Source organism: Oryzias latipes, chromosome 6 (assembly GCF_053564925.1).
Source record: "Oryzias latipes strain Hd-rR chromosome 6, Olatipes_Hd-rR_3.1".
NCBI classification, from domain to species: domain Eukaryota; kingdom Metazoa; phylum Chordata; class Actinopteri; order Beloniformes; family Adrianichthyidae; genus Oryzias; species Oryzias latipes.
Window position 1 is genome coordinate 30,207,913 of NC_136242.1, and position 123,585 is coordinate 30,331,497.

A 123,585-nucleotide genomic window follows, 5' to 3' on the forward strand; every position below is an offset into this window, starting at 1 on the left:
TGTGATTGTAAAGCGCTTTGGGCCTTCTTAGAAGGTAGTAAAGCACAATGTAAGTATTCGCCATTTACCATTAAAAGATAACGCAGCTGTCAGTCAAATTCCTTGAAAGAAAGAGAACGTTTAAGGACCTAAAGAGGAAAAAACTCTCAGCTCTACTCAGCATTTCCTTCTTAAATGTCCCATAGACTTTTAACCAGGAGTTAATTAGTCTTTTCATCATCCATGATTGAGATAATTGTTTAACGGGAACTGTTAACGGATTTATCTATAAAACAGCCTCTCTTTGGCTCCTCATCTCCAGTTTTCGCTCAGAAGAAGAGGTTCGTTTAGGATTCTCATCTCGGTTTTTAATTAAAAACTCAAGACTGGCCCTCACGCACCTCTTTCTAGTGCCTCCCTCCACCTCTTCTGCAGATCTCTCATGTCCTGACTGCAGTCACAATGACGGCTATTACAAGCAAAAGGAGGGAAGGATGGCAGTCTAATTGAAGCCCGTCCTTCTGTGGCTCTTTGCATGGTCGGGCTGTTTGTTGTGAGCGGGACAGAGACACAGAGGGACTTCAAAGTGAGGCGCTGCTGCTGCCCTTCAGGGAACAATCAGCAGCTCAGAATGGCTTAGGCCAACTTCCAGAGCTTTCTACAAAAAACCTCAATCAAAGCTTCATCAAACCAGACTCGAGTGAGAGCGAGACAAACATGTGGACTGATCTCTGCAGGTTTGATCGAAACTCCAGTGAAATCCTCCCACTTCATGCAGCTTTGTTGGCTGTAATGAAGAATCTGTCGCACAGTCAGAGGGAGTTTTGATTGTCCTTCTGTACTTCTGTCACACAGATTCAAATGTGAGCTCCAACAAAAAAAGTCTTCAAGCATTCAGCCAATAGTTAATCCTCAAAATGAAATAAAAACTAAAGAACAGCATGGGATTAAAAAATGTTGACTTACTTCAAGAAGCCGAAGGTAAATCAGTGTCTGTTGATCCCACTTGCTAAATTTTATGTAGGTAGATAAACACTGAGATGTTGCTAACAGTAGAAAACTTTTTTTTACACCTCCTAACATTCCGTCAGCATGATTCTGTTCCAAATTAGCCATGCAAAAGTTATTTCCTCTTGATTTTTATTTTCCAGTAAAATAAACGAAAAACATGCATTTAAAAACTAGGGGTGAAAAATTTATAGATTTAATCAAATAATCGATTTAAAGTTCTACAATCCAACCAGATTGACCTGTTTGAAGCAAGTTGTTAATCAATCTAAACCATTAAAAAATCACTTTAAAAAGAATATAAATCAATAATCCATATAGGGGAAAAAACATCTGGATTGAGGTACAGTATGTTTATTTTACTATAAGGTAAAAGGTTCCATCACACATTTGTTTTCCGTTCTTCTTTGATAAACATTTGAGGAGCTCATTTTTTAATATTGCATATTAGTAAACATTACTTCCCGTTAAGTTTGCAAAATATTGCTCAAATAATTATTTTTTACCCAGAAGGACACAGAGAAACTACTTAGACAAAAAAAAAAGTTACGTAAAACACAATAGAAGTGGGATTATATCAAATCACTTCTTCCCAATCACTTTCAAGAAATTAATCAAACTCTATTTGACAATTATTGCAATCAATGAACTCAATGTATCATGTAATGCAAGAGCTTATAATTAAGAACAATTATAATGCCAGGAATCAATTGATGAATTCATTTCTCATATAGATCTGATATATCTACATATTTTTACTTTGATTGTCTTTTTTTCCTTTGTTTTTTAAAATTACTTAAAATAAACCAATTCATCTATTAAATATACATCTGAACTGGACCACTGTGACTTTTTTTTTTAAGATAAGAAACTTGCTTTCAGGCTAGAATGTTCCTGAAAAGCCTCCAGATGACCATACAAGTGCTCTGAATATTATATCTGTGAGTATCTCTTTCCTAGAATAGAAGCTTCAGAGTTTTGTGCAAAAAGATTGCTTTAAGAAGAGCATCAGTTTGAAGCAGTGATTTCTTCATTGGAGCTCGCGGTCATTCTTGCAAATGTGAGCCAAACCCACTGGTAAATCATTGATTATTCGTTCATTTTTCTGCTCTTTAAGTTGTTCGGGGTAATCCTCAAAAAAACTCCAGGAACTTTAATTGTCAGGTAGACGTGACGTTTCAGCGGAGGACGGCCCTGATAAACAGCTGAAAACACGGACAAACCAACTTCTTAAATGTGATTAAACGTTTAACAAAACTAGCTCTTTCTGCTCGGCGTTCAACTCTCTTGGGAAATGGAGATGAGGATATCAAAATGCAATTGGTCATGTAGGATTATCCTCCATCCCTCACTGTTGTTCTCATGAGAAAAGCAGCAATTACAACAACACAAAAAGGCGTGAATGGAGAGATAGATTGAGTGACCACAGAGGGAGTGATGGAGGTGGCTGGTGAGCAAACGACTTGAATGATAATTTGAGGAGAAAGCAGCTCTATTGGACATGGCCAAGTGCTACAGGGTGGAGGGCTTTTCATGATCTTCACTCGATTACAGGGATTAGAGATGTAGCGAGGGCAGCACACACACACAAGCACACGGTAGTGTGGGCCTTTAGGTTTTTACCAACTTGTCAACCATCATATCTACTTTATCAGGTACTAATTTGTCCTCAGGTAATGCAGGTCCCCGCAGGTAGTGTGGAGTCCAGGTAAGGGGGATGAAAAGAGAGGAAAACACACACAGTCACTGACACACTGCAAAAATTACATAAGATGACAAAATGCATTGTAGAAATGTAGAAAATCGGTCATTTCTCGGATTTACAGATGAGTATTAGTGAAGTTCCTACAATCATGTCTAGGGCTTTCACATATATCATATTATTGGGAGTGTAAGACACGTTTTTGCATATTTTGGCCAGGTGTGCAACTTATACTCAGGTGCGACTTATATGCGATTTTTTAAAGATTCACTACGATCCTCTTTTGATCCATTTTAGAATAGAATAGCATAGAATTGTTTGTCACTGTTACAGGTAAAATTAAATTAAATGGGTTTCCTGGTTCTGTGCATTATCCACTAACTAAAAACAGGAAAGTAAAAAGAATTTGCTGCTAAATAAAAGTGCATTTGACAATTTTTTTAAAATAACAGGAGGCCCAAATTAATATGTGTTGAAATTGTTAAGACTAAAAAAAAATGGGAAAACATATTAATAAATATGAAGACAAATTCAAACCAGTGCATTAAGAGCAAAAAGGGGGCCTTTGGATTGTGATTGTGCCGTTTTTGTCCAACCTAAAAAAAACTATAGTTTCATTAGAAATTTACCTCTAAATTGTGGGCAGGAATGTTGGCGGGGAGTTAGGCTGAGCTTATTTCTTATCAGCCCTTCATTTACACTCTTTCCTGCTAGCTTACAGCCCCTTACGCCCCCAACCCAACACTGCTGGTGCAACAAAAATAGCTAGTAACATCAGAGCTTTCCAGTTGCACAATTTTAAGCCAGATTCCAGCTCAGATGAGGAAAACAAAGACGTGCATGGATCTATTCGTCTGCAAGTGGATGCATCAGAAGGCAGGGAGCTTGTGGTCTGCCGGCTATACTTTGTATGTAACAACTACAATCTGTTTCAAACAGCATTTTTTCCTCTGCTCCTGATTCACAACGATTTGAATAAAGAAATACTCAGAAATGTCCTTTTGATCTAAATTTTCTTTATATAGGTCCTCCTTCATGAGAAAAATGGCACAAGAAGATGTTAAAAACACAATTTTCATGGGATTCAAGACATTCAATAAACATACATGGAAAATTGACAAAATTCTATGGTCTAATTAGCTTTTCATCCCACTTTGTTTAGAGGAAAGCGTTCAGTTTTCTTTGGTGCGTGTGTGGTTCCTCCTCCGCTGCTCTCTGCTGTTGGGCTGTAGAACCAACAGGTGGGATCTCAGAATACATGTTAGGGATGCTGCTGTTTGACGAGCGCTGGAGCGGAGAGCCACCTGGACCTGCGGTGGAAGCAGGGATTTGCACATTAGTGTTGCTTCTTTCTCAGGACAGACCTCCATGAAATCAGCCTTTAACTTGTGTGTGTGTGCTGGTAATGCCCATGGTAAATCGAAACCATTACTGTCTGCTGGTAAAAAGGCAGAACTAAAGACCGTCCTGTGTCCCACTGCTCTGCCTTTTTTTTTTAAACACAGCAGCTGTGTGTGCACATTTGTGCGTTGCTGTGAGAGTTCACCTTTGAAAAAAAATCAACACTTCTATTTAAATGTACAACAAGCACAAGTCAAACCGAAATCTTTTAACCACCACTTAAACTACAGTATTTATCAGTCGAAACCAGGAGTCTGAATCTTAAAGAAAAAATGTGTTTGGTAAACTTTTTTTGTTTATTAAGTTTGTGGTGGTTTATTACTAAAATACTACTAAATACTACTAAATACTAAATACTACAACTGAAAGGCCCAAAATGCCTTTATCATGCTTTTCTTAAGAGTGAACTATTTCCATATATATGATAATGTATTACCTTTGGCACATTAAAGAACGTTTTTTATTAAATATGAGTTATTTTCGCAGTTCGTTTTCTTGCACAGAAGCAAGACGACTCGATCTCTGATCCTCCGGCTCTTGCTCTTTCTGGGTGTCGCCCATTTCATGATGTCAACCCAAGGCCGGCCTCGGCAGCATGTCTGTGTCTCACGCACAAAAAAAAAACATGTAAACTTTTGCAAAGATAGATGTGAATATTGTGCATGTAAAATGTTTTTCAATTACCGTTACAAAGCCCATCAAGACGACAAACAAAGACAAATAAAATTGAATTGAATTGAAAATGAAAGGGTTGAGTTGATCACCGTAAGCTCCACGTAGAAAGTATGTGTGTGTTAGCTTGGGGCCGGTGCTAGCAGCGCAGACTCTTCCTGGAAGGGGCGCTTCCTCACTTTGTGACATCACAACGTGAGGACCTGCTTGTTTTCGTGGATTAGGAGGGGCGGTGCTCAGAGAGCAGATCTTTAGAGGAATACTCGGAAATGTTTGAATGGATCAAAATACCACTTGGGGTAGTTTATAGTGAGGAATTAACATGATAAAACACTTAAAAGCTAAAAAAAGTTAATTTTTGCATGGTATAGGCCCCTTTAAAGCACATATTCTGACCTGCTGCACAACAGTCAAGTTGCTGTTTGGCAAAGTTCTTAAAGTATAGAATTGCATCTCCATGTATGGATATATTTTAAACTACAAACCTTGAAAAGGCTTTTTTTCTGAGGCCTGGTAACAACTGTCCAACAGATCAGTGTGTGGGACCACTGCCTGAAATTTCTGTCATGTGTTCAGAGTTTCCTTGTTAGCTTCTGGACAGATCCTTCTCTGGGTTTTTCTTGGCTTCTCTGTTCTTCACCACTCTGAATCTGATTTCTAGGTTACATCTGTGTGCATGAATTCTCTTGTTCTCTTATTATCCGAAAGCTTTAGAAGAGTTGCTTAATGTTCCATACACATTGCTCGCATATTGAGTTAGAAATAAGAAATCTTGATTTATTTTTCAGCCTTTTCTTCATTGAAAGAAAACATATCCTCCTGATTACCAGCAATGCAAATTTTTCCTCTGTAGTGACTGGATGGTTCAGTTGACTAATTGCAGTATTGACACATGGGATACCAGGCTTTGTTTCTCATCCAGTGTGGGTCCTTGGGCAAGACCCTTTATGCCACTGGCTACCTATGTAACCACAAGGCGGCCCAAGTCTGGGTCTCCCTGTGCCGGTCCCCCAGTTGTGTCAGGAAGGGCATCCGGTATAAAAATCTCTGCCAAACCATCAGTGAAAGCTGATTGGCTGTAGCGACCCCTGAAGGGATGTGCGGAAAGGTGAACATTTATTTAGGAACTGGAAACAATAGACTCAGAACGTGAGCAGCTTTTGTGTTTTGGTCGTTTTGTTTCTTCAGGTTTCAGAAGAGACCTGCTCATAAATCTGGACTCTCAGATGAACCTGACTGGCCTGAGACCGCCCCCCTCTGCTCACTCATGCCCCCCGCCCGCTGTCCCTGCTCTGGGACCCAGTCATGTATGACAGATGTGGTTGATTGTGAGCAGATCAGAGCAGATCATTGAGGTGAAATGCCTCCGTGAAACCTCTCATTCAGAGGAGCCCTTTATTCAGAGTCTGCTGACTTTAGGCCTTCTGAAATTATGGAGCAGAGCTGAAATAGGAAGCTGCATGAATGGCGCTCACGCTGTGCACCATGACCATAATCTGCTGTCTCCGTGCACGCTCGCTGTTGAACAGAAGAGGGCTGTTTGACAGTTTTTAAGGCAGGAAATGAAAATGTTTTCTGTTAAAGCCCTTCTGAATTCATCCCTTTGAATTTGCACTGAATGATGATGAGGCTCGGCTCGGATCAGCGGTTGTTCTGTGTCAGGCTGCTGGTGGCGTGGGATTTTTTTCAGAAGGAACATTTAAATTATCCATTTGAACATTATTGATGTGAAACATGTTGAAGAGTGTTGTCTTTTGTCTCCTGGGAGACACTCCCTCAGCAGGACCCACTTCATTCCAGCAATTTATCAATCAATCTGAGCAGGTTTGGCAGACACATGTTCGATTGCCAGTTCTATCTGGGAATTCTGAATGACTGCAATGCGCGGCGCTTAAAAACAGACAAAAACACATTTGAAATTTCAGCTTTCGGTCTTGAGAAAACAAATCACCTTACCCCAACTTTCAGACACGGGGGAGGAGGCCTGATGATGTGGGCTCATATATAAACTCTTGTACAAATAGGGCACTGTGACTCGTCTTACACTGAGTCATCAAGAATACATTAATCCAAAAACCTCAGCTGATCAACAACAGCAACGATGTCATAGAAAAGAACCACGAAAATCCAGCTGAAGTCCAGATCTGAGATGCTTTAGTGGACTTTTGAGGAGCTCAGAACAAACTAAAATAAACTAAAGTAATGCTTGAAAAAGAGGGGAGCAAAATTCCTCCACAACCACAAGAGAACCTGATGGAGGAAACATGGTTTTTCACACATTATCAGTGAATTCTGAACAACTGCAATAAAACGTTCATCAGGTTTATTATCTCTGCAGACACTTCCTAACGTTTTTGTAATGTAAGGCATTTACCGTAGTTCCTCCACTTCATCTGCCATTTTTAAAAATTCAAATCACACTTGCTTCTTTGTCCGATGCCCTGAACTGAAGCAACGTGCTGACGATGTCCTGGATGGAGTTCTGTTTCCATTTCCCAAAGCGGAACCCCTGTCAGTCACATTATATGAGCAGCAGATCCCTAGCTGGGCTGGATCTGACTGGATTAGCTGTTTCCTGCCTAGACACAATGGACTGCACCAGGAATCCAGATCAAACCACACACACGCATATACATGTGCAGACTCTGCATATCATAACATGTGCATGTGCTCACGATGGGAGCAAAGAACCGGCCTAAAGGCCCGAAAGCCAACAGAGAACAAGGAGAGGGGAGCAGCAGGAAGCTGACCAGTCATTTTATCCGCCTCACGCTCGCCGTGGTCGCACAGACGGCGGGATCAAGAGGCAGAGATGAAGTTAAAACCAAAGGTTGAAGCCCGGATTAGTCCTGAGCGCGAGGGGCAGGGGGGAGGCGGGGGCCGGTTCAGGTTTAAAGAAAGCCAGAAGCAGTGAGGGGATGATTTTCAGAGCAAAGATTAGATTGTCTGCTTCAAGTCTGTGCAGCGAACACCAAAATAACACTTCATCTGATGTGATTTCCAGCTGAGTTTCGGAAAGCACTGCTAATAATGACACAAAAAACAGGCTGTAAATTACAGGACATTTCACAAAACATGTGAAGCCAAACGGGAAACGTGATACGTGAAAAGTTTGTTAGAACATCCCTGAAGGAGGAACAAAATGACTCATTCAAAGCACAAAAAATGTCGACATATGACCCAAAAAGAGACAATTTATTCTTTAATGGTGAAATATTAGTTTGTGTTTCTTAATGACAGACACTGATGCAAAATTTTAAACAGAACTCTTCCTCAAACAGAATCGTTGTAAAAGGGACCAGTCTAATGCTTAAGGATTTTAAATAGTAAAAGAGCTGCACAATATGCATGAAATGCAATTTAAAAGTTTTATTCATTTAGGTTTTGAGCAAAATGAAATCACATGACCAGTTCAATGTTTGGACACACTTATTAGTTAAAAAAACAAACAACATTTTGCAAAACCACTGGAATCACAATGAATAGTTGTAGTGAAAAAACACATTCAGGTTCTGCAGAAATAAAAAAAAACAAAATAAATAAAAACAATTGTTTCAAATGAATAAAAAAGGCAAATGTTTCTAATTATGATTATTAAATAAAAAAAGAAGTAAAGTTCACAGTAAGAAGTCGGAAAAGGAGAGAACAGCATTAAAATAATGTTCCCTGCAGTCGCCACACCTCAGTGTTGTCTAAACTCAGGGCTTAAAATCTTCTGTGAAAACAGACCTTAAATGTATCTTCTGTGTTCATCACCCAGGTTCTCTTGTTAAAGCTTAAACAGCAACCTAAAACACCACACAGGAGGTTTCTTCCAAACGTTTTTTCATTAATACTAATTTATTAGTAGCCCCTTTTAGCTGCTGTTTGCTTTACTTAAACATGTTTGTCTGAAGCAACGCAATTCAGGAGTGGGGCGCCTCCTGAATGAAAGTGTTGGGAACTTTAGGACTGGTGTCAAGCCAGCCCTCTCTCGTCGAACGGCTGTCAAGTGAGCCCTCTCTTAAAAACAGTGTGCCGCGTTCTTCCGTACATTACGGTAACAGCAAGAAGTCATATTTTTTAAAAGTAAAAACATAGTATAAGAACTGTCATTACATTTATATGTATATACAAACATGTCCCCGTATAAATATATATCTATATCTATGTATACATTTAAAAGTCTGAGTAAATTTCAAAATAAAACACAATTCAAATCATGAATTGAGGAGTACTTATAATGTTGACATGGGTCTAAAAATTCTGCTAGTTTTCAGAGAGTCATTTCACTTCTCACTGATAGTGCCCCACCTGGTGGTGTCACATAATAAGTTTCAGAGGGATCTGATGTGGAATTTCAAAATAAAACCCAATTGAAATCTGCTATAAATGTGTTTTTCCAAAGGTTCACATACGTCTAAAAAGAAAACTGCTAGTTTTCAGAGAGTCATTTCACTTCTCATTGATAGTATCCTACCTGGTGATGTCACATAATAAGTTTCAGGCAGATCTGATGTGGAATTTCAAAATAAAACCCAATTGAAATCTGCTATAAATGTGTTTTTGCCATAGGTTCACATACGTCTAAAAAGAAAACTGCTAGTTTTCAGAGAGTCATTTTACTTCTCACTGATAGTATCTTACCTGGTGATGTCACATAATAAGTTTCAGGCAGATCTGATGTGGAATTTCAAAATAAAACCCTATTGAAATTTGCTATAAATGTGTTTTTGCCATGTGTTCACATACGTCTAAAAAGAAAACTGCTTGTTTTCAGAGAGTCATTTCACTTCTCACTGATAGTATCCCACCTGGTGATGTGACAAGAGAAGTTTCAGAGGGATCTGATGTGGAATTTCAAAATAAAACCCAATTGAAATCTGCTATAAATGTGTTTTGCCATAGGTTCACATACGTCTAAAAAGAAAACTGCTAGTTTTCAGAGAGTCATTTCACTTCTCACTGATAGTATCCTACCTGGTGATGACACATAGTAAGTTTCAGGCAGATCTGATGTGGAATTTCAAAATAAAACCCAATTGAAATCTGTTATAAATGTGTTTTTCCATAGGTTCACATACGTCTAAAAAGAAAACTGCTAGTTTTGAGAGAGTCATTTCACTTCTCACTGATAGTATCTTACCTGGTGATGTCACATAAAAAGTTTCAGGCAGATCTGATGTGGAATTTCAAAATAAAACCCAAGTGAAATCTGCTATAAATGTGTTTTTGCCATAGGTTCACATATGTCTAAAAGTAAAACTGCTAGTTTTCAGAGAGTCATTTCACTTCTCACTGATAGTATCCTACCTGGTGATGTGACAAGAGAAGTTTCAGAGGGATCTGATGTGGAATTTCAAAATAAAACCCAATTGAAATCGGCTATAAGTGTGTTTTTGCCATAAGTTCACGTATGTCTAAAAAGAAAACTGCTTGTTTTCAGAGAGTCATTTCACTTCTCATTGATAGTATCCAACCTGGTGATGTCACATAATAGGTTTCAGACAGATCTGATGTGGAATTTCAAAATAAAACCCAAGTGAAATCTGCTATAAATGTGTTTTTGCCATGTGTTCACATACGTCTAAAAAGAAAACTGCTAGTTTTCAGAGAGTCATTTCACTTCTCACTGATAGTATCTTACCTGGTGATGTCACATAATAAGTTTCAGACAGATCTGATGTGGAATTTCAAAATGAAACCCAAGTGAAATCTGCTATAAATGTGTTTTTCCATAGGTTCACATACGCCAAAAAAGAAAACTGCTAGTTTTCAGAGAGTCATTTCACTTCTCACTGATAGTATCCTACCTGGTGATGTCACAAGAAAAGTTTCAGAGGGATCTGATGTGGAATTTCAAAATAAAACCCAATTGAAATCTGCTATAAATGTGTTTTTGCCTTGTGTTCACATACGTCTAAAAAGAAAACTGCTAGTTTTCAGAGAGTCATTTCACTTCTCACTGATAGTATCCTACCTGGTGATGTCACATAGTAAGTTTCAGGCAGATCTGATGTGGAATTTCAAAATAAAACCCAATTGAAATCTGCTATAAATGTGTTTTTCCATAGGTTCACATACGTCTAAAAAGAAAACTGCTAGTTTTCAGAGAGTCATTTCACTTCTCACTGATAGTATCCTACCTAGTATCCTACCTTCTCTTGTCACATCACCAGGTGGGATACTATCAGTGAGAAGTGAAATGACTCTCTGAAAACAAGCAGTTTTCTTTTTAGACGTATGTGAACACATGGCAAAAACACATTTATAGCAAATTTCAATAGGGTTTTATTTTGAAATTCCACATCAGATCTGCCTGAAACTTATTATGTGACATCACCAGGTAAGATACTATCAGTGAGAAGTAAAATGACTCTCTGAAAACTAGCAGTTTTCTTTTTACACGTATGTGAACCTATGGCAAAAACACATTTATAGCAGATTTCACTTGGGTTTTATTTTGAAATTCCACATCAGATCTGCCTGAAACTTATTATGTGACATCACCAGGTAGGATACTATCAATGAGAAGTGAAATGACTCTCTGAAAACTAGCAGTTTTCTTTTTAGACGTATGTGAACCTTTGGAAAAACACATTTATAGCAGATTTCAATTGGGTTTTATTTTGAAATTCCACATCAGATCCCTCTGAAACTTATTATGTGACACCACCAGGTGGGGCACTATCAGTGAGAAGTGAAATGACTCTCTGAAAACTAGCAGAATTTTTAGACCCATGTCAACATTATAAGTACTCCTCAATTCATGATTTGAATTGTGTTTTTTTTTTGAAATTTACTCAGACTTTTAAATATATACATAGATATAGATATATATTTATACGGGGGCATGTTTGTATATACATATAAATGTAATGACAGTTCTTATACTATGTTTTTACTTTTAAAAAATATGACTTCTTGCTGTTACCGTAATGTACGGAAGAACGCGGCACACTGTTTTTAAGAGAGGGCTCACTTGACAGCCGTTCGACGAGAGAGGGCTGGCTTGACACCAGTACTTTAGGGGTGTTGGAGGATTTCGGACCTGATGGAGGCGCCCGCCTGTCCGTTGTGTCAGCCTCGGCCTTCCAACAGAGAGGATTTCTCAACTTACGTTTCTCAGAGGCTTTTTATTCTTCTCTGCTGGTGGGGTTTGAACCCCAACAGCACCTCCCTTGCCCATGTTCGCTCCCACCCAGTCAACATCTCTGAAGGTTATTTGTTGTGTATTTTAAACTTGTTGCTGTAGTTGCTCGTGTTGCTTGTTTTCAGAGTTGCTGTGTGCAGCGGAAAGTGTGGGGTCAGACTTCTTGCTGTGGAACAGTTTGTGTTTGTGGAGAATTTGCAGAAATGCTGTTACAGACGGGAAAAGTGGATGAGCAGCGGTGAGCTGGAGCCTGTCTGCAGAGCCGTGGGAGAACGCCTGCCCCTCAGCGTATGCATATATAAGCCTACTATACTCTTTCAATTACAACACTGTTCCTGTTCCCTCTCACACTCACAGCATCGCTGAAAAGGCAGAGTCCTTTTTTCCCTGTTATGCAAATATCATCTGCCTTAAAACGGTTTGAGTGAGAATTAAACGTGAATTAAATGAGGCTTGGCTCTTTTCTCTCCTTTCTGTGTGAATAAGGCAAAGTCCCGTCACCATGGGAGATCCCCACGCTGCTGCCATGCCTGTTATGGGATTGACAAGACGAGAAGTGACATAAATACCGTGGCCAGCATTCAATCCAATTATGTGGCGTGGCCCGCCTCAATACCTGCTGGCCGCGCAGCTCTGCGCTGGCGTCCCTGCATTCAGCCGCCTCAGAAATAAGACTGGCTGTATTCTTCTTCACGCCGCGCTCTAACCTCGGTCTGTTCACCTCAGCTAGCTCTCAGTCTGCACCCTCAACCCTACGCTCAACCCGTCAGTCCGGCTTAATACAGCCTTTGGACAAGGTGCTTCCCCAGGCTCCTTCAAGCCCCCCAGAGCTAAAACAAAATCCTCCAAACTCTCAAAGGGCCAGCAGCAGAAATGAATGGCTATTTGTATAATTCTATGCATGAGGCAGCAAGACAGGAAGTATGAGAAAAACTTTTCTATGTGAACTTAAAATGACGTTTAAAAGTAAACGGAATCACAGCAAGAAGAAACAGCATCAAACAGCCTCTCTTTTGAAACTTGCAGAGATCTGCAGAGAAACTGATCTGATGTTTGTTCATCAACTAGTTTCTTCTTCTGGGTCAGTGGAAGAGGCGTGGCTGAAGTGAAGAGAAGGATTAGGGGGCTAAATGGGTTTGCAAATGTCAAAAGTTGAGGTTTTACCCAAAGATTCTCAAAAATTACACAAGGAAACAGTGAGACTCATAAAACCGAAAACAGAAGTAAAACTTTTGCACAACCTTCCTCTAAAGTTACGTACACATTGCCCTCGGCAACCAGGCCGCTTGGACTCTTCTTTGAAAGCGGCCGCTTCCAATGAAGAGTCCAAGTAAACGCACATTTCGGGTTTCCACATTCAAAACTCTCAAGTTCACGCTTCGCAAGTTTTTAAGTCTGTTTTCGGGCTCAACGTAAAGAAAAACAAGCGGCCATTGAGCGCACAGTTGAACTTTGACCAATCAAGGACTCCAATTTGGTAGTGATGGCGTCATTGAAAGAAGTTTTAAATGTTTCAAAATTGATCATGGAGAGAGCCAGTTTAGCTCGTGCTGGTTTGCGGCGCCTTCCGTCCGTGAAACCCGGGTTCGACTCCGGGCTGCTCCCTGTTCCCTTCTCTACCTCTGCCGGTCCCAAGCCCGGTTTGAGAAGGTTGCGTCAGGAAGGGCATCCGGCGTAAAACATTGCCAAATTTACCATGCGACTCGTTCGCTGTGGCGACCCCTGATGGGAGAAGCCGAAAGTGGAAGAAGAAGAAAATTGATCATGGAGAAGAAATTAATTGTGGCGGTTTACGCCCGGACGGAATTAAACAACACCAAGTCTTTCATATTTCAGAATACCGCTGTGATACAAAAAGCCTGGAGCAAGATTTACCAGATTTTTCCCGCTTTGACATTTCTCACCTCCAACTGTAGGTATATGTGCTGGTATCGGGTAGCGACAGACCTGTGTGAACACCATATACTAAAAGTGTGTATACGTAGCACAACACTTCAGAGGAAGGTCATGAAAGAGGAATTAAAAAAATTCTGTCAAAGGTCATGATGAGATTGGATCAAATGTGAATCTGCTAAAAGAAGTTTCTTCTGAATGACTCATTTTACTGTCTGCTTCTTCAGGAGGGAAAGCTCTGTTGGAAGCTGTTCTGCTCCCAGCCTACTGATTGGTCTTCTGCTCCAGCTTCTTGTCATCACTCTTCCTCTGCCTCACCTGTTAATACCTGCATATATCCTGCTGTTTCTGTTTGTGTGGCCTGTTTTAGTGGTTGTTGTGGCTGTCAGTGGGGATTCCTGGAGGTTGTTACTGTGTTGAATTTCTGTGGCCTGGTCTGTTAGAGATATTTTGTTTTTTGTTGTTATTGGAGTTGATTTTTGAGAACCATTGGATTTATGGACTGCTCACATCACAGTGGAGTGAAGAGGATCTTGCTGTGTGTAACTATTTGGTGGAGGATATTATTGTACAGTGGAGTTCTGCCTCCCATTCACTCGAGGACGAACCGGAAGGCCCCATATTTATTTCATGCTGCAAGCATAGGCTCTGTCACATGCTCCTGATATTTCTGTTGTTTTTTTCCATTTTGTGTTTGGAGCAACAGAAGTTTTTCTTTGACGGATGGCCTCGTTATTTTGTTTTCTTATAGACCCATTCCAATGAAAATCAAGTTTTTAACATGTTCTTGTCATTTTTCATGGCCGACAGAAAATTAAGCTCAAAATTGCAGTATCTCCTTTTTCAAATTGTTGTGAATCAGGAAGAGATGGAAAAATGATGTTGGAAAAAGCTCAGAGATGCAGGTGCCACAGTCAGTGGGAGGATAGCTCAGAAATTGCTTGCCATTTTTGTTGCACCAGTGATGCTATGTTGGGGTTGTGAGGGGCTGAAAGCTAGTTGAAGAGCACGTAAACATATGGATGATGGCAAGTAGGACAGGCTTACTCAACACAAACGTTACCGGCCACAACTCAGAGGTGAATTTCTAATGAACTACTGCCACTCTGCAGAAACTGTCAACGCAGGTTTTTTATTTTGTTTTGGCTGAAAACGGCATAATCATAATCAAAAGAACACTGGAAAGGCTTTGAAATCAAAAGTTAATCAAAGTGGGACTTTGATGATTGTGTAACTCTTCCTCTTGTGTTCAGACTGTTATGGGTCATCCTCACTAAATCCCTGCAGGACCACTCATGTTTCCACCAACCTATCAATCAAAAAATCCATTGTTGTTAAAATGTGGAAATTGGAGCTCTAATAAAAATCAAAAGAGCGGATTTTTAAAAAAATTCATCCATCCACTACCAAACAATCGTCAAAGAAAAATACAGCAATAAATATTAAGTTTTCCCTGAAACTGGATAGTTTAGATGTTAATTTATGTTGTTTTGTTTGATTTTTGTCATTTAGGTTTTGTCAAACATTTTTTTAAAGGAAGCACACTAACATAAGTTTCATGATTACGAACCATATCTAGTTTTGCTTCATGTGAAATAACTTTGGTTAAAATGATGGACAAACGTCATCTTCCAATCAGCGTCTCCCATAGTTCTGGTTTTTAGTTTTTTAGCATTTAACATCATTTAACATCTGGAAATTACTTTTGTTTTCTGAAACATTTCTTTTTTTTTTTTACAATTCAGTTTTAGTTTCTAGAATTTTCTTTCAAGTACTACAATGTAATGCTTTTATTATTTGTTTTTCTTTTTCAATTATCGTTGAAGTCTTTGATACGTCTTTGCATTGAGTGATTTGTTGGTGTGATCTGCACTTCTAGTCCACCGTAGTCCAGATCCTCTGAGGACTGCCAAACAACAGGTTGGTGGAACTGCTGGGTCACTTTCTGCCCCTCCACTTCTCTTTCTCCCAGTTTCCAAAATGAAAACTTATCTTGACAGGCACATCGCTCGGCCTCCTGTTTCCCCCGGCACTGCTTAGCTTGTGTTTGGACCCGTTTTAACCACAGGCATTTACAAGCTCCCCTCTAAACAACCTGCCAGGTGCTTTAAGTCTCGCGCTGAAGGCCCACAGAACATTATGAGGCTCCAACACGATTAGGGCAGAATGGGCTGTGAAAGGAGGAATTGAAGCTCTCATAAAGGGGAAGATTGTTAGCACAGCGATGTGCTGCTCTGAGCTCCCATGACCAATCCTCAGCTAATGAGCATTCAATGAGCGTGCTCTGTGTCACAAGTGTCCCCAGGCTGCGATGGGACACCGAGGCGAGCCATTTCTCATATTTGTCAGCGACACGGGCTAATCGCTTCGGTCAAGTTTTACTTTTATTGTAGGAATTCAGAAGGCTAAGGATGTTCTCACACTCTCACGGTGATGAAAATTCATGGTCTCTTTGCTGCCAGCAGAGTTTCATCCTGAGAAGTTCATTTCAAAGGCCCAATTCTGCACTTCTCCCAAAGCCGAGGCACAAAAGAAACCCCAAAGCAACTAAAGTTGGGGGAAGCTCTGAAACACTTTTGAATTCTGTTTTTGAGCAACAGTTGTGGTGTGCAGCACAAGCACAGAATTCCTTAATATAAACCACAACGAACAAGATCTGTCTGAACTCTGAAGATGAAATGTCATGAAACAAAACAGGGACAGTGAAATAGATGCAAACTGAAATAAATAAATAGATAAATATATATATATGCATGTATGTATGTATATAGTAAACTAGTATATAGTAAAAACTATATATATAGTAAATGGCGTACACTTAAACAGAGCTTTTCTACCTTCCTTGAAGGCCCAAACGCTTACTTGAGAAACCACCCTTCCGTGGGGGGTTACTCCTCCAAGCTCGGGTCCTCTACCAGAGGCCTGGGAGCTTGAGGGGTGCTTTGGTGCTTTCCCTGCCAGCATCTTACACCCTGCAGTTATGTGCTGGATTGTTTCAGGCGCCTCTTTGCACAGCCTACAACTTGGGTCTTGTCTGGTGTGATAGATCTGAGCCTCTATCGCTCTAGTGCTCAGGGTTTGTTCCTGCCAGGATGAGCGCTTCAGTGCTGTCCTGTGGGCCAACCCTTTCTAGCCATTGGTAGGACTTCTTGATATCGTCCACTTAAGTTATGGTGGTACATCCCATGCAGGGGTTTGTCCTCCCATGAGGATCTGTCCTCCAGCACTGCATCCTCTGCTCTCCATTGCCTGAGACATTCACTGAGCACACTGTCAGTTGGGGCCTTGAGCTTGATGTACTCATGGATCTTGGATGTTTCATCCTGGATAGTGGTTTCCACGCGCACTAGTCCTCTGCGTCCTTCCTTGCGTATGGCATACAGTCTCAGGATGCTGGATTTGTGATGGAACCCTCCATGTACAGAGAGGAGTTTTCGTGTCTTAAGGACCGTGGGTTGTATTTCTTCCTTTGGCCATCTTATTATTCCTGCAGGGTATCTGGTAACAGGCAGCGCGCAAATTATTATTGTCCGAGTTTTGTTCCTGCCCTTGAGCTATATTCAGTGGGGCAAAGAAGTATTTAGTCAGCCACCAATTTTGCAAGTTCTCCCACTTATAAAACATAAGACAGGCCTGTAATTTTCATCCTACCTCAACTATGAAGACAAAATGATAAATAGAATCCAGAAAATCACATTGTCTGATTTTTAAAAATGTATTTGTAAATTATGGTGGAAAATAAGTATTTTTTCACCTACAAACAAGCAAGATTTCTGTTTCTCACAGACCCGTAACTTCTTCTGTAAAAAAAGTCTTCTCCCCTCCACTCTTTACCTTATTAATGGCACCAGTTTGCATTCATTATCTATATAAAAGACACCCGTCAACGACCTCATACTGTCACACCCTAAACTCCACTATGGCTAAGACCAAATAGCTGTCAGAGGACACCAGAAACCAAATAATTGACCTGCACCAGGCTGGGAAGACTGAATCTGCAAAAGGTAAGCAGCTTGGTGTGAAGAAATCAACTGTGGGAGCAATTATTAGGAAATGGAAGACAGACAAGACCACTGATAATCCCCCTACATCTGGGGCTCACCTGTGGGGTCAAAATGATCACAAGAACGGTGAGCAGAAATCCCAGAACCACACGGGGGCCTAGTGAATGACTTGCAGAGCTGGGGCCGTATATATTCATTAGAATGTGTGGAAAAAGTTTTTATTTTTTGTATTTTCATTGAAATGTGTGTAGAAAGCTTTTTTGTGTGTGTATTTGTTCATTAAAATGTGTAGAAAAATCTTTTATTTTGTTTATTTTATTCATTAGATTGTGTGAAAAAAGCTTTAACTTTGTATTTTATTAATTGTGGGAAAAAAGCTTTAACTTTGTATTTTATTAATTACAGTTTTGTGTTTTGGGACTTTTTTACATATGTGACTTTTAAAAATCTGGACTTCCATTAGATTTCTGTTGTAGACATTTGTTATTTCTTAATGTAATGAAAATCTGTTGAAGTTTAACAAATAAAAGTTCTAAATTTTTTTCCCCCTAAAGTTCTGCTTGGTTTTTAGTTTCCTCTCTGTCTGAGGCTCCCTGCTTCGAGTCCCTCCCCTGGAGGCTGAGCAGACAGATGAGAGGCATCTCTCTTAACAGGTTAATTGTTTACACTCAGGTTTTAGAAGGTCTTGTTAGGCTTAAACTAGTTGTCTCTTCAGCAGAGACACGTCCTTGGTTGTTTTCTGCTCTTTGAATCAGTGATCGGTGGGATAATGTGAGAGGGTTCACCATGCGAGACTTCAAGAGGCTAATGGCTTTAAAATGAGTCTTAACTGGCGTTTAATTCACCACCAGCTGTTGTGCTGGTTAAGGACCGAGCAGGAGGCTGGAGAGTCTGCCAGAGCCGGAGCAGAAATTAGTTCTGCTGATGCTCTTGTTCCCTCCCAGAGAACCATCTGCTCCGTTTCAGCACAAAGGAGGGATTTTCTGAAGGAATAAAATGCTCTGGATGCAGCACTTTCCCTCTCATAAAAGGTTTTGGTTAAGGTGAGGAGTTTCCCGGCAGATCTGTTGCAGATTTAATGAAACTGCTTCCTTTTGTTAAGCGGCGGATCATTTCATCATCATGCTCAAAATGAGGCCTTCGGGATTACGCTGCAGTCTGATACATTCATATGCTCTCAGTGATTTCCATGTTTAGGCAAACTTTCTGCTTCACCCAGAAAACCAAGACAACGCAATTATCTCCAAATCATCAAGTTAACTGCATTGAATTATGTGCATTTTATATCTAAGGTGAATTAAAAGAATAGACGACAAATCGAGCACCAGGCAATTAGTTAAAATACCCAATTAACTTCTCTCACTCATTTCGATAGGAGCAATTTTTACGGGCATTTTAAAACTTGCATGAATTAAAAGCTAGCAAAATGCACAGCAAAATTCTAGGTTATATCCTGCAAAAATCAAACATTCACTGACATTTGCACGCATACGTCTTGTGCTGTCTTAGGTTTTAAGATACTGAACAGCAGGTCAGGGGTCAGACAGGCAAACGCCTTGGGCTGATGTGTACAGCGACCAAATGTCAAATCACTTTATTATTGTGTGTTTATTTTTGCATGTGTGTTTGACTTTAAATTTGTATAAAGTTTTATTTCTTTTTTTTTTTTTAACTTGTCCTGTCCAACAGCTAGGCAGGCAGATGAGAGCTGAGGGCCTCTTGTGTTGGACATATTTTACTTTAACAAGAGGGGTTATTAATCTTCAGACAAACCAAAGGTATGACTGAACAAACCCCTTTTGTAATTGAGGCCAAACTTTTATTCATTTCAACCATGATTGAAAATCTTTGGTGTTGGACCGGACGGAAAAGGAAAGAAGGGAAGAAGAGGGAGGGATGTCAGAGGGGGGGGTGGGGGTGATAGTGAGAGGGGGGGGGGTAAGACCATGAAGCAGCATAGAGCAGACAGGTTTACTGGTTGTTTATCATTACGGTACAGTTCAAATGTAGTACAAAAAGGGCGGGGCCTGTTCACACACACTCAAATATTATCAACACACCTGCTAGCTGCAAAAAAATGTTCACATGTCAACATGTACACAAAACAGATAGTGTTCACGAACGTATACCTATGCCTTTAAACCAACTAGTGTGAAATCTTTCATTCATTCAATCATGCAAACTATAAGTGCAAAGTGAGCTAACACCTGTGCTCAGGTGAGTGTTTATGTTCTTCTAAAATGGATGGTGGAATGTGAAAAGAAGGAGGAGGAGCGCCCAGCCACCCCCACACCCAGACCCCCGCCACAGCAGCAGCGGCAGCCGGAATCCCCCCAACGGCACACGGGAACAGGCAGGGAGCGACCGCCCCCCGGGCGACCAAGACCGCCACCCAGGCCAGGGCAAGCAGGACCGCCGCGAGGCCCCCAGAGCCAGAGAGCAGGGAGGCGCGGAGGGAGAGAGAGCGCCGCCCCAGCCCAGCCAGGAAAGCAGCCCCCCCGCCGCGCCGGAAGAGCCCAACACAGGGCCCCACCGGAGAAGGACGCCCACAGCCCCAGACGAGCACCCCGCCACCACCCAGGAGTTCCGGGCATCCCCCCGCCCCAACCCCACCAAGGGGCCCTAAATGTCTAAGGTGCGGTTAAAATTGGCGGGTAGGGTGCCAGGAGGACATGTGCTGCTTGCTTGCAGTGATGTCCAAGCACCCCCCCTACCAAGGACCCTTCATGTCTAAGGTGCAAATAAAACCGAAAGAGGGGGGGCCAACTCCATACGGCAACCATAGGAGGGGGCCACTGCCAAGTAGCCCCCCCCCCCCCCCCCCGAGGGTGAGGGGACGTCACTGTGAGTAATCAGGAGACGTCCCCTTAGTTCCCTACCCGCCAATTTTAACCGCACCCCCCTTAGTACACACACCCCTCCCCCCTCAATATAGACATCCCAACATAAACACACACACATGCACACACACACCCTCTCAAACACACATACACGCACACACATTTTGCAAGGAAGGTGGGACCTAGGACCATCTGTCCCCTGCCCCATCCCTGGTGGGGGGAACGGGCCCCTTTGCAACGGCGGCTGTGTCCCCGGGGTGCCGGCTTCCTGGGCCCGGCGGTGCTCTTTCCGCGCGGTGGGGGGGTTCACATTACATCTGAGCCGGGGGTGTTCGTGTCCCTGGGGGGTGGGTTCTGGTCCTTGCTCCTGAGTGCTGGGCCCCGCCAAATTTCCAACTGTGGCCGAGCCTGGTCGGGCCATATTTACAACACCCCTTGTGGGCCCTCTTTTTTCCCCGGGGTTCCCCCCTTCTGGGCGGGGGCGGCGGGCCCCTGCCTCGCTCCTCCCTGGACCAACCGTGGGCCGGGCGGATGGCTGCCTGGAGTGCGGAGTGGGTCTCTCTTGGGGGGTCCTGGCTCGTACCTGGGGTTGGGGCGGGGGGATGCCCGGAACTTCTGGGTGGTGGTGGGGTGCTCGTCTGGGGCTGTGGGCGTCCTTCTCCGGTGGGGCCCTGCGTTGGGTTCTCCCGGCGCGGCGGGGGGGCTGCTTTCCTGGTTGGGCTGGGGCGGCGCCCTCTTTCCCTCCGTGCACCCCTGCTCTCTGGCTCTGGGGGCCTTGCGGCGGCCCTGCTGGCCCTGGCCTGGGTGGCGGGCTTGGTCGCCCGGGCGGCGGTTGTTCCCTGCCGGTTCCCGTGTGGCGTTGGGGGGATTCCGGCTGCCGCTGCTGGTGCGGTGGGGGTCTTGGGGTGGGGATGGCTGGGCACTCTCCCTCCTTCTTTTCACGTTCCACCATCCATTTTAGAAGAACATAAACACTCACCTGAGCACAGGTGTTAGCTCAACAGACTGAATGACTGAAATATTTCACACTAGTTGGTTTTAAGGCATAAGTATGCGTGTGAACACTATCTGTTTTGTGTACATGTCGACAGGTGGACATTTTTGCAACTAACAGGTCTGTTTATAACATTTGAGTGTGTGTGTGGACAGGCTCCGCCCTTTTTTTTGTTTTTTTTTACATTTGAACCTTACCATAATGATAAACAACCAGTAAACTTGTTGCTTTATGCTGCTTCATGGTCTTATCCCCCTTCCCCTCCTATTATCACCCCCTACCCCCCCTCTCTCTAACGTCCCTCTCTCTTCTTCCCTTCTTTCCTTTTCCGTCCGGTCCAACACCAAAGATTTTCAGACATGTTTGAAATTAATAAAGTTTGGCCTCAATTACAAAAGGGGTTTATTCAGACATACCTTTGGTTTGTCTGAAGATTAATAACCCCTCTTGTTAAGGTAAAATATGTCCAACCCAAGAGGCCCTCAGCTCTCATCTGTCTGCCTAGCTGTTGGACAGGACAAGTTGAAAAAAAAAAAAAAAAAAAGTAGCCCCCCCCAAGGCGCATTGCAGGCTAGACCCCCCACCCCCTCACCCTAATATGAGGTTATATGAGGAATGGGGTAAGTTGGGGACAGCTGGTAGACTGTCCCCCGGTGGTCGAACAGCTGTCCCCCAACCCCCCCCCAGCAAAGAGGCCAGGGCCACCCAGCCCAGGGGCCCCACCCCCGGAGGCGCCGACACCCCAGGCCCGGCACCACCCACCCCACACAGAGAGAGAGGAGCCAGATAGCGCCACCCCCCCCGGAGCAAGCCCAGGCCCCCACCCCCAGACGCCGGCCCTAGAGGAGCTCTGGTCAGGCCTTGACGGGACCGAGGAGGCCAACCGGCCGAGGCAACCACTGATTGCCTCAGCGGAGACCCCGACCCGTTAGCCCCCCCGACCCGTACCAATAATGCCCCCCCCCTCCCCCCCAGAACGCCCCCCCACAGGACAGGGCCGACAAGCCCCCCACCCCACCCCACCCCAGACCCCGCAGCCGAAGCGGATGACACCCAGAGCGACCGGGGGCCCCGAGAGGGTTGTCCCGTCCCAGAGCCAGGGAAGGGCCGATCCCAGCCCCAGGTGCAGATGGGCAGCCCATCCGGCGCCGCTGGGCCCCCCCCCCCGAGCAGGGCCCCCCGCCAAACCCCCCCAGCGCAGGCAAAGGGACCACCCCCCCAAGCCAAGCCAGACCACCACCCCACCCCCCCACAAGCCCAGAGGACCACGCAGCGCCCCAGCCCGCCCCACCCAGGCACCGGACCCGACCCCCCGACCAACGGAGCCCCCACCGCCCCCGCCAGGCACCGGAGGCCCCGACCCCCACCCCAAACCACGGCAGAAGGGCAAGGAGCAGCGACGACCAAGCCCCCCACCCCTTAAGTCATGGAGTCAACCACAGGAGACCAGAGAGACCGAATTCTTTCAAATTTACTTGAGCTTTGGGCTGACATTTTTTCCAAGCTGATATGATCAAACAGCAGATTTCTATGTTGACTTATGTTTATATTTTTCTTGTTTTTCCAATTTATTAAAATAGTTTTTTTGGCAATACAAAGAGTTGTGAAAATGATAGATGCTGATCCTTCTTTTATATCGATGGCACTCATGTCACCAAGCACACAAAGTGACGGTGAAGCTGTGATTGAAACCTTAAGCCAGACTGATAAATCGGCACATACCTGCTGCCAGAGAGCCTGGACAGGAGTGCAGAACCACAGTGCGTGCATGTAGCTGTCGGTTAGATTATTATCACAGTGCTCGCAAATATCTGAGTTACTGAGACCCATCTTGAACATCCTCTGTCCAGTGTAGTAAATTCTGGGAAGAGTTTTGAGATGGATTAGCTGCAAATTTGGACTTTTTGTCAGTTTAAAGGTGTTTAGACAGAGTTCTGACCAGAAGCTTTCATCTGTGCTGATGCTCAAATCTGCATCCCATTTTTTTGTTGGAAGGGCAATATTGTTATCTAAATTACATAAAAGTTTGTATATTTTGGAGAGAGTTCTATTCATTGAAAAATTAATCAGAGTAGTAACTACATCTGGTAGCTTTAAATCGTCGTCTTTAAATTTATACTTTTTAGTAATACTTGATTTAAGTTGCTGATATTCCAAGAAGTTATTTATTCCATGTTTGTCTTGAAGTTCCTGGGGAGTTATGAATCTTCTATCAATAATTACGTGCTCTAGTTGTTTTATGCCCCCTGCTTGCCAAGCTGGGAAGTGAATCATTTTTTTGTTAATAAGGATGTCCGGGTTGTTCCAGATGGGTGTCATTTTGCACGGTTGAATTGATGATTTTGATATTTTGAGAAATTCCCACCAGGCTGTTAAAGTGGCATTTATATTAATGCTTTTGAAACAATCCTGTTTTTTAACTGTTTGGCTAATAAATGGTAGCTGTGACAGGTTGATCTTTCCACATAACGCCTGTTCCAAGTCTAACCATGAGTTGGTTTCTGGATTATTTTTTAACCATTTTAAGATGTATTGCAATCTATTTGCAAGAAAGTATTTGTGGAAGTTAGGTAATTCTAATCCTCCACAGCTTTTTGCAGATTTTAAAGTTTTTAGACTAATTCTTGCAGGTTTGTTGTTCCATAGAAAGCTTGATATGGATGAGTCTAATGTTTTGAACCATTTTAATGGCGGTTGTGTGGGAATCATTGAGAAGAGATAATTAACCTTGGGTAAGATTTTCATTTTAACCGTGGCTACCTTGCCCATAAAGGACAGAGGCAGGTTGGTCCAGCGTGTTAGATCGTCCTGCATGCTTTTCAGTAATGGGTTGTGGTTTAGCTGCACCAGTTCTGATAGTTTGGGGGAAAAGTGGATACCCAGATATTTTATATTTCCTGTTTTAACTGGAATTGTGAGTCTTTGTTCCATATTCCTGTTGAGTGGTAATAAAACAGACTTATTCCAATTAATGGAATAGTCTGATATGGAGGAGAATTCATTTATGATCATTGCTGTTTCATTTACAGAATGTAAATTCCTTAAAAACAGTAATATGTCATCCGCATAAAGACTAATTTTATGATGACTGTGTTTGGTTTTTATTCCTATAATGCTCTCATTCTGTCTTATTGCTGCAGCTAAAGGCTCAATGAATATAGCAAAAAGAGAAGGAGAGAGTGGGCAGCCCTGTCTGGTTCCTCTTCCAAGAAAAAACCCTGTTTGAAGTCTGTTTATTAGTTCTAACTGATGCATTGGGGTTGTGATATAATATTTTGATCCAATTGATGAATGCTTCTCCAAAACCAAACTTATGGAGGGCGGCAATAAGGAACTTCCAATTTACTCTGTCAAAGGCTTTTTCAGCATCCAGCGATAGTACCGTCATTTCCTGGTTTTCAATGGTGGCAAAGTCTATTATATTAACTAGTCTACGGACATTATCATCCGAGTGTCTGCCTTTGATGAATCCAGTTTGGTCGAAGTGAATTATGTGAGGAGTGATTTTTTCTATTCTCTGTGCTAGTGCTTTGCAGATAATTTTTACATCTGCATTGATTAAAGAAATAGGGCGATAGCTTGAAGGACTAGTGGGATCTTTGTCTGGTTTTAGAAGAAGAATTATGTTGGCTGAGTTCATGTTAGGTGGCATTGATTGGCTCTCATTAATAGATGTGACCGTTTTATAAAATGTTGGTGCCAGTTGTTCCCAGAATTCTTTATAAAACTCAGCAGGAAAGCCGTCAGGCCCTGGTGCTTTACCATTGGGCATAAGTAACAGAGCTTCATGAAGTTCAGACAGCGAGAGCGGAGAATCTAAGTTTGTGATTTGATCCTCATTTAGCCTGGGTAGGTTTACATTATTAAGAAATGAGTCAATACTTTGCTCTGACGGATTGATCTGCGGTGTGTACAAGTTTTTATAAAAGTTTTCAAATGCGTTATTAATCTTGTATAAAGTTTTAAATACCTTTCAAAGGATTCTTATTGGCTTTTAGGGTTCGTAGTGATTATTAATTATAACAAATGAATTTCATGTGTTCTTTAACAAGGCTTTTTTTGTCATTCCTTTTTTAGTATGTGTGTTTTTCCCCTTGTGATGCGTAAATGGAGTAATGGACTGCCATGCAACTACCCTCTGCTCAATAAAATTTCACGAAATCAATCAGTTAATCAATCAATCAATCAATCAATCAATCAATCAATCAATCAATCAATCAATCAATCAATCAGTCAGTCAATCAATCAGTCAGTGTTTTTCTCAGTCCTGAACATGGACAGATGTACATTAATTTCTGACATCTCCTATGGGATTATAATCCCAAAGCCTGCAGCGGAAAGGGCACATTAACTGGAGTTGACTCTACCTGCATTTGGTTCATGGATCAAAGTTTTAATCCATGCATTTTCTTAATCTGCCACATCCGTTTTGGGGGTCACAGGGTTGCTGGAGCCTGTCCCGCTACTGTTGGGTCAAGGCGGGATGCACACTACAATCTGACTTGACCCAACAGTAGCGGGACAGGCTCCAGCCGTACCACACAATCAGTCTCACTCACACTGGAGCAATCGGTTAACATATGAAGCATGTTTGGGGCTGTGGAAGGAAACTGGAGTCCCACACACACAGGGAGAAGATATAGAGTCCACACAGAATTTTCCATCTACTTTGATGTTTTAGTCCAGTTTGAGGATGTTGGATGTCAAGAGTTCACACCTCAGTTTGAATGGCAGCCTAAAGGATAAACTGTGAGGTCTGCTGCCTTTCTAGTTCTGTTTTCTTGGTTAATGTGCTAAAGTTGTGTTTGCTGTTAAGGTTAGGTTTCCTAAAGAACAGACCCAGCAGGTTGGTGATTTATCCTGTTTATGTCTGTTGGAATCAGTCCTCAGTGGGTTGAAGTCAATACGTTTCTGTTCGTCAGATCCTCTAGTCTCTACTCTTTTGCCACATCAAGCTAAAAATTTTATTCAATCAGGCCTTTCATTTGAAGCAATAGATACATGGCCCACCTTCTTCTCAGCCAATCACAATCATTTTTTTGTCTGTAAAGTCATAAATGGTTGTTTCTCTCCACATTCTAGAGACAGTTTGCTGTCCCTCCTTCACCCCGTTCTCCACCGGAGCCACACTTTGGAATGGTCTGGCCTTCAACCACCATCAGTGTCCAGGGTTTGAGGTTTATACATCAATAATCTGAGTTTAACCCAACCATGAAAGGCGTTTTTTTGGGACCAAAATTATAGACACGTTCACATTTTTATGTAACACAAATCAATTTTTACTATCTCTCTTCTTCAAATACTATTTTGTGTAATGGTCAGGAAGACTAATTTCTGTAGAACTAACTAATGCAAACCTGTCTGTCAAAGAAGGTGACAAACATCTAACTGCAGGGCTGATGTGGTTGCCATGGAAACAGATGCACTTCATTGACAGTTGTTGGCACTTTTGCCCCTCTGGATTGTTTGAGGGTAATATAAGGGAAAACTGATGTTGCCAAAACTATCCTGAAAAGATGAGTTGCAAATCTAGAGGGAAACTTTGTGGGATGAAACTCATATGTGAGCTCATCTGTGGTGGAAGTCCTCCAAATTTTACGTTTTTTTTTTGGGGGGGGGAATTTTGAAATAAATCCAACTTTTCCTCTGAGTTGTGTTTTTGCAGATTGAGAGAAGGCAACACTTAAGCAAATCTCACTTTTTTACATCAATTCTGTCTCAGAAACTTCACCAAACTTGAGCAGCATTCAGTGTTTCAAAACTTTTCCAAATTAAACCAAACTGTCGGGATTAAATCTCATTCCTGGCAGGGTTTCCTCCATCAGCATCACTTCGTCTCTGAGGAACCTGAACTTTGTTGCTGCTGCTCCTCCTCCTCCCTGCTGCCCTTAAACTTGTGTTCAGAGTTTCATGGAGAGATGAGGGTCAAACTTCTGAGCGTGTGCGTGTTTCTGCGCGCGCGTGTGCGGTTATATAGCCCGTGACCAGGACTCAAAGACAGTTTGCGCTCCTGGTTGTCCCGTTTTTCTTGGATCAGCCTGAAAACTGCGGGTCTCCTCCAGCCTGCAGCACCATGATGTTTCCCTGCAGCGCCCTGCCGCCGCCTCTCTACCCGGCCTTCCTGCGTCCCCCCGCGGCTCTCTCCGCGCCCCTGAACCGCGCGCTGCCCTCCGGCTTTCTGGTGGAGGACCTCCTGCGCCTGAGCCACCCTGTGGGCTACATCCACCGGACCCTATGCCCCACAAGTCTGCGAGACTCGTTCGGCCCAGAATCGGGCTCCTCTTCCCGGCTATCAGGGCCGAGCTCGGAACGGCCGCACAGCTCCGGGCAGCAGAACCGAGGCGGTGCCGTGTCTTCGCACCCCACCTGCCCGGACTCCGGGTTCCTCAAGTTCGGCGTAAACGCGATCCTGGCACCGTGCGCGCGGAACGGTGAGTCCTGACCTGAGTCCTGCAGGGAGGCACGTGCGGCTGGAAATGTCATGAAGTTCAAGATATCACCTTAAGACCGACTGCATGTTTTAAATTCAGGATTCTAAACTTTACATTTTAACAATAATCAAATAAAAAGGTGCAATATTATTGTAAAAACAATTAATAAACTTTTAAAAATAATTAAACTCTCTTTCTGCTGCTAAACCAGATGAATTTGTGTCTTCACTTTCTGCAGACAACAGGAGCTCAGTCCTGCCGTCACAAATGAGTCTAATTTATGACTTATTTATGTAACATTTATAAATCAGATATTTTTAAGAGTTGACTTCAAAGACATTAAGATGAAATGCAGGAATTTGTATTTATGAACTATATTTTGAATATAAAGTGCAAAGGAGCTTCTGCATTAGTATATAATCGCAAACAAAAAAATATTTTACCAAATTTTGGAGCCTATAATCTGTTTATCCTTAATAAAATGCAGTTTTAAAACGTTTTGTATCTGATTTTATTTATTTATTTATTTTAAATTGAGCTTACAAAATGTGTTTATATAACCTTAATATTTCTAAAGCTAATTTTTCATGAGAAAAATAATTACTGAAGACAAAATTTTTGTATTTTGCTCCCTTAATGTTTAGGGTCAAATATTTTAAAGAGCACATTGTTAGTTTGTTTTATTTGATGATAAAAATTACAAGATAGTCCCACTAATTAAAGAAAGTTTGCAAAAATAAACCTTAATCTCCCTTAAAATGATAATAAACATGTACTAATTTTCTGTTGAAGCAGTGTGGTTGGTCATTTCAGCAGCTGCTGTTTTAAATGATTTTTCCAAAGTTAAAGATGTTTTTAATAGTCTTTATTTGTTAACCCTGTTTGCATTAAACATCTTAAACATCTTAAAAATCAGATATAAAGTTTTTCTAAATTGTGTTGTTAAAAATTGTTTTTGAGAAAAGAAATAATCAAGTGATTGCAGGAAGCTGTAAAACACAGCCTTTGTATTGAGTTTATATGAATGTGTGTGCACGTGCGTGCACGTGTGTCCTGCAGGTGAGGGTTTGCACTCCAAGCCTCTGCCGCTGCCTCTCTTCGATGGAAGTCTGCATCCTCTCCTCCGGGCCTCATCCTTCCTGTCAGGTTGGTGGACTCGCTGGATGCTTGTTTGTTGCAAACCCGACGTTCACAAATGCAGCAAAAAGGAGGACTGCATATAAATTTCACTTATGCAGCTTATATAGCTTTTCTGAATCTAAAATAATTATTTAATCTGAAACTCATCATGGTTTTGGAATTTTTAGATGTGTGAACGTTTTATTTGAGATCCAAAGGTTTTTGCAAAAACGCAAGTAGACAAAACTGTTTGAGGGAACTTAAACAAAAACGGCTGTTTGAAAAGAAAAAACAATGGTGGTCTCAGTTCAATTTGCCTAAAATAATAAATGTTAGGTCCTGTTATGCCCACATTAAACATTAATAAAAGAGCACATGAATAAAAAAACAACTGATCACCACATCATTAATCTGTCAGAAGGTAATGACTCCAATTTAAATAAATTGTAGTTTTGATCTCACCTGATCATATGGAGACCTTAACATTTCCTCTCCCCCTGAAAGGGGGTTTACCTTTATGGTAAGTCAGATGTTTGCAGGAGTTACTTCAGCTTAGGTCAAAGAGTCCGTCTACTTTCACACAAACAGATTCAGCGTTTGTTCAACTCAAAATGGAAAAACTGACATTGAAAACCCATTTCAGACAAAATTAGCATCTAAAATTTTAAATTCAACAGACTTTCTTTATTGTCACCATCATCTCTAAAAGCAGATAAGAAGTTTCACTCTGAATAGACAGTCTAGTGGAGCACCTCCCTGCTTTAAGTTAGTGAAGATTTCATATTTAATTGTTCTTCCCCATCCATTTAAATGATTGAACTCACCTGACTGGTGGATCAATTTAGCTGCGGACATAATCCGGGGGTTTTCCTGCTGTCTGGTTGTAGCTGCTTAGCTCGCTTCTCTGTGGTCAAACTTTCACGATTCAGCTTGGATCAGATCCACCGATGTGATGTTTTTGTTTCTGGGTGCACTGACTGCTGACATTAGCATCGCTTGTCCTAATCTACAAATTAGTCCAGTTCTTTCCGCTCTAAATAGGAATGCCTCGGTCCAAATATGAGGGCTTTTTTGAGCTCAGGAACTCGGCTCTTCTTCATGCACCATTGATTTGCAACCAAAACTCCCTGCCCCTCCACAAAGGAGTTGGCGAGAAAACCCTGCGGTTAAACGTTTTCATCTAAACCTCCGACTACGATTTATTGTGGATTTATTGTACTGTACAAAATTGTCAGGTTTTCCTCATTTCGTACATTTGACTTCATTTGCCTACTCCTTTTATCTGACAATTTTCTGAAGAAATTGATAGAGTTATGGAGGTTTCCAACTGGCAAGGGCGACAAAAAGACAAAAAACAAGTACTGAGTCTTTGTAGAACCAAAAGTTTTAATGTTCAGGTAGAAAGTTTGGGTTTAAATATAGTCCAAAAACATCTTAAGAAAAGTATTTCATGGAGCCCAAAGAACTGATGATCAACTGTTCCACCTTAAGAAAAGTCTAGAATTTTAAATAATTCATAAGTTGTCATTTAAAAGGTGATTTAAGCAAAATAATTGATAAAATATTTCAATCTGGCTTCACATTTATATGTTTTAAGACAAAAAAAGGATGTATATTTAAGGAAAGTTAAGGTATAGTAAATGTGGATTCAAACTCTAAAAAAGGATAAATTGATGAATGACTTGTGGGTATTTTTGCTTCGTTTTCTCTCTCTGCATGTTCCTGATAAACATGTGTGACACTGGCAGGTTGGAGGTTCTCTGAAGTGAGAGCTCTCAGCCAATTTGACCTGCCTCTAATGGGCCTGTAATAAACTGGCCTGTCGACGGCCTTTTCCACTCAATTCATTACAACACAATCAGCTTTCTCTGCGCATTTGCAGCCTGTACGGCCCCCCCTTCACGCCTCATTAGAGCCAGTGTGAGCCGTGCTTTGGAGGGCCCGTCTCATTAGCATAGGCTCTGTTTCCACTGCCGGACAAATTGGGCTCTTCAGCGTCAGATTTGAGGCAGAACGAGGATATTATGAGGAGCATCGGGGAGCCTGTGTGCTCATTACAGAGACAAGGAGGAACTCGCAACGCTGACAAATGTGGGGGATAAGCACATGACAGAGTTCACAAGACCTCACGCTACACGGGCATCCAAGCTCCTCTGATACGGTCATGTGAGCTGCAAAATCCAGGCTTTCCGTTGGCAGGTTTCATTTCTATGTGCAGAACATCTTCTCGTTCTGGTATGCTATTTGCAGATGTAGATTTAGCAGGAATAACTGATTTCAATCATTTTTTTTATTCTTAGCTGAAGGTTTTATTGCTTCAGGTTGAACAAATTTTCACTGCCTTCTGTGCTTCCTCCCTCCAGCCTCCTCCTCTGTGGTTCCCGTCCCAGGAACCTTCTCCTGGCCCCTGGCCCCCAGAGGGAAGCCCAGGAGGGGCATGCTGCGGCGTGCTGTCTTCTCAGACCTCCAGCGGAAAGCCCTGGAGAGGACCTTTCAGAAGCAGAAGTACATCAGCAAACCAGACAGAAAGAAGCTGGCCAGTAAACTGGGCCTAAAGGACTCACAGGTACAACGCAAGGCGGAGGTGGAGGCGGGGGCAAGGGATTGCTACGATTGCCCCCTAGGCTGGAGGTCCAAACATGCTTCATCATTCATTCAAATCCAACATTCAACTTTTAGACTTTCTGAGCGGTCTTAGGCAGGTGTAGGTTGACTGCCCTCTAGTGGATCATTTATGCAGCACACCACTGGTTTTCCGCAAGAGTTCTAGTTTTAAGTCAAATTTAACAAAGAAAGTTCTTTATCATACGAATAATTACATTTTATACAAATGCATTTTTAAAGTTTTGCTTTCAAAATTAGTTTTTAAAGCATGTTGAATCTCTGCAGAACATTTAAAGGGGAAGGTTTGTTTTTTGTAGAAACGTTAAACCAGTGGTCTGCAACCACCATTTGGGCCAATTTCTCTCCGACAACAACACAGTAGGAGCCACAAAGTCTAACTTCACCCTTTAGAAAAAAATTAAACACTGATTTCTGTTTATGTTTTTGTAATGATTATGACAAATATAAATGAGCTATTGTTTTTGGGCATAAAAAAAATATAAATATAAAGAAAAATAGCCTTTTTTCACAATATATATAGTTTATAGCTTTTGACAGAGGTTCACATGACTTCCTTTCAAAATAAAAGACACCCTGCATTACATAGGATCATCTTAGTTCAGAAAATGAAATAGTACGTTGTGTGATGTCAGCAATGATCAAAAAAACATTTATTTTATTGTTGTTGTTGCGTCTCAGCCATGAATTTATTAATCTATTAAAAATTAAATCAGAGTTAATTAAGTGAACCTACCATATTTTTTTAACCATGAAATGCACTTCTTCAATCTGCTCAAAAATAGAAAATCTGCAGCATAATCCCATGCACTTTTAATGATGAAGGAAGAACGGTCTGTAAAAGGAAGTGTGACACAGAAGAGGACAAACATCAGCTGTTTACTCACAAAAACACATAAGTCTGCTGAAAATGATCCAAAACACTAGTCTTTTCACTATCATCTTAATTGTTCTGTTTGTGTTTTTTGTGAAGAGTACCCCAATACATTGACATATTTGACAGAACTTGTAGGTCAGTAAGTGGCACTACTAAAGTTATTTTATCAATATAAAGATATATAATATCTTTATTTTCTTCTGCTGTGGAACAGCCACAGTCCTGGATTCTTTCATTTTGCACAAACTGGTCAGATTCAGACAGGAACTTGTGAGGAAAACAATGTCAAAAATACAAAAAAATAAAAGCTATAAAACTGCTAGCAACTAACTAACAACAACTGGGCTGTGTTTTTCTGGTCTGGTTCAGGTGAAGATATGGTTCCAGAACCGCAGGATGAAATGGAGGAACTCCAAGGAGAGGGAGCTTCTGTCGACGGGCGGCTGCCGCCAGCAGACCCTCCCCACCAAGGCCAACCCCCACCCAGACCTGACGGACGTGGGCAGTGGGCAGGAGCCCCACCTTCCCCATCATCACCTTCATCTCCACAAGTCCTCATCTCCGTCAGCAGACTCCAGCAAACAGTCAGAGCTCTCAGAGTCGGACGGTGAGGAGATCACAGTTTCATAAGAGCCTCCTGTGGTGGACTGACTGACTGACTGACTGACTGCTGTGTACATACCTGTATTTACTGGCTGTTTGTGTACAGTATCTTTTTCTGCACAGCCTGTGAGGCATGCAGACTCTTCTGCTTTTAGTTTATGTGTAGATGCAAATGTCAAAAACCTTGTAAAAATCTTTTTAAAGACATTTTGTACTTTTCATATTTTCTTAAATAAACCTTTAAAATTTTATATTGATGCTGTTTTTAAATAAAACTTGAAATAGTCGTTCTGCGTTTCACAAGGTTTTCATCCTAGAAAACTACGTCTCTATTATTATTTAGGCTTTTCACAAGAATCAGAAACACAAGATCTGTGATGTTTCACAGGACACAGATGTCTGTGAAACACTTTGATTTTGTGAAGGTTAACACACAGAAGGTTTTTTAGTGTTTGTTACAGTTTGACTTTTTGTAACCAGAAGGTTGGAGTTTTTGCAGACACTCTGACATTTAGTACCATTAGTAAACAACTTAAACTGCTTTACATTCAAAATTAATTAAATGTTGATGTTTTTTTTTGTTTTCATATTTTCTAAAAACTTCTGGATTTTCCTGACTTTTTTGCAGCTTCTCAAAACACTAAGCAATTACTGACAATTTCATGTTGTGTTGTTAAACAGACACTTTCTTTGCTTAAATGACAATCATTCAAATAAACGATTTAACAACACAGTAAGAGTTACAGCTTTACAGGGTTAGTCAGTGCAACTGTCTGGCTGAAGAGGTCTGGATGACGTCTCTGATACTCTGTGTGTCTGCCTGCAGAGCCTGGTTATGGGGGTCAATCTTCAGGGCAGCCTCGTAGTCCTGTAACCCTACAATTATACCACAAATGCATCAGTTGATTGTCAGTCTTGCAGCTTTTATGGCTGTTAAACTAACACTTGTCTCGTTACTGAAACCACAGACCTTCTTCATATAGCTGCAGCAGGCAGAAGGCAGTTCCTCGACGAACTGTTGGTCGGAGTCTGGCGGTGGCGTTTGCAGCCACTGCAGGAGTCAGCAGCTCGAGCGCCTACAGACGAAAATCAGGGCAACGTGCTCTTTAGCGTGCAGAAACTAAAGATTGTAATTTTTTAAAATAACATCTGAGAATAAAACATAGTGCACCAGAAGGTTTTGCTGTTCCTGCACTGAAGTAAATAAAAAGACTTGTCACTTCAGTGAAGCTTAGCACTGCAACAACACGCTGATGTCACAGAGTAGCCTTCATTTACTCACACGTCCATAAAGCTAAGATCTTGGTGAAAACAAAAGATCTGAGCCAAAACAAAGCTTTTAAAAGCCCGGATGAGTTCAAGATGAGCCACAAGATATGAAATCAAACCTAATTTGCGAGCAACTTTTCATGCATGACATTTGTTTTATTCTCTGAGAGATTAAAACAAATTTCCAAAATTAAATAAACAGACACGTGGCAACATTCAAAGCTATGCAAAGCATCAATACACCCCCACAACCCCCCCAGTACTTAAATTCAGACTTTTAATTTCTGAGACGAGGATGTGATTCCTTAGTGATCTTTCAAAACCAGGAGCCATGCTATCCATCATCACAGAGGGCGTCACCACAGGAACTGCTCAGATCCCAGCAGGCCCAGGTTAGCAATGTGGGGGCCCCAACCACACAGACAAGGGCGATCTCCATGGCAACAAGAGACCAAGTAGCCTCAGTCTGGTGTGGAGGATCCTCATAAAGAAAGCACCAAAATAAAAGCTTCAAAAGTGAAAACAGAAATCTAAATAAACATAAGAACACTGGGAGTAGACACAGAAAAGGTTCATAAAACCTCCAAGCCTGATTTAACTTCCTAAAAACATGGAGAGACTGGACAGTCTTTCAGTTACATAACATTAATTACATAGCTGAATCAGCTACAGACAAGAACACAAGAATAAACAGTCAATAATTAAAAAAACATCTGTTTATTAAGAAGAAGTTTCCATACCTCAGAAGCATCCTGGATGGCTTTGTGCAGATTCTTTAGCATCAGGTGACACGCTGCCCTGTTTGAAAACAGAGCCGGGATCTTCTTGTTGATCCTGATGGCCAGGCTGTAGGCGTTCAGCGCCCCCATGTAGTCCCCCACCCTAAAACACTTGCTGAACAAAAAAAAGGCAGTTTAGAGATCAAGCAGTACAGGATAGGTGAATGCTGAGAACTGATGGGACTCACTCTCCTTTGTCCTTCAGCCAATCGGGGTTCCTCTCCTCCTTCGTCAGGTCCGTCAGCTCTAGAGCGTCTGCACTCGCCGCTCCTCTGGCCTCGGCCTGCGCCCTGAGCCACTGCAGTGGAAAACAGCTGTTTATGGGATCCTGTCAGTCCAGACTGAGGGTTGAGCAGGAAGCTTTCAAGGAGCAACAACCAGAGAGATAAAAACACAAAGTACTCACCTGTGTGGAAACACACTGTGGTTGTTTCACGTTTGTTTGAATGTTTTGGACGTGCAGGGTGTGTTTAAGTGCTGCTGGAAATCTGTGTGTTTCTCGTTGAACGTTGAACTTTTAAACTTAAATTTAATCTTTATAAGCATTTTCAATTATGTTGTGACCTCAGTTTTCAGCAGAGGTCCAGCTAGTTTAAAAGCTCTCAGAATTCCCTGCTCCGGTGGCGGCTGAATTCCTGGGTGGATGTGTTTCACCGCCTGCCCCTGCTGTCTGCCTCCACCTAGAAGCTTGCTGGAGCCTGGGTTTTTTCTGATCTTGTGGATTTCCATTCCTGTTTTACCCTCATCACATTTGGGCCTGTGGTTTCCTCTCTGTTAGCTGATGTTTGATAGATTTCTTTTTGCTCATGGTAGTTGTTGTGTTTTGGGTTTGTGTTTTTGTTAATAACTTTACTGCAGACAGACATCCTTGTTTTGTCCAAATAGTAGCGTCACCTTCAGATACTTTAGGTTTATTAGTTTTTTGGAATCCCTCTGACAGTAACCCAAATAAAAGGCGGTGCTGCCTTTGTTACCCCTCCCGGTTTTGTTACCTATTTCCCCAATTTCTCAAGATCGGTGATCTGAAAAATTGATTTGTTTCCATCCATCTTCGGAACCTGCTGAATTCCTTTCGGGGTCACTGGGCTGCTATTGGGCGAAGGCAGAGCACACCCTGAACAGGTTGCAGGGCCACACACTCACACGCACACCTAGGGGCAATTTAAGGACACCAATAACCTATGAGGCATTTATTTGGACTGTGGGAGGAAGCCCGAGAGCCCGGAGAAAACCCACACACGCACAGGCAGTACATGGAAACTCAGACTTGATTCCATGTTCAGTTCGTGTTTTCGTTTCTTCAATCTGCAGACTTCACAGGAGCATAGAATTGTCCGTTTTTTCTCCTTTTTTTGACCTTCTTCTCCTTCTGTCTTTGTGTATTGGGCAGTTTTCCGGTGTTCGAGGGAAACGGAAGAACTCACCTCCTCTTCCTCAGCCATTTGTGACTCTCTAAGTGCCGTTGGGAAAGCTCGAGGGGTGAAAGCGAACCGAATGTTGCCTCTGGGTCTCTCAGGTGGCAGCTTGGCTGCTTTCTTCTTCTTGAGGTTGTTGCAAGCTAAACACAAACATGTTCAGAGTGAAGGGAAGGGGAGGAGTAGATTTGATCTTCAGGAAGTTTTACTCACCCTCTCTGAATTTCGTGAAAACCTTAAATCGACTTTTTTGATCCTCTGCTCTCTCCTGGATCTGATTGTCGATGTCATGTTGGTCCTTTTCTTGTGCCTCCTGCCTCTGCTGCAACGCCTCAAGCTCAGCGCTGGCTTTCTCTCGCTCTGCGTCCTTCATCTTCTGGATTCTGTCTTTTTCCTCTTTTTCGAGCTGATTCAACATCAAACACAAAACTCCAGCGCCCTCTCCAAGCTGATTCATTCAAATGAATAAAGCTTGTACCTGTATCATTGTCTGCAGAGCGTACTTCTTGTCTGCATGCTGTTTTTCTGCCTTCTCTCTGCTCTCTGCACAAACCTTCTGCTGGAATTGCTGCTGGGCTCTCTCCCTGATTTCCCTCATTGTTTCTTTGTCATCTGAAGCACAAGTCAAAGTTTTTCCAATCAGCTTTTAAAAAAAATCTATTTTTAAAGCAAAAGATAAATTTGATCTTTTTTTTTTTTTTACCATGAAAAGGTTTAATCTACTCTTTGAATTATCCCTTATGTCTTAACATCACATAGCCTATTTTACACATTTCATTGCTTTTCTGGAAATATTTTTACATATTGCATTTAGTGTGTGCATGAGTGTATAGATTATTTGCTTGAATTTTTAAAATAAAACACAACCTTAAGGAAATGGTCATGTTGAAAAAAGGTGTTTACAAATACAAAATAAGTCCTAAGTACTCCCCATTACATCCACAGAAGTGTGCAGTATCCATGGCAACTCATACACCTGCAGTTTCATGCGAGTTCAGACTTGGATGGAGGTTCTTACTTGTATGGACCATCAGATGCTCCCACAGTCTACAGGCTCTCTTCTGCAGAGTGAAAACAATGACTCCATTTCCAATCTTTGCTGTGCTCCTGCTGTCATCAACCATTTCAAACAAGAAGGCCTCGAACAGAAATGGAGGGAAATGGACCTGAGCAAAAAACAAACAAACCCAAAAAAACAGAGGAGACAACTTTCAGGAAAGAGCTAAAAAACATGCAGAAAAGACGTCAGTGCAGGTTCTCTTTCATTTAGGAAATGCTGTCTTGAAAAAAAGACAAATGAACGGCAAAATGAAAATTTTAAGTCCAGTTGTAGTCCATGCCTTAACTTCAAGACAGCATCACCTGAATGAAGGAAAGACTGGAAAAAAGAGAGGACAAAACACGTGATGCAAATTCCATAAATATAAATACATAAAGAATAGCTTCAAAAAAGATTTTTTTATACACCTTAATTACACATTTTTTAAGGAATGATAATTTTTTATGAAGAATTGCTTTAAAATAATAATAAAAAGACAATGAAAAACAATGTTTATGGACACAAATACTTAGCACTCTAGAACCTTTTACTTTTAGCAAAAGTAACATTAATAATGATTACAATTTTGGGGTCTTGTTTCAGGTGTAATCATAAGTTTCATGAAAATTAAAAGTTCCAAAAGAAAAAAAAATAATCTGTGTTTTTTATTTTACGATAAGATTTTGTTCAATCAGTGTAAAAAAATATAGACAGAAAAAACGTTTTTTTGTTTTATGATATATAGATATTTCCCATGAAGTAACGCTGAATAAGGCTCTGACAACAACAACAACAACAATAGTGTATTTTATATGTTCAGGCAAACACGCTTGCATGCAGGTTTTATTCATGCTCGGACAATCTTAAAATTATTTTATTGAAAACTTGTTGCACACCTTTATATACTGTCCACCTGTGGACAAATTATAGGGCATCCAGCATGAGTTAGCTGCAAGTAGCCTATAATGACATTTTATCTATGGTTTTATTTATCGTCAATGCTTTAAATAATTAAATCATTTTAAGTCTCACCAATGTAAAGCAAAGCACTTTTATACCAATCCCCTATTTGGAGGTTTTGATACGGTCGTCTTTTTTTTAATTTTTAAGTTTTTTTTTTAAGTCAGCATTTTTTGTCTTTTTATTAAGTTAATGAAACTTGGTTATTTAACTGTTCTTATACTTTTATATCATTGTTTTTATATTCCTATATCATTGATTTTTATACTTGTTTTGAGTGTTTTATTTTTATCCTTAAGTCTTTTATATGTTTTGCGTATTTTGTGGCAAATGGACCTTGAGTCTGTAATAAAGCTTGTAATAATATTATTAATAATAATACTAATAATAATAATAATAATAATAATAATAATAATAATAATAATAATTAATACAGTTATTGCCGGTAGTAGTGTATCGTCACCTTCAGATACTCGTCCGTTGACACGATGTCCACGTTCGAGGCTCTCGCGCCTTTAATCGGCACGCGGATATTGACCGTCGACTCTGTTTGGGTCCAGGTGTAGTTCTTTACGTTCAGCGTCATTTTGGACCTGTAAGAGGATGATGGGAAAAGAAAAAGGTAGACGGTATGAAAGAAGTTTCAGCGCCACAAACAACAAAATCAGTTCTGCACGCAACTGTTTACTCCAGTATTGCTTCCGGTTGCTATGGTGACCACAGACGGAGTGCTGCCTTCAAATCTGTCGGAAATCGTAGCGTTTCGAAATTTCCGTTATGGTTTGGGGATTGTCTTCAACATTCGCGGTATCGTGGAATATAATTTGAATAAAGATACCAAGAAGGACAATTTTCATACGTCAAATACATAAATATGTTTTTTTTTTAAAAAACGTAAGATTTATATTAGATAACTAACATACATCTATTGCAGATGCCTAGAACATCTCAAACAACTATTTTGCTACTTCATTAGATCTTTACCAATAGTGTTCTGCAAGATATTTTTTTGGTGCCATTTTTTTGGCAAAAGAAAGAGAAACAAGTATGTCTTTTTTGCTTTTTAAGATCATCAAAGATAGTTTTACTGGAAATTGTGTGGGTAAATGAGACAAGAAAAATATCACAACATATGGTCAATAATGCTTTTAAAGATGTAAAGTTTCTGCAGTTTTTCATTCTTCTGTTTTTCTCATTTGGGTTTTTACTTCTAATTTTTAAACGGTTTGTAACTTCACACAAGAAAAACTTTAATTTGTAGTTTATAAAATAACGATTTTGTTTTTAATTCATAATATTAAGTAAGATTTTATAAAGGAGCTCATAAAATCAGAGAGGCTCTGCCTGCTGCACCCAGCACCAATTCATCTCTCCAGTCTCAGACGTCACAGACGACTATCAGTTCTGCAGTGATAAAAACAAGGACAGATGTTTCCTCACAACATGTTTTATGATCTACTGTAAAATCCAGCCCAGTAAACTGATTTTTTTGGAGATCATAAAGACATGCAGGCAAATCCTGTTTCTTCATGTTTCCAGACTGCGACAGGATTTTATAACTCTCTGAGAACAAAGGAGGAGTCCGAACCTTTGATCTGAGACCTAGTGGCACGTGGACCACCCCCTCAGTTTTCATTTCAGAAAACTGCTGCACGTTTTTTGAGGATTGGCTGTTGCTCCCGTAAGGAAACAAACATCTGATCAATCCAAATCTGCATGTAACCTTTAGGAACCTTCAGGAATGCTGCAGTTCCTGAGGTAACTACTGGAAACAAAAGGGAGCACATTCACATTTACTTCAAAATTAAACGGTATACAAAAAAACTGTTTTGAGATTTCACTAGAGGTCATCGTAAAGGGAACAGGTTTTTTGGACAGGTGGGTGGACCCATGAGGTGACCTGACTTATCTCATGGCCAACACCCAATTTCAGGCTTCATATGACCCATGACATCACACATTATTGATTATTATTTATATGGCTAAAACTAGTTCTTTGATGGCACCAAAAGCTTTATGGGCCACATCAAAACATCTCAGCGTCTCATTATTATTTACCTTTCTTAAGTATAAAACTGCAAGGGTCAAAGATTATGCCACAGGGATAAATCCTTTTTAAATGTGGAAAAAAAGCATCATGTTATGTGTAAAAGTAAAAATCCATTTAGCTCAATTCCACAAACTCATCTTCCAGCTTTGAGGCGGTCATGATGAGGCGGCTAAAACATAGGTTAAGTTTGTGTATTTTGATAGTTTAGTAAAAACTCCATAAGGTTCAGAACAGTTACTCAATTTTGTGATGATGTTATGGACCAAGGGTTTTAAACCCCCAATGATTTCTTACTTTTATGTTTTATTTTAGATTTTCAGATGTGGGACTCAGATTTTGACTCAAGATGACGCTGTTGTTAAAGGTCAGAGATCAAATTTATGACAGTCCTGTTGTAGGTCTCAATATTAGCATACATGTGACAGATTCAGTAAACATGTATGAAAGTTACATTTTAAAGAACCAGCTGTTATCAGCTCTTCTTTTTTCAGATAAGAGGTCCAAATTTCATTATCACAAGATAAGAAATCTTAAAGTCCTGATGTCTTGAGAATGATCTGGTTTTCTTGGTAAAACAGAAAACCTTTATCCTTATTTGGAGATCAATAGAACAGCTTGAGAGTTTGTCAGAGAGCCAAAAAACACTAATTGATTAACTTATCATCAATCATTTTTGTCGTGGTTTAACTCAGGGGGAAATTGAGCCAAATTTGTTTGTCAGAAGCAATTTTTAAATCAGCCATTTAAGAAGAAACTTAACAACATTCCGTTATCTCCAAAGAAAATCTGTTTTTTTTGTTATCTGGATGTAACACATTATTTAGATGTGATGTCGAAAAAATGAGCTGTAATTTCATTTCATTATCTTGAGGAACACTTATTTTGAGATAAACAAGCTTTTTTTTTTGGTTATCTCAAAAGAAAAATGAAAAAATGGAATAGATAAACAGATTAGCATTCATTGTTTTGTGGAGAATTTGACTCTCTAGGACCCCCCCCCCCCTTTTATTTGCAAGGATGTCACTGGTGCTACAAAATCAAAATCTAATGTGATTTGAAAGTCTTCTTTAAGCAACATACTTCTGGGTTAAGTAGGCTAATCGGAGTTGCAGTTGTATTGGGCGACAATAACAAAACTAGACATTTTTTAGAGTAACATATCAAACTTCGACTCAAGATGGGGCTAATTAAGAAGGTTAGAGGTCAAATGTACTTCTGATTTCTGGTTGGTCTTGACACAGTATGTATTTTATAATTTTGTGACTGACCAATTAAAATGTAGCGATTGTGTGACCGAAAAGCTTGAGTTTTGTTTTGAGGAGGTGCAGTCGTGTGTAGACTGACAACAAATTAGGAATTGGGCTTTAACCCTTGTGCTATCTTAGATGACCCCACCCTTACATTGACGTGTTCCCCCTACCATGACAAAGGTGGATAAAGGTGGAAACATTTCATGTAATCCATGGACACCAGTCAGGTTCACAAATCATTGAAGAAAAAAGGTTCAGCACACTATCTAGTAGTGGGTCTAGATGACCCAACTCCCAATGTTAAAGTGCCTAGGATAGCACAAGGGTTAAAGATGAATTTCCCAGAAGGAGGCTGAGCTTTGACTGGTGATGCTACTGTTCCTGAAAGTCTAAGCTTTTTGCAGAGAATGTGCACACATTTTTGTGATTGTTTTGTGCAGCCCCTAACACATCAGGAGACTTTGATCAATACAATTACATTACATAGAAAAGTTTATTTATTTCAAATGCTTGCAATTTTCATCAAACTTTGATTTGAATATAACTTTTTGGGAGTTATTTTATGCTTAGCGGATCAAATTTAGGATAAATGGAAAAATATATTCTCATTGTTATAATAACAGAATGGTCTTCACTCCAACTGTACTGACACTTTCACATAGGTATAACCTTATAAACTACATTTTTTTTTATCATGAACCACATTTTATATTTATTATATTAGCCTTTAGGAATTAGATAATCTCATTACAAGAGCATTTATTTTAGTTTTTATGGTGTCAAAAATTGATTTAATATAATCCATTGCAGTTTCTAAAAATATTTGAATAACTTAAAATAAAAGACAATTAATCTTTGAACGTCATGAAATTCATTCTGGTCAAAGTCCCTGCTTTAATATAATAGGTGGGGAGGGAGGGCATTTATGTGTGTGGAGGGGGGGGTTACAACCTGGCTGTTAATGTGTCACCAGTTGATGCTGCCGAGCTACATAAACTGGTCACCCTGCATGCAGTCTGTCAGTGCAGGAGGGGGACACCATGGGGAAGGGTATCTACATTAATAAAGGGGCTGCTATTGGGGGGGTCTTCGTTGCTGCGGCAGCCCTCTCCACCATCATTGCTTTGTCTGTGGTCTACTCTCAGGAACGCTCCAAAACCAACGGAAGCAACGATGCAGGCACCACTGGCCCCACCAACGCCCCCCCCACACAAGCGCCATCCAACGAGCCCTGGGACAAGTACCGGCTGCCCACCAACTTGGTGCCGGACAACTACCATGTGATGCTGTGGCCTCGGCTGAAACCAGATCCAGAGTCTGGACTTTACATCTTCACTGGTAAGAAGCTGGGGGAGAAACCGGCTCAGAACCTGGATCCTCTTTCTGCCACGTCTGAAAGGAGTTTCAGGTTTAAGAGCGAACATGTCAAACCGGACAGAAGCTGAGATGCTCCTGTTCAGACGGCAGGTAGAACAGGTGAACTCTTTGTGCAGAGAATACTTACATCTGCAAGAAACTCTTCATTCCTGCCAATAAGCTGTCTGATGATTATGCTTTCATTTCTGCAAATAAACAGGATTTTATTCCCCTTAATGCTGACAAATACCATTGATCATTTTTACGAACTTTAAATTCTCCATTTTTTACAATTCAATTTTATTGAGAAGCAAATCAACTCTTTCCTTCAACAAAACTTTGGAAAACAAAGCTGAGGATGTGCTGAGTTCAACACAAAAACCAACTTGTGAAGTTCTGATTAAAGAAAACAAAGATGTACATTGGCAAAATTTTGCACCTTAAAGTTCTTTAGTAAAAGATTTATGAACGCAAACTAAAAATAATCTTTTCAAAAAATAATAAAGTCTGAACCAAAACAAGCATTATTTTCTCAAAAATGAACATTTTAGACAAACCAAATAAATTGTAAATCTAAGGACTAAAGTCTACTCTTGACTACAGAAGGAAAATATATTCACAGACTGTGTGCCCTTTTTCTTTTTGCTTCAAACACACCGACTCCCTTGAAGAAGTCAATCTAAATGTTCATCCCGCATGAAAGCTGTCGATTCTTGAAGACCAATATGTACAGTGGCTGTTTGGTCATCCAAATCCAGAATAAATAAAAGTAAACTTCTGCTCCATTCAGGTTTCCCTGTATGATATTTTGTAAAAGTGAAATGCAAAGTAGGGTATTTTGATAAGATTTGATGTAATAAAAATAACAAATAAATATATATAAAAAAAAAAAAACCGAAACCATCAGTTTTGTTGTTTGAAAATAAATTAAATTTTTGTCACCATGACACAGCATTATGCTGTCAATATTTCATAATAACCAATATTTATCTTGGGAATTTTTACAGCTGTAACTACAACAATAAAACAGTAAACTCAAAATATCAATAAAGACATTTTTGCTTCAAAATGATGATGGTGCAAAATGACAAAGATCAATCTAACATGATAACAATCAGGTGATCCCCTCATAAATGTGAGGTGAAAATTCTGCAGGTTAATGATCCACAAGTAGTTATGGTTCCTTCATGGTTCAGAGTCTTTGTGCTGTAACTGGTGGTGACTTGCTATTAAACATAAACCCAAATCTTCACATAAATGTCTGCCTACGTTGGCCTGTGGAGAAGCTAAGCCGCAACTTTGCATTTTTTTATAAAACCTCTGGGTCAGTAAAACCTGAACAGATGTTCTGTGACATAAAACAGGAAGATTTTTCTTTTTTTTTGTATTAAAGGCTGGCATCACACATTGAGGCTTTTAGTGCTGCAGCTTTCACACAAGGCTGTCGAACCAGAATCAAGGCGAGTTGAGCTTCAGCGCTGTGAATGTTGGGTCAATCAGGCTCCATTATGCTTTTCATTCTCTGTTAAGTTTCTTTTTAACCAGCAACTTTAATGCATACACAGCAAAAACAGGCCCCTTAGAAAAAATAAAAAAATCCATAAAATTTGAAAAACTTTCTTTATATAACAACAAAAAAACAACTACCAATTGGGTAAGAAAAATGGACAATGGAAACCAAGAAAAATTTTCCCGAAATACAAGAGTTTTTTTTTATCCTCCTTTTAACTTTTGAGTTTTTGCTGTAGATATGTCTTGAAGGGGACGAGGTTCTGTCTTTATTCAGGACACAAGTTGTTTCATGCAGGGCCGCACCAGCACGCGTCACCTCCATCACTCCTCCTTTCACTACCTGTGGTGCTCCCTTTTAAACTCTAAGCCACGCCTGTTGGGCATTGCTCTCAATTATTGTCCAGCTGGCACCACAGGTAGTAATGTTTAAAACATAAAATACACAAATGCACAAACAATAAAACACGGTGTGGCCCCCCCTCATCGTCTGACAGTGCCACACCGTCACATTGAGTCACAGCAGTTGGACCTAAAATCTTGTTCTTTGAGTCATTTTGGCAGATGATTCTTCAAGGAAGATGATTTTTAATCCAGCTTCTATGACGCAACTTCTAGACAACCACACCTGGATGAATGAGAACCTTAGCAGACATCTCCCCCAAATGTTTCAGTGTCTCATCTGGAGGACTTTGGAACTTTTGGTTAGAATAGAGTCGTATTTGCAGAGCTTCTGTACTCTGATCATCACATCTTTGTTCTGCTTCAGGTGAATCCACTGTGGAGTTTGATTGCGTGGAGGAAACTGATCTGATTCTCATCCACTCCAACAAGCTAAACTACACAAAACTGGAAAATGGTCACTTGGCCAGTCTCACCTCACCCGCTGGGACAGCACCCTCCATCACTGAGTCCAGGATCCAGACAGTCACTCAGTATTTGGTCCTCCGGCTGAACAGTAAACTGCTGAAAGGCCAGCGGTACCAACTTTACACCAAATTCACAGGAGAGCTGGCTGATGACCTGGGAGGTTTCTACAGGAGCGAGTACTTTGAAGGCACAGAAAAGAAGTACGTGAACTTTTGACTACTTACAAAATTAAGATGAAAGAAGCAGCATGTGCAAAATTACCTGAATGTATCAACAAGAACCCTAACCGTAATATCTGAATGGTAACAACCCATTAGTCCAGTATCGGAATAACCCATAATCCAACATTGTTCATAATCTGTGCTGAGAATCAAATCTTGTAAATTTTTTTAGCAATAATAAAAATAAGGTATGCTCAAAGCCTCTGTGGGCAGAAAGGGGTTTTTGCATAGGGCTGATAACAGTTCATGATAATTTTTTTTTAAATGCTCATGTTAAATGAAATAAACCAGGGCAAACAAGACAGTTCTTTTCTCTAGGGGGTCAACAAGGACCACAGGTAACTTTTGATACTTTCATGTCTGAGATTTTTCAAATGAGTTATTATTATCCTCTATTATTTGGAAGTTGGGTCGTAGCATCTGGACTGAAATTCCTATTTCTTAAAATGTTTCATCTCTCCTCCAAGTGGCTTCATTCCTCTTCAACGATATCACCTGGATAAATAAGAATCTTCATTGACATTTTTTTTAATTAAAAAAAGAAATCAATAAAAGGAAAAAAAAGATGAATGGGTAAAAATTGTTGCTGCTTGCAACAATTTGGAACATTGTGTGTATCATCTGTTGCTTCCATGAAAAAAGAGACAGAGAAAAGCATAAAAATCAACCTGGAAATGATTCAAAGATGACTTGAGCTAAAAGTGTGTTCTTTGGCTTTCTATTAACAACATAGTCAGCTATTATTATTGATTAACTGAGCGAGGTGCCAAATTGCCATTTGGAACATTTACAACTCTGTTAATGTTCATCTTTCTGCATATCCTGTCAGGGGTTGCCTTGGCAAAACAATTTTCACTGACTCTCACATTTGGTGAGTTTCAATGCTGGATGCCCTTCCTGACACGACCCTATATTTCATCCACGGTTGGGACCAGCACAGGTAGACTCAGACTGCGGCCCCCATAGTTGGGCTGTAGCATAAATTGTCATGTCTGCAGGGCCCACACTGGAGGGAGCTTATTGTGCCCCCCTGGGGAACAAACCCTGGTTTCCCAGGCGCCCGTCCTGCATGCAACCAACTAAGCATTCCAGCTGCTTCCCACTCTATTGATGAAATTGTAAAATAATTTTGTCATCTAACTTTGAAGGTTTTAGTTATTTTGAAGATGCCATAGATGTGTAAGTTCCTTCCAGACAATGTGCCTAAAAACCATAAGGAACAGATCTAAACCTGCATTTTTCTGACCAAAATTTGGTTTTAATTAACAATTTTACTCAAGGGCAAGTCACTGATTTCCTTTGTGATAAACGTACCTCACAACAGTCTTCAGAATTCTCCTGATGTCAATCCCACTCCTTGTAAAATTTGTCATATTTTGTCCTAAAACCAATTTGTTCTTGGGTATAATAAATGATAAAGATAAATTTGCCAATATTGAACCTTAAGCAAATGTGTTCTCATTCTGTTGTTTTTTCTCTTTGAGATTTTCTGCAACACAACTGTTCCAGAATTAACAAAAAAAGATAAATGTCCCATAAAAAGGGGTTTCTGGAAACTATTTAACCTTTAAGGTTTTATTCCTGAGTTCTCTTTTGAAAACATAAATGCTCTAACATGACTGTTTTGTTCTGTCAGAGTTATTGCAACCACACAGATGCAGCCAACCGATGCCAGAAAGTCCTTCCCCTGCTTTGATGAGCCGGCCATGAAGGCTTATTTCGACATCACGCTGAGGCACGACTTTGGCACTGTGGCTCTGTCCAACGGTGAAGCAACCGGTCAGTTTGACAGCTGGGGTCACAAATAATATATGAAATACAAAATTAAAGAACAAGATAAGATGGCACACTTTATTTAAAAAATGCAATCAACTGGATGCAAAGACAGAATAAACAGACAAATAAACATCATCTGCATAGAACCTGAATGTAGATGAAATAATATCCAAAGTCCTGTTTAGTCCAGTTTATTTTCTTGTTTTGCAGGTACAACCAATGTTACCTCCGATGGGGTTACTGTGCAGCAGACGGTTTTTGCGAGAACTGAGAAGATGTCCACCTATCTGTTGGCGTTCATTGTCTGTGACTATGACTTCATTCACAGCAACGCTAATGGAGTTTTGGTAAATAAAGTGTCTGTTGATCCCATGTGTTTGCTCCTGTCTACATGTCTTCTTTGCTGGTTAGAAATAAAAGTAATTTAAAGCAGTATTTTTACATTAGAATGGAGGAAATTGGCTGTTTACATTGTTAAACATAAACTCCAGATTGTTTCTTTATTTGTCCAACAACCAAATGTGGCCTGATCATCTCATCAAGTGGAAAACTGGACTCAAAGACAGAATAGACGGACAAATTAACATAATCTGCACAGAAGCTAAATATCGATGAAATTCTTTCTTTTTTGACTGATGACAAGGCAAAACAAAACTGTTCAACAGAAAAACTTTTACTTTTCTTTAAAGACTTGAGGAACATTGGGAAGTCTTAGAGGGGAAGAAACTTCTGCTACGTTTGAACATGCTCTAGGAAAATCAATATTGTGTGTTTTCTTTATTTTTAGATCCGCATATTTGCTCGCAAGCCCGCCATTGCTGCCGGCCAAGGGGACTACGCCCTGAACATAACCGGTCCCATCTTAACATTCTTTGAAGGTTACTACAACTCCAGCTACCCCTTGCCTAAGTCTGGTGAGTCAAGCACAAAGACATTTTTGTCTCTACATTCCTGTGCAACACTGACCCTAGAACCACAACTTTAGCCTCAGAAACAACTTTGTGCCAATGGGAGTCTTATTTTCTGGAACCCGATATTGAGGGAGGCACTCATCAGCAGAAGTACACCAAAGTTTCAGGACTGACTAAATACAAAAACCCCAAAACACATCCAGTTGTTTTATTAGTATATTTGTTTGATTTTTTAATGATTTAACTTCACTGACATTTGTCTTTGTATTTTTCGATTGAGCGATGACTCCACTCATTGGTCTTTTCTTATCAGAATGTGAACTCCTCCTGTTCCAATGCCTTTTTGTTTGTGGGTTTTTATGATATTCTTCCGTTTTTAAGATCAGCGTTCTTCACTTCCGGCTCACATTTACGGTCATCACCCGTGTTTTACTGTCAACTCGTTTAAATGATTTACTTTTATTGGTTTGAGATTTGCTTTTGCTCTGATCTTTATGGGGAATGAAAACCCTCCTTCCCCTGTTCAATGCCTTCTACTCATGTGAAAGTGTTTCTTGATGCTTCTCCTTCAGATTCTTCGGTCCCAAACTGATAAACTCTGTCCATGTGATGTTCTTTACTTTGGGATTAAACGCATTTAATTAAAGATTTCTTGAAATTCGACAAAAAAGAACTGGAGGTTTTCTCTGTTTCTAAAAAACAAAATTTTACTGTTTCATTGACTTTTTCTTCTTTTTAAATGTTTCCAATTCTTTTTTTATTACTTGTTTCCAAAGTGGTGCTTTAACATTTATATGGTAAATGTATCGCACTTTTCTACCTTCTTTGAAGGTCCCAAAGTGCTTTACAGTCACTGTCCCATTCACACACTGTTGGCGGCTCCGCTGACCAACACTGGCGCCAACCTTCCACCAGAGGCAAGGTGGGGTTCAGTGTCAAGGGTGGGAATCAAACCTGCAATCTTCTAATCAGAGGTCAACCGCCTTACAGCCACCCGTGATTTGAAGACAGATAAACCAAGGAGGATTCAAAACAGAGATTGAAATGTGTGACTCCTGATTTGACAATGCTGTTTAGAAATGCTGTACTTTGATTTTGGAGGTTTGTTAAGGTGTTCTGACCTGCAGATATCTAAACTTAATGAACATTTCTGTTCCACTGCAGATCAGATAGCTATTCCAGATTTTAATGCTGGTGCCATGGAGAACTGGGGTCTGATCACATACCGAGAGACAGCGCTTCTGTACGACGAAGCATTCTCCTCTAACTCCAACAAGGAAAGGATAGCAACCATCATTGCTCATGAGCTGGCTCACATGGTAAGCTGGGGCAGATGGTAGTCTCTTAATTCCAATTCCCCCCTCCAAAAAACTCCAAACAACTGTCAAAAAATCTAATACTTTTAGAACTTTCAGTGAACAAACTTGACTTACTCCTAAAACCAAATCAAAAGTTGGTCTTTGATATTTTTGGGGTTTAAATTTAGAGTTTTATATCATGGCCTTGTTGCATTTTCCTCATGGAGGAGAAACAGAAAGCTGATTAAGCTCAAAATTGTATTTATGTGTATTTCTTTATTTAAATTGTTGAGAATCAGGAACAGATGACAAAATGCAGTTAGAAAAAGAGCTTATTTGTAATTCAGAAATTTCGCTGAGCAGACCACAAGTTTAGCTTGAACAGAGAGCTCTCAGCAACAGGGAGGGGAAGGGGAGATGGGGTTGCTCCATGGCACTGGTCCCGACCACAACTCAGAGGCAAACTTCAAATGAACTACCACCGTTCTGCAGCATAAGTTTTATTAAATCTGGACAAAAATGGCATAATCATCATATATATATAGATATAGATATATATATGACAATGATATATATATATATATATATATATTTTTTTATATATATTTTAAAAACCTCAACAGATGATAAGAGTGTGTCTTAAGTAGTAGTGTTAAGTAGTAAATATAAAAACATCAGTCAATTTGAGGTCTATATGTTTGAGTTTTGCAAAAAGTTTACTGCGAATTCTCACTATTTAAAGACAGCTACGAACAGTGTTTCTTTCAAAACCTATGTGACTGACTCAAAGAGCTTGGAGTGCAGAGGAGTCCTTACGCAATCTCAGAAGTGTTGTTATGGACCTGGAAAGCTGTAAATGAGGTTCAGGTCAATTAAGCAAAGTTACACATCTCAAGTCCACTTCTTTAGTCCTTGTTGGGTGGTATCCATTTCTTTTCTCTATTTCAGCCATTTGAATGTTTGTCTTTAGTGGTGTCCTCTGCTCTTCCTTTAGTGGTTTGGTAACCTGGTCACGCTGCGCTGGTGGAACGATTTGTGGCTGAATGAAGGGTTTGCGTCATATGTTGAGTACTTGGGGGCAAACCGTGCCGAGCCCGGCTGGAATGTGGTAAGGCTCTGCCCATGCATGGCCTCTGTCCCCTCAGGGGTCAATGGAGCCCTAAACTCAACATCTACTTTCCCCTGACAGGCAGACCTGATAGTACTGAACGACGTCCACAGAGTTTTTGCCGTTGATGCTCTGGCGTCTTCTCACCCTCTGTCCTCTAAAGAGGAGGACATCCAGAAACCAGAGCAGATCAGTGAGCTGTTTGATTCCATCACATACAGCAAGGTGAGAAATCTGCTACAAAGTAAGAACCAGTGATTAACAACCCTAAGACCAAATTCTGCAGTTTGGCTCAAGAATAACTACTTTGTTTTGTTAATTATCTGAAAGTACTTGCTGATAAAAATGCCATTATAAAAATATATTGCATTTACAGCACTTATATTTGTGTTTTAAGATAAGGGATCTGCTCTCGGTGTTAATTATCAACTGAAACATGTTTTTTCAGGGAGCCTCTGTCCTCCGGATGCTGTCAGACTTCCTGACTGAAGATGTTTTCACCAAAGGGCTTCAGGTAAAAACCCCGACCTGCTGAAAAACACTGCTGTGGCTTAAAAACTGCTTTTATTGATAAGTAAAACTTCTTCTGTACTAAATCTTCTTTGTTTTAGACAGTTTACATTTTTCTCCTGACAATGACAAAGCTGAAAGAAAAAAGTAAAATCACCTCATATTCATGTTATATAGCATGTTTTTAACTGTTTTACAGCTTTTCTTAAACAGAGTTTTTAAAAATGAAATGAAAAGGTTTATTTATGAGTCTCTAATGACACAAAACAATTGAAGGGAGAGCCACCTTCTGCATCCTGACTTCTTTTACGACTTCTTAAAACTCTCAGAAAAGATCATTCACACATTACGACGGTGCGAAGGTTCACTTTCAATAATTATTGACATTTAAAATGTCTACTCTGCTGTCCAGACCCGTGACTGAGACTTTTAAATTCAATAAATCAAAGTCTTACTTGAGCTTGGAACAATTTTCTTCTGGGCTTTTAAAAAAGTATTTTGAATTTTAAAAATTGTTAGCTAATTAAAAACAAACTAACAAACCAATAAATACATAGATTTAATTAAATAAATATATAAACTGCAGCCACGTTTGGCCCCATGGGTTAAATTCTGATGCTGGTTATACTTGAACACATTAGTATTTTGCGATTTTTTGCTATAAAAGGCTTTTCTAGGCTCAGTTGGGTCCTGGTTCCTGCACGTGGTTTTTGATTGTACTGTTTCCTGTGTGTTCGGCAGACCTACCTGAAGGAGTTTGCTTTTGGAAGCACCGTCTACACAGACCTGTGGAAGCATCTGCAAACTGTGCGTCCTCCTTTGTTTCTCTTTTAAACGAACTCTCTTAAAGGTTTGAATCCAAAGTCAGAGTCATCAATTACTGATCCATGCCAGAAAAAGTATCCTGTTGAATTTGTTTTCTCAGAAAGCTTTAAGAATCTTCCTGCTGTTTTCTAATTTTAGCTAATTTTGTTGTTTTTAAGTCAGAAATTCACTTCCACAGTTGTCGTGAAAATGAATAAGAAAAATACATAAAACACAAGACATAGTGTACAATAATTGAAAATTGTTTTTTTCCCATTTTGTTTAGTTCATCCCTGTACTAATGAAGTTGTAATAACTTTACATTATTAATAGCCAAGTTTGATGTTTTTTCTGCTTCCTTAGGCTGCGGAAGACAATAAAGTAGACCTCCCCACCAACATTGACACCATCATGAACACCTGGGTGCTGCAGATGGGTTTTCCCGTGGTCACCATCGACACGACGACCGGCACCATTTCCCAGCAACACTTTCTGCTTGATCCAGATTCTGTGTCCCCTCCTTCATCCCCCTTCAAGTATATATGCTTTATATTATGCTCACCAATACTTGTCTCAAACTGCACAAAACATTTTTGGAGAAACTCTTCAAAACAGCAGAATGTATTCGTGAAACGAGGTTGTTTTCCTGAACTTCTCTGAGAGCATCAGCTCCTCTGAAGGTTCATTTAGCCCTTACATGTGCTGACTGACTCATATGTTTCTCTGCCGCAGCTATGAGTGGATTGTTCCCATCAGGTGGATAAAGACAGGGGTAGTTCAGCCCCCCAAGTGGCTGCAGAAAAAATCAGGTACAATCCATAGTGGAAGAAAAAAGCTTTTCTCTTGTGCATCTAAAGTCACATTCATCTGTCTTCGGTGGAGTCCAACCTTTAAAATGTATGAGCAAATAAGAAAATGCACATTTTAATTCATTTTAATTTTAAAGTGAGGAAGTAAAATGTAAACAGAAAAAGTATTTGTGTCTCCTTCTATAACCTTTTTAAAAAAAAAAATAAAGTTAAACCACTGGCAGTTCTACATTGAATAACTCCTCGGATAAGACTCTTACCATAGCGGCGCAGATTTTCCTCTCTCCAAGCACTAAGACCACGCCCCCTTTTAACTGCCACCCCACCCCAAGCAGCCACCCATGCTGCTCATGCCTAAAACTGCTATTGCTGGTGACTAACTGCACAATTCTCCTGCAGACACCATAGCTGAGATGCAGACAACAGGTGCCGACTGGGTGCTGGCCAACCTGAATGTAGTGGGATACTACAGGGTCAACTATGACTCAAACAACTGGAACAAGCTGCTGGGTGTTCTCAGCACCAGCCATACGGTAAGAAGCTGAAGACCGCTTTCTGTCTTTCAGATCTGACCTTATGTGACATTTTTACTTTAATTTAAGACCATCCCAGTGATCAACAGAGCCCAGCTGGTGGATGACTCCTTCAATTTGGCCAGGTACAGCTTTTTTAGTTGACCACATTCACTGTGATGATTTTTCTCTTTGGGTCCACTGGCTTTTAAGAAGATACCAAGTTCTATAAACGTCAGGAAATATGTTAAAAAAAGGAAGAAAATTTTGAACTGATAACAGCAAAGATTTGTTCTTCTCAGAGCAAAGATCATCCCAACAGTTCAGGCTCTTGAAACCACCAAATACCTGAACCTGGAGAGGGACTACATGCCATGGCAATCGGCCATCAACAACCTGAACTTTTTCTACCTGATGTTTGATCGCACTGAGGTCTACGGCCCCATGCAGGTGAGATTTTCACTGCAGCACCTGCAGTTACTAAGCTTGGCCATGAATCAAATCCCATTCATTTTCACGTACACATATACATAATACAATCCACTGTTTCCAATAAAAGTACAGAAGGAAAGGTTTGAGAGAAGAAACAAAAAATAAATAAATACACCTGCGTGAATTCACATCTGTCTCTGTGTTTCTTAGACTTACCTGAACCAAAAGGTTACTCCATTGTTTGAACACTTCAAGACGGTAACAGAAAACTGGATCAAGGTTCCAGATGATCACTTGGACCAGTGAGTATACACAATACATTGAAAAGCCTTATTGGTTTCCTTTCTGACAACTAAATTGCATCATTTTGGAAAAATAGTTGAACCCAAAGAAGAAGATCCACACCTGCAAAAACCGTCGGACAGTAAAATCAACCATTTCCCTGCAGTGTTTATTACTTATTAGTAGTTATTGAGCAGCATGAATTTCAGTGCTATTCTGTCACTGATGGCAGACGTGATGCTGCTCCCTCTTCTCTTTCAATGTATGATTCTTAGGATCATTAAAATATGGACAAATTAACAAAACAGAAGTGCAAATTCTGCTCTAGAAAAGCTTCACATGCCACCAGGTTTCTCTGGTCAATGCAGTTAACTTGACCTCAGTTTTAATTACAATGAAAACATCTAAAATAGACATTTACCTTTAAATGACAGCTGTAATCCCATACTCATGTGTGTATGTTTTCATTTCAGCATTTCACTGCAGTAATTCTCCAAACTACCTTGAGTTTGAGTTAAAAACTTGTTTGCAGGTTCTCTGAACCTGATAGTTCCTTGGTTTCCAATATTAATGGTTCCCTGTATTGTCTAGATACAACCAAGTGAACGCCATCAGCATGGCATGCAAGACAGGCTTGACTGAGTGCACAGACCTGGTCAAGACTTGGTTCTCCAACTGGATGACCACCGACGTCAACAGGTGAAATTTTACACAATCACTAACAGGGCTGGGTGTTACTCTGCCATTTGTACTTGCAGGTGCATTTGCATTAAAACGGTTTTAATGAAAACATACAGTAAATGGCGAATACTTATATAGTGCCTTTCTTCCTACAAGGACAAAGCGCTTTACAGTCACAGACCCATTCACCCAATATTACGATCATGGGTCGACCGCCTTACCGCTGCACCACGGCCGCCCCAGTGCAAACCAAAGCAACTGATCAGGCATATGTATCCAAAAAAGTTAGAAATGCTTTGATCCATCCATCTGTTTCCATGTGGTTATCCAGCTGACCATCCATCCCTTCATCCATCTGCCTGCTCACTTGTCTATCACTAAATTCTTTTGCTAATTCATCCTTTGCTCCATCCATCCTTCCATCCATCCATCCATCCATCCTTCCATCCATCCATCCACCCATCCATCCATCCATCCATCCATCCATCCATCCATCCATCCATCCATCCATCCATCCATCCATCCTTCCATCCATCCACCCACCCATCCATCCATCCATCCATCCATCCATCCATCCATCCATCCATCCATCCATCCATCCATATATCCATCCATCCATCCATCCATCAGTTCGTCTATCTATTCCTATCTCCAACTATTCATCCCTCCATCCATCCATCTGTTTACCCCTCCATCCCTCCCTAAATCTTCCATCTGTCCATCCATCCAATCATTCTTCTATCCATTCATCCAATCATCTTTCGTTCCCTTTTTTGTCCTGTGCAGGGTTGCTGGAGCCTATCACAACCACTTAGCCAGTCCATTCCAGCATATGTGTTAGTATCAGATCTGTTATTGCTTGTGTGTCAATTCTGCATCCACCAATTTTTACAGATCATAGATCACTCCATCAGAGGAAGGCCCTCTCAGTTACGATTGCTTCATACACATCCACAACTAAGACATGACAAAATCTTTGGATGAATGGAGCTCTTCTAATTAAACATCCTCAGGTTAAATTACCAGAACACTTCTCACCTAAAGTCCACTAAAACACTCCACCCACCCTAAGAACCTGAGTTATTTTTTCACCCTCCACCACCAAAGACAAAAACTAGATCATTCAGCACCTTGTTGGCTACAGCCAGACCCCAATGCATCAGACCAAGAACAACTAAGAGGTGCCCCTTATATCCACACCCAAGTCTTCAGTTGAGATGCCCTCTTGAACAAACCCAGGATTGGCATTTAAATGTTAAATTTACATTTTAAAATTTTCATCATGTCATCTCTCTCCAGCATCCACCCCAACCTGCGCTCCACTGTATACTGTAATGCCATCGCAGCAGGCGGCGCTAATGAGTGGGACTTTGCCTGGAATAAATTTAAAGAAGCAACTATTGCCATTGAAGCGGATAAACTTCGAGCTGCACTGGCCTGCACCAAAGAACCCTGGCTCCTGAACAGGTCAGCTCGCCACAAAGAATCATCACACCATCCTCACCTCTAGACACTTCTCACTCTCCATCTACCTTTGCAGGTACCTGGAGTACACTCTGGACCCTGAAAAGATTCGCAAGCAGGATGCTACCTCCACCATCGTCTACATCGCCAGAAATGTGATTGGTCAGTCTCTGGCATGGGACTTTATAAGGGCTCACTGGTCATACATCTTTAATGAGTGAGTACAACACAAAGCAGAGTATATTTAATATAAATCAGGTCTCAAGCCCTAACTTGCTTTAATATAAAATAAGATAGATATGATGAGATATGCCTTTGTTGTCACTGTCCGCATGCAGAATAAGATTAATAGCAGTCACTGTATCAGTGAAGAAAAAGATATCTACAAAATATAAACATATCGATTTTGCGCAAAAAATAATCATTTGTAAAAATGTGTATTGCACTTAAAAATAATTGAGAGAATCAAAGCCATTTGACAATGAGGAGATAAGAAAAAGTTAGAAGAGAAGAAAAATCTGAATAAACAGATTTACATGTGCATACACACACACACACACAAAACTTTAAACAAATGATTATAAATGATTTTATATACACACATACACACACACACACCCACACACACACACACACAAACACACACGCCTCTCAGAGGGCAACGACAAACAGATCAGTTGTGGGATGTGAACAGCCTTTGATGATGTCAATATCTATCCTTATTTCCTTTCACAGGTATGGTGGAGGCTCGTTTTCCTTCTCAAACCTTATTAGTGGAGTCACTGAACGCTTTTCCACTGAATTTGAACTTCAGCAGGTAAGACACACTTAGACATTTTTCTGATATTCGTTTTCTTTTGTTTTTGTTATGCTCACTTTAGGTCATAAATGTTGAAAACAAATCAAATTTTGTATATATTTTAGTCAAATTTGTTCCTTTAGGATAAGATGTAAATGACCAAAAATGACCCTGTTGACCATGATTATTGACTCATACCCATACTGCAGATTTGATCTTACGGTGCATTATTTGAAGGTTGGATTGGGGGAAACCAAATGGCTCCAGAGTGTGACTGTACTTTAGGGGTTGGGTCAAATGTAGATAACCAATTTTGCTCACTCAGGTGTTGTTGAGCCAGATACCCGTTCTTATCAGAGGGTATAAAACCTGAAAATGAACTCTAAATATTATGACGTTACTGTCTAACATCGTCGGAGAACAGGAAGTCCCATGAGTGCAGACGTTCTGCCAAACGTCCGGTTATACCGGAACAAACATGTTTTGGTATGATGTTAAGGAAGGAATGGACTGCAGGCCTATAAATGGAACAGGATACAGACAGTGACGCTCCTCTACGCCTGTGTTCTTCTGTTCCTCCTCTGATTTTATGTTTTTGTCTGCTTGGCTGTTTTCTTCCATTCTTCTGCTCTATCTCACTTTACGTTGTTGTCTGACTTCTTGCATAAGATTCTTTACTGTTTTGTACTTTCATAAATAATTGGATTTCAGTGGACCAAACTTCAGCCTATTCTCTTCCTCAAAAGTGTGTGATGTTTAGTGTGACGAACTTTGACCGTAACTTCATCTGTTTCCATTTTGCCATGACAAACACAAAAGTTGCTTTTTAGGTCTAATTTGTCCTTTTTTTTGCACAAAACTTGACTCATTTAAGTTTGACTCCATAAGGAGCTGTTTGTGCGACCTTTAAAATCGTTGACCTGACAGCCTGTTTTTTTACATTCTTTCAGCTGAGGCAGTTCAAGGAGGACAATGCGGGAGTTGGGTTTGGCTCAGGAACGCTAGCAGTGGACCAGGCTATGGAAAGAACCCAAGCAAACATAAAATGGGTCGCAGAAAACAAGAATAATGTTCTTGACTGGTTAACAAGTCCATCTGCATTTTAAATTAAACCCTTTTTCCTTGTTTTTCCTAGATTTATATGGATTTGCTATAATCCTAGAACAAATTTTTTAACGTTGTCACATTAAACACAAATTGTCTTTGTACATTTTGTTTTGTAATTTATTTAAAAAAAAGAAACAATATCATTTATGAATTAACATTTTTAAAACTCATTTAACATCAAATAAGAATTTATATAAAAAATGTAAATCTTTTATTGATTTTTATCCTTAAAAATTCATTATTTTTTTTAATGAATTATGAAAGCAGTCATTAAGTATTTATTGATTAGCACTGTTCTGGTTATGACCGCTGTTTTTATAATATTATTATGAAAGATTTGCATGATGCATATAGAGAAACACGCGTCATTTATTCAAACAATTTGGTTTTGAAAAAAACACTAGACCTGTGGCAGCCTGAACCCGAATCTTTTTAATATTATTGTTTGTTTTGTCTTGTAATCATAAAGGAGAAGATATTTAAAGTGATGTCTTTCAGCTATTGTATATCATGTTTCATACATTTTTGTACAATAAATACACTGGTCTTTTGAAACAATGCTTGAAACATAGTAAAAGTTTAACTCTAAGATAAAGTACAATAAAGGTTTTGTTGTAATGTGTTTGTCTGAAAGCTTGTATTTGACATGTTTTCCTCAATATTGAGACGGTTATTGTCTGTTATAGTTTTTGCTTATAATCTATAATTTTATAGTCTAAAAAAATATAGTCTTAATCAAATATTACTTGGTTTCACACTCTCCTCCTTACAGTGCACCTAACATTGTGGCAGAGCCAGGTAAGTTGATATTTCAGACAAATTGTTCAATTTGGTAAAGATTGCAGCCATACACTCAAATGTTGCAAAAATGTTTAATGTCTATTTGCCCCAGTCTCAAAGATTTTTCAAAGATTCTAAGGTACATCCACGCCACATTTGATGCTTGTACTATAAAACACATGATTATTTGAAGAACTGGCTTCACTATTGGCCTACTTTAAAAATGGGAAATTCTGAACTGAATTCTGAATTAACTGAAAACTGCTCTACCTCTAATCATAACTGCCCCAAGAAAATATTGTAAAAAGCTAATCTGATATGCCTGAGTCTACTAATATTCCTGGGTCTACTTTTACCTGAGTCTACTAGTATACCTGAGCTAAAATGTCACATTTTTTATGCATCACACATTTCTTTTCACCATGTTATATAAATAAGATGGGATTTTAAGGTAAAAATGTTTTTGTATTTTAATGTTATCCAGTAAAATGTTTGAAGATATTGTAGAATATCTCTGGTCTGGTCTGTTTTCCTCAGAAAATATTCAGGGCTCATTATGATTCATAAACCATCTCAGGCATCTAAAATTTGAATTTAAACTTCCCATCCCAATCATCTTGTGATCCATTTTCAAAGCATTCCCAGAGGTCTTTTACTAAGGATTATGTTGTTTTTAGCCCAATTTTTAAAAAAAAGTCTTGTTCAGTAGGGCATAGTTATTGCAGAGCGGCAGTAGTCCATTATTTTTTACCTGTGAGTTGTGGGTAGAACTGTTGGCATGGTGTAAGCCTGTGCTCATTTCTCATCATCCCTTTGTTTAGACTCTCAGCCCCTCACAACCCCAATCTAACATTACCGGTGCAATAAAAATGGCGATCAGTATTTTCTATGTAACAAAACGGATCTTTTTCAGACAGCATTTTTTCATCTGCTCCTGGTTCACAGCAATTTAAATAAAGAAATACTCAGAAATGCAATTTAAGATTAATTTTCTTTATATATGTCCTCCATTATAAGAAAAACGACATGAGAACATGTGTGAGGATTCTGTGCTTTGGTTTGTTTTTTCTGTTGTGTTTTGGGTTCTTGTCATGTTGTGTTTTGTTAGTCTCACCAGATTCAGGTTGTTCATCCACAGCTGTCTTTATTTAGTTAATTACCTTGAATAATAATAATAATAATAATAAAATAATAAAATAATAATAATAATAATAATAATAATAATAATAATAATAATAATAATAATAATAATAATAATAATAATAATGGATTGGATTTATCTGCACTTTTCCAGATGCCCAAAGATTTTACAATGTGTCCATTATTCATAGTTCCTTGAGGTAAAAATCATTTTAGATCCAACTAAGTCCAGCTCAACAGTAATCATCTAAACAAAGTGAGAATGTCAGAGTAGCCTACTGTGTAGAAAGATGAGACTGATAGGTTCTGGATTTGTGACGACCCTCAGTAGCTTTTTCTTCTATCATCGTCAGAAAACAGAAGTGAAAATTTGACCATGGAACGATCTACGTCACGCGTGTCTGGATTCTCAGTAAACATGCAGTGATTTATGGTGGATGTGTCAACACCTACTAAAACACTTATCGACTGCGCTCGTTCCCACGAGCAATGCTCTCCTAATATGTAATCCATTCATTCCTCGTAGTGACAGCACCTGTTAAAGGAGCTTAAATGCTATCAGCCCCTACTTCTCTTTGAAATTCTGCAGGAGAGCGGGCAAACCAGACGCGCTCAGTTTCTCTCAGTCTTCTTTCGGTGGCACAGCAGTGAGAGAGCCTGAGGTCCAGGCCAGAGGAAGGATTTGATCCGCAGCCAGAGACATTCCTCTCATTGCTTCACAACAGATCGCAACGATGGGGAAAAGCTGTAAAGTCAGCAAGCTGAGCCTTATGTGTATTTTTTTAGTCTTGGTCTCCGTGGCAGCCATTGTGTTGTGGATTGTTGTTATCGTAGGGGACAGCAAAGAAGTCACAGCTGCTTGGGACAGGTAAGGAATAAGTAATACTTTGAAAGGCAAAGAGACAGCAAGAAAACATGTCATAAACTTCGGTGCAAACTTCAATTTCCTGATAGAGAAGGAAATGTTTTCTTTAAGCTTGTGCAATAGCAGCTTCCAAAGATTTAGAAGTGTCTCAAGCCTCTGGTGTTTCGTGAGATGCTCAGTTGTTCAGATTTCACACATTCGATCAGTTTTGGTGCACTCACCTAGAAGTAAAATTTAGGGGTCACTTTGCTTCCACTGCTGCCCCTAACTCCCTCAGCCACCTCTCCTGCGGTCTGTCTGGAAATCCAAATCCCGTTGATGCCAAATACACTCACCGATACTGACCAGCTCATTGGCCTAGTGGAAGAGTGTCCACCCCGAGACTGGAAGGTTGTGAGTTCATATCAAAGACTCTAAAAATGGAACCCAATGCCTCTTGCCTGCTTGACACTCAGCATTAAGGGGGTTGGATCAGGGTTTCAAACCACCAAATGGTTCCTAATGGTTGTCCTTAGCTCACCGCTCCCCCAGAGGATGGGTCAAATGTGGAGGGCAAATTTCATGACAGCTAATGAGGCTTTATTAGATAGACCTTGTTGGTACTAGGTTGGAGCACCTGTTGCGTTCAGAACTCCTTTAATCCTTGGTGGCATAGATTCAACAAACTGGACACATTCCTCAGAGAGTTTTGGTCCATATTGACATGATGGCATCACGCAGTTGCTGCAGATTTGTCGGCTGCACATCCATGATGCCAATCTCCCGTTCCATCCCCTCCCAAAGGTGATTTATTGGGTTGAGATCTGGTGACTGTGGAGGCCATTTGAGTCCAGTGAACGCATTGTCACATTACACCGATTTTAAAATCGCTGCATTGGCTCCCTGTGAGCTTCAGGATTGATTTTAAAGTTCTTTTATTGGTTTATAAATGTTTTTAAGGTCTCGGGCCTTCATATTTATATGAAATGATTTTAAAGTATGAGCCCTCGCTGACCCTGAGGTCCTCTGACACAGGCCTTTTGGTTATCCCAAAAGTTAGAACTAAAACATACGGTGAGGCTTCATTCAGTTATTACGGCCCTGAGCATCCCAGAGAGCCTCTGGGCCGCAGAGACTATTCATGTTTTTAAAGGAAGGCTTAAGAACTGCCTTTTAAATTTAGCTTTTAGTTGAATTTTAGGAATTTATTTGATATTTTAATAAATTATATGTGTATGTATATACATTTATTTATTTAATTATTTGTATTTATTTATTTATTTATTCAATTTTTTAGTCACACTTTCCATTTTACATGTCTATTAAGGTTTATTTAATTATTTGTTTCTTGCTCATGTTTTAAATACATTTTAATTTTATTACTTTCACATTTTATTTGTAACTCCAGTGTTTGTAACTCCAGCTTTATGACACGGCGCATTATCCTGCTGGAAGTAGCCATCAGAAGATGGTACACTGTGGTCATAAAGAGATGGACATGGTCAGCAACAACATTCGGGTAGACTGTGGCATTGGCACCATACTCAATTTGTACTGAGGGGTCCACAGTGTGCCAAGAATATATCCCCCTCACTATTACATCACCACTACCAGCCTGAACCGTTAATACAAGGCAGGAAGGATCCATGCTTTCACGTTGCTGATGCCAAATTCTGACCCTACCATCTGAATGTGGCAGCAGAAATGGATACTCATCAGACCAGACAACATTTGGCAATCTTCTATTGTCAAGCGTTGGTCAGTCTGTGTGAACTGTAGCCTCAGTTTCCTGTTCTTAGCTGATATGGGTGGACCCCGGAGTGGCTTTCTGCTGCTGTAGCCCATCTGGTTTAAGGTTGGATGTCTTGTGTGTTCATAGATGATCTTCTGCATATCTCGGTTGTAACCAATGGTTATTTGAGTTCCTGTTGCCTTTCTATCAGTTGGAACCAATCTGGCCATTCTCCTCTGACCTCTGGCATCAATGAGGCATTTCCACTCACAGAACTGCCCCTCACTGGATATTTTCTGTTTTTCAAACCATTCTCTGCAAACCCCAGAGATGGTCGTGGGTGAAAATTCCAGCAGATTAGCAGTTTCTAAAAAAATTATACCAGCCCGTCTGGCACCAACAACCATGCAACTTGTTTACAATTGCGGACAGAAATGAATGAACAAAAAAGCTACTTTTGAACAGAAATGAAAAAAAGTTTCTTTGGGAAATAAAAATGAACTGACAAGCAAAGCTGTTCATCTCCTTTTCAGTTTAAATAAAAAGAAAACTTTCCCTCACACCCAAAGCAATGACTGTGAGGAGTTGGTATAAACTTCACTGGTCTGTACGGTCATTTGGTTCGATGGAGGTCAAAGGTGGGAGGTCTTGCAGCAAGACACTTAATCCCACAATGCCTTACAGTATATGTTTGGTTTTGATAAAACTATCAGCAACACCTTAATTAGTGTATTGTACATCAGTACAATGCACAATACAGTGATTAGCAGTGCGATAGAACTGTGTTTTAATATTGGGCTATATTAAAAAAAAACTGAATTGAATTGATTTGAAATAATATTGATATTTATGTACAGCTGCAGTAAGACATTCAAATAATTTGAAATTGGCTCAAGAATATTAAATTTTGATTATTATTAATCTGTTGCTTTGGTCTACTTTTTTTGCTTTGGCTTATTAACTTCTGATCAGATTTTCATAATTCTTATCTCAGTGCGACTATAGAAAACTCCCATGTAAAGAGCCTTTAAGTACAGCCTAAAAACGGATTTTTGGGACCCACAGGCAAACAACATATTACACAAAAATAGCACGAATACAATAAAAAAACAATGTACAGTACAGCTCCATTTGTATTTTTTTCCCCATAGAAATATATTGATAAAATGATAGAAGCTATAATAGAAAAAGAAGGTTCTGCAGTGGAACAATCCCACTGATGTGTATGTGCTTCTGGAACTTAAGTGAAAAAAACAGCAAAACAAAACCGTGCAGCAGTCCAAATAAGTCACTACACTTGAGTTTGACAACATGTTTTTGTTTTGTTCCATGATGTTTGTGTGTTTTTAACAATCATCCAAAGATATCGTCTTCCGAAAACGTTGGTACCCGAGTTCTACAACGTCACTCTGTGGCCTCGCCTCCAGCCGGATCCAGACTCTGGCCTGTACATTTTCAAAGGTGATGAGCGGCTTTTCTTATGCTATTAATCATTGTTATTATCATGTACGATAATGTCATGTTTTGCAACTGTCATGTTTGTCTTTTTTGCTTCTTCAATCAGGATGGTCTACTGTGCAGTTTGTGTGTCTTGAAGCAACAAATGTAATCCTGATTCACTCCAACAAACTGAACTACACCAAGATGGACGACACACAGCTAGCCAGGCTCACTGCTGCAGGTATACACTTATATGTCCTTGTTACTTTAGGAGAACTGCAGTCCTAGACTTTTCTAAGTGGACCAGAACTTTGGCTGCATTTAAAATTGTACAAAAATCACCAAAATCCGATAAAAGCAGTCAATGTTCCCCCTAAAATAATCACTATACTCCAAAAAAAATTATTCTAATGTACTGTAGACAGCAGATTTAGATGTCCACATTAAAAATTTTTAATTTTTATGTGACATTGAAGCTGAAAATAATATGACTAGACATCTGCCAACAAGAAAGCTGTGGTGTTCTGTCTAGGATTAGGTCTTATGAATGTAGAAAGACAAACAAATATGCTAAAGCTGCTTTTCTCACACATGTAAACACACAGAGAGACCATAAAAAAACCTTATCTCTGGTTGTTATTGGCTTCTCGTAAAATGTTAACATATTTATTCAGGTTGTTTTTCAACCTTACTTGCTTTGTCACACACTTATCTTTTTATTCTGATTTGATTTTTTAAAAGGTGATACTTGCAAATGTTTTTACAAAGAGTCAAGGAAAAAAAAACAGTTTTAAAATAAATCTTTTTCTTCATCAGGGACTTGAGTTTTCTTCCTGGCTCATTGTTGGTTCCCAGTTTCTCCAGAGCTTTCATCCTCTGATCCAATTTAGACATTTTCTGTTTCCCACTTTTTACTCTACGTAATAAATCAATTTTTTATTGTCTTGGAAAATATGGAAAATAATTATTTTGTTTTCAGGATTGAATAACATTTAATTAAAATTTTCTTTTTCATGCTTGTTATACAAAGTATCACTTCGCAAAATGTGTAGACAACTGTTTCCATAAATCTTTGATGTGAATAAACACAGAAAAAACAAATGACTATTTCAAGGGAGCAATGTGGTGATTTTATTATATTTGTCAGTTCATGGGCTCCGTACCTTTCAGTACAAATATCTTAAATAACTTTAAAAAGTTAAAAACCTATAGTAAGTTAATTTGTTCCATGAGCAACAGACAATTTAGATTACAAAAAAGAAAAAAAATACAATTCTGAAGTAAATAGGTAAAACACATTTTCACAACCATTTCTTTTATGCAATTCTATCTCCTTGTCATTTATTATTTTATTTTAGTGAAAATTTTCCCCAATATAACTCAACAAATAATTTCAAGCAAAAATTGTGTTTCTGACTTTTAATGCAAGTTGATATAATTTATTGGTTTGGGTTTTGAATGTATTCCATTCTGTTAAACCGTTGTGTAAAAATTCAGGGAACCCATCTGTTCTGTGCTACGCTTAATTCTGACTTTGTGAAAATGTAGAGGGAAATAGATTTTAAAATGTGACTGTTTTCAGATGACAATCTGTCATTATTTTTTTATTTTAGTTTTTATTTCCACTATTTTTTTTTCAGGAGGCGGGTCTGCCCCAAGCATCAAGTCGACATGGCTGCAGTTTCAAACACAGTATCTGGTCATTCAACTGAAAAGCAAACTTGTTTCAGGACAGAGTTACCAGCTGCACACTAGGTTTACTGGGGAGCTGGCTGATGACTTAGTAGGATTTTACAGAAGTGAATATGAAGAAGATGGGGTTAAAAGGTGAGTCTGCTGTGATTTTTCTTCGGACTCTGTCAGTTCCCATCGGCTGATGTTTGCGTTTTTATTTTTTGCAGGATTATCGCCATCTCTCAGATGCATCCAACTCATTCCCGAAAGACGTTTCCTTGTTTCGATGAACCAGCAATGAAAGCTGTTTTCCACTTAACCCTCATCCATCCTCCAGGGACCGTTGCTCTGTCCAATGGCTTGGAAGCAGGTATCAACACAGGGTCAGAAGTAATCATCAGCATCCTGATGATTGAATATAACAAATATATCCTCAAATCAACCACTTTATTTTGGGTAATAGGTAAACATGTCAAAAAGTAAGTATTTTACATGTTTACTTTTGGCATCCTGAGTTGGGACTGGAGGTTTAATGAAACCTCTGTTAAAAGTAAAAAGCATCTTTTTTTAAATGAATTCCATGCAAAACTACTGTATTTTAGACGTAGGTGTTTTTGTTATACAAGGAAAATTATTCAACATGTCTTTTTGAGAAAGAAAGATGTGAATTATCCTCACAGAACTATAAACTATGACTTATAACAAAACTTATTCATAGAGGAAATAATAAAATCAGAGCAATATTTACTTGGGATGTATTCTTTTGTGACACTGTCCTATCAAATCAAATCAAATCATATCAAATCAAATCAAATCAAATCAAATCAAATCAAATCAAATCAAATCAAATCACATCACATCACATCACATCACATCACATCACATCACATCAAATCAAATCAAATTAAATTAAATTAAATTAAATTAAATTAAATTAAATTAAATTAAATTAAATTAAATTAAATTAAATTAAATTAAATTAAATTAAATTAAAGTAAATTAAATCAAACTTTATTTCTATAGCATTTTTACATCGTATGCAACTCAAAGTGCTTTACATAAGAAGACAATTAAATTTTAAACACAAATATTGTAGAAACCTTACTTCCCATACTCTTTGTGTGTGTCTTCTTTAGATATTCTCCCCACCACTCATGATGGAGAAGCTGTGACACAGACAAGGTTTGAGCCTACAGAAAAGATGTCCACCTACCTGCTGGCCATCGTAGTCTCAAATTTCACATATCTGCACACTATGCAAGGAGAAACCCTGGTAAGTGTTCAGCATTCGCCACTTCACTCTAAAATCACCTTCTGCACAGAGAAAAAAGTATTTTTCCACTAGCAGAACCACAAATCTAAAGACCTTGTGTGAATGAAACAAAACAATGAATCATCTTTTGTTGAAGTTTAAGTCATCCCACCATTTTACACAATATTGGCCACTGTTGTACAGATTTCACATGTTCCTTCTAACATTAAAGTTTTTAGAAATCGATGCAGCCAGTAGATATAACTCTATTGCACTTCACGTGAAAAAATTTAGAGAAATTATTATTTTAATAAGTACGCACAAATATAGAACCATCTAGGGAAGAAATTTATATACATAGTTTCCTGTTACTTATAACCCATAACTTATGGGTCTTATTCAAAGCCATTTTTGCTGTTTTGTGTTGAGGTTCGTATCTGGGCACGCAGAAAAACCATCGAACAAGGACAGGGGGATTATGCTCTGAACCTCACCGGACCAATCCTGGATTTCCTCCAGTCTTATTACAACATCCCGTATCCTCTGAGCAAGTCAGGTAACACCGTTTCATTGCGATGATGCAGTCTGCTGCTTTTTTCCATCAGCCTCTTTGCTTCAAGTCTCACTCAAAATCATCTTCTGATCTATTATAAAAACATTCCTGGTGGTCTTTTGATTAGGATTATACTGTACATCAATACAAGCATCAATACTGTTGCAGATAGAAAAATAAACTAGTTTAAAATCCAATCCTTATTTGAAGAGTTCAAAGCCTCATTTCATGGGGCTGTGAAGTAAGAAGTGATTGTAAACTTGACTTACCTGGAAGTTCCTGAAATATTTTGACGTTCTTGGTTTCTTCAAAGTCGTTCTTTCATGTCACTATATATATAAAAAAAAAATTGTATGATAAATGTTCTTTGTTAATGGATGCATTTCTGTAAAAATCAATTTTATTTTCATGATTTCGTGCACAGACCAGGTTGCCTTGCCGGACTTTTATTATGGTGCCATGGAGAATTGGGGTCTGGTGACATACAGAGAAACCAGGCTTCTCTACGATCCTGAGACCTCCTCCAATGGGAATAAAGAAACCACTGCCACCATCATTGCTCATGAACTGGCACATATGGTAAGCTGAAAACGCTTTGCCTCTCATCCAGGAGAATGAAGGCATCTCTGAAAGCCTTCAACTTAAAAAAACGTTGTCAGCAATGGCATAATCCTGGATAAAAGAGAAGCTTTTCAGAATTCGAGATAGCTTATCATACTACATACTGATTAATGCATTATACCACAGTGGTTTGGTAACCTGGTGACGCTGCATTGGTGGAATGAGGTCTGGCTTAACGAGGGTTTTGCTTCATACGTGTCCTACCTTGGAGCTGACCACGCCGAGCCTGACTGGAACGTGGTGAGGAGTAATTTGGGTTGTCACTGCAGAGACTGTTTGACCACCATCTAACTGTACCCCTGTCCATTTGTTTACAGAAAGACTTGATTGTACTAGATGATGTTCACAAAGCGTTTGCAGTGGATGCGTTGACGTCCTCTCATCCTCTCACCTCCGAAGAGGACAGCATTGTCCTGCCTGAACAGATTCTCGAACAGTTCGACACCATTTCCTACAGCAAAGTATGGAAAAAAAAACATTAATGATTTATTTTAGCGTTTTCTTTGACATACAGTGATACAGTGTGGTATTATTAGAACATTCTGATAATGTTTTCTTTTGCTAAGTTTATTTGGAGTGGATTGTGCCCTACTGAGTGTTTTTGTGCTTTTTTTCTGCAGGGAGCTTCAGTGCTAAGGATGCTGTCAGACTTCCTGTCAGAGCCCGTCTTCAAAGAAGGCCTCAGTGTACGTTTATTCATCACTGTTTAAAATACTTTACGTTTTTTTTCAACAACAGATAAATCTGTGGATCTTAAAGCTTTTGTTTCAGCGTTCCACCTCTATGAAAAAGGTGACCCTTCTTCTGCAGCTGTGCATTTTCACAAAATGAAACCATTCTTTCTCCACATGCACTTTACCCATATATTCGTCTTTATTTACTCAAACTATTTTTTTTTATAAACTGCATCTTTGCACAAATTGCATCTTGGCACATTGGCTACCTTTGCCTCCCCACACCTCCCAGTCTTGAGCTGTTCTAGTTTTGTTGCGATTTGCTACTTCAATGACAATAAATTATTCTGGTTCTGATTCTTATCTGTGTGAGCAAAGATTTGTGGTCACAATTGTCAAATATGGCAACGTTTTTTAAACGACTACCACTTTTAGACACGTCAAAGTCATTTTACAAAAACTGATTTAAAAAGACAAAAACAAATACAGTTGTTTCAAAATATGTAAGATGTTAAAAAATGTTAAGAGTTAGTGTTTTGTCAGGTTTTTCATGTTGCAAAATCCCATCAATGTGTAAAATTTTCAAAAGTTATGTTTTTTCTTAAACATGCAGAGTTACCTCAGACAATTTTCCTACAGCAACACCATCGGGAGCGACTTGTGGAAACATCTGCAGATGGTAAAATATGTTTTTTCTTAAATATGTATTAATGTTTTGCTTCATGTTCACTAAAGATGGTCTCTGCAGGCGGTGAAAGACAACAACATTTCACTTCCCTGTCAAGTCGACTCCATCATGGACCGCTGGGTGCTCCAGATGGGCTTTCCTGTAGTCACCATAGATACGACTACTGGAAGAGTCTCCCAGAAGCACTTTCTGCTGGATCCAGAGAACGACGTCACAATCAAATCTCCTTACAAGTACCAAACATTTTAATCCTCCTTTCACAGCGGTTTTTCAACGGTTTACCAAGCGCGTGAACCATCTTCTTATGTACAGGTATGAGTGGTTTATTCCAGTGCGCTGGATGAAGAATGGAGATGTGAGTGGAGACATCTGGTGGCTGATGGAGAAAGAAGGTGTTCGGATCAAGTTTACTTCTACAATGGAATTTCCCCCCACCCCCCCACCCCCCCAATGTTTTAAAAAAAGACTTTCTCTGTTTTGTGTTAGCTGTGAACTTGGACATGAGGAGTGGCTCTTCCTGGGTTTTGGCTAATATCAATGTAACGGGTTATTATCGGGTTAACTATGATCTAGGAAACTGGGAGCGGCTGCTGGCTCAGCTCAGCTCAGACCACCAGGTAACGTCTGGGCTTCTCTGAGTCTCATGAGATGCTTTCAGCCCGTGCACGTTGAGTAATAATGCTTTGTGTTTGGACTCAGGTCATACCTGTGATCAACAGAGCGCAGCTGCTGGACGATGCCTTCAACTTGGCCAGGTAGGCCTCTGCTGTTCCTCCCTTCCTTGTCAGTGTCCAGGGGTGACTACCAGTAGTTTCTTGATTTAGCAGTCTGCCTCTAAGACAATCAATCAGGGGTTTAAATCCCAGGCTAAACGGTCAATGTCTCCTAGTGTAGGACAAGACAACAAACTTGAAATTACAGAAATTGCAAAAGTAATCAGCAGGCTACTGTGGATGAAAAGCATCAGCTGAATGCTTTGTCATTTTAATTATTTGAGAGCTACAACGCAGCAGTTAATGAAGCCTAAATGAAGTAAATGTATTCAAATCAAATGTATATATAGTACATTCATGCGCAGAATACTGCAAGACGCCAAATGAAAAGTTCACTAAATACAAATTAGCAAACAGTTTTTTCAAGTTGAAGCAACTTTTCTTATATTGCAGTACGGGGTCTGACGATTCATATTAACGATTCGATTTAGATCATAATTTGTGGTACCAAATTACCATTCATAGTAAATATTGGTTCATTTTCACTGACCTAAAATCCATCCAGGACATCTTTAGCCAAAAACTCAACCAATGTGACCCAGTGTGACCTGGGTACTGAACGATGCAATACAGTACAGTACTGACATGCAGGTGAAGTTTTCCAGATTCATTGTTTTTCTTGCAAGACACTCAAGTGTAATTTAAATGTGTGCAAACAAACAAGTAAAAAAGAATTAATGGCAAATCCATTCACTTTTTAGTTTCCTAAAGTTCAGCCCACTGTTGTTTTTCCACATCAAATTAATCCAAACAGAACATTATTTGAATTTTCTAATAATACCACACTTTGTGGTCACATGTCTTTAAAAAATTCAATGTGTTTCCACACGCTGGACTGTAATGATCTTACGATCATATCTTTAGTTTTGTTGGTGGTTTTTCTGCAGAGCTCAGCTGGTCTCCACAACCCTCGCACTGAGGAGCACCTCCTACCTGTCCCAGGACACCGAGTTCATGCCCTGGCAGTTCGCTCTGGACAATCTGCACTATTACAACCTCATGCTGGACGGCACTGAAGTCTACCAGCCCATGCAGGTGCAGTTTTTAGACAAAGACTGAGCAAGGTTTTGTGACAAATAACTGACAACCAAGTTCCTTACTTCATCTCAGGAATACATCAAGAAACAGGTGACGCCCCTTTTTCTGCACTACAAAAACATGACCTCAAACTGGACCCATGTTCCCGAGAAGCACACGGATCAGTGAGTTCAGAGCACAACACTAAAACCACATGAAAGCACGATTGGATAACTGGAAGTCCAAGAAGAATCCGTTGAACAAAGCATCTGATCTGAAAGCCAAACATCTGAAAAGGTGGTATTTCCACCTGAAGGGTGAAGCTAACATTCTGCTTAGACACAACTGTAAACAAAAACCTTTTACTGAGTCTTTTAGAGCAGCAGATCTCTGACAGCTTTAAGTCCCCCTTCGATCAAAATCATGTTTTTGGAGTTTTTACAGTGGTGGACCGTGCCTTACATGGGCCTTCAGTAGTGCTGTGTCTGAGTCACTCAACCCCTCATTAACCATTTTATGATACAGAAACGGGCTTTGCATTGCATATTGAAAATTCCTGTAGCAAGAATACCTCTAAATAAACTAAATAAACAAAACTGTAAACGAATCTTGTTTTGCAACTACAGACAGCAAAAAATATTGAAATTAACCGCATATATCTGGAATTTTATGTGTTATGATATTTATGATTTCACTTACCAAAAAATCTGATTATTTGAAGAAAAAATCCATCCTCCTCTCTTTCCTCAAAACAGTTCGATCACCTTGTCATGTAGATTATCGCGCTTCAGTTCCGTCAAAAAGTCATTTTCTATTCCATCAAGGCCAGTGCTGCGAGCCGGATCTCCCCAGTTGTGTGTATTGATTTGTTGCTTAGGTTTAAATTAGCTTTCGAGCCGAAAATGTCTGCTGGACAGACGCAGACACAAACACACAAATCTGTACAGCTGCTTCATGATCTCACTCAGATTTTTCTGATGAAGGTCGTCAAGGAGATGAGTGGGAGGTTTTTCTGCTAAATCATCCATGGCGTACATTACAGTCAGCTCTGTTTTTAACTGAGACAGATCAAAACGTGCTCCGAAGCTCTGTGTCGAACTGGCCAAGGCTGTGGGAAATGTTTCCTGTCTTCCTGAAACTTCTGTCCAATCAGAAGGTCTGAATACTGTGACGTTGCCTAAGCCTGCTAGAAGGCCCTGCTGACAACAACTCAAAATCTGATTGGTTGAAAGAAATGAATGACCGACATTGATTTTGCATTACAAGGCCTTCAGAACGCATATTTAGCTCTGACCCTGGCTACAAAGGACAGCTGAAAGGGGATTGGTTAAATGCTCAAATACCAACACTGGAATGACGACAGTTCCAAAGGCTGATTCCATACTTGCAGTCCTGGGTTGTATTTTTTAATATTGTTGTGCTGAGTTGGTCATATTAGAGAAATAACTGTGCAAATATAATAAATAATAATAGTATTAAATGAATGCTTGAAATGGTGCACCTGTTACTGCACATTGCAGCTTTGTGTCTCAGTCAGGTTTGTTGTTAAAGGTGTGTCTCCCCCTGCAGGTATAACCAGGTCAATGCAGTCCAAACAGCCTGTGAAACAGGACTCGTAGAGTGCCAAGACCTAAGCAGAAAGTGGTTTGAACAGTGGATGGACAGTCCCCAGCACAATCCGTGGGTCTTCTCAGTGGATCTGTGATCATGAGTCTAAATACGTCATCAGTAGATTATATCACATGAAAACCACAGTTTGCAGCTAATGATTAAAGCATGTTTACAGTAGAGCGAGAACCAGCTTTATCGCTAAATTTGTCTTTTTCTCCTCAGCATCCACCCGAACCTGCGCTCGGCTGTGTACTGCAGCGCCATGGCTGCAGGCGATGAGAGTGAGTGGCAATTTGCATGGTCGCAGTTTAAAGGGGCATCTGTGGCAAGTGAGGCCAGCAAGCTCATGTCAGCCCTGGCCTGTACCAACAACATAGAACTACTGAGGATGTGAGTATAATCTTCATTATCGAAGTCACCTACTCTGACCATCCATCCATCCATCCATCCATCCATCCATCCATCCATCCATCCATCCATCCATCCATCCATCCATCCATCCATCCATCCATCCATCCATCCATCCATTTCCAGCCCGTGTTATTCTTTCAGCGTCACGGGGCTGTTTTATTTCAAATCTAAAATTTGTAGCAAACATCAATGCAGCCAAATTAACCAATAAAAAGTTTTTTTCTGCATTTACAATGTTGATGCATTTTTTTGTCCCATAGTGTCTAAAGGCAACCATGTGATTTACCATTTTCCTTCCTTTTTCATTTTTCCTGCATTTTTTGTTAGACCTTCTTTCCATGACCTTGCACTCAAGTCCAGCTCTTAAATTGCAAAAATAAGAATTTTATTATTATTGTTATTACTATTATTTGTGTAGTTGTTATTAAAAACACACATCGTAGATCAAACAAGAAAAACAATTTTATCTGAAGTTTTAAACAAAGGTACACGTTTGCAAGCGTGACGAAGTTATGTGAAAATATAAGACATACTTTTTTTATTTTCAAAAGTATATATTTCTAATTAGAAAAAAAATGAAGTTTTGAAAAAAAGTTTAAGTTTGAAACTTGTATTAAAAGAACTTTAAAGCTAAAACTGTCACCAAATGAAAATAATATTTATTTGTAAAAGGTTCTGTTTTGTATTTTAAACTATTGTTTATTTGTTTCTTTCCTTTTTAGCTTTCAGTCTTCAGTTCACGCATTCAATTTTTCAAATTTTCTAAAATTCCTTCAAGTTCACAATGTTTGCTATTGAGTTTACAACTTTTTTCAAATTTTCTTTTGTTCATATTTAGAATGCCTTGTTTTCAATTTTTAAAATCTGTTTCAAATTTGCAACATCTTGTTTTTTTGTTTACAATTTTTTCACAAGATTTGAATTTTGCTCATCTGTTAAATTACTGGCTCCTCATCTTTTAAAGATGTTCCCCTTGAAGTTTTTTTTAATCCACGTCCAGCTCTAACCAAATGTCATCTATCTATCGCCTGCCTCAGGTATCTCTCCTACACCTTAGATCCCGCTATGATCCGTAAGCAGGACGCCACTGCTGTCATCACATCTGTCGCCAGTAACAGAGCAGGTCAAAATCTGGCGTGGGACTTTGTGCGTGACCACTGGAACTACATGTTCACGCAGTGAGCTGAATTTCTCCATACATGTGCTTGCAAGGTCAAGGGTCAATGTTAATTTAAGACGAGTGTGACCAGACGACCTGTGGATAATTTAGGCATCAAAACGAGAATTCTGAAACATTTTTTTATGAACCAGCTTTAATCTGGAGGGTTTCACCTGATCATATCATAAAATTGAGTGAGCAGAAATTTAGGAAAGCTGTAGAATGTCTCATCACAATAATGTTCATCTTTACAGATATGGGGTGGGCTCCTTCTCGTTTGCCTCCATAATTTCAGGTGTCACATCAAGGTTTTCCACCCCTGCTGAGCTTCAGCAGGTACGCCTTTGTTCTGAGTTCAAAGGTAACGCATAGTTCCTGCTCAGCACTCTAAAATGCTGTTTCTCTTCTGCAGCTCGAAGACTTTGTGGCAAAACATGAAGCTGCAGGGTTCGGCTCAGCGTCTCTGGCTGTGGATCAGGCCCTGGAGAGGACAAAGGCCAACATCAAGTGGGTACAACAGAACAAACAGGAGGTCTTGGATTGGTTTAACAGCCAGACTGGACATCAGAAGAACTGAAACAAGGAGAATGCTGAGAGTTGGTGTAAACAACGTCTGCACAAGAAGATGTGACTTCAGAATCAAAGAATGACTGATTATGTGGTCACGATTGGACAAAGATTGATTAAAACACAGCAGTCCCACCAAACAGCAGGAAATCCTTCAGCTGCTTCATTTTGTTTTTAAAAATTTTAGGGTAAAACACAAAATGTTGAAATTATAAAGTATATTTTTCAATGTCAAACCAAACTGACAATGTATTTAAGGAGGATGTAAATACTAAAAGAAAACACAAAAGTCTTTCTGGGAGACCAACTGCCACCCTGGATGGTGGATCTTACCGTTGTTCTGCCGTCTAAAGCCCAACTGCACTATTTTTTTTTTTTTTTTAACTTGTCCTGTCCAACAGCTAGGCAGGCAGATGAGAGCTGAGGGCCTCTTGTGTTGGACATATTTTACTTTAACAAGAGGGGTTATTAATCTTCAGACAAACCAAAGGTATGACTGAATAAACCCCTTTTGTAATTGAGGCCAAACTTTATTCATTTCAACCATGATTGAAAATCTTTGGTGTTGGACCGGACGGAAAAGGAAAGAAGGGAAGAAGAGGGAGGGATGTCAGAGGGGGGGGGGGGGGGGGGGGGGTGATGGTGAGAGGGGGGGTAAGACCATGAAGCAGCATAGAGCAGACAGGTTTACTGGTTGTTTATCATTACGGTACAGTTCAAATGTAGTACAAAAAGGGCGGGGCCTGTTCACACACACTCAAATATTATCAACACACCTGCTAGCTGCAAAAAATATTCACATGTCAACATGTACACAAAACAGATAGTGTTCACGAACGCATACCTGTGCCTTTAAACCAACTAGTGTGAAATCTTTCATTCATTCAATCATGCAAACTATAAGTGCAAAGGTAAGCTAACACCTGTGCTCAGGTGAGTGTTTATGTTCTTCTAAAATGGATGGTGGAATGTGAAAAGAAGGAGGAGGAGCGCCCAGCCACCCCCACACCCAGACCCCCGCCGCAGCAGCAGCGGCAGCCGGAATTCCCCCAACGCCACATGGGAACAGACAGGGAACAACCGCCCCCGGGCGACCAAGACCGCCACACAGGCCAGGGCCAGCAGGACCGCCGTGAGGCCCCCAGAGCCAGAGAGCAGGGAGGCGCGGAGGGAAAGAGAGCGCCGCCCCAGCCCACCCAGGAAAGCAGCCCCCCCGCCGCGCCGGAAGAGCCCAATGCAGGGCCCCACCGGAGAAAGATGCCCACAGCCCCAGTCGAGCACCCCACCACCACCCAGGAGTTCCGGGCATCCCCCCGCCCCAACCCCAGGTACGAGCCAGGACCCCCCAAGGGAGACCCGCTCCGCACTCCAGGCAGCCACCCACCCGGCCCACGGCTGGTCCAGGGAGGAGCAAGGCAGGGGCCCGCCGCCCCCACCCAGGAGGGGAACCCCGGGGAAAAAAGGGTGGCCCACAAAGGGTGTTATAAATATGGCCCGACCAGGCTCGGCCATGTTGGAAGTTTGGCGGGGCCCAGCGCTCAGGGGCAAGGACCAGGACCCACCCCCCAGGGACACGAACACCCCCGGCTCAGGTGTAATATGAATTCCTCCACCGTGCGGAGAGAGCACCGCCGGGCCCAGGGAGCCGGCACCCAAGGGACACGGCCGCCATTGCCAAGAGGCCCGCACCCCCCACCAGGGAAGGGGTAGGGGACAGATGGACCCAGGTCCCACCTTCCTTGCAAAATGCGTGTGCGTGTATGTGTGTTTGAGAAGATGTGTGTGTGCATGTGTGTGTGTTTATGTTGGAATGTATATCAACTGCACTATTTAACCCTTGTGCTATCCAAGGCACTTTTAACACTGGGAGTTGGGTCATCTAGACCCACTAGACAGTGCTCTGAACCTTTTTTCTTCAAGGCAAGGCAAGGCAAGGCAAGTTTATTTGTATAGCACAATTCGTACACAAAGTAATTCAAGGTGCTTCACAAAACAGAAAAATGCATTAAAATCACAATACATCATAGAAATAATCAACATAAAATTTACTTTAAAAGAAAAGAAAAGAAAAAAAAAAGATTTAAAAAGAAAGGAAGGAAAGAAAAGTGCAGATAGGACCTTTCAGTCATATACACGGCTAAACAGAAATGTTTTAAGTCTAGATTTGAACATGAACACAGAAGAGGCCTGTCTTACGCCTTCAGGGAGGCTGTTCCAGATTTTAGCTGCAGTATATTGAAACGCTGATTCCCCTTGTTTAGTTCTGACTCTGGGAATCAACAGGAGGCCGGCCCCTGAGGTCCTCAGAGTACGAGATGGTTCATATGGCACTAACATGTCAGAGATGTACTTTGGTGCGTGGCCATGGAGAGACTTGTACACAAGCAGAGCTGCTTTGAAGTCTATTCTTTGAGGTACAGGGAGCCAGTGCGAAGACCTGAGCACAGGACTAATGTGATCATACTTCCTGGTTTTGGTCAGGACTCGAGCAGCAGCATTCTGGATGTACTGAAGCTGTTTTACAGCTCGTTTGGAGAGGCTGGTGAGCAGGCCGTTACAGTAGTCTAACCTAATGGAGACAAATGCATGAATAAGTATCTCCAGGTCTCGCTTTGAGATTATGTTTTTGATTTTGGCAATGTTTTTCAGGTGGTAAAATGCCGCTGATGTTACTGATTTGATATGGCTGTTAAAGTTCAGGTCAGCGTCCATGATTACCCCTAGATTTCTGACTTGATTTGAGGGTTTAAGAGACAGAGAATGAAGGTAGCTGCTGACAATTTCTCTTTGTTTCTGTGGGCCAAAAACAATAACTTCGGTCTTGTCTGAGTTTAGCTGGAGAAAGTTGTTCTGCATCCACGCACTGATCTGTTGGAGGCAGTGGCTGAGTGAATCCATCGGCCCATATTCACCTGTAGTCAGTGACACATAGATCTGAGTATCATCTGCATAGTTGTGATAAGAAATGTTATTACTGCGTATTAACTGCCCTAGTGGCAGCATGTAGAGGTTGAACAGAAGGGGTCCCAGGATCGATCCCTGGGGCACACCACAATTCAAGCCCATGTAGTCTGAGACACAACTCCCAATTTCAACAAAATATTTCCTGTCTTCCAGATAAGACCTGAGCCAACTTAGGGCAGATCCAGAGATGCCAACCCAGTCTTGGAGTCTGTGCAAAAGGATCCCATGATCAACAGTATCAAAGGCAGCACTCAGGTCTAGCAGGATTAAGACAGAGAGTTTTCCATCATCAGTGTTCAGGCGGATGTCATTGGTTACCTTGATAAGAGCAGTTTCTGTGCTATGATGGGGTCTAAAACCTGACTAAAACCTTCAATGATTTGTGATCTTCACTGGTGTCCATGGATTACCTGAAATGTTTCCACCTTTATCCACTTTGTCATGGTAGGGAGAACACGTCAATGTAAGGGTGGGGTCATCTAAGATAGCACAAGGGTTAAAAAAAAAATCACTGTAAATGGAATCAATTAGCTTAGTGTGAGGCAACCCATCCACGGCTCTGGTGTTAAAGGTGCTGTTAAGGCCGTGTCACACAACCACGTCATACATTTTGCACATATAGCACATGAAATTGGTCATACGTGAATATACGTGAAAAGTGAAAAAGGTTATGGTTTTTACGTCAAATTTTCCTATCACGACTGAACCACATTGAAACCATGAAAAAAGTACAAATAAATCACGCAAAGAACATGCAAATCAACATTAATTAACATTAATTTATGGCAGGGATGTGCTTTAAGCTTTTAACCCTTGTGCTATCTTAGATGACCCCACCCTTACATTGACGTGTTCTCCCTACCATGACAAAGGTGGAAAGATTTCATGGACACCAGTGAAGATCACAAATCATTGAAGAAAAAAGGTTCAGCACACTGTCCAGTGGGTCTAGATGACCCAACTCCCAACGTTAAAGTGCCTAGGATAGCACAAGGGTTAACCCTTTATAGGGCACTCAATGAAATACTTTAAAATTCAAAAATTCAACCTTAGAGTGTTATTGGAGAACATAACAAGACTTCATATCATTGGTGACATTTTTCAATTTTTTTTATTTTCATGTACAAAATCAATGCAAATGAAGTTACCATATTTGGTTACTTGCCCGTGAGTGGGAAAACAAATTCCAATAAGTATACATATATCTATAAATATAAGAAAAACACATATTATGTATTTGAACATTTGAACATCACTTTTAGAACATAAACGTGCTAAAAACAAAAAGTGCTAATAACAAAAGTGTTGAATAGACCCTCACACAACTGTGTGTGAGGGTTTGGGAATGTCCTGGCTGTGGGTGGGTCGGATGAAGTCAGGGTCTGACACATCATCATCTTGATCTTCATCATCATCACTAATGTCAGGGTGGACTGGCACAACAGCAGTCTCCCTCCATCTTGCCATAAAAGATTGATGGAAGCTAAAAATTAAACACATGCAATAAAACAACTTTCATAACATCATAAACTGACAAAAATCACTCTTTGTAACTATTAATAATCTAAAAACAGTTTTTAAATTCTCTCTGAATCACTGTATAGGGATATAAAAACATTTGGCAACATTAAAACATAATATTCTAAGTTGTATTTCTTTATTTGTAAAGAAAATGCTCTAATATGGTTTGTTAGATATATAGGGCATATGTCCAAAAACAGACATACCAAGTAAAATTTAGTTTTTAGTGAAAAGGGCGTATGATCAAATATGGTGCCTGCATTTTTCATGCCATATTTTCACTCATTTCAATAAATTCTCTGCAAACAACTTATATGTCAATACTTAACACAACTATTCAACAATAAAATGTATGAGTTTTATCAACTTACCATGGTTAGTTTTGACGATTCCTTCGAAAATGTCCAGTGAACCGATCTGCAAAAGAGAATTTTTCTGACTTTGGAGAAAAAGGGAAATTTGATGTGACCCTGCTCTCTGCTGATGGGTCAAGTTGCACAATTGAGTAACCTTTAATGTAGGATGATCTTTGCTGATTGGCTGGGTAAAAATCACATGATTCTTGAACTCACTGAGACGGGGGATGGGCGTGATAACTAACATGTGCGGAAATTACCAAAAACAGTCACTTGCCCGATAAAGGGTTTAAGCGTAATGAAACTTTCTACAGTCAGATTTATGGATTTAGGAAAAGACGAAGATTTGGATCTTTGTGAAGACTCAGAATGGAAGTCATCCTCTAGATCAGGAGTCTATAGGATCAGGATGAAGTTTTGTTTTCCTAATTTCAATAATAATGTCTTGACAGTGAAACTGGAACTTTCCAAAGCAGCCTGATCTGATGGAACCAATCAAAGTACATGTCGATGTAAAACACTGTATGACAAGCAAAGATGTCCAAATATGAAAATAATGCAAACATCTGACATAGGCTAGATCAGGGGTCGGGAACCTATGGCTCGCGAGCCATATATGGCTCTTTTGATGGTCACATGTGGCTCGCAGACAAATCCTTAATTATACTTTTTTTTCATTAGACCAGTCCTTCTCGGGCGCGATGCCATGTCAGAGGCGCGCAGTAACTCCATATAGTAGCGGTGCTTGGAGTGCTTGCAGTTTACTAGTATTATCTATTATTTCACAGAGTTTGTACCACCCGGAAACCTGTGAATTGCTGTGCCTAAAAGTGCTCCCGTCTCTGAGGAAGAGCGCGCAGTTTCGGGGACGGGGTGTTAGAGGAAGAAAGTAGAGGGGGGGGGGGGGGGGGGGGGCAGCAGGTGAATCGCGCAGGGATGGTGAAAACGTAAAACCCGCTGCCCACTGTGTGTTTGGTTCCATGTCTGTCTCACATCTAAAGAACATTCAGACTTAAGATCCCGTTTAAAGCAGAAACTCACCACGTATCAACCAGACCAGACCATCAGCAAAACTACCACGAGAAATACTCATCATTTATCAGCAACAGAATAACAATGTTATTAAAAAGAATCCACAGACCTATTGTACTTTGAAAGTATTGAAATTACATCAAATGCACACATTCACTTGTATATTTAGTTTTAAACATATTGTTGCGGACTGAGTTCAACTTGGCTGTTGGGCCGCGTTAAAAGTTCTTGAGTTCATGGAACGCATCGATCAAGCAGAGATCTGATTGGCCCTCAGTTCTGTCGCTCAGCCTGTTGTTAGGGAGTTTGGACCAATGGGGTTCAGCTATGGGCTGAATAAGGGAAATGGGAGGGCTGGAGAGGGGAGCAGGGGAATATAAAGTTGGGAGAAGCGCTCTCGTCTCGGCGACAGAGATTCAGGAGTTGCTGAATTAATTGTACGGCGTTTGTTGTGGTCTGCAGTCACCAGAATAAAGAACCTTAAAAGAGGTTAAGACTCTGTGCCTCAGTGTGGGAAAGGGACACTACACTATTGTATGGCTCTTTCGAAATTACATTTAAAAATATGTGGCGTTTATGGCTCTCTCAGCCAAAAAGGTTCCCGACCCCTGGGCTAGATGATCAGTTTGATAGGTGTAAGGAAATGCACTTTCCACACAAGTGAAGTTCATATTTTACATTTTTGTTTGTTTGTTTTCAGACCGAAATACAGTAAAACTGAAATTTTCAGAGAGATCCACAGCTCTGCTGTCTTCTTGTTTTATTGAGAAAAACACACTTCAGACTTCCATACATCTTGTTACAGGTTATGTTAAGAACATAAACAGACATGCAGACATTTACACAAGTAGACCAAACCATGACAGAACTGCACATGAAGGGACATATAAATGTGCGGAAGAGCTCCGAGTAGGCAGAAGAAACTGAAGTGAGGTCATGACCTCGAAGAACAGGATGAAGATGAGATCTGCAGCCTGAAGGAGATCACTTTATGTCTTCAGTAAACACTTTTGTTTTTACAGGAAGAAGGAAAACATTGAAGTGCAGCTTTTGATTCAAATATTAATTTCTCTATCAAACAGTCAGATTTTTTAAATGAAATGTTACATTTTAAATCACAGAAATCTTCTGTGTTGTTTTGATTTGTTGCTAAAATGCAGAAGTTGCTAAAAAAGTTGGACTATTTTGCAAATTTTGCTTAACTTTCCTTCCCCGCTTGGTGCTGTAATCACTTATAAAGATCATGGTTTCACGATCAGAATTAAATAAGAAGGAAACACAAGCAAGAATGCCAAAATAAATAAATACATAAATAATCAACACACCCAGGAGATCAGATCTGACAACTCGAACCAGACTAAACAATCACACTCACATGTATATATTTTTTGTATGGAGCATCAGTGAGCTCCAGTACATAGAGGTGGAGGTTGTCATGCGGGACACACGACACAAGACACAAACTACGTCAGTAAACAGATAAGCAGCCGATCGGTAACGCCAGCGCATCGCGAGATAAATCGATACCTGATGAGATGCAGGGCTATAGACTGAGGGGATGAAAATGCCGGACTATGCCAGTTAGTCTACAGAGGAAAAACCAGATGCAGTTTACACCCTGTCTTCACCAGGAACCTGCAGGATGTCTAAGATGTTTCAGCAGGAGCGATTACAAAGAAGCCGTCTGAACAGAACAAGTTTATGCCGACACACACAGTCTGACAGCAGCAGCAGCTGCAATAAAATAGCAGAGAGGCAGAGGTCAAAGTTGTCCTGCCCCTTTTTACAAGTTGTTCAATCTTTGAAAAGCTAGACAAACCCAAAAACATCCAGAAATGATTTACACATCTCACAGAAACAAAGGTAGAGAACCAACGTTTTTCAAAAACACACGAAAGGTTGTCTTTTCCTCACCACTGAACAAAGCCACGTGAACATCAGTGTTTTAAAGAAAACACAGAAATATCCCTTCTTTCACTCAAAAAAGCTGAAGAATCTTTTTATGATGGAAGCAGCCCCAACAACAGTTGATCACTGAACCAGTGAATCTTCAGAAACTCAGAAAGAGTTTTCTCTAACCTTCTCTGACATGATTCCTAAACTAAGCTCAAACTTCTAGCTTTTAGGACACACGTTTTACATTTCATAAATGAATAGTTATTAAGGTGCTCCCTTTTTTCCAGCTACTAAACCATAAAACACAATTGTGGATGCACCTTCACTAAAATATTATTGATCATTTTACGTCCAGAATCAAAACGTTTTTTAAGCAGATTGTTTTGTCGTTGCTTCCCCATCACAAATAGTTGTGTAGGCTGCTGCTTCCACTGTTTCAGGCTTTCAAAGCTCACTGATGCAGGTCTGTTATATGTAAAGGAAGTCAAGTAAACTGTGATAACTACAGCAGCAGTGCATTAGTACTAACATTGAGGACCGGAAGTGTCTTTCACAGCTTCAACACAAGCAGATGTTTTGATGAAACAGCTGGAAGGTGATGGTTCTTGCTCATGCATGGAGCGGCAGAGACAGACAGCGACAAGCGATGGATCTTGTTATTGCAAACTTCAGAGTACCTCCATTTATTATTGTCCCCAGTGGGTGGTCACTGCAGTCTCTAAATGGCTTTTTGGAAATGTTGAAGGATCACAGTTGAGCTACAATTTTCCCCACCCCCCTGTTAAATCTTTACAAATGACGGTTCACATGAAGAAACTAGAGCTTGGCGTTTGGCATGAACAGCTGACTTGTTTCCAGGAGGAAGTCAAACAGCTTCCAACAGGAAGCTGAAATGTTCAGATCCCCCTGCTTCCCCTACTCCATCTCTGGACCTCCACAACCCTCAGTGAAGGATTTTCTGCCGCGTGTCAGGGAGCTTGAGGGCCACCAGACCGCCGCACACCAACGCTGAGAAGGACAGCAGGATAGGGATGGCTTTGGAGACCCCCACAAAGCTGGCAAAGATGGAGCTGCCGAGCACGGCAGCCAGCTTACAGAGAGCGTTCAACAATCCGAACGCTGTGGCCCTGAGATGGAGAGGGATGAGACAAGATGCTAGTCACAATCATTTTACCCTCTTTTAACTGTAAAATGTCTCTTTATCGTGCCAAAAGTGCAGTGCAACTTCAGACGTATCAGAAAAATAACATGTTGATTAAAACCAAATCAGCTACAACCATCATGTTTGGTGTCTCATGGTGGTGAAGGAATTTTAGTTCAGCTCACAGCTTCTCAGTCAGGATGAGCTCCAGACTTTGGCGCATCATAGTTTTTCTAGGACCATTATCTAGAAGCATGAATCGAATATAAGAACTAGGCAAAACGAGTGAAACCTCCGCCATCGATGATTGGTTTACTTCCGGCTCCAATGAAATGAAATCAACTCAGTCGCCATTTTTTGCAATAAGGGGGTGCTGCCATGTTGGTGCCAAGCATCATAACTAAAATGGCAGTGATTGGTCGGAGTCAACGTTGCTATGGCAACCACTTTCACCAATCAGGACTAAGCTTGTTGAAAGACCACACCCCTATCACTTGAAAGCAGGCTGCATGAAATCTGTCAATCAAACGTTTTGAATGTTCCACATGAGACCACCTACTTTTATTGAGGCAGCTGATTGGACAGTAAATAATTTAAACAATTGACAGTAAAAAAAAAGTATGACAAAAAAATTTAGAATTAGGAAGAACATGTTAAAAAAGGTATCACATCAAGAATGGTTATTCTGACCAATAGAATGACTGAGTAAAAGCTGTTTATTTCTCTATAGAAGTCTATGGGATTTTAGCTTCTTGAAACCATTGGGTACTTTCTGTTTAAAAATACCCACCAGGGAGTAGAGGTCACTCCGTGCAGTTCTCACATAAAGTCAATGTCCAATGTAAAACTCCAGTGTAACTCAGGTTGAGTCTATTACCTTTTTGATGCGGGGTAAAGCTCCACGGTCACCACCTGAATGCCGTTCCACGCCGCCGCACTGACGCCACAGAACAGACACTGCAGAACAATGATGGCTGCCTGGCTGAAGCTCAAAAACAGCAAAAAGGAACATCCTGCAGAAATGAGCATGGATCCACCTGGGAAGGCCAGAGATTAATTGTGAGAATCTGGAGTAAATAAAAAATCAGCAGCCATCATACGGCATGAGCATCACTAAGTTACCTATGATCTTCACTCTGCCGACCTTCTCCACAAAGAGCGCAGAGATGATGTTGCCTGGCAACACTGCCAGACTGCCCAGAAAGCTGACCAGGTAGATGAGAACGTCATTCTCCCTCATGGTGTCCAGGTGGCAGCCATGTTTGTTGTGCTCAAAGGTGGCATTCTCCATCCTACAGTCAATGAACTTCTCCTCCCACAGATCTGCACAGAATAGAATGACAATCAGAAGCATGTTTGGGTTCTCCAGGCCCCCATGATGAGCCCCATGGTTTTGAGTGGAACCATTTGGGGCCCAAAGGTCAGAGTAGAGAGATCTTAAAGTCCTCTTTATGGAACATCTGGGAGACTCTGTCGACTTGATTTATGATTCACAAACTCACAGCTTTTGTTTCTTGTTTCTTTAACTGCAATTAAGTCATGTATTGGTTTTTCTATTTACCTTTTTATTCATTAGTTTGAGATTATGTGTTGATTCAGATTAGATTGCATTTAGTTTAATATGGTGGATGGGTCATTAGGTATAAGTAGGTACTGTAGGTAGGTTGATAATAGGCAGATGGGTCAGCAGGAAGATAGGTTGGTCAGTAGATTGGTAGGTAGGGATGTTGGTAAGTATGTTGGTAATAGATAGGTCAGTAGGTTTAAAGAAAGGCAGTAAAGCAGGTCAGTTGGTGGGAAGGTAGGTAGGTCATTTGGTGGGAACACTGGTTGGTTTATAGGCCGGTCGATAGGTAGGTTGGTAGGTTAGTAGGTCAGTCAATAGGTAAGGCAGGTAGGTTAGTAGGTACTTTTTTGTCATTGCCAGTGGGACAAAAACATTTAAAAAGTGCTCCTTGGTCAATGCATTCTTCATTCAATGAGACAAAAATGTACTGTGGTAAAATATACGACAAGTAAATAAAACAGTGCATCATTCAGTCAGTGGGTGAAACCCCACAAAAGTGGGGTTTCCATTTATCTAAATTTTCAGAAAAAGAGTTCAATTTAAACTTCTATAGCCACAGTGACATGTGGTCTATGATTGAAAAGGCATTTGTGAATGTTCTTATTGTAAATGACCGACATTCTGTACCTAATTGGAGTTTGGAGATAATCAGTTGACTGAATGAGAATATATTTAGTTTTTAAAGAGGAAAAAGTGAATTCTTGCTTTTCCTCTGAAGCCCTCATGGCTGCTGCGTGTTCATCCTCTCTGTTTAAACCCTCACAGCAGTCCTGGGATTTTTGGTATTGAGGAGGAGCTTAACTGACTGAGTAAAGGCGGAGCAGCTGGAGCTTCTCACACCCACTGCTCCACCTGAACCCACCTGTGTTGTAGAAGACGGTGGAGCGGATGGTGCAGTTCTCAAACACTGTGTCTGTGGACCTGATGTCTTCAAAGCGACAGTCTTCAAAGAGAGAGTCCTCAAACTTCACTGACTTCATCTCTATACTGATGAACCTATGAGGATGGGATGGGACACACAAGACCAAACAGACAGACACACAAACGGCCTTTCTCATTGAAGAACTCTGACTTGTGCTTTTGGAACCAAGGATGCTCGGACCTCCAGGGTTTGTGGACCCATAGAGGTCCTGCTTTGTAGCCCACTCACAGGTGGCTGTGGTGTGGAATAAACACTCAGGAGCCTTCATGAATTAACCAGAGTGACTAAGATCTTTGGGGGAACCACAGCAGATTCCAGTGAGGAACCAGAATCTAAAACAGACCTTCAGAGGCTGCACCCCCTGAAGTTCTCTTATACTCAGTCTATGTGAACACAGAGGAAGACTCTAGTGTAAATACATATTTAAGGAAGAAAACAAATCTACTCTATGATGCAATTCATTTTTTTTCACTAACAAGATTAAGATTCCGAAAATCTCACTGATTTCTCTCTGCCTCTAAAGCCCCTCCCCTCTGAGGAGTTATCAGTGACAGATAGCGGTTTCACACTCCTGATTGTCTTCATCTCAAATGTGCAGATTTGGATGATATGATGAAAGTCTACACAAAATAACTCTGCTTTCAAATCTGTCTGAGATTTCATGACCAGCATCACCTCAAGAGCACAGAGTTCAGAGGAGCGGGCAATTTGAGAAAGGCCTCCAGAAATTATGGGTTCACTTCTTCTGCAGCAGAATGAACAGAATGGGCAGTGTTTTAATCCAACATGCGCTGCTTCACGTGTGAGCAGCGTGTTGGTCTGAGAATGGTGGAGCGATCCTCTCTATGAAATATTAACCTGCTTTAGTGAGAATTGGAGCTCATTCTGTCTGTTTCATTCTGCAAAATGCAAAGAAGGTCAATAATATACAGCAGTGGGATGTACTGTATATCTGCACTGAAAACAGGAGATAAACTCCACTCAATGACTAAACCTTTGGACAGATTTAAATCAAACTGTTTTTCAGTGTAAATATGAAAAAGCAACAAAACATTTTACAACTGCCTCAGTACAACTTAAACTACTGATGCACAAAATTGGATTTTTACTTTGAAAGTCTGTTGATCATGTAAAACCACCAACGTTTGATGTCTCTACCTTAAGCCTTAGTCACACTACCCTTATGGATGGATGTTGATTTACTTCTGGCTCCAACGAAATGAAATCCAATCAGTTGGCATTTCTATGTAATAAGGGTGCTGCCATGTTGGTGGCACTTCTACAAAAAAGCACTTTTGCAAAAAAGGCTGAAGCAAACAGTTATACAACACACAAGAGTAAGTAAGGGTGTGGCAGGTAAGACACAGATGTGTCACACAGTTTTTTTCATTTTTTTCAACTGCCCAAATCCTGTGCGATACCACTAGCACTGTTTGTGAGGTAAGTGGGCCCTTGTGGGCCCCTTACATGCAGCCTGACTTTTAGAACGAATCCCATGGACGTCCTATGGACACTCACTTATCACCAGTTAATGTACTGGTCATGACTTACATCAGCGTTAATGTCATGATACACTTGCCACACGCACAGGAATGGTACGTTCAATTTTAAAGACATCTCTTAAGGTGGACATAACGGCCTCAACGGAACTGCTAGAAACACCTGAGCTCCCCTTAAGATTCAACTTCTCCTCTCTACGACCTTCATGCAGCCTGGACAACACTCAAACCAGAAGAACCCATATGGGTCAAACATGTGACTAAGGCTTTAGCTTTTTAGATAGATTTAACACTAGATGTTTGATTTTGTCTCTGAGGTAAAAAAAGTATCTTCACACAGCTGTTACTTTGAAGCTGTGCCATTAATATAGTGCATCCATAGTTTTTACCAGATCCATAATAATAATAAAATGCAAAAATTTCTGAACTTGGCTGCAGGAAATAAAAAAAGTATAACAAAGTGAAAGCAAACTAAACGCTTTTCATGTAGGAGTAATTCTACCCAGAGTTTTACAGAAAGTGAATACTTTAATTGAGCACCAACCTGGACTTTTTAAACCTGACAAGTCAGCTGTGATATAAACCATCATAAGGACATACTTGTCTCGGATGTATTCCCCTTGAATGTGGATCTGGTTCTCCAGAGAAAAGTTGAAATGGAAGTTCTCCACTCGTTCTCTGTGGAACATCTGAACAGACAGAAAACGTTATGAATTTAAGCAGGAGTTAAGGTTTTTCTGAAAGCCTGCTGACACTTAGCATTAAGGAGTTGGATTGGGGGTTTGAACCACAAAATGTTTCCTGAGTGTGGCTGTGTCTGCAGCTCACTGCTCCCCAAAGGGTCAAATGAGGAGAATGGGACCTTCAGAAAGGCCTGCAGACCATCACCAACTACCGGAGACCATCCCCCCGCCCCTCAGACAGTTACCACCTGGCTGAGGAGCTTAGGGACTTCACTCAAGGTTTGAAAGAACTTCATCATCTTCCCCCTCAGCCACCATGTCCATCACACAGGATCGACCTGCTATCCCAACCTCCCCCACACCTGCCCCCTCACCTGCACTGAGGATCTGTGAACGAGATGTGCGTCAACAGTTCCAGAAGCAGAAGATCAGGAAGGCTCCAGGACCGGATTGAGTCTCTCCCTCCTGCCTGAAAGTCTGTGCTGCCCAGCTAGCTCCCATATTCACCAGTATCTTCAACAGCTCCCTGGAGATGTGTGTGGTCCCTGCTTGTCTCAAACTCTCCACCATCATCCCAGTTCCAAAGAAGTCCAGTCACAGGATTAAATGACTACAGACCAGTCGCCTTGACCTCGGTGGTCATGAAATCCTTTGAACGACTGGTTAATCACCTGAAGGTCATCACAGAGCCTTTGCTAGACCCCCTGCAGTTTGCCTACAGAGCAAACAGGTCAGGGGATGACGCAGTCAACGTGGCTCTCCACTACACCCTGCACCACCTTGACTCTGCAGAGACCTATGCACGGGTCCTATTTGTGGACTTTAGCTCGGCATTTAACACCTTAGTCCCAGAACTCCTTCACCACAAGCTGTCCCAGCTCACTGTGCCACTCCCCACCTGTCAGTGGATCACCAGTTTCCTCACCGACAGGAGGCAGCAGGTGAAACTGGGATGCTCCACATCCGGCACCCGGACCCTTAAAACTGGCGCCCCCCAGGGGTGTGTTTCCTCCCCTCTGCTCTTCTCCCTCTTCACAAGCGACTGCACATCAGGAGCCTCATCTGTGAAGCTCTTGAAGTTTGCAGACGACACCACAGTCATTGGGCTCATCCGGGACGGTGATGAGACTGCATACAGAGAAGAAGTGGAGCGGCTGGTCCTCTGGTGCAGCCAGAACCACCTGGAGTTGAACCCACCTAAAACGGTGGAGATGACAGTGGACTTCGGGAGGAAACCCCCCCCCCACCACCCCCACTCACAATGGTTTGGATCAGCAACCAGACACGACAGGATCAGACTACAGAGAATCATCAGATCATCAGATCTGCTGAGAGGATTATAGTCCATTCAGGACCTGTACCGATCCAGAGTCAGGAGGCGGGCTGGCAGAATCGTAAAAGACCCCTCTCATCCCGGACACTGCCTTTTCAGCCTCTTTCCGTCAGGGCGGCGCTTTACTCGCCATAAAGACAGCTTCTTCCCCTTAGCTGTCACTCTAACGAACTCCTGACTCCTGACCACTCAAGAACACGGAACAAAACCACAGACACTGTCACACCGGAAGTACTGTTGCATTTTTACTTAGTCTTTTTTTATTTTATTTAGTTATGTTTATTTATTCCTATATCTACCTTATAGTACTTTCTTTTTTATTATTTATCCTTTTTTTGTCTTACCCCCTTAAACTTTTTTATACCCTTGCTAGTTTGCACGAGAGCACAAGACACCGAAGTTAAATTCCTCCAAATAAAGCTGATTCTGGTTCTGATTCTGAGAAGTTCACCTGTGTGTCTTTTAAAGCATGACTTAAACTGGGGCCATCAACAATGATCCGGAATAAACTAGATGAAACGTAGATCACATAATAAATACATATTTATGATGTGCTCTTTTGGCTTTTGATAACGTTGTAAAATGACTTCAATACAATGATCACGCTTCAAAAACAGTATTAATTTTTGGACTAACCAATACTTCTCACCTTTACTTTAGCTTCATACTCTTCATACTGCAGGTGTTTGATCATGTCAGGGAACCACACAGAGAGACCATAATAACTGTGAGAGAAAAATGTAATTAATAATGTTTTGATTTAGAGTTTAAAAAACAACAAATGCTATCAGACATAAGACCAAATCATGATATGGAATTAAAAGATAAAAAAACAGATGCAACACAAAAAAGAAGCAAATTAGAAAGATTTGTGCACAAAGTTTAAACTATTCTCTTGATTATTAATTAAATCAGTTTAAAGATGAAATGATTATATCTGTGCTAGTTTCTGTTGCCTGAATCCCAAACTGACCTGAAAGCAATGCAGAACCATATGACAGCCATGAAGAGTGTGGCCAACCTCAGCTCTGCAGACAGCAGAGACGCCATGTTTCTCAGCACCTGCACAAACATGAACACAATCAGACCAAATCTAAACCAGTCCGAGTCTGATCTAATCTGAATCTCTCAGGCTATAAACCTAATGTAGTTTGCTGCTCCAGTTCAGGTCTCTACGTACCAGTTTACAGAGTGTGAGGGAGCGCACGGCCCACCTCTGCACAGGAGTCCCTGTGGAGCTCTGGATTTCAATAAACTCGTCCTCTGCCGTCTTTGGAGCTTTGATGTGAGTCACCTGAGAAAAGAGTAGAAGACGATAGGTGAAGCATATTGAGGCTGAGACTTCCAGAACTCTCAAAATGCTAGTTTCTTCTTCAGGCATGAACCTTTGACTCTGTTTAACTGGATTCCAATTGATCAGAAAGCCTAGGAGTGTAATGCTAAATGTTTACATTTCATTGTTCCAATTCAACTAAAAAATAAATCATTTTAATTACTGAGTAAAGTTTTAACTGATCTGAAGAAATGTGCAGTCTTGGTAAAGTGTCTGGGGCTTTTATTCAGTAAAAAACAACCAGAGCTGGGACTTTCGTAAAGAAGGAAGTACACAGAGTCAGTAGAAGCTTCTCTCCTCTTTGAGATTGTTTGTCAGGCACGAAGTGGGCCAGCATAAACACATGCAGCAAAGAAAACTAATTCAAAATGTTTCTAACAAGGAGTTGCAACTACAAACACATGCAACAATCATTAAAATACGATCAGTAAGGAGAAAATCTGCACCTGTAACCACACACAGCTCAAGTTAGACTGCAGATGACAAATGATCCCACGCCTGCAGCTCCTCCTTTTTCCTTATCTGATTTATAGAGGCCAACAAGCTTCTGTCAGTCAATCTGTCATTGCAGCAGCATCTCATCTTGGAGGTGAGGTTTTAGGCTCATGGTATGATGGAGGGTTAACCCTCCAGTGCTAATTGCTCTAAATGTGTGGAGTAACACTCATTAACAGGCTGTTGTGGTGACCTTCATGGTTTTAATGGTGTTGGAACTTTAATGAAGGTGTTTTATGTATTTTATTCTGCTCTTCACCCACCCACACTTGCTGATAAATCAGCTTTACTGTAGCTTCATGTGCACCTTTACATACTGAGAGGAAAGAACGTATTCCTCATCAATTCAGCGAGTTGTCCCATTAAAAAGATGAGAGAGGTCTATCATTGACAAATTTCATGCCTTAGTCACAGGTTGTCTATGGAGAAACCTATAAGGGTTCTGTGTCTTTGTGTGGTTTGGTCATGTTCTGAGTTGCCCTCAGTCACACGGTTTCCTGGTCCATCATGATCAACAGCTGTCATCATTTTAGTTAATTGCCCCCAGCCTATTTAAGTGTCTGGTTTTCAGTTCATCCTTGTCAGGTGATCTGCTCTGTTGTGTTACCTTTTGTTGCGCCATGGGATGTGGCTTCTTCATTTTGATTGTTAAATGTTTTTATTTTCTGTCAACATGCTTGGTCTCCTGCATTTTAGGTCTTCCACCATCAGTTCCTGACAATAGCTGTGCGGGGCACGCAGGTAGGAATCTTTAGGATGTAGATCACTGGGTGAGCTCGTAGGAGAAAAAGGTTCATGCACATTTTGTTGGCCCATTGTAGCCTAACCTTTAGAAATGACAACACTGAGCTAAGATTAGACTGCCCTCTGCAACACGAATTCAAGCGGCCACTTCAAATAAAAAGTCACTGTAAACACACCTATATGCACATTTTTGGGCTTCCATCTTCAAAACTATCGCGTTCACCTGTAGCTACGCAAGTTTTTATGACTTCATGATCACTGAACGTATATTGAAAGTTAAATCAGGTTGAATTTTGATCCGTCAGGGCCTTGGATTTGTTAGTGATGTATGTATGGTGTTCCCTTTTACTTCACTGAAGTGCCAATCTTAGAAAATTAAAAATTGCTGTTTGTGCCCAACCGGAATTACATTGCACCACTTTGACACTTCACACCAAGCCTGTTCCAACTGTAGGTGGCAGACATGTGCAAGTAAACGCAAGAAAAAAGAGGAAAGGCCCCTCCCTGCTTGTCCAGTGTGAACGCCATGGGCTATACTCTCGTTTAGGAATGTGCCTTTATCGCGTTTTTGAACACGAGTCAAATGCTTGGTGTGCCTATAGCTCCAGACAGTCAGAACCAGGGTGTGGTGTAAGGGAACCCTGTGACAGCAACACCCGTGAGTCATAAGCAGGCGTAACTTACACTGTCCTTACAAATACATCATGATACAATTACCACAAACCCAACAATGGTTCTGTTTTCATGACATCCCTTAGAGTGGCAGCACGAGCCTCAAGGGAACTGCAAGACACACCTGCACTGCTTCCTGTCTACAACTCTCCCAGAAAACACAAAAACCTGCAACACCTGTACAGGTAATCTCCCGTACAGGTACAGATGACAAAGGCATTAACTGAGGGTTTATTTGGCTCATTTTTGAATGTGACTATAATCAACAGTATGAACTAAAGATTCAACTACCTAATTGACTTGTTTGTTAATCTAGTGAAAAAAGGAAAAATCTCAAACTCTCAGAGCGCTTCTGTCATTTCAACGATCAAGTTCTTTGTGGTCATCATCTCTGCCATCCATCCATCCATCTTCCTCCGCTTATCCGGGACCGGGTCGCGGGGGCAGCAGACTGAGCAGAGATGCCCAGACTTCCCTCACCCCAGCCACTTCCTCCAGCTCCTCTGGGGGGACCCCGAGACGTTCCCAGGCCAGCCGAGAGACGTAGTCTCTCCAGCGTGTCCTGGGTCTTCCCCGGGGCCTCCGCCCAGTGGGACATGCCCGGAACACCTCTCCAGGGAGGCGTCCAGGAGGCATCCGAACTAGATGCCCGAGCCACCTCAACTGGCTCCTTTCGATGTGGAGGAGAAGCGGTTCTACTCCGAGCTCTCCGCGGGTGACCGAGCTTCTCACCCTATCTCTAAGGGAGCGCCCAGCCACCCTGCGGAGGAAGCTCATTTCAGCCGCTTGTATTCGGGACCTCGTTCTTTCGGTCATGACCCATAGCTCATGACCATAGGTGAGTACTGGAACGTAGATCGACCGGTAAATTGAGAGCTTTGCTTTTCGGCTCAGCTCTCTCTTCACCACGACGGACCGATAGAGCGACCGCATAACTACGGACGCTGCTCCGATCCGCCTGTCAATCTCACGCTCCGATCTTCCCTCACTCGTGAACAAGACCCCAAGATATTTAAACTCCTCCACCTGGGGCAAGGACACTCCACCAACCGAGAGATGGCAAACTACCTTTCTCCGGTCAAGGACCATGGCCTCAGATTTAGCGGTGCTGACCCTCATCCCAGCCGCTTCACACTCGGCCGCAAACCGCCCCAATGCACGCTGGAGGTCCCGGTTCGATAAAGCCAACAGGACAACATCATCTGCAAAAAGCAGAGAGGAAATCCTGTGGTCCCCAAACCAGATCCCTTCCGGCCCCTGGCTGCGCCTAGAAATTCTGTCCATAAAAACTATGAACAGAACCGGTGATAGAGGGCAGCCCTGCCGGAGTCCAACGTGGACCGGGAACAGGTCTGACTTACTGCCGGCTATGCGGACCAAGCTCCTACTCCGGTCATACAGAGACCGGACAGCCCTCAGTAAGGCTCCCCGGACCCCATACTCCCAGAGCACCCCCCACAGGATGCCACGGGGGACGCGGTCGAACGCCTTCTCCAAATCCACAAAACACATATGGACTGGATGAGCGAACTCCCACAAACCCTCCAGCACCCTAGATAGGGTGTAGAGCTGGTCCACTGTTCCACGACCAGGACGGAAACCGCACTGTTGTTCCTGGATCCGAGGTTCGACTATCGGACGGACTCTCCTCTCTAGTACCCTGGCATAGACTTTCCCAGGGAGGCTGAGGAGTGTAATTCCCCTATGGTTGGAACACACCCTCCGGTCCCCCTTCTTAAAGAGGGGAACCACCACCCCTGTCTGCCAGTCCAGTGGTACGGTTCCCGACCGCCACGCGATGCTGCAGAGACGTGTCAGCCAAGACACTCCCACAGCATCCAGAGACTTGAGGTGCTCAGGGCGGACTTCATCCACCCCCGGGGCCTTGCCACCGAGGAGCTCGTTGACTACCTCAGTGACTTCAGCCCGGGTAATGGACAGCCCCACCCCAAAATCCTCATTCTCCACTTCTTCAAAAGAAGGCGTGTCAGTGGGATTGAGGAGATCCTCGAAGTACTCCTTCCACCGCCCGACAATGTCCCCAGTCGAAGTCAACAGCTCCCCACCTGCACTGAAAACGGTGCCTGTGGAGAACTGCTTTCCCCTCCTGAGTCGTCGGATGGTTTGCCAGAATCTCTTTGAGGCCAACCGATAGTCCTTCTCCATGGCCTCACCGAACTCCTCCCAGGACCGAGTTTTCGCCTCCGCAACAGTCCGGGCCGCAGCTCGCTTAGACTGCCGGTACCTGTCAGCTGCCTCTGGAGTCCCGCAGGCCAGCCAGGCCTGGTAGGACTCCTTCTTCAGCTTGACGGCATCCCTTACTTCCGGTGTCCACCACCGGGTTCTGGGGTTACCGCCGCGACAGGCACCAGAGACCTTGCGACCACAGCTCCGAGCAGCAGCAGAGACAATGGAGGTGGAAAACATGGTCCACTCGGACTCAATGTCCCCAACCTCCCCCGGTACCTGTTTGAAGTTCTCCCGGATGTGGGAGTTAAAGACTTCCCTGACAGAGGGCTCGGCCAGACGTTCCCAGCAGACCCTCACAGTACGTTTGGGTCTTCCAAGTCTTTCCGGCCTCCTTCCCTGCCAGCGAATCCAACTCACCACCAGGTAGTGATCGGTGGACAGCTCCGCCCCTCTCTTCACCCGAGTGTCCAAGACACAGGGCCGAAGGTCACCTGAAACAACTACAAAGTCGATCATTGACCTCCTGCCTAGGGCGTCCTGATACCAGGTGTACTGATGGACACCCTTGTGCTCATCTCTGCCGATTACACAAATATGCTTCATTATCATCATCATTTTCACTCACAGTGAAGACCTTCTCTGGTTGACCCTTGGCTCTCCAGTTGGTGTCATGGATCCGCTTCAGGATCATCCACGCCTCATCGTGTTTGGCATTCTGTTTCACATACACACACACAGACACACAATTATACACACAACAGAACATACAAGTGGTAGGACGAGTTCTATCCAATGAGAGGAACCTTCAGAACCAAATTCTGAACCATTATTGATTAGATATAAACAACACAGCTGTCGTTTGCTTTGCTTATTTGTTTTTAGTGCAACCCTTAGAGACACTCCGTTTTAGTTATACGGTAGGAGTAATCAGATTACTCTGAAATGTTAAAGTTCTGTGCTCACCTCTAGCAGGAAGCGAGGACTTTCAGGCATGAAAAGGAGTCCAATCAGAGAGGCAACAGCAGGAAGAACTGCAACGAGGACAAAGATCCGCCAGCTGTGGAACTGAAACTCTGTGCCCATGCTTAAGCCCCAACCTGCGAACACACAGAAACATCCTCTCTAGTATTCATGCAAAAAACATGTATAAACTCTGTGCATTATATTTTCAACGCACCTCACTGTAGATATGAGAGTAAAAGCACAGATAGACACAGTAAAGCTACTTTTCAAACTACAGCATAATAAAATTTTCAAGATCAAAAGCAGAACTGATGGAACAGGAATGTAAATTATTTTATGCAACTTCTTTATCATGAAAGCAGAACACCTGAATACACAACAATCTAAATTCAAAAATGAGGAGATGATGGAGCAGCAGAATGCTGGAATGAAGACAATCACAGTTTTTCATCTTCTTTTTTGTTTGATTGTGAAGCTGTTAAACTTTCCTTAAAGCAGCTGCAGAAAAGACAAGCACTTGGAGGTCCTACCATAACTGGGGATGATTCCCCAGGCTGTGAAGGAGGCATAGATGCCTCCAATCATCCAAAACATGCAGAGCCAGGATAGATGCTCCCCTCTTTTGTCCATCTGAAGGAACTCTGAGAAGTAGGAATAAACAATGGGCACAGTGCCTCCAATCCTGGAAGCAGAAAGAAGCAGGAATTCAGAAAAACACCTTCAAGAAGAAAAAAAAATGCATCTTTGACAATCACGCATGAAAGATGATAAACTGATTTTAAAAGTTTATGCAGACATATGTGGATATTATGTAGTTTCTTTAGTGCCTAAGATTTAGCTTTGAGAGTATCAGATCATAGATGCTGCAGAGAACCAGCCGGCCCCTTTAAAGCCACAATTTGGCACTGCACTGAGATCTGTTAGTGACCTTGTCCGAGAGTCAAACATTTATTCTGTAAAGAAATCTGCTGCATCGCTGCAACCCAGCTCTATGCAGACTAAAGTGTTCAGACTGAGCGGCTCGCTGGGTTCTTCTGTTTACGTTTAACAGCTGCAGCTTTAAGGGATGAATCTTTTCTTGCAAAATGCAAAATAACATTTACTACTACATACTCAAGAAAATCTGAGAAATATGACTCATCTGTGAGCTTAAAAGCAACAAAAAAATCCAGCATCTTTGATAAAAGTCCAGTTTAAAATTGTAACTTTTAGCAAATGTGTTGAGGCCACTTTTGATACAAACTGTGTACAAAGCTAAATTAAGCTTTCAAATCTAACAGTGAATTTTAGTTCAATTCTTTGAGTATCTCACCACATTTTCCGAGAAGAACCACGAGAAATTGCACGATGCAAATCAAAGCAGCTCATAGCTTTTAATTCAGTTTCAAAGAACTGAGCGACAACTCACTGAAAAAAGACAAAATTCTAAAAAGGAAGAAATTGATTTTTCATATTTTAATATCATTTTGCCTATTTTATTTGTTAAAAATGAAACATTTACATGTTTTGGGGATCACCAAACCTTTATTCATTTTTGTTATCCTCATTTTTGTTCACAAATGAGAACTTTAACTGGAGCGCCCCCTACTGGCAGGGTTTTTGTAAATAGAGGAGCGTTTATTGGAAATCACACTCATTTTACAGATTTGCCTTCAAAGAACGCTTTAAGTGAAGGGCTTTACATTTAGAGTTCCGATCCTAAATGGTGGCTGTTAATTACAAAATGGTACAGAGGATTGAAATAAAAAAAAAAAATTTGCCAAGAAAAAATAAAAGCTGCAAAATTGTGTGACATCATAATGCATTTTATATAAATTATTAAGAAAATATAAAAGAAAATTGAATGCCAAACTACAAAATAATAACAATTTAACAGGGATAAGAAATGTAAATCAAGCTTTTTAAAGAGAAATTGCGAAACATTTTTAAAACTGTGCAATTTATGTTTCTCTGAAAAAAAGATTAGCGGTTACCCGATGCCAGAGAGCAGCCGGAAGAACAGGAAGAAACCATAATCCTGAGCAAACGATGAAAGGAAGGCAAAGATGCAGTTTATCCCGAGAGCCACCTTTAAACAGCGCCGGCGGCCCACTTTATCTGCCAGGCCACCCCACAGGAACGCTCCCACCATCATGCTCAGAAAGACAACCAAACCTAAACACAGATGAAGAAACAGGAAAAAAGGAACTTTAGTATTCTTCTTAGATAAACAAAAAGCAAAAAAGTGCAACGGCAGTTATATTTGTGAGTGATGGGGAAGCTGCAGGAACAATGTCTTCTGTTTATTCTCTTAATGCCTAAGTTACAACTGCCCTGTCTGCTTGCAGAAAAATGGGCAAACCTGTCAGGGTCATGCAGGTGGCCTGCAGTAGATATCAAGGTCATAGACCGTTCTGTGAACCTGTAAAGCAAAAATTTTAATGCACATATTTTTCTACAGGTCATGGCGAACACTTATACAACACAAAAGGGAAAGTAAGACGTGCATGCAGACGTGTTGTACAGATTTTTATCTTTCAACCACCCTAAAATCCTGGGGGGTTTGGGGGGAGCCGGTTTGTGCTGTTAATGTGATCTTCACATGATAAGAATGTGCTCCTTGCGTGCAGCCTCACTGTCATACATACACTGTCATACACTTACCCCACGCATGAAAATGGTACATTCTATTTTCATGACATCCCTTTAGGTGGCCATGAGGGGGAAGCCTAAAGGGGGGAATTTCCAGCAATGTCAACTCCTGCCCAGATGCAAGTGACTAAGGCTTAAGGAGTTTATCAGGAAGAGACTATAGTTGCTGCTGGCGAAATGTTCAGGCATTTCGGGAAAACCATTGTCCAGTATAAGGAGATCGACCACCAGCGCAGACTGCTAGATATCTGCTGGAAGCCTCAGCTTCAGCTCCACATTGTATCCTTCCCCCAACATTAATTGTGCAAAGATGAGCTTGTAGGTGATCAGCAGCTCTGGATCAGCTGATCATCTAAATCAGAGTAAAGCAGGAGCCGGAACCTCTCCAGATTAAAGAACAACAAAGAGATTTTGATGGAAAACAGGCACGGGTAACATGATGGTGCCTTCCAATGATGATGGTAAGAGCAGAGCAGAGCTGAAGCGCTCAGAGCCCTTCTCTTGGACCACTGCTGTCCATTTATAATCCAAAGAGGAGAACATCCCCAAGACCTGAGAAAAGATGAACCAGAGTATAAAGAAAACAGGAGTCATGTTAAAGATAAGAACGGCACTTCTGTGCCAGAAAGTCACGCACAACCAGAGAAACGTGTCCCCCGGTAAACAAGCAAGAACGGACCTCTGAAACCACAAAGGAAGCAGCAGTCAGGATAAAGAGCAGATCAGACCAAGGCAGGACACTGACACTGAGTTGATGAGTCCTGCGGAGGAGAAAGGAAGGACCAAAGCAGGTCCAAACAGTCAGCAGCTCTCCGTTTGGAGCTTGAATGGAGATGAAAGGACAGACCTAAAGAACTGAGATCAGAGGAATAGACTTTGCGTCAGAAGTGTGGACAGATCTGCTGTGTCTGAAAGTCAGGGTCGCGCTGTTGCAGACCAAATATCTACTTCCAGAAGGGACGCCAATGATGCCAATCAGATGACAAAGATCTTTTCCTGTAGGAAATGGATTTAATGTTTTCGTTCACAACTATGAGCTGAAGATCCACATGACAAGATCAGGGATAAAGCATTCTTGCAAAGATATGATCACTGATTTGCCCAAAGGAACCACCTGGCGGTGCACACCAGGATCCACACCGCAGAAAAACCCTGCAAGGAATGTGGCGATGGAGTAGGTCAGAAGTGTCTCTAGACGCGAGAAGAATTTCAGCGGCAAGATGATCTTTGCCTGCAGTGTGGCAGGAAGTTTGGAAGAAGTGATACTTTGATTTTTTTCACATGCAGTGTCATAAAGCTCAGAAATTATCAGAGCAAATGATTGTGCATTATTATTTTCCTACTTTACAGAAAACTGAACAGCTTTGATGTCTTTGGTCCAAATCAACAAAATCTAGTTCTGTTGGGGGGAAAAATGTACAAAATATACCCTTTACTTGTTTTAAGTTGTGTGGCATTTGAGAGACACAATTAAGCAATAAACAAACAAGATAAATTAAACATTAGATGATATAAAAAAAAATGAGTCTAAAAGATGGTTTAGAAGTAAACATTGGTTCTTTCAGTTTTAACATTCGGTTTTTCAGGCACAACGCCCTGCAAACAAGATAAACTTTATTGCTGGTTTTTTCCGGTCTGCTTCACGTCAGCAATCTCAGCTAGTTCCAGACCTTTCTACTTGATCTAGCTTCAGCCAATCATGACGTAGGAGACTGGCAGACCGACAGAACCTCACCCCAGAGAGCAGATGGCTGGCCAGTGGGAGTGGGCTGACTCATCCTGCAAGAGTTTCAGATTTCAAACAAACAGAGAGATGCGAAGATGGAGCGCAGTAAGGATGCTGCGCAGCCGCTTCCAAGGTCAGAAGAGAGGGCAATGCTGGCTCAGCCGTGCACACACACAAATATACACACACTGTTTTGTGAAAACAAAACAGGAGGATATTGTGAGAGTGCAGGAGGAAGCTATTTTTACTGGATGTAGACATAAAACAGGCAGACTGGTGAGCGGCAGGCAGAGGTTTGTAGTAAATTACTATGATGGATGAATATAAAAGCAAAATTCTAGGTAGACGGGAAGACAGACAAATGTAGCTGCATTCCCATTAGCCCTACTCTGTCCTACATGGTGTAGTTATTTGCTGATTTATAGTGTTTATCTTAAAGTTTTATCAAACTTAAAAAAAAAAAAAAAAAAAACCCTTAAAACTGTAGTTCTAACTGGAGCTGGGTTGCAATGTCACTAGACTCCAGGCCACTAAGAAGTCAGAGATTGATTCACAAATATGTCTGTTGTCTATAGATTGGAAAACAGTGACTGAAGACATTTTCCCGCCAAAGCAGATACAGAAAAATACCCTTTTTAGCTCTTTTTTCCCAATGATTTTGAATTAAACCAAAAGACCAAGCAGCCACACCACTTTTACTTTGATGTTCTCTATTGTTGTGATGTCACACAGTAAAAAAAACAAGATGGAGCTGCCCATTTTCAGCCTGGATTCTATTTTAAACAAAATTTGACTCAAGCAAGAAGAGTTGTGACTCTTTTGCCGTTTAGAGCAAAACCATTTTTAACATCTTCAACAATACTGGAGCTTTAAATAAACACATCATTTTGGATCCAGGGCGACAGTGGCTCAGGCGGTTGAGCGGGTCGTCCAATGATCGAAGGGTCGGCGGGTCCCACCAGCCAAATGTCGTTGTGTCTTTGGGCAAGACACTTCACCCTCCTTGCCTCCAGTGTGGCTCCACTGGTGTGTGAATGTGCATGAATGATCCCGGTGATGGTCAGAGGGGCCGTAGGCGCGAACTGGCAGCCAAGCCTCTGTCAGTCTGCCCCAGGGCAGCTGTGGCTACAACAGTAGCTACCATCACCAAGTATGAATGAGGAGTGAATGAATAATGGACACAACGTGAGCGCTTTGAGCGTCTGGAAAAGTGCAGAAAAATCCAATCCATTATTATTATTATTATTATCTTTGTGAAAGACCGAACAGGGGCTTAACATTTGCTCATCATGAGACAAGTGCGGTTTGTTTGTGGTTTCTGATGTCCACCTTTGATCTTATTCTTTTGGATTCTAAATAGTGTTATTTAAGTAAAACTGCTTTTCTTTCTGTTTTGAATTCAGCTCCTACGAAATTAAGTCAACTCAGTTGCCATTTTTGGGGGGATTTGAATGCCGACATGTTGGAGTCAGACATCGTCAGTAAGAAGCAATAGATACGAGTCTGTCTGAGTCAACGTTTTAATGGCAACCAATCAGGAGTGAGCTCATTAGAAGTCCACACCCCTACCACTAAAAGCAGGCTACACAAAATCTGAGAATCAAACGTTTCAAACATTTAACGTGAGACCACATAATTTTATTGAGGCATCGGATTGGCCAGTTTATAACTTGTATAACTTGCACTACAAAATAAATATCATGAAAAAAATAGGATTGTCCAAAATCTTTTAAATAAAGGTAGCACAGCAAGAATGGCTATTCAGACCATAGCTGTATATTTCTCTATAGAAGTCTATGGGATTTTGGCTTCTTGGAGCCAGCAGGTACCGTACTTCCTCTTTGGAAGAGGGGAGGAGTCACTCAATCCAGTTCTCATATACAGTCAGCTGTTGGTAGGTGGGTTTAATAAATAATTTTAAATTGATAAATGTGCCCAGCCTACCAACCAGATTAGCAGAGATTTATGGAGTCATGAAAGTCCATTGCCTCACTCTCTGTCTTTCTCTGCTCTCCTTCATCTCCCATTAATGCTTGCCCTGCCTCTGGGGACAAATGGCTTACTGACTCTGTCAGGGCTGCATTTATTTGGTAGCCCCTTAATAAATAGACTTCTCTGCCTAATAAACACAACGTGAAGTCAATGAACTGCATCATATAGAATTCTTCTGAACACCAGCGTATAGTCTACTCTGGTCCATCCACTTATTCTGATCTGGCTGTTCAGTCATTCCACTCTCCCCATCTTACATTTGGAGGGTGAGAAATCGTCTTACTTTGGGGTAAACACAATAAATAAAAATCCACTCTGAGTTTCACTTAGGATGAGAAATCCATCCACTTGGTATCAGCTGTTTTACAACAAACTGCAGAGCCATTCCCCTCTGTCTAGAGCTCATTAGCTAATTACACTTTAGCGAGAAAGAAAGTGATGACTCACTCGAAGAAGCTTTCAGGCATTACCACACTTTATTTCACGTGTTTTAACGCAGCACTGAACGTCTCACTTCAGGAAATAAAAGGGGCTTTGGGGCTTCATGCTTAATAAACAGAATTCCTTTTCTGTTGAACTCTTCAGAGATTGAAGGAACATCAATCCAGTCAGTGAAAATCCTGTCAACAATCCCTGGAATTTATGATTTACATGACCAAAATGGACCTCAAATACCCCTGCTCTGTCACCTTTCAGCAGCAACAAGTTTGCCCCTGAATTTTAACAACAAGCTTGTGGACTGAGTGGTGTACACTGAGGCTATGTCTGAATTCCCTCACTACTTCCAAAAACTAAAAAGACTATATAGTGTGGTACTATCAAGTGACCTGGATTTTAAATAAATTTGGACGTATTCTCACTACTTTCATTGTTTTGTTTTACGGTGTAGGTCTATTTTGACTTGAAAGGTCCATTGGTTTGGACAGAGTCCCCTTAATTCGGTACGGATTGAGTCCTGAACCTTGCGTTTGGTCTGTATTCAGACTGGCGTCTACCGGAGATCTCTGTTTCGAACTCCCAAACAGAAACTTTGAAAGTCGTTGCAGAAGCAGCCATGATAACAGAAAACAAACTATTCTGAACCGTCAAACACTTCTCTCATTACGGATTAACACAGACAAGCAAGTGGCCTCACCCAGCATTCCTTTCTCTGCGTTGGACAGACACAAGTCCTTCTCTGCAGACGGCAGAACGAATGCAACCACAAAACACTCGACCCCATCAGCCATCAGAGCCAAACCCAGCACCAAGAAGAGAGTCCACTGGAAACGTCCGTGGCCACAGTCCTCCATGATGTCCTCATACTGTTCCGCCAGCTCCTCAAGTTCAGAAACGGCGCTGCCGGCTGATCTGTCCTTCGCCCTGAAACAAGGAGAAATCAAACCTGTTGTTGGCCACATAATGTCAAATATGTCAATGTTTTCATCAAAAGAGAACTTAAGCAGTGACTTTATTCAAACACTTTGATTCAGAGTTTCAGTGTTTCTGTGTTTTGGAGTTTTCCAAATGACTGATAATATCAATTAGTACCATATTGGACAGTTTAGGACCACTTGATGGAAACTGTTTTATACATAGTAGAACAAAATACTTACAATGAGACTAATATTTTACATCAGCCAAAAGGATTTGAAGCTAACACAAACATCTAGATTCTTTGGGAGTTAAAAAGGGTCACAACAGTTCTCTCTCACAATAGTGACTGCACGTTCGGTTTTCTTTGTCTGTTCGGCGGCACATCCTTAGTATCTAATTTGTTCAGATATATCATTGAAGGAAAGTACTTTAAATGGGGGGAACATAAAACTCTGTACAATATTACACATCAGAGACTGGAGTCCTGAGTCTTTATCTGAGGCTTATTCCGAGTAACAAGAAGGATTTAAGTCTGGGACTTCAAACTCTCTATTTTAAAATGTACAAAAGTCTTTTTGTTTTATTGCTGATTTGGCACATTCAATTTAAAGCTCTAGAAAAAAAAGACCATAAGTGGAATTGTCAAGCTCACAAGGGAGGAACTGTTGGATTCTTTTTTACTGTCTAAACAGCCACTCATAATAACTATCCTTATCTTACTTATACTTTTTTATGTTATACATTTATTTTAAGACATTTTAATAACTTTTTTATTGTACTTTTAGATTTTTTTGTATAATAACATTTTTATCTTGTGTTATCCTGGCATTGCATCTTTTATTATATTGCATTTGTGTGTATTTTTATGATTGATTGGACTGCGAGTCTGGACAAATTCTATCTGTCTGTCTGTCTGTCTGTCTGTCTGTCTGTCTGTCTGTCTGTCTGTCTGTCTGTCTGTCTGTCTGTCTGTTCTGATCTGATCTGATCTGATCTGATCTGATCTGATCTAATCTAATACTGTTAAAAAAAAACACAAATTTACAGGAGAAAAACGGTTTTACCAAGAATAATTTCAAAACATTTCTGGTCACTAAGACAGGTTTTCTGAAACTAAGAATATTTTGTGATTGTAAAACTTCTCAATAAGAATATTGTTTACAAATAACAGGACAAATTGTTTAAAACAAGGGAAATTATCTTAAGATTTAATCTTTGCAGTCTGCTGCCTATATTCATTAGAGTGAAGGATGAACTAAAATCAGAGAGCTCACATACAGTGCAGGACAGTTTTAACCAGCTTCGGGTTACACACTGACTTTTCCTTTTTAGCAGCAGACACATGAATCCTCGTAAACGCACCTTGTTTGCTTTTCTAAGTGGTCTGATTTTATCTCTGCAATTAATGGACAGAAACACATTGTGTTAGAAAAATCCGAATGTGGATCATCTGCCTCAGAGTGCAACAATGAACCATGGGAGTGGTGAGATGTTGACACAATTAAATCACTTCTTGTGAAATAAATTAGACAATGGTTTTTTAACCAGTGTAGTATTGCGCAGCACACTGGTGTGCCAAGATTGGAAAATTACTCATTTTCACAGATCTATAAAACATTTATCATCAGCAGAATATCAGCTCTGTGTTCATCAACAATGGCTCAGGTTTCACACTGAGTAATTTCCTGCCAGCTCTGTGGAGCTCTCAGAATCTTCCGTGTTTTCATAAGGACAGCGAGATAAACTTTTGATGGTAGCTCCACCCACATGCGTCAGGAGTTTCAGGTTTATAAACACACTTTTGGACAAACGTCCCACAGCGACTATGACGCGGGTAAAAACAAAAGCGGATGACGCGGATTTGATGCGCGAATCGCGCTCAATGAGAACAAGTAATTAATTTAAATGAAGCGTGCTGAGGGAGAAAAGAGGGGTGGGGGGCAATCCGCGGTACACGTCTGTGAAGAACAGCGGCTAGTGATCCATGCGAATCCCGAATCATCATCTGTACACCCCTAGCTTCCTGCAGGATCTAGTGTCAGACTGTGTAAAAAGTGAATGACATGATGAATCTCAGAAAAGTGAGTCTGTCTAACATCAGCGTCACTGCTTTTCACCACAATTCCCATGATGCATTGGGTTCGTGTAACGTGTCTCTTACTGCGCTTTATTGACTGTCAAAACAATGGACAGCTTTACCCGTCCCGGATACAAAGTACCATTGCTTCCTGATACGGGCGCCTCCGTGTTGAAACCAGTCGACAGTAGTCCAAGTTTCTCTGAATCGTTGTATCTACCGTATAGCAACTACTGTCACCATTGCTAAAGACAAATATGTCTGGATTAAAGGAAAAATTATATTTCAGACTTCAGTCTCTTTTGAAAAAAATGTCGGTCTTTTTTGTCTAAAACCTAACAAAAATGCTGTGATTATATTTTTGTCCAAAAATTAGAGTTGCTCTTGCACAAACATAAAAAAATATTTTCAAAAAACTAAATTACTGTTTAGAAAGAAATTCATTTTATTTGTTTTTTGTGTGGTTACATGAAGCGGCATTTTAATAAACTGTAGGGAAAAACTACTACCTGGGCAAGTTTTCAACTAATTTAGTTAAAAACTATCACAACTTTTAGGAAAATCAGCTAACACTTTACATTTTTTGTGCCTCAATTATTAAAAAAAATACATGTGAGCTTGTGGAGAAACTGTAGATCAATACAGACTACAGAATTTCACTTTTTCTTTTGGTTGCTGGTGTGCTGCAGGATTTTTGCCAAGGAAAACGTGTGCCTTGTATCAAAAAAGGTTGAGAAACACTGAATTAGACGTTTCAGAACTGTTGTCTCCTCCAAATGGGCCGTAACACCAACAGCAGCAAAATAACTAAGAGAAGTTATAGTGAGACTTTTTAAAAAGTTCTGAATTCCTGCAAGCAGCAATGTCTGCAAACTGGACTCAGGACCAGCAAGAAGCAGAGAACAGAGAACAACAAACAGTTTGGCAATTAAATCGTGTGTGGAGTAAAGTAAATGTTAAACTTTTTAAGTTAGTTTTTACCAAAAAATAAATAAAATAAACTGTAATAAAAAATAAGAAAATTTCCTCAATTTTAACATTCAGCAGAGTTTTAAAAAATTACTTTACTTTGTACTTTTTCAATTAATAATGTATTTGACAATCATTATATTTAATGGATTAATGTGTACTATAGAAATATGTCTATTTAATAATCAGGAGCAATAATAATGTATATAATTATAATGTTATTAATTAATTATAATGGTATTAATTATAATGGCAAGAAGATAGCATTATGCATCCATCCATCCTCAGAACCCGATGAATCCCTTTAGGGGTCATGGGGTTGCTGGAGCCAACCCAGCTATTGTTGGGTGAAGACGAGGTTCACCCTGAACAGGTCACCAGCCTTTTGCAGTGCCACACACTCAAATGCACACTTAGGGACAATTTAGAGACATCAATTAATCTATCAATCATGTTTTTGGACAGTGGGAGGAAACAGTGTCCAAACCAGGGCCTCAAAGCATGCAAACTCCACACAAAAAGAAGCCAACTGGGATTCAAACCAGGCCGGCCTTTTTGGCGTGAGTCAAGAACACAGCCCACTGACTTATCAATGTATTTTATTTTTTTTCCTCTTATTTTACTGAAATGTTTGAAATAATTCAATTAATCTGCATTATTATGAATCCTGTGACTCTCCACATGTCACTCTTGTCTGCACATGCTCCCTCAGTGGGTGATGTCACCCGGCAGCCCCCACCTCCACCACACTTCACCCTTCACTGCGCCTCACCGTGCAGCTCTCTGCGCAGCCTTCATCTCATCAGGATGTGGGATTCCCTGATACTCTCCTTCATACATCTGATCTTCTTCATCGTGTCCTTCGGTGGCGTCGCTCGCTGCATCTTCGTCCTGAGGGGAGTAGTCTGCCTGATAGCCATACCCATCATGGCCACCTCCTTCTCCATACGTCCCGTATCTGTCTCCACCCCCCTGGTGGTATATGTTGTTCTGGTAAGGGTCCGCCATTCTGCCTTTCAAAGATGAGACTCAGCTCTGCACTAATGATGTACTGCAGATGAAGAGGTTCAGTCAGTCGTGTGGACTTGAGCCAAAAGGAATTGAATATTTTAGTATCTGTGAAAATAATTGGTAAAAGCTCAGAATGGCAGGTTCAGCCACTCTAAAACAGCACTGGTGTGAAACGAAGAAACGTCTTTCCGTCCGTCTGACGCAGTTTCAGGTGTTGTGTGTTTTCATGGTGAAACTCCAGGTTCCCAGCATCCCTTGCCTTCAGAATTCACACCTGCAAACAGGGAATAAAAACTCTTGTAAATTCCTCAATCTCACACAACTGCTTCTCCCATGCAAACATCTCAGCAGCTTGCACTGAATTAAGCATTCTTCCCTTTTCCAGCATTTATCTTGGACCTTCAGATCTCCTTTGAAGCTCTTTTAGGACACGAAAAGGCTTTTAAAGGCTAGACTGACGCCTCTTTACCATGGGACACGTTAAAATTATCTTCAGCATTTATAGATTCTCGCAGGTTCATCTGTATGGAGTGAAATATTTAATTTGCACTTAAAAACAGTGAGTGTTGCGCTTGGAATAATGGCACAACAATCTCTCCATACTTCTGACAATTTAGTTACTGCGTTACGTTAGTTCAGTGCAGTCGATTACATCGGGACATGATGAGGGTGGACCGAGAAAGCAAGAAAATAAAGATGAAGAAAAAAGGATTAAATAAAAGAAACTGTTGAGTATATATGTGTGGGGCTTGAACCCTCTCAGACTGATAAAACCACCGGGATGAGTGGTGAAACTTTTAGAATAGAATAGAACTGTATTATTCTCACAGAGGACAAATTCACCCAATTTTGAAATCGCTTTCAGTACAAACAAAGAAAGGAGAAGACGTTAATGTCCCACTGATCATCTGATGAGCTATTTTCAAAGTGTTCCAGGTGTTTTTTTAATAATTATAAGACGTTTTAGCCTAAATCCCAAAGCCCGTGTTGTTTTTCAGGACATAGTTTCTGCAAAGCGACAGTTGTTCTTTAGAAAATTCACCTAAGTTGTGGGACGGACTTACAACCTCAACCTAACGTTGCCAGTCCAACAAAAATGGCGAGCAATATTGGAGCTGTACGGTTTTGAGCCAGATGCCGGCTCAGACGAGGAAAACCAAGACATACATGGATCTATTTGTCTGCAAAAGAATGCATTACAATAGAGGAGAACGGGGAGCTTGTGGCCTGTCAATTGTTGCAGCACCTACATCACAACTACAAACTTTTTCAAACAGCATTTTTTAATCTGGAAACACAATTTTAAGTCTATTTATCTTCATATAATAGAAACTTCACAATACAAGCCGTGACAGCTTCCTTATAAGATGATAATGACACAACGGACTACAGGGAACCCGTAGAAGACAGCATGGATGCACAAAGACCTAAAGAACAAGAAACAGCCAGATGATCAAGGTAAAACGGTGTAGGTGAAGCAGAAGATGAACTGGAGCAAACTAAAAACACCTGAACCAAGTTTCCAACCCTAACAGATTGATGTCTTCTACTGACCCTACAGCGTTTCTGGTCCGGCTGTTGCCCTTGGATGCTGAAAACATCAACTTTCCTCAGCTGACCTCTGTTTAAAAGCAAGTTTGACTTCTTTCCAATTTTTCCCACTTAACCTGATTACTGTGAAAACGCAAACAAAACAGAGCGTCTGTGGTTTCTTCTGTCCTCTGAGGATGTTCACGATTACAGAAGGTTTTTCTGGCACATTTATAGCGGATTACCACTAATGGTCAGGGTGAAGACCTTTGTGTTTGTTGCTCCGCTTTATTTCCCCACCATTCAGCTTCATTCATCTGTGTGCTGAACGTGACTGCGTGCTCTAGTTAAATCTGCAGTGAGCTGTCAGAGCTGTTTTGATTTTCTGGCTTTGAATCCTTTATGGTTTTAACTCTATTTCCTTTTGCTGGGTAAATTTAATTGACCATTTATCTCTTTAAAATGTAACTTCAGAATTACATACAAAAAAGTCTTGTTTTTCACTCTGTTTTCTTTTATTTTTAATATAATTGCAAATGTCAGAATTCAGAGTTCTGTCTCCTCCTCTGGTCACAGCCGGGAACCATCTCCAGAATACTGAATGCACTACATCTCCCAGCAACCCTAGCAGACACTTCCTGGATGCCACACACCTGACTTTTGTTTGTAATCACTCACAATACACTTAAGCATCTACTGAGCCTCACTCAGTGTGAAGTGTTGTTTGTGCCACTTTGCCTGCATTACTTAGTAGTATATCCAGACCTGATCTTCTGATTTCCTGACCCTGTTTTGTCTCTGACTCCATTTTCCTGCCGGGGCCTTGCCCTGAATCTTGCCTGGATCCCTACTACCCCTGTTTCTTCTCTTATGCTTCCATGCTCGCGAATAACTCCTGCCTGCCTGCCTTGATTTTGCTTCGTGGACTTTTAGCTCTGCTAATAAATCTGCTGCATTTGGAACCAGCCGTCTGCCAGTTTTTATTACAACAAATATCCAAATTTTGCCAGAACCTAATGTTTATATGTGTGTATCAGACCAAACTTGATTTAGTTACAGTCTAACAAATATGTAAAGCCAAGGATGATGTGTTTCTGTCTGCAATGATGACAGGAATTTGAAATTATACTTTTTGTTGGTTAACAGTATGCTTTAAGAGGAATAAGTTATGCTTACGCTTGTTTATATTGGTGTCCCACAAGGATCAATTTGAGGTTCCCTTTTATTTGGTCAAATCCAGTAATTTTTAAACATGTCAGGTTTAAACAATACATAAAACTCTTTTTTTCAAACTTTAGCATCAATTAACATGAATGTTTGTGTGAGTTTGTTTTGGGGGGGAATATAATGTCTTGGTTTGATTCTGAATTGAATCATTGGTAAAGATCAGGATTTTTGACATGTAGTGTTTAAAAGCGTTTGTAAAATATTTACTTACAACCTAGACGTACTATTTATAAATAGATATTTTAAACGACTGTCTTATAATTGTATTTCTCACTGTACAGTATATATTTTTATATATATCTAAACTTGTTTTTAATTGTTGGTCTTGGCTTTTTGGGTTGGCAGTTTCAGTTTGGGTTTGACTGAACTGATGTTACCCAAAAACTCCAATTTTTTTTTCTTTACTTTTCTAAAAACCAATTTGCATGACCGTGCAAAATCTATTTTTTTTATTTTCTCCATAAAGGAACGTGATGATAGCATCTGTGCCACCGTCTATTCAAAATTTAGCTTCTTCTGATGCAGCATTATTCTTAACATAGCAAATTTCTAATTGACCCTGAAGAAACCAGGTTTTCAAAATAGAAAAATAAGCTACATTGGTGATTTTTGTTTTTAACCTGCAACAATGTTTTCAGTGAAAAACAAACGAGAACAGTGCGGGAGGAGAACCATCAGATAAACTCATTCAGAAGGAAATGAAAACGTGCAAAGACGGCAGCGTTACTTTCTTCTGTCTGCGTCACGGATCGCTCTGTTTATCATAGACCTTTCATAAAACCTGTTAATCTGATGGAGGAGTAAACAAGGACACTGCAGTTTTTTATCAAAGTTTTATCAAACTCATCCTTCTGTGAGAAGCTAAAGCTCAAGTCAGGAAATGTACCAGAGCTGCATGCACATGCCTGAAATGTATTGAAAGACCTTTGATGATGAAAATCATGCTTTTGCTGTTTTTAACATGTTCTTGTGGCATTTTTCTGACGATAGAGGACATATTTTAAAAAACTGTGGGGGGGGGGGGGGGGGGGGGGAATTGCATTATTGAGTATTGCTTAAAAAAAAATGCTGTTATTCGCGACGTGTGCTTTGCATAAACAGAGAGCTATCAGCAATAGCTCGGAGGGGAAGGGGGGGCGGGGTTGATTTACAACAGTCCTGCCCACAACTGCCACCCTTCAATAACAACAACTGGAAAACAACACAGGTTTTTTTAAATTTTGGCTAAAACTGGCATAATCATAATTAAAAGACCGCTGGGAAGAAATGGCTCTTTGAAGGAAAATGTTTGCAAAAAAAGGTTTCATCTCATTCGGCACATTTAAAATTATTTTTGGAGCTATAAGAATTACAATAACAATGCAAAACATGCGGAATTTCGGATCTTTCTAGCATTGATTATTAGGTTGCTGAGGGTTAACTTTATTCTCTTTCTGATCTTCCTGATAGTAAAGATTTTACTTCTGAATTTAGATTCTAGAGTTTCAAATATTTCAAGCCATAGTTTGAATTTAAAGTTTGCAGCTTTTTTTACAAACTGTAGATTTAATGTTGTGACACTGAAGAGTGAAAATGAAAATGATTGAAGACAAACAAAGAACAAACTTTTCATTGTAAATCTGAAGCTCTGAAACACGCGTTCAAGCAACCACTTCCAATGAAAAGTTCAACTCTCCCATTCATGCGACGCTGCACAAGTTTTTAAGTCTGTTTTCAGGTTCCACGTACAAAATGAGCGTCCATTGAATGCGCTTTGAAAGTTAATCCAGTTGATTTTGATCAATCAGGGACTTGGATTTGGTAGTGAAGTATGGATTGCGTCCTTTTTAATACACGGAAGTGCCAACTGTTCATAAAATCATCATGAAGGAGACATCACTTGTGGTTTGTGTCATGCCGGAATTCTATGACAACAAGTTTTTTACATGTCAGAATAGAGCTGTGAAAGAAACAGCCTGGGGCAAGATTTACGAGGCTTGCACTGCTTTGTTCAGTTATTATACCTAAGTTTATGTAATAAATTATGTTTACATGAACCCAAACCAGAGAGGTTACCAGAAGAAAATCCATGAGATTAAAACTCTGATGATACAAAGCGTTGCAGATGACATCAGAGGATCATTTTTGTCTCTGTTCCAAGACGACTGCGTGTATTTGAATGAGCACGATTCATGAAAAAAATTCAAAAAGTCAGCATTTGAGAATGTACGATTGGCTGAAATGAAGCTGAGAATGTGTGTGATTGAGGATCCACTTCAAACAAAAAAATAACGTTCCATAAAGAGAATGGTTCGTTTCTGTGTTTGTGAAACTTTCTGTTTGGATTCAAACAGGAGTGAAGAATGTATTTGTCTGGAAATAAATCTTAGAAATCATCTTGTTGATGATCAAACTGAAGCTGGAGGTTGTCAGCTCATCAAACCTTCCCAGAGAATAACTCGACAGATACAGCAGGGTACACGCCGCTGCTGTGCATACGGAAGGAAAAAGAGTGTAACATGAGACCGGTGTTTGCATTGGTGTGTGTGCATTGATTACATAATGCTGCTGGCAAGCAATCCCAAATGAATAGAAGCTTTCCAGCCTCCTGCTTGTTAAAAATAGATCCCTGCCCTCTTTTACTTTGCACCTTGTCAGAAACTCGTCATCCTCTGCAGTGCACACTGGCTGACAGGGGGGCATCAACATATTGAAAAGTTCAGATCTTTGCAAAATGGATCAGTAGTCAGGCGGAAAATGGACAGCAGGTTTTTTAAACGCTCAGCGTCATCCCAGCGGTCATTTCTGCCTCCAAGGAGCAAATGTTTTAGTAAAAAAATAAATGCAGGCGGGATGTGGGAAGACTTTGACATGCAGCATCTTTCCTAAAAAGCATCAAAAACATCACTTCTCTTACCGGGACGAGTCTGACTGAAGCTGCTGAGCTCAGATCCAAGCTGATCTGTCCGTTTACTCATGGATCACTTTGGAAACCTGCAGAGCATCCACACACAGGCACAACTGAAGGATTATGGGCAGGGAAGGATGTTCCAGCCCTCACCTCCCCCCCGGTCCCTCCTCTCTACAGCCCCTCAACTCCCCCTCCTCACCTGCAGTGGTACAGTCCACCCTGCTGCACTGAGAGTCAGAGCGAGCCATCTGGCTTACAGGAGGGGGGCAAACAATGAGGGTGGGGATGGGCGGGGAGGAGGCAGATGGGTGGAAGATGAAGGTTGGCGGGGGGGTTTCAGGCAAGAGAGGTGAAGAGCGAGGAGGAGGAGGGGAATGACAGATCTGGAAAGCAGCGAGGCTGGATGAGATTTCTCTGGAACGATGCAAAAGTTCCGGAGCTTCTAGAATCGGAACAACATCTTCTTTTCTTTTATTATCTAGAAAGGTTTTGACCAGGCTGGTCTTTTTTAATTTGACCTTAAATAAACTTAATATATATATATATATATATATATATATATATATATATATATATATATATATATATATATATATATATATATATATATATATATATATATATATATATATATATATATATATATATATATATATATATATATATGTATAAAAAACCAAGAATAAACGTTTTTTTCTTTTTAGCTGTCACTTTATAAAACTATTGTCACACGCTGAATTCAGATGTAATCTCCATTTTTATGTTGTTGTTTTTTGTTCTTCCTTCATTCTGCTCCTTTTTTGTGCTGAGGCTTCATAATTAATTGATGAATAATGGAGAAAATGCAAAAAAGGAAGAGAAGACACAACCTCTCTCTGAGGCTTTTTCTTCTCATCAACGACCACTCATCTTCGCAAACTCTGAACTGCTTAGAATTTGTACTTATTTTTTGGTAAAAGGGAGATTTAAAAAAAAAAGTCAGACCTCACATGCTGTGGAGGAGATTGCTGCCTTAACTCATTTTGCTCATGAGGTTGCAGTTTTTTTCTTACGCCTACAGTCGTTTAGCAGCACTTCCTGTTATTTTATGTTTTAATATTCCTTATGTCCAATTGAAAAGAGAAAGTCTAAAATTTAAATAAATGGCCACATGTTTTTTCCAATGCAAATTTAATGAAATAAATGTTCAAGCAAAATAACGGTACTCACCTTCAGTGCTCCAGCCCCTGCAGACATGCCATTGGATCAGCAGCTGTGTGCTCATTAACACAGGAACACAAACAGGTTTGTGCTGCTTTACTTTTTTTACATTGTTGTGACCTAAAACTATTTAAAACAATTAAACACTAAGTTACCATTTTGGTCTAAACAGTCGTGACCCCAAAAAGAAAATACACTTTTTAGTCCTCAACAAAACACTGGAAACCAGAAAGTCTTCTGGTCCCAAAATAATGGAAATCTAATCAGGAACATAAAAAATCAATCAAACAAGCTAGTTTTATTTAGCTGTAATTAACTTTAATGTGTGCTGCAGAACTGTGCAGACATCAATCTGTTAATATCCTGTTAATCTTTTAACTTTCACTTGTCCATATTTGGTCTGTGGGGGCAGTGACCCCAAAGATCTCACTTTGATATCCTCTCCAATCTCTCTAAAGAAAAACAACTGCTTGCAGGTGAAGATGGAGAAATACTTTACATTCAGTTTTATTTAGATTGTGTTAATTGACAACAAAGATGTCATTGAGTGACAATAAAACAGAAAAAAATAATTTTTAAATCCCATGAACCTGGAGAGTACGTGTGAGCAGGCTCCGCCCCCTTTTGCACCACATGGTTTGGATCCTGTAATCCTTCCCTTGCGTCATTTTTGACACCAGTTGGTTTGATCTGCAGGAGATGCTCACACACAAACACATATTCAGGCATCGGGGAACATCCGTAATCCGGGTGGCACACTCTGGCAGCGCAGCGTAAAGCCGATGGCTGAGGATTACAAGGATGTAATCAGTCATACATTTGGACCGCAAAAGCAGGAACGAGCTTGAACATCAAAACATTAATGTGATATCAGCTGGTGTGCATGCGCAAAACCTAAGCATGGGCCCATAACAACCAAGTTTTCTCAAAGTTTTCACCTAAAACTGGGCAATTCACATACTTTCTGGTGCTGATGTGAATCCTCAGCATTACTTAAATGAGACCAAAGATAAAAAAATAGACCATTCTAGGTGTTTACTTGGTGTTTTCAACATGTCCTTTGATATTTTTCTCATGACGGAGGACATTTATATAAAGAAAATTCAGATAAAAATGGAATTTCTGAGTACCTCTTTATTAAAATCGTTGTGAATCAGAAGCAGGCAAAAAAAATGCCATCGGAAAACGCCTGTAGAGGTCACGTGGGGGCTACAGTCAGCAGCCACAAGCTTCCTGCTCCGCTCCATTCAGATGCAAACACTTGCAGAAAAATAGATCCATGTACGTCTTTGTTTTCCTCGTCTGAGCTGGAATCTCAGTCAAAGCTGTACAGCTGGATGGCTATAATATTGTTGCAGTGGTAATGTTAGCTTGGGGTTGTCATCTAACGGGAGAGAGTGTGAACAAATGCATGTTGGGAAGTGTGGGCAGGCTTCCACCGTGCTGGATCATCATAGGCCCATACGCTTTCCTCTAAGGAACAAATTAGTGACCAAACAACAAGTAAAGCACATTTATGGCTGATGGAGGAAGCTGCACTACTGCTAAAAATAATAAAAAGATTAATAAAAAATCTCTTAACTGGGTGCATCCCCAGCCAAGACCTTTCTGATTGAATGAAAAAGCTGGTGTTTTCATTTTTTATGTCATTTTTATATGAAGTTAAACTCCTTGGATTTGTTTCTATTAATGGGCACATTTCGTCTTGACTTGTTTGACTCTGCTGACTCAGCACATCTTAGTCCATCAAACAGGATTAAATCTGACTGCATCGCCAAAGCACAGACTGAAAAAAGAAAAACGAATTAATCAAAGAGGGTGCTGATTAAAGTGTGTTCTCTCCTGCTGGCAGCTCTCCCACGTCTGCCTTTATCTCCTCGGATCAAACCTTCGCCTGCAGCTCCACAGCAAGTCATACCTGGATCTAGTCGTCTACAGAATGGAGCGGAGCAAGTAGCTTGTGACCCGTTGTTGTAGGTCCTACAACTACAAACTTTTTTCAAATGCATCTTTTCTTTTGATTCATAACAATTTGAATTTAAAAAATACTCAGCAATGCAAATTTAAGCTTAATTTTATTTATATTTGGCCTCCATCGTGAGAAAATTGCCACATGAACATGTTAAAAACACTATTTACATTAGCACTTTTGAATAAAAATGTGTCAAACTAAAGTATATAGTACATAGAGATGTTGACAAAATTGTTGGTACCCCTCAGTTAAAGAAAGAAAGTCCACAATGCTCACTGAAATGACTTGAAACGTTTAAAAGTAACAATAAATTAAAATTTGTTGAAAATGAAATAATCAAAATCAGCCATTACTTTTGACTTGTTGATTAACAGAATTATTTAACAAAACAAACTCATGAAATAGGACAAAAATGATGGTACCCATAACTTAATATTTTGTTGCACAACTTTTCGCGGCAATCACTGCAATTAAACGGTTTCTGTATTTGTCAATGAGCCTTCTGCACCTGTCCACAGGTATTTTGGCCCACTCCTCATGAGCAAACTGCTCCAGTTGTCTCAGGTTTGACGGGTGTCTTCTCCAAATGGCATGTTTCAGCTCCTTCCAAAGATGTTCAATGGGATTCAGATCTGGGCTCATCGAAGGCCACTTCAGAATAGTCCAAGGCTTTTCTCTTAGCCATTCTTGGGGGTTTTTAGCTGTGTGTTTTGGATCGTTGTCCTGTTGGAAGACCCCTGACCTGCAACTGAGACCAGCATAGCAGCCCCAAAACAGAACTGAGCCTCCTCCATGTTTCACAGTAGGGACAGTGTTCTTTTCGTTGTATGCTTCATTTTTGAGTCTACAAACATAGAGCTGATGTGCCTTACCTAAAAGCTCCAGTTTTGTCTCATCTATCCAAAGGACATTTTCCCAGAAGCTTTGTGGCTTGTCAACATGCATTTGTGCAAATTCCAGTCTGGCTTTTTGATGCTTTCCTTTCAACAGTGGTGTCCTCCTTGGTCGTCTCCCATGACGAATGGTGCCATCTGACACTGATGTACCTTGATCTAGGAGTTCACCTTTAATGTCTTTGGAGGTTGTTCTGGGCTATTTGGATTCAGTTCAAACTATCCGTCTCCTCAATTTGTCATCAATTTCCTCTTCCTGCCACGTCCAGGGAGGTTGGCTACTGTCCCGTGGGTCTTAAACTTCTGAATAATATGTGCCGCTGTCATCACAGGAACTTCAAGCTGCTTTGAGATGGTTTTATAGCCTTTACCTTTACGATGTTTGTCTATAATTTTGTTTCTAATGTCCTGGGACAATTCTCTCCTTCGCTTTCTGTTGTCCATGTTCAGTATTGTACACACCTTTTCACCAAACAGCAACGTGACTATTTGTCTCCCTTTAAATAGGCAGACTGACTGATTATGGGTTTGAAAACAGCTGTGATGTCAATTAAAGGACATCCCTGAGTTCATCATGACCTCCTGGGCAATTAGTTCTCAGTCTTTTATGGAGGCACCATCATTTTTGTCCAGCCCTATTTCATTAGTTTGTTTTTTTAAATAATTCTGTTAATCAACAACTCAAAAGTGATGGCTGATTTTGATTATTTAATTTTCAATAAATCTTAATTTATTGTTACTTTTGAAAGCTTCAAGTCATTTCAATGAGCATTGCGGACTTTCTTTCTTTAACTGAGGGGTACTAACAATTTTGTCCACCAATGTATATATATATAAAAAACGCCCCTCTCACCCTTCCACGGGTGGTTTTTCTCACCCAAGCTCGGTCCTCTACCAGAGGCCTGGGAGCTTGAGGGTCCTGTGCAGTTTCTTAGCTATTCGTAGCACTGCACTTTTCTGGACTGAGAAGTCTGAGGTCTTTCCAGGCTTTTGGTTTTCTTATTGGACTTCTGTTCTAGTCATAGTTTGTCCATGTTCGAGCAAAAGGGTGTCCATCAATACACCTGGCATCAGGACACCCCAGACAGGAGGTCAATGATCCACTTTGTAGTTGTTTCAGGCGACCTTCGGCCCTGTGTCTTGGACCCTCGGGTGAAGAGAGGAGCAGAGCTGTCCACCGATCACTACCTAGTGGTGAGTTGGATTCGCTGGCGGGGAAGGAGGCAGGAAAGACTTGGAAGACCCAAACGTACTGTGAGGGTCTGCTGGGAACGTCTGGCCGAGCCCTCCGTTAGGGAAGTCTTGAATTCCCACATCCGGGAGAACTTCAAACAGGTATCGAGGGAGGTTGGGGACATTGAGTCCGAGTGGACCATGTTTTCCACTCTCATTGTCTCTGCTGCTGCTCAGAGCTGTGGTCGCAAGGTCTCTGGTGCCTGTCGCGGCGTTATCCCCCGAACCCGGTGGTGGACACCGGAAGTAAGGGATGCCGTCAAGCTGAAGAAAGAGTCCTACCAGGCCTGGCTGGCTTGCAGGACTCCAGAGGCAGCTGACAGGTATCGGCAGTCTAAGCGAGCTGCGGCCTGGACTGCTGTGGAAGCAAGAGCTCGGTGAGGCCATGGAGAAGGACTATCGGTTGGCCTCGAAGAAATTCTGGCAAACCATCCGGCGCCTCAGAAGGGGAAAGCAGTTCTCCACAGGTAACATTTTCAGTGCAGGTGGGGGGCTGTTGACTTCAACTGGGGACATTGTCGGGCGGTGGAAGGAATACTTTGAGGATCTCCTCAATCCCACTGACATGCCTTCTTTTGAAGAAGCAGAGAATGAGGACTTTGGGGTGAGGCTGTCTATTACCCAAGCTGAAGTCCCTGAGGTAGTTAACAAGCTCCTCAGTGGCAAGACTCCAGGAGTGGATGAAGTCCGCCCTGAGTACCTCAAGTCTCTGGATACTGTGGGAGTGTCTTGGCTGACACGTCTCTGCAGCATCGCGTGGCAGTTGGGAACTTTACCACTGGACTGGCAGTGTGAAGCGGCTGGGATGAGGGTCGTCACCGCCATGGTTCTCGACCGGAGAAGGGTAGTTTGCCATCTCTCGGTGGGTGGAGTGTCCCTGCCCTAGGTGGAGGAGTTTAAATACCTTAGGGTCTTGTTCACGAGTGAGGGAAGACCGGAGGCTGATCGGAGCGGTGTCCGTGGTTATGTGGTCGCATTATCAGTTTGTTGTGGTGAAGAGAGAGCTGAGCCAAAAAGCAAAGCTCTCAATTTACTGGTCGATCTTCGTTCCAACACTCACCTATGGTCATGAACTATGGGTCATGACCGAAAGAACGAGGTCCCGAATACAAGCGGCTGAAATGAGCTTCCTCCGCAGGGTGGCTGGGCGCTCCCTTACAGTTAGGGTGAGAAGCTCGGTCACCCGCGGAGAGCTAGAAGTAGAACCGCTTCTCCTGCACATTGAAAGGAGCCAGTTGAGGTGGCTCGGGCATCTAGCCTGGATGTCTCCTGGACGCCTCCCTGGAGAGGTGTTCCGGACATGTCCCACTGGGCGGAGGCCCCGGGGAAGACCCAGGACACGCTGGAGAGACTAAGATAAGATAAGATAAGATAAGATAAGATAAGATAAGATAAGATAAGATAAGATAAGATAAGATAAGATAAGATAAGATAAGATAAGATAAGATAAGATAAGATAAGATAAGATAAGATAACATAACATAACATAACATAACATAACATAACATAACATAACATAACATAACATAAGATAAGATAAGATAAGATAAGATAAGATAAGATAAGATAAGATAAGATAAGATAAGATAAGATAAGATAAGATAAGATAAGATAAGATAAGATAAGATAAGATAAGATAGGACTTTATTGATCCCCAGGGGGAAATTGGGTTGTCACAGCAGCCGAAAACAAGAAAAATAGCAGTTGGAAAAGTACGAAAAACAAAGTAGCAATGGGTAAGAATAAAAATAATAAAAGGTGTATATATTTATATATATACATATATATGTATATTGTTGTTGACAAAGGCACCATTTGAGCTGAACCATCAGAGAAGCAGCTTCTCCTCCCAAACTTCACGGCACAAAGAATTCCCACATTTCCTGTCCTCCTTTCCGAAACTCCACCCCCTCCCTCCATCCTTTTTCCAACTCCATTTCCCCTCTGTGCATTATAAATCAGGCCGAGCCCAAGCAGCACTCTCTGCAGTCTGCCGCTCTGTCAGCTCGCCCCTCCGAATAATTCATGAATTCACCGGAGAGCCCGAGGACTCTGGGAAAACAGAAACGCCGTCTGCATCATTTGGGAAATTGGTTCGGTTAATAAAGTTCACAAACCTCTCAAATCATTAATTACTGGTCAGCAGCTTTTTGAAGAACTGATTTCTCAGCTTTCGTATGGATTCTGGTCATGCTGCACCTGCAGATGTGACCCACTTCACGATGAAAAGGCAGCAAAATTAATTAATCAGTTTCATCTAAAAAAAAAAACATAAAACAGTTACTGTTAATACAGAAATAAAGTCAAACTTTCAAAGCTGCTGAGATGTACACACCACGCGACACACCTAAAGGTCGTCCCTGAAGGTTTGATTCCCAGCCTGTGCTGTGCATCGTTCTCTACTCTCCCTCCCTTCATTCCCTTTTGCGATATCAAACAAAAACCAAAAATCAGTGGTCATGCAAACTTGAAAAATTGAGGAAAAATTGGCGATGGAATGCGCAATCATCTACTTTTTAAAGCAAGCTTGATCAGCTTGAAGCAAAACGTGTATGCAGAAAGGCAGCAAAGACGGAAGGTTCACACCAACCTTGACCTTTCATTATTGTAGCCTGATAAGCTAACAGCTATCTGCAGGTGCATGCTGGGTTTCTTCCTGAGTTCAGCTGTTCTTTGCATAATAGTGTTGATAACTGTTCTGTTTGAATGCATTTTTATGTACACATTTTTGGAATCTTCCTGCACTGCAAAACACCAAATCTCAACAAGTATTTTAGTTTTTAGTTTTAAAAATGTTTTTATTCTATTCTTTTCTATTCTATTCTATTCTATTTCATACAAACACAGGATCAAGTGCAGGAGCATAAATTTCCGATCAAACAGCAGATGGTTTTGCTGGTGTTGTTTTTCTTCACGTTCCTGATGGAGTCGGCTCTCCCATGAGAGAACGTTAGCCTGATGTCATTTTCTGCAGAGACTGTACAAACCTCATTTGGAGAGTTAGTTGCTCAGGCCATGGCCAGAGGAGGACTGAAGATGTAGAAATAAGCTAGTTTTAACACCTGAAGCTGAATTTTTGACAAAAGCAATCTGTTACCATTAGGGGTGTAACAATTAAATTGACTTAATTGATGAACGATTTGTATTCCTACAATCCAACTTTCTGGAAATTCTTTTTGTTTTCCGAAAGATTTTGCTTTTTACATTTTGGTTTCTGGAATTTTGTTTTGTCCTATTTGGTTGTTATTCTCTGTAATTCTGATTTTAGAAGGATTTCTTTTTATGTCATCTCTCTCCTCAGGACCACGGTTCCTTTTAAGCTCTTTGCAGTCCTCAGCAGCTCCATCTCCACCAGCTTTGCGAGGACCACCAAAGCCATCCTGCTGTGTGTCACAGCGTTCACGCGCAGCACTCAGTAGGTCTATAGCTCCCCAGCACTAGTAAAAACAAAACAACAAATCCTCCACTGAGGTCTGTGGAGGTCCAGATCCTGGTTTTTGGGTTATCATCGCGACTGACTCTTTTACACTGCTTGTTCTGCTCATGTTTCTTCCCAAAGCCTGAAGGTGAACTTAAAGGAACAGTGTGATTAAACATGTAAAAGTGAGAACAGCTGCCCAGATGTTTGGAGTTCCACATCACTGAACAGGGTGGCTGTTAAATGAACTCACGTGTGATCCTGGTTCCTCTGTGTCAGAACGTCACTGCATTAAAATATAGTAAACATGTGGACAAAATATGAAAGAACCGTCGGGAATCTGAGGGAACCAGAGGAGCTCTTTGAGCATTTTGGCTTTGAAGCAGACAAACCTTCATAAAATATGCATAAGGAAAACAACCAGAAATGAAAAATGACTGACAGGCCTTTTCTCTCACTGGGTGGGAGGGGGGAAAGGCGGGATTTCCCTCCCTTCTCTTCTCCGGCTCCTGCCAGATTGGAGATCCTAAAGCACCGATGCAGAGAGGAGGAGGATGCAGCTTTTCTTGATGCAGTCTAGACGAGGTCTGAATACTTAGCAGCTGTGTGTGTTTGTGTGATGTTTGGTCTTCCACACAGCCGTCTGCAGCGCTTCCGGCTGCTGACTGTGTCAAACATAAATCTGATCAGATTCCTGTCTTCAGTAGGTGCTTTTTAGCAGGTAA

General features: G+C 40.9%; 5 protein-coding genes and 1 long non-coding RNA gene across 9 annotated transcripts; 3 read left to right on the forward strand and 3 right to left on the reverse strand.

The window, feature by feature from the left end:
- Positions 1 to 27,538: 27,538 nt before the first annotated feature.
- On the forward strand, positions 27,539 to 33,564 carry LOC100144364 (developing brain homeobox 1b). 2 transcript variants are annotated; one of them, XM_011475860.4, is made up of 4 exons: positions 27,539 to 28,056; positions 29,116 to 29,202; positions 31,539 to 31,741; positions 33,044 to 33,564. In XM_011475860.4, exons 1-4 carry the CDS (start codon positions 27,699 to 27,701, stop codon positions 33,302 to 33,304), a joined length of 909 nt encoding a protein of 302 aa, XP_011474162.1. In that variant the 5' UTR covers positions 27,539 to 27,698; the 3' UTR covers positions 33,305 to 33,564. The 2 variants fall into 2 exon arrangements, with proteins under 2 accessions (XP_011474162.1, NP_001116386.1); NM_001122914.1 differs by having other exon boundaries at positions 27,699 to 28,056; positions 31,566 to 31,741; positions 33,044 to 33,304.
- Positions 31,451 to 39,525, reverse strand: dnaaf4 (dynein axonemal assembly factor 4). 3 transcript variants are annotated; one of them, XR_013656468.1, is made up of 12 exons: positions 39,421 to 39,525; positions 39,203 to 39,332; positions 37,759 to 37,906; positions 37,219 to 37,352; positions 36,954 to 37,146; positions 36,750 to 36,883; positions 35,514 to 35,623; positions 35,287 to 35,440; positions 34,248 to 34,353; positions 34,030 to 34,153; positions 32,534 to 32,632; positions 31,451 to 31,665 (listed from the first exon to the last, which is right to left on the reverse strand). XR_013656468.1 is itself a non-coding variant. In XM_078948981.1 (11 exons), exons 2-10 carry the CDS (start codon positions 39,323 to 39,325, stop codon positions 34,038 to 34,040), a joined length of 1,218 nt encoding a protein of 405 aa, XP_078805107.1. In that variant the 5' UTR covers positions 39,326 to 39,332; positions 39,421 to 39,525; the 3' UTR covers positions 31,451 to 31,665; positions 34,030 to 34,037. The 3 variants fall into 3 exon arrangements, 2 of the variants coding, with proteins under 2 accessions (XP_078805107.1, XP_023811790.1); XM_078948981.1 differs by lacking the exon at positions 32,534 to 32,632; XM_023956022.2 differs by lacking the exons at positions 31,451 to 31,665; positions 32,534 to 32,632 and having other exon boundaries at positions 34,012 to 34,153.
- A 3,497-nt stretch (positions 39,526 to 43,022) lies between these two features.
- Positions 43,023 to 59,106, forward strand: LOC101159739 (aminopeptidase N). Its single transcript, XM_004069775.5, has 21 exons — positions 43,023 to 43,377; positions 45,674 to 45,974; positions 47,632 to 47,774; positions 47,982 to 48,118; positions 48,559 to 48,685; positions 49,847 to 50,001; positions 50,975 to 51,088; positions 51,170 to 51,313; positions 51,537 to 51,602; positions 52,340 to 52,405; positions 52,766 to 52,938; positions 53,135 to 53,211; positions 53,611 to 53,744; positions 53,814 to 53,869; positions 54,026 to 54,173; positions 54,366 to 54,457; positions 55,029 to 55,136; positions 56,418 to 56,585; positions 56,659 to 56,799; positions 57,318 to 57,399; positions 58,332 to 59,106. The coding sequence occupies exons 1-21, from the start codon at positions 43,080 to 43,082 to the stop codon at positions 58,485 to 58,487; spliced, it is 2,886 nt and encodes a 961-aa protein (XP_004069823.1). The 5' UTR covers positions 43,023 to 43,079; the 3' UTR covers positions 58,488 to 59,106.
- A 1,817-nt stretch (positions 59,107 to 60,923) lies between these two features.
- LOC101173145 (aminopeptidase Ey) lies at positions 60,924 to 75,665 on the forward strand. Its single transcript, XM_004070155.5, has 23 exons — positions 60,924 to 61,276; positions 64,348 to 64,445; positions 64,549 to 64,665; positions 66,065 to 66,251; positions 66,326 to 66,468; positions 67,235 to 67,371; positions 67,780 to 67,906; positions 68,328 to 68,482; positions 68,651 to 68,764; positions 68,842 to 68,985; positions 69,145 to 69,210; positions 69,812 to 69,877; positions 69,947 to 70,119; positions 70,199 to 70,278; positions 70,373 to 70,503; positions 70,586 to 70,641; positions 71,547 to 71,694; positions 71,770 to 71,861; positions 73,246 to 73,356; positions 73,510 to 73,677; positions 74,736 to 74,876; positions 75,112 to 75,193; positions 75,270 to 75,665. The coding sequence occupies exons 1-23, from the start codon at positions 61,143 to 61,145 to the stop codon at positions 75,432 to 75,434; spliced, it is 2,835 nt and encodes a 944-aa protein (XP_004070203.1). The 5' UTR covers positions 60,924 to 61,142; the 3' UTR covers positions 75,435 to 75,665.
- Positions 66,367 to 68,468, reverse strand: LOC105354261 (uncharacterized). The gene is made up of 4 exons (XR_908917.3): positions 68,330 to 68,468; positions 68,173 to 68,232; positions 67,312 to 67,412; positions 66,367 to 66,503 (listed from the first exon to the last, which is right to left on the reverse strand). It is a non-coding gene; the product is annotated as an uncharacterized LOC105354261 (long non-coding RNA).
- A 6,377-nt stretch (positions 75,666 to 82,042) lies between the features above and the next one.
- Positions 82,043 to 114,301, reverse strand: LOC101159986 (synaptic vesicle glycoprotein 2B). The gene is made up of 15 exons (XM_004069776.4): positions 114,151 to 114,301; positions 108,259 to 108,771; positions 104,220 to 104,446; positions 98,709 to 98,889; positions 97,266 to 97,417; positions 96,736 to 96,869; positions 96,398 to 96,487; positions 91,519 to 91,632; positions 91,312 to 91,400; positions 90,988 to 91,063; positions 88,923 to 89,011; positions 86,764 to 86,897; positions 85,457 to 85,657; positions 85,212 to 85,371; positions 82,043 to 84,320 (listed from the first exon to the last, which is right to left on the reverse strand). The coding sequence occupies exons 2-15, from the start codon at positions 108,492 to 108,494 to the stop codon at positions 84,137 to 84,139; spliced, it is 2,067 nt and encodes a 688-aa protein (XP_004069824.1). The 5' UTR covers positions 108,495 to 108,771; positions 114,151 to 114,301; the 3' UTR covers positions 82,043 to 84,136.
- Between the last annotated feature and the right edge of the window lie 9,284 nt (positions 114,302 to 123,585).

Coding starts and splice junctions, on each gene's coding strand:
- dnaaf4 (XM_078948981.1), bottom strand. CDS start 39,325: ATGACGCTGAACGTAAAGAACTACACCTGGACCCAAACAGAGTCGACG. Junction 36,884..36,953: donor TTTCACGAAATTCAGAGAGG/GTGAGTAAAACT, acceptor GTTTGTGTTTAG/CTTGCAACAACCTCAAGAAG. Junction 35,441..35,513: donor TGGCTGAAGGACAAAGGAGA/GTGAGTCCCATC, acceptor TTTTTTGTTCAG/CAAGTGTTTTAGGGTGGGGG.
- LOC101159739 (XM_004069775.5), top strand. CDS start 43,080: ATGGGGAAGGGTATCTACATTAATAAAGGGGCTGCTATTGGGGGGGTC. Junction 51,314..51,536: donor ATTCCATCACATACAGCAAG/GTGAGAAATCTG, acceptor ATGTTTTTTCAG/GGAGCCTCTGTCCTCCGGAT. Junction 51,603..52,339: donor TTTTCACCAAAGGGCTTCAG/GTAAAAACCCCG, acceptor TGTGTTCGGCAG/ACCTACCTGAAGGAGTTTGC.
- LOC100144364 (XM_011475860.4), top strand. CDS start 27,699: ATGATGTTTCCCTGCAGCGCCCTGCCGCCGCCTCTCTACCCGGCCTTC. Junction 29,203..31,538: donor GGCCTCATCCTTCCTGTCAG/GTTGGTGGACTC, acceptor TCCTCCCTCCAG/CCTCCTCCTCTGTGGTTCCC. Junction 31,742..33,043: donor TGGGCCTAAAGGACTCACAG/GTACAACGCAAG, acceptor GGTCTGGTTCAG/GTGAAGATATGGTTCCAGAA.
- LOC101173145 (XM_004070155.5), top strand. CDS start 61,143: ATGGGGAAAAGCTGTAAAGTCAGCAAGCTGAGCCTTATGTGTATTTTT. Junction 68,483..68,650: donor CTCATGAACTGGCACATATG/GTAAGCTGAAAA, acceptor ATTATACCACAG/TGGTTTGGTAACCTGGTGAC. Junction 71,862..73,245: donor CCCGAGAAGCACACGGATCA/GTGAGTTCAGAG, acceptor CTCCCCCTGCAG/GTATAACCAGGTCAATGCAG.
- LOC101159986 (XM_004069776.4), bottom strand. CDS start 108,494: ATGGCGGACCCTTACCAGAACAACATATACCACCAGGGGGGTGGAGAC. Junction 91,401..91,518: donor CCCTCACACTCTGTAAACTG/GTACGTAGAGAC, acceptor ATGTTTGTGCAG/GTGCTGAGAAACATGGCGTC. Junction 85,658..86,763: donor CACCGTCTTCTACAACACAG/GTGGGTTCAGGT, acceptor TATTCTGTGCAG/ATCTGTGGGAGGAGAAGTTC.